General features: G+C 35.0%; 16 protein-coding genes across 18 annotated transcripts; 10 read left to right on the forward strand and 6 right to left on the reverse strand.

The window, feature by feature from the left end:
• The first annotated feature begins 13,240 nt into the window (after positions 1-13,240).
• Positions 13,241-16,183, forward strand: LOC131025240 (pentatricopeptide repeat-containing protein At2g27610-like). Of its 2 annotated transcripts, XM_057954909.1 has the most exons (2): positions 13,426-13,579; positions 13,669-16,183. In XM_057954909.1, the coding sequence occupies exon 2, from the start codon at positions 13,772-13,774 to the stop codon at positions 16,016-16,018; it is 2,247 nt and encodes a 748-aa protein (XP_057810892.1). In that variant the 5' UTR covers positions 13,426-13,579; positions 13,669-13,771; the 3' UTR covers positions 16,019-16,183. The 2 variants fall into 2 exon arrangements, with proteins under 2 accessions (XP_057810891.1, XP_057810892.1); XM_057954908.1 differs by having other exon boundaries at positions 13,241-16,183.
• Positions 16,184-21,047: 4,864 nt separating this feature from the next.
• LOC131025241 (homeobox-leucine zipper protein HAT5) lies at positions 21,048-22,791 on the forward strand. The gene is made up of 3 exons (XM_057954910.1): positions 21,048-21,473; positions 21,550-21,920; positions 22,352-22,791. The coding sequence occupies exons 1-3, from the start codon at positions 21,371-21,373 to the stop codon at positions 22,625-22,627; spliced, it is 750 nt and encodes a 249-aa protein (XP_057810893.1). The 5' UTR covers positions 21,048-21,370; the 3' UTR covers positions 22,628-22,791.
• A 4,192-nt stretch (positions 22,792-26,983) lies between these two features.
• On the reverse strand, positions 26,984-29,131 carry LOC131025242 (uncharacterized). Its single transcript, XM_057954911.1, has 2 exons — positions 28,538-29,131; positions 26,984-27,712 (listed from the first exon to the last, which is right to left on the reverse strand). The coding sequence occupies exons 1-2, from the start codon at positions 29,053-29,055 to the stop codon at positions 27,295-27,297; spliced, it is 936 nt and encodes a 311-aa protein (XP_057810894.1). The 5' UTR covers positions 29,056-29,131; the 3' UTR covers positions 26,984-27,294.
• Positions 29,132-29,514: 383 nt separating this feature from the next.
• On the forward strand, positions 29,515-31,201 carry LOC131025243 (uncharacterized protein At1g27050). The gene is made up of 2 exons (XM_057954912.1): positions 29,515-29,856; positions 30,795-31,201. Exons 1-2 carry the CDS (start codon positions 29,515-29,517, stop codon positions 31,065-31,067), a joined length of 615 nt encoding a protein of 204 aa, XP_057810895.1. The 3' UTR covers positions 31,068-31,201.
• A 1,768-nt stretch (positions 31,202-32,969) lies between these two features.
• LOC131025245 (uncharacterized) lies at positions 32,970-35,914 on the forward strand. The gene is made up of 4 exons (XM_057954913.1): positions 32,970-33,895; positions 34,531-34,730; positions 35,163-35,237; positions 35,352-35,914. Exons 1-4 carry the CDS (start codon positions 33,199-33,201, stop codon positions 35,712-35,714), a joined length of 1,335 nt encoding a protein of 444 aa, XP_057810896.1. The 5' UTR covers positions 32,970-33,198; the 3' UTR covers positions 35,715-35,914.
• Positions 35,915-37,527: 1,613 nt separating this feature from the next.
• Positions 37,528-38,569, forward strand: LOC131025247 (thioredoxin H2-like). The gene is made up of 3 exons (XM_057954915.1): positions 37,528-37,957; positions 38,055-38,177; positions 38,261-38,569. Exons 1-3 carry the CDS (start codon positions 37,814-37,816, stop codon positions 38,390-38,392), a joined length of 399 nt encoding a protein of 132 aa, XP_057810898.1. The 5' UTR covers positions 37,528-37,813; the 3' UTR covers positions 38,393-38,569.
• Positions 38,570-38,584: 15 nt separating this feature from the next.
• LOC131025246 (uncharacterized) lies at positions 38,585-40,844 on the reverse strand. Its single transcript, XM_057954914.1, has 2 exons — positions 39,942-40,844; positions 38,585-39,309 (listed from the first exon to the last, which is right to left on the reverse strand). Exons 1-2 carry the CDS (start codon positions 40,415-40,417, stop codon positions 38,862-38,864), a joined length of 924 nt encoding a protein of 307 aa, XP_057810897.1. The 5' UTR covers positions 40,418-40,844; the 3' UTR covers positions 38,585-38,861.
• A 4,983-nt stretch (positions 40,845-45,827) lies between these two features.
• Positions 45,828-52,853, reverse strand: LOC131025248 (uncharacterized). The gene is made up of 4 exons (XM_057954917.1): positions 52,015-52,853; positions 47,491-48,096; positions 46,600-46,879; positions 45,828-46,108 (listed from the first exon to the last, which is right to left on the reverse strand). Exons 1-4 carry the CDS (start codon positions 52,618-52,620, stop codon positions 46,071-46,073), a joined length of 1,530 nt encoding a protein of 509 aa, XP_057810900.1. The 5' UTR covers positions 52,621-52,853; the 3' UTR covers positions 45,828-46,070.
• Positions 52,854-57,764: 4,911 nt separating this feature from the next.
• On the forward strand, positions 57,765-58,799 carry LOC131026153 (uncharacterized). The gene has a single exon (XM_057955921.1). It carries the CDS (start codon positions 57,765-57,767, stop codon positions 58,797-58,799), a length of 1,035 nt encoding a protein of 344 aa, XP_057811904.1.
• A 6,247-nt stretch (positions 58,800-65,046) lies between these two features.
• Positions 65,047-67,438, forward strand: LOC131026154 (glycerol-3-phosphate acyltransferase RAM2-like). Its single transcript, XM_057955922.1, has 2 exons — positions 65,047-65,727; positions 66,410-67,438. Exons 1-2 carry the CDS (start codon positions 65,047-65,049, stop codon positions 67,310-67,312), a joined length of 1,584 nt encoding a protein of 527 aa, XP_057811905.1. The 3' UTR covers positions 67,313-67,438.
• A 514-nt stretch (positions 67,439-67,952) lies between these two features.
• Positions 67,953-70,299, forward strand: LOC131025249 (LRR receptor-like serine/threonine-protein kinase FLS2). The gene has a single exon (XM_057954918.1). It carries the CDS (start codon positions 68,242-68,244, stop codon positions 70,162-70,164), a length of 1,923 nt encoding a protein of 640 aa, XP_057810901.1. The 5' UTR covers positions 67,953-68,241; the 3' UTR covers positions 70,165-70,299.
• Positions 70,300-70,357: 58 nt separating this feature from the next.
• LOC131025250 (uncharacterized) lies at positions 70,358-74,362 on the reverse strand. Its single transcript, XM_057954919.1, has 9 exons — positions 73,643-74,362; positions 72,651-72,734; positions 72,101-72,562; positions 71,795-71,930; positions 71,525-71,687; positions 71,253-71,381; positions 70,939-71,133; positions 70,645-70,767; positions 70,358-70,524 (listed from the first exon to the last, which is right to left on the reverse strand). Exons 1-9 carry the CDS (start codon positions 73,833-73,835, stop codon positions 70,414-70,416), a joined length of 1,596 nt encoding a protein of 531 aa, XP_057810902.1. The 5' UTR covers positions 73,836-74,362; the 3' UTR covers positions 70,358-70,413.
• On the reverse strand, positions 73,901-78,276 carry LOC131026155 (uncharacterized). Its single transcript, XM_057955923.1, has 5 exons — positions 77,327-78,276; positions 75,551-77,081; positions 75,238-75,451; positions 74,914-75,107; positions 73,901-74,005 (listed from the first exon to the last, which is right to left on the reverse strand). Exons 1-5 carry the CDS (start codon positions 78,274-78,276, stop codon positions 73,901-73,903), a joined length of 2,994 nt encoding a protein of 997 aa, XP_057811906.1.
• A 7,264-nt stretch (positions 78,277-85,540) lies between these two features.
• LOC131026156 (uncharacterized) lies at positions 85,541-86,308 on the reverse strand. The gene has a single exon (XM_057955925.1). It carries the CDS (start codon positions 86,306-86,308, stop codon positions 85,541-85,543), a length of 768 nt encoding a protein of 255 aa, XP_057811908.1.
• A 14,225-nt stretch (positions 86,309-100,533) lies between these two features.
• LOC131025251 (transcription factor BHLH094-like) lies at positions 100,534-103,339 on the forward strand. The gene is made up of 6 exons (XM_057954920.1): positions 100,534-101,056; positions 101,324-101,521; positions 101,707-101,772; positions 102,510-102,578; positions 102,675-102,740; positions 102,835-103,339. The coding sequence occupies exons 1-6, from the start codon at positions 100,796-100,798 to the stop codon at positions 102,961-102,963; spliced, it is 789 nt and encodes a 262-aa protein (XP_057810903.1). The 5' UTR covers positions 100,534-100,795; the 3' UTR covers positions 102,964-103,339.
• A 3,899-nt stretch (positions 103,340-107,238) lies between these two features.
• Positions 107,239-119,354, forward strand: LOC131025252 (phospholipid-transporting ATPase 3). 2 transcript variants are annotated; one of them, XM_057954922.1, is made up of 27 exons: positions 107,239-107,922; positions 109,139-109,204; positions 110,396-110,457; positions 111,029-111,110; positions 111,219-111,329; positions 111,703-111,780; positions 111,942-112,038; positions 113,069-113,175; positions 113,619-113,684; positions 113,956-114,077; positions 114,171-114,252; positions 114,362-114,439; positions 114,532-114,648; positions 114,814-114,960; positions 115,039-115,137; positions 115,571-115,713; positions 115,786-115,887; positions 115,980-116,043; positions 116,131-116,343; positions 116,485-116,650; positions 116,747-116,826; positions 116,927-117,166; positions 117,533-117,754; positions 117,835-118,002; positions 118,093-118,455; positions 118,536-118,642; positions 118,732-119,354. In XM_057954922.1, exons 1-27 carry the CDS (start codon positions 107,758-107,760, stop codon positions 119,063-119,065), a joined length of 3,681 nt encoding a protein of 1,226 aa, XP_057810905.1. In that variant the 5' UTR covers positions 107,239-107,757; the 3' UTR covers positions 119,066-119,354. The 2 variants fall into 2 exon arrangements, with proteins under 2 accessions (XP_057810905.1, XP_057810904.1); XM_057954921.1 differs by having other exon boundaries at positions 107,240-107,922; positions 115,033-115,137.
• The last annotated feature ends 4,798 nt before the right edge of the window (positions 119,355-124,152 follow it).

The raw sequence follows: 124,152 nt of genomic DNA on the forward strand, positions 1-124,152 counted from the left end.
AGTTCCGCCTGTGTGCGGTTGTTTTTCCACCTTTGTATGGCGTAGAGGTCATGCCTGCGTGCGGATTGCTTATTGTATTATATTAGATACCCTCTTGTAATTCTAAAAAAAAATATATTAAAATTATGGAGTACATATTATCAAATATAAAATCTAAACATTATAATTATTTGAACCAAATATGCATATTTTAGGCCAAAATTTTTAAATTCGATCACACTAATACTTTTTAGATCGACTATATATGTTGGTTTTCAAGAGTATAATATATATATTTCAATTATCCATCTCCATATAATTAATTAATCTACATGTTACTAAACAAAAACGTGATTTATCTAATGCATGTGTACTTCCAATAATGGTCCAAATTATTCTTATCCTAAAAGAATGTGCCTTATCAAATTTCCAATATATGTGAGAATTGAGATAATTGAGTGAAACATAGTGAAGCTTCCATATTAGTATAATAATTAAAAATATAAGAGGATGTAAATGCAAGAAAATGAAAGTAATCATAAGATATCATTAGGGACCAAAGATAAGGATATATGTTGAACCAAAAAAGATTTCAATTCACTTTTTGTGGCTTATAATAATTAGATTTAAGAATAAGAATATATAGAATACTTCTTCCAGAATAACCGATCTGGATAATTGCTAAATACTCAATTATAAAATTTATACTAAGATTTTCTATATTTTTATTTAAATAATCTAGAAAGTTCTACTAATATTCTCGCTTATTTATTGAGGGATGTTTTTGGATGTTTTATTTCAACAAACCTCATTAAATGTTCACTGAATTTCATCAAGTTGAGAATTTATTGTTTATTGTGTGTGTGTTTGTCTATCTACGTGTGTTACCTTCTTTTGGATTCTATGTTTTGCATTTCTTCATTTATATTTGGTGTTAATTATTTATTAAATTATAATATCGTCTGGTGCATGCATGTACTGTGTAAGAAATTAATATGAAAACTTAAACGATTAGTAATAAATACTGCACTCAGCTTGTCGCTTTTGTAAGAGTTTCAAGAAAATAGAAAATGTGACCACATGCATGTTCTACATATGTGGTTTATTCCCTTAATAAGACTCATTAAAAATAGTACTATTAATAAGGTTCAAATTAATCACATGTGCTTATTGTTCATATATGATACTGTTGTTATATATACATACAAAAGTTGGTTATTATAAGAACTGTATTTATTATGAGAACATGAGAATATTTCACCGAACGTATAAAATTACAATACTGAAAAAAGATGATATTTTCACTTCTTTCAGAATTCAAATTCAGGTGTTGCAATCATTCATCGAGATAATACATTTATCGTAGATCTTCAACATTTAAGAGTTGAGAATGATTCTTCATTCACATTTTAAATAATGGTTCTTATTTGTGCCTCATCTTATACACAAAAGTTGGTTATTATAAAATTTGTTTTTATCGTGAGAACACTGCAGTGAACAAGAGTTATAAACTCAAGAGTTTAAAGAAAATTAAAGACGTATACTTAAAATAGAAAATGAGACTCAAAAAAATAAAATAGAAAATGATTTTCCATTAAAAAAGTACTACTTGAATTGGAAATAGGCACGTACTATATGCGTTCGTCAAAAGCGTGACACAATTATTTTATTTGACATCCATAAAAATTGTATCATTTTTAATTCTACTCCATTCGTCTCAGCTAAGTTTATCAACTTCTTTTCGGCATCAAATTCAAGAAACTAATTTTAAGTGTGTTTGATAATAAAGTAAATAAGTGATTAGATGTTTCTTTGCTTATATTTGTTTCATATAAAAAAAATTGATCAATTTAATTGAAACGATCCAAAAAAAAATATTGATCAAATTAGTTAAGGCGAAGAGAGTAAAATATAACTCCATACGCTATCTTTATAATTTAATTTTATAAATATACATCTATTATTTATAAAAAAAAAAAATCAACCTTTAAATCACCCTCAATCATTATAATTCAAACTCGATCCTACAAAAACATTAGGTACCACCTCTAAAGAAGCTATAAATTCTCCATATATATTGTTTTTTTATATTTAGTTTGATAGTTTTTCAAAAGAGGCGGTGAAATTTGTTTTATTAGGATTTGTTTTGATATTTATATTGAATTACATTTTAACATTAAACTATATGTTGGAAATGACGTTTGCTTTTGTTCTCACTTATCTAAACATTAAATGGCGTTGGTTCAATTTATTTTGCATGACGCTTAAGCGGTTACGATGATTTGAAGCTTTAGCAAAATGACAAACTAATCTTCTTAATATTGTGAATGCTTATTTTGGTTATTTTCTATTTTCTAGTCGATTGGATAACCCTTCAAAAAACGAAAAAGAAACCATTTCCGTATTGGTGGGTACGAAGGGGTTATGTTTCATACGTAGCTACACTCAATTTCTTTCCCAAACAAGTAAAAAGACAAGAGAAAAAAAGAAACATCACATGCATAGCTATTATAGGAGTATTAATTAATATATAATTTGCACTTCTCAATTGCAATTCTTGAAAGTTGATTGTTTTCAACACTATATTGAATTTATTTTATCGATTGTAATATACTAAGCTTGATAATATCAAATCCTAGGTATAATATCCAGTTATACAAAAAAAAAAAATTAATCACAATATCATCTAGTTGCTGAAAACGAGCAAACTCATTACTGACAATATCATTAAATAAAATCGTTATTATGACTTTTTTAATCGAGCACGTTGCACAAATAGTTACTGCATACGTACAAAACATGATTGGTAATCAGAATATGCTGATGATAATGTGTGCAAGGCATGTTTGGTAATTAGATCGTACAACGATAATAACAATTGTCGTTTTGTGTTCGCGAGCGTACACCGACAATAACGTATCCAAGGTATGAATAGTAATCAGAGTACAATGACAATAACAATTGTCGATTTGTCTTCACGAGCGTACACTGGGAATAGCGTATGAAAAGCATGATTATTAATCAGAGTACAACGACAATAACAATTGTTGGTTTGTCTTCACGAGCATACACCGACAATGACGTATATATGGCATGATTAGTGATCAAAGTACAATTACAATAACAATTGTCGGTTCCTATAATAACACGCACATGGCATGATTACTGATGATGACAAAAATATGCATCCCTTGAAAATCGAAAGATTAAAGCGGATCTGGCCTAAGTTCACCGATAACAACGTTGTTAGCAGCCCTGATTTCTCGGGATTTGTCCATATCTTGAAGACTATCAAAAACTCGATAAAGAAGGAGATCATCATGAAAGAAGAGACAAATATGAAGAATTATAGTCATATTATAAGTATAAATGAGTCTTAATATTCTTAATATTGTGAATGCTTATTTTGGTTATTTTCTGTTTTTTAATCAATTGGATAACCCTTCAAAAGAAAGAAAAAGACAAACATTTCCGTATTGGTTCGTAAGAGGGAGTTATGTTTCATACGTCGCTACACTCACTTTCTTTCCAAAACAAGTAAAAAGACAAAAGAAAAAATAAACATCACATGCAAAACTTTTATTATATAGTATATATATTGGAGAATCATTTTCACTTCTCAATTGCAACTCTTAAAAGTTCAATTAATGCTTTCAACACTATATTGAATTTATTTAATCGATTGTAATATAGTATATACTATGCTTGATAATATCAAATTCCAAGTATAATATCTACTTACACCAAAAAAATACAAATATTCAAGTCACAATCAATATCAATCTTTTAAATGGTCTATCTTTTATAAATATAAAAATTAAATAAATTCAGTTAGTTTGAGGAACGAGCGAGCTCATGACTGACAATATCACGAATTAAAATTGGTATTATGACTTTTTTAATCGAGCACGTTGCACAAATAGTTACTGCATACATACAAAACATGATTGGTAATCAAAATATGATGATGATAATGTATGCAAGGAATGTTTGGTAATTAGATCGCACAATGATAATAACAATTGTTGTTTTGTGTTCGCGAGTATACGCCGACAATAACGTATGCAAGGCATGATTATTAATTAGAGTACAACGACAATAACAATTGTCGGTTTGTCTTCACGAACATACAGTGAGAATAACGTATCCAAGGCATGATTAGTAATCAGAGTACAACGACAATAACAATTGTCGGCTTGTCTTCACGAGCGTACACCGACAATAACATATGCAAGGTATGATTAGTAATCAAAGTACAACGATAATAACAATTGTTGATTTATCTTCACGGGCGTGCACCAACAATAACGTATGCACGATACGATTAGTAATCATAGTACGACGATAATTAACAGTTGGCGATTCATTACAACGATAAATAATACTCCCTCCGTCCAAGATTATGTAAAATTGCTTCGGTACAGGATTTAATAAAATTGGTGATGATTTTGATGTAGTGAAGAAAGGGACCCACCACTTTATAAGATGTGTGGTTGAAATTGAATTTTGGGTGGGTTTTTGTAAATAAAGAGTGTTAGTAAGGATAAAATATTAAAGATGATGGTGGGACCATTGCCTTAAAAGGAAAGTGACATAATCTTGACATACACTAAATATAGTAATTTTTACATAATCTTGGCGGACAGAGGGAGTACTATATATTACATTAGGCAAAATAATTGCCTGAATAAGTTCATTAATTATCATTTTATCGACAACATAAAATAAACCATAATATTGGCTCTAAAAAATAAAAAATAAACCACGATATAGCATAATTTCCTACTCCCTCCGTCCACGAATTAAAGCCTTATTCCATAGCATAATATTTTATTATCAATAAATTCGCAAAAAGAATTCTCTATTGCTCATAAATAATAAAGAGTAAACTTTTAAGATAATCACATTAAGTATTTGGTCTCCCATATAAAAAAAATATAAATTTTGACCATTTTTTACGTTTTAGGGACTATGTTGCCCTTAATTAGGGTGGACTGGGTTCGAGTTTGCGCAGGTTGGGCTTCGGATTTGGATTGGGGCGCGCGGGCTATGATGGTACAAATGTGTAAATTCGTGCCAATTGTGCTATTCGTTAGGTACTCAAACCTTAGGTAGTACGTAGTACTCAATGAGTACCGCACATTTTATCCATGTGGTGCACCAAGCTTGTGACACGTGGCAGATGCCTTCAAAAGCAAAATCTGCACATGGGTAAAATCGAATATATAAAAAAATCATTTTTTTTTAGATTTTCTAAAACAGACATGTTTTACATGCATAAAATTTCACACAAAAATACATAAAGCTTCACACAAAAATACATTAAAATGTACAAAAAATGCATTTTATTTTTCACAAATCTAGTAGTGGCAAGGTAGATTCCGTTGATAATTTTGACGAATAAGTCAGTCATTTTTTTGAACAAGTATTTTGGTATGAGTTCAAATCTTGGAGGGGATGAGATTTTCACCATATTAAATAGATACGCACATTCATCAATTTTACTCCATCTGTCCCAACTTTTAGTATCCAATTGAGAGTGACACGAGTTTTAATAAAGTGATTGAGTGTGTTGTGAGTGGAATAAGGGTCCCATCTTTTATGTGAGTGTTAAAATAATTAAAGTGGAGTAAAGGCTCCACCTACTTTTACTAAAAATAGAAATGGATATCAAAATGTGGGACGACCAAAAAAGAAAGTTGGATACTAAAAGTTGGGACGGAGGAAGTATTGGTTTATTCAAAGAAAATTTATTAAATTCATTATTATTAATTTTCAGTACATTTAACATTCTCAATAGAACCACACTATATATATATATATATATTTATATTTATATATTTAGTTTCTATGGAGAAGCAAAAAAAAAGTAGAGAATAGAGAAGCATTGAACATGGCATGAACATATCAGTAGAAAAATAGAGACGCAGTTGAACATGTCATGAACTTTTGGGGGCTGGGGGGTTCCATGGCTGTTCATGTTCAACACAAATTTCCGTTGAACATGGCGCGAACCAATCTCAGCCGTTAGATTAAATAAGATCAATGGCTGAGATTGCTTCTCCTTTCTTTGCAATATATATATATATATATATATATATATATATATATATATATAGGGGCGCGCTCCAGTGAGACCCCCTATTTGTCGTATAACATGAGGACAATGAATAAGACATATAATACTAATGAATAAGACGTATATTTAATTAACAAGATGTATATACTGATGAAAAATAAAATTTAAAAAATTGGTAATGAATAAGACATATATACTAATGAACAAGGAAATATATACTGATGAACAATGCAGTATATACGGATGAATAACAAAATTTAAAATATTATGTTCCCTCCAGGATTCGAACCCTGCAAAAAAAAAATCACCCTCCAAATACAATACAATATCAGCCATAGAATTGAAGAAATAAACACACCAGATCGTGCCCTAGATCTCACTAAAATTAGGGGGTCTCATTGGAGCGGCCTCATATATATATATATATATATATATATATATATATATATATATATATATATATATATATCCTCATATATATATATATATATATATATATATATATATATATATATTGGGGATCGTTCTAATGAGATCTCCTATATGTGTGAGATTTTAGATTGATTTATGGGTGTTGATTTTATTTATTATATGGCTGATATTTCATATATATATATATATATATATATATATATATATATATATATATATATATATATATATTTGAGTTTAATGGAATTCTAATAATTGAATCATGGCAAAGTTAATTAAATCTAACACCATAAGAACGTTAATTAAATTTAACACCATAAGAGCTACTCCCTCCGTCCGCCAAAATTATGTAAAATTGCTTGGGCACGGGATTTAATAAAATTGGTGATGATTTTGATGTAGTGGAGAAAGGGTCCCACCACTTTATGAAATGTGTGGTTGAGATTGAAATTTGAGTGGATTTTTTGTAAATAAAGAGTGTTAGTAAGGATAAAATATTAAAGAGGATGGTGGGACCATTGCCATAAAAGGAAAGTGACATAATCTTGGCGGATGCCAAATATAGTAATTTTTACATAATCTTGGCGGACGGAGGGAGTAAATTTTTATAAATTTATCAATTTATACTTTATCCAACGCAAAATGGGTGTTTGGCTAAGTTTATTTTAAAGAGCTTATAAGCTCTTGAAGCTTATAAGATGTTTCAAAAGCTTATAAGATATAATTTTTAAGACTTTATAAGTTGCCAAAGTGTTTGGATAATTGAGCTTATAAGCTATAGAGGGAATTTTTTTACTAGAGAGAAAAAATATTTTTTTGCTAGAGAGAAAATCGAAGAAAAATGAACTTGGATGATATATGATGAAAATAATAAATTATAATTGAAAAATATTTGTAAAATGATTGTTATATATGAGATTATAAAAAAATAAATTGGGGTAGAGGAACTTATTTTTTGGAGAGCTTATTTTTGGAGCTTATAAGCTGTTTAGGAACTTACTTTGCCAAACACTTTGAAGGAGCATGTACAGTATCAAAATAACAAAATTTAAACTTTTGTTTAAGCTTATCCTACATTTCATCAGCAATACCTAAATGTTGCGTCACTAGTTAATAAATTTATTCGAATTAATCAATCCTCAAATTTGACTTATCTGTCTACGAATGATGCAAGAAAGCAAAGACAACCCTCCAAACAATTTTTACAAATAAAATTAAAATTTTAATCGCAGTTAAGTTTTGATCTGTCTAAGCTATGAACATAATACAATATCTAATTTTTGAATTAGGATTTAATTATTTCGTAGTATAGAAGATTTGGTTCCATACCTAACTTTGTTTGGTAGTTACTTATTATAATTAAATCAAGTTTGAATAGAAATGATGTTTGCAGAATAATCGATTACATTAAGGGCATGTTTGTTAGTCAGAAAAATAATACTATGAATTTAGATTGTTATTCTCAGGAAAATGATTCCGTGGAAAATGAATTCTAATAGGGCATGTTTGTTTGCCAGGAAAGTAATGTGAATTGAGATTGTTATTCCCAGGAAAATGATTCCGTGGAAAATGAATCCATTAGGATTCATTTTCCAGTGTTTGGAAATATCAAAAATATTTATTAGTATTCTGGATTTGTATCATTAAATAAATATAATTAATCAATATATATAAGAATTAAATTGTAATTTAATCTTTATAATAAATTTCTCTATAATTTTTTTAGTAACAACAAAGTACATTATTAAGGTTAATTATATGATTTATAATTCTAAAATTAAATTCAAATTTTCTTACATAATAATAATAATAATATTAATAATATTAATAATAATAATAATAAAGTGTGATTCATAGCTCTAAAATTTAATCAAGATTTGTTTATAATAATAATAATAATAATAATAATAATAATAATAATAATAATAATAATAATAATAATAATAATAATAATAATAATAATAATAATAAAGTATGATTTTTGTAGTTTTAAAAAATTAAATTAAGATTTTCTTAATAAAGTATGATCATAGTTCTAAGAATTAAATTATAATTTGCTTAAATTATTATTATTATTATTATTATTATTATTATTATTATTATTATTATTATTATTAATTTGATTCATAGTTATGAGAATTAAATTATTATTTTCTTAAAATAAATTATGAACTAATTAATCAATTAAATGATAATAATAATAATAATAATAATAATAATAATAATAATAATAATAATAATAATAATAATAATAATATAAAGTTGATACATAGTTACGAGAATTACATTATAATTTGCTTAAAATAAATTATGAACTAATTAAATAATAATAATAATAATAATAATAATAATAATAATAATAATAATAATAATAATAATAATAATAATAAAACATTAAATTCCAACTAAATAAAAATTATAATTTACATTTTATTATAAAATAATACAAATAAATAAGAATCCTGAGAATGAGGAAAAAGAATACCTAAGAAAAGCTAGGGAATAAGAATCCTGGAAAGTTGCACTACTTTCCTTGTTTTCAGGATTCTTATTACTTTCCTTGACTCATAAAAATTTAACCAAACACAGGAATTTAATATTTTGGAATCAGATTACTTTCCCAGGCCAGAATCCGTGCCAAACAAACATGCCCATAGATTAATTCTCCGGTGTTTGGAAATACCAAAACTAATTGTTAGAATTCTGAACTTATATCATTGTATATATAAGAATTAAATTGTAATTTAATCTTTATAATAAATTTCTCTAATTAATTTTTTAGTAACAACAAAGTACATTATTAAGGTTAATTATACGATTTATAATTTTAAAATTCAATTCAAATTTTCTTACATAATAAAGCCAAACTTCCACGATTGATGAATATCTAGTCATATTGATATAGTAATAATTTGGTACGATCTTATATTCACTCTCTCCGAATAAATTCATAACTTTTATTTTTGAATCGTTTCTCGAATGACATTCATTTTCATTTTAGGACATTATCCCACTACCTTCCAACAATAATACCACATATACTTTTACTTTTAATTTTTTCACGATTCTCAATACTAGTTATAACATATTTTTACCACTTTCAATACTAATTATACTCCCTCTATCCCACCTTTATAGTATGTTATTACTTTTTGATATGTCCCAATATATAGTCCATTTTCTAAATTAAATAAGCATTATTATTTTTTTTTTACTAAAATAACCTTATTTAGATATAGTCAAACATAGAATAAATAAGGGCAAAATTAAATAATTACATCTAATTTGTACATTCTAAGCAATAATAATTGTATGTTCTTTATATGTGTGAAATGTAAAGTGAACTATGAAGGTGGGACGCAGGGAATAATATTTTTTCATCAATTCAAATACACTCAACAATTTCGTCTTAAAACTCGTGTTCCTCCCACCAAATAAGTTATTCAAAAGACGAAGGAATGATATAATGGGAAAATGATAACCTCCTATGTGATATTCTCAAATTCCACCATTTCAAAATCTCTCAAATCTCTTTCACTCACAATAATTATCTTTTATTTGGAATTATTTACCATATAAATTATCCATTATTTGTACTAATTAATTAACTATTACATTCTACATAAAAATTTAATAATCTTAATAAATATAATTAATAGTGTGTGTATATATAATATTAACTTTACACGTAATCTAAATTAATGAATTTTATTATTTATTTTATCTCGACAAAAAATAGATTTAAATGCTTGATAAGAAAAAAATTCATAATTTATGTATGATAAATGATTTTAATTTAATGTTCATAATCAGATGTATATTTGTATTAATTTTGCGTTTTTCTAAAGTATGTATTATACGAAAATTCTGCAATATATTATATTATATTATATTATATTTTATATATATATATATATATATATATATATATATATATATATATTCAGCCAGTTGTTATTAATTCATCAACTTATTACATACTTTTTTATGGGACGAATGTAAATGAAAAGTATCATATTTTTTATAGGACAGAGGGAGTATAATCCTACGATCTTTTTGCGTCGGTCAATCATGTCGTACCTCAAATTGCCAATATTAAATTTCGATTATAAATTTGAGGATAAAAGAAAAAAAAAACCTGTAATAAATCATATAAACGCTTAGACACAAAAAATGCAAGTTGGGCCGTACACAGGTTTTTTCAGCCCATACAAGAAGAAGATGTTGTTCGGCCCATTCCAAATAAGATTAATCAATTTTCTTTTTAAAATTTTCTTTTACTTAATTATGGTAAATTAATATATTACATATATATATGCTGTTTCTGATTTTTTTTTATATTTTTTTTAAAGTTTGAGGTCCATTTTTGATTTATTCTCTCCGACCATATCATCTTGGGAAACATCGTTTAAACCCCGTAATTTTTTTCGCTACAACCTCCATAAATTTACAAATTAAAAAAAAAAATAGCAAAACACCATACACGATAAAATTGTTTAAAATTTTTGAAGAAAATTATGAAGCTGACGGGTAAATATATATTAACAATTTCAAGAGGTTAGTGAATAGTTTTGTAGGGGAAAAATAAAAAATTCGAATTGCTTTCAAGAGTAGTGGGCTAAATTGGTACATTTATTGGGCCACAGTTTCTTGTTTCCCTAAATGGGCCTAACAGTAAAAGTTGGACTCACATAAATGGCATTGAAAAATCTCATGATATTTATTTGGGTTTTTATCTATTTAACTATTAGGAGATAAAAAGTTATCTAGGACATTAATTAAGAGGTTGTTTGGCTGAGCGCTTATAAGCTCCTTCAAAATGTTTGGCAAAATAAGCTCTTAAACAGCTTATAAGTTCCAAGAGCTTATAAGCTCCCAAAAAAATAAGTTCTTCTACCCCAACTTATTTTTTTATAATCTCATTGTTGGGGATAAATCCAACAATTACGGATAAGGACGTCGGGGTCGTCCGATACGATGGGCACTAGCAACCTGAAACACGAACAACGTTAGAGCCCTTCTTGGAGCACCGGTGGGGGTGTCGATGGAAGGGCCTCTGACGCTCAAGTCAGTAAACAATATTAATAAAAATCGTATTGAAAGCAATTGAAAGTAAATGAAAGAGTAAATCGGGTCGATCTGGTCGACGGAGTTGAAGGCAATTGAGCAATGAGCGAGGGCCGTTGGGTCGTCTCGGTTGATCTGATCACCGAAAAACCTAAAGCTGAGAGCGTGGAGGCAGAATAGTGCAAGCGGGGAGTGAAGAGCGAGAGAACGTGTTGGAGTGCGAATGATTGTGTGTCCCCTGAATGACCTAGTTGGTTATTATTTATACCGTGATCACTTGACGGCTAGGGTTTTGCTGGCACGTCCCCTTAAGCCCTGGTCGTTCCGATATTTGGGGGATCGTATCCCTGACTTCATTCATTTCTTTCTCCCCAAGTCGCTGCCCTTCTAGGGTTTGGGTCGATGGGCCTTGATGACCTAAAGTACCGGGTTGGACTGAATTAATTGAAATTAATTCAGTTTTTCAGATTGGGCTAGGTGTTTGGGCCGTTAATATTTATTCAAATGGACTATACGAAATTTGTCCACTACACTCATATTCAACAATCCTTTTACAAATATTTTTCAACTATAATTTATTATTTTCATCATATATCATTCAAATTTATTTTTTTTCGATTTTCTCTCTCTAGCAAAAAATTATCTCTCTAACTTATTAGCTCAATTATCCAAACACTTTAACAACTTATAAGCTCTTAAAAATTATACTCCTCTTATAAGCTCTTGAAACATCTTATAAGCTCCAAGAGCTTATAAGCTCTTTAAAATAAGCTTAGCCAAACACCCTCTAAGTCGAACTTGTCGATCTAAGACCGAAAAATTCATGCAAGTTAATTGTTTTCTCTATTTTTTTTTGTTATTTTATACTATTTTTGAATGAAATACTTAATTAATTATCAATTAAATTAAAAATAATATTTATAAAATAATTAGTAATAATTTAGGATAATTATTGCATTTTTTTGTTATCATACATTAATTAATTATCAATTAAATTAAAAATAATATTTATAAAATAATTTGTAATACTAAAGGGTACCGAGTATACCCGACCTCATACTCGACCGGATAAAGAGCATATGCGCTTGAAAAATTAGGATATTCCCTCGCACCCGATCGGATAAAGAGCACCTACGCTCGAAAAATTAGGGTATCAAATCACGATAAGTATTAATGACTAAATAAATTCGGATATTGGGTATGCTCGAAAAATTAGGGTAAATAAATCGGGATACTGGGTATTACTTGAATTATTCAATTAATCTTATAAGATTTTTCTAATTAAATAAAGGGGTTAATATCGCTAAATACCTTAACTATTTTCATTTTCATTTTCTAATTAAATAAAGGGGTTGATTAAATCGGCAAATTTCTTTTTAACTAACTAACTATCGGGAACATATATCTTTGTTCTGTTGTTCCCACGCAGATTGCTACGGGTTAATTTAAAAGTAACTCGTTGCATGGGGTGCGGTCAACCGTACGGGAGACCAACCCCATATAAAATTAATCAATTTTCTTTTACTTAATTATGGTAAATTAATATACGTATATATTGTTTCTGAATTATTATTTTTTAAATTTTGTTTTTAAATTAATATACGTATATATGGTAAATTTTGTTGGGGAAAAATAGAAAATTGAAATTGCTTTCAAGAGTAGTGGGCTAAATTGTTAGATTTATTGGGCCGCAGCTTCTTGATTTAGTGAATGGTAAAAGTTGGAAGCCGATTCCTCCCATTTCCCGACTTTCCTCCTCGGCTTTTCTCTACCGGCGCACTGTCCGTCTCTTTGTCGGAAGCCGCGCCGCCGTTGCCGACCACGCATTTGGCCGGACGGCACGTCGCCGCGTGAGTCGTGACTCCACTCCATTAGACGCCGCAACTCCTCTGCGAGCCTCAGACGCAGCAGCAGCAGCGCCGCCTCTTCTCCAGTCGCGTCGTGCATCCTCCGAGCTCCGGCACTCTGCGACGTTTCCGAAGATTAGTCCAATTCTCGCAGCGAGTCCACCATTGTTTGCTTGTGACCATTGCGCTTATTTTTAATTTTTGGTTTAATATTAGAGGCGGAAGGAATCGGGTTATGAACAAATTTTCACTGCGTGGTTGCAGGCGTTTCTCTAGCGGGAAAGATTTACTTTTCGATGCGAACAAGTATTTAACCGAGCTGCTGAAATCGGGCCGAATTGATGATGCGAGGAAACTGTTCGATGAAATGCCTAACAGAGACGAGGTTACTTGGAACGCGATGATCGCCGGGTACGGGAATTCAGGGAGGCTCGTTGATGCACGGAAACTGTTTGATGAAGCCCCCAAACGCGGTGCAATCACATGGTCGTCACTTGTTTCCGGGTACTGCAAAATGGGATGCGAGGCCGAGACTTTTAAGTTGATCTACGAAATGCAGCTCGATGGATTCAAGCCTCGTCATTTTACTTTAGGAAGTGTGCTGAGAATGTGTTCTATAAAGGGTCTGATCTCAAGAGGTAAGCAGATTCATGGTTCTGCCGTGAAGACTGGATTGGATATGGATGCGTTCGTTGTCACCGGCCTTATTGATGTCTATGCAAAGTGTTTGTGCATCGTGGATGCAAGAGATCTCTTCGAGAGCATGCCTGGGGAGAGGAATCACGTGACCTGGACTGCGATGATCACGGGGTACTCTCAAAACGGTGATGCTGATGGAACATTGCGGTGTTTTAGGGACATGAGGGCAGAAGGGGTTGAGGCTAACCAGTACACGTTCCCGGGAGTGTTGGTATCGTGTGCAGCCGTTTGTGATCTTAGATACGGGGCGCAGGTGCATTCTTGCGTTGTTCGTGGTGGTTTTGAGGCTAATGTGTTTGTGCAGAGTGCGTTGATTGATATGTACACGAAATGTGGGGATCTGAGCAGTGCTTGGAGGGTGGTGGAGGCGATGGAGGTTGATGATTTGATCTCTTGCAATGCCATGATTGTCGGATGCGTGAGACAGGGTTGCCCCGAGCAAGCTCTGGCTTTGTTTAGAACGATGCACGCGAAAAGCATGAAACTTGATGTGTTTACTTATCCCTCTGTGTTAAACTCTGTTGCCTTGATCAAGGAAGTGAGCACCGGTAAGGTTGTTCACTCTTTGGTTGTGAAATCTGGTTTTGAAGGTTATACGCTCGTGACCAACGCGCTCATAGATATGTATGCTAAACACAAGGACTTTGATTCTGCATTGAGAGCGTTTGATGATTTGGTGGAGAAGGATGTGATATCATGGACTTCCCTCATCACTGGTTGTGCTCATAATGGTCTATATGAAGGAGCTCTTAAGATGTTTTGTCGAATGCGGAGAGATGGAACGGCCTCTGATCGCGTTCTTGCTTCCACCGTGATGAGTTCTTGTGCTCAGTTGGCTCTGCTGGATTTAGGGCAACAAGCTCATGCAAACTGTGTGAAATCTGGGCTTGATGATTCACCTTCAGTTGATAACTCTCTCGTCTCATTCTATGCTCACTGTGGGTGTTTGGAGGATGCGAAGAAGGCGTTCGACTCAATGAGAACACGAAATGTGGTGTCGTGGACTGCATTGATCGTTGGCTACGCGCAAAATGGCGAGGGGATGAAGTCCCTCCAGCTCTACGACGAAATGAGGGCTGCTGGCGTTGAGCCCGACTTCATCACTTTCATAGGGTTGCTGTTCGCCTGCAGCCACGCGGGTCTGGCTGAACGAGGGCGATGCTACTTCGACTCCATGGTTAGAGATCACGGGATAAGGCCCGGCCACGATCACTACGCGTGCATGATCGATCTTTTGGGAAGATCGGGGAGAATCGAGGAAGCAGAGAAGCTGCTTAGTGAGATGGAATTCGAGCCTGATTCAACTATATGGAAATCCCTGCTCTCTGCCTGCAGAAAGCATGGAGATATTGATCTTGCAAAGAGAGCAGCAGCAGCTCTGATCGAAATGGAACCTCAAGATCCTGCGGCTTATGTGTTGCTCTCAAATATGTATTCTTCAGTTGGGAAGTGGGAAGAAGCTGCTTCGATCCGGAGCTCGATGAAGGCGAAGGGCGTCGTGAAAGAGCCCGGCCGGAGCTGGGTGGAGATGAGCAGCACGGTCCACACCTTCACCTCCGATGACCGGAGCCATCTAGAGGCGGCCGTGATCTACTCAAAGGTCGACGAGGTGTTGACGTCGATCAAGGCAGCCGGCTACGTCCCCGACATGAGCTTCTCCCTTCACGACATCAACGAGGAGGGGAAGGCGCACGGCCTCGCCTACCACAGCGAGAAGCTGGCGTTGGCGTTCTGCCTCCTCAAGCTGCCCGAGGCCGCGCCAGTCCGGATTTACAAGAACGTCCGTGTCTGCGGCGACTGCCACGCCGCGATGAGGTTCGCGTCGAGGGTTTATCGGCGGCGTATCGTTCTCAGAGATTCAAACCGGTTTCATCATTTTAAAGAAGGGGAGTGTTCCTGCAATGACTATTGGTAGAGTTGGTGCTGCATTTCCTTTTTCTAGTAGAAATTGAATCAAGTTAATTACTCCAAAAGGAAGATTATGTTTGTAAATTCAGAAGTGCTTATGAATGATTATGTTTGTAAGTGTAATTTTTTTTTCTTTCCTAAAGTTGTTTTGAGGTGAAAATAGTTTCTTTCAGTTGTTGGTGATGGAATTACTTAATTCACATGTATCAGGTGCATTATGTTCTACTTCATTCTTTTGCATTTTGGGTCTTGATTTCTTTATTGAGATCATTTCCTTGTTGAATGTGTTGTTGCTATATGTGATTGTTTACTTTGATGCAGGTCAATTGAGTTGAGAGGGGTATTTTGGGCAGTAACTCAGACTGATTCAGAAACTAGGATAAAAAATTTCAAATTTGTAAAGGTAGGACACTAATTAATAAGTAATGCACTATTTTTAAGAGTTTCGGCCTCACTTGCACAGACCGAGCACATAACTATACTTACAAGTTACAACAATCGAAGTAAAGTCCGAAACTCTTAAAATGGGCCGAGAAAACTATTTTTACGAGGTTTCTTTTGTAGCGATTTTCTGCAGAATCTTTTATAGCCGATTTTCAGACTCTTACATGTTGGAGTTTTTAACATCTGATTTTGATTTTAAGTTTGCCTCTTTGTTATATTTCTGCAGATCTTTTAGCTGCTCTCTAGCAGAATCCAACTTAGAGGTATGATCTTCAACAATGATGTGAGAGTGATGATCAAGAAGTTTGTGGGCTTAAGTGACAATGACAATGTCCTCCAAATCTGGGACAAATCCATGGCAGCATCGAATGCTCCTACGCAGTGGCTTCACGGGCTCGAGGAGCATACCGCTGCTGTTAAAGCACTCGCGTGGCGTGGTGTCCGTTCCAGAGCAACTTACTGGCCTCCGGTGGAGGCGCTGGGCGAAAATTTCACAACATTAACCGAATACGTCTATTCATGCATTAATTATAAACAAATCAGGTTGATTCGTTATTCTCATTTCTCACGAAAAATAATTATTCTTGTAGGATCTCAATCACACGTGGGATGAATCTCGACTTTTGTGAAGACTAGATAAAGTTATACTCCCTCCGTCCCATATATATGAGCTGATTGATATTACACAAAGATTAAAAAAAAGCATTGGAAATGAAAAAGTATAAGTAAACTTCTTAATATGCTCATATTTATTATGCAATGATGAATTAAAGTTCGAGTAAATTAAAGAATTAAATAGGAATATAATAGTAAATGAGTACAAAGTTATTACCTTTTATGGAAATAAGCCTATATATTTGGGAAATCCATAAAAGGAAAACAAGTCTATATAATTGGGACGGATGGAGTAATTATATTAAACTAAAGTAAACTTTTAGGGTGGGAAAAAGAGGGATAACAAAAATTTATGTATTTAAATGTCTCATTTTCCCCTCATATTTTACACAAAAGAGAAATTCACCATTTTTTCTTCCTTATTTTCACCTCAAGGAGGGATAATATTACACAAAATAGAAATTTACTATTCTATCCTTATTTTATAGTCTTCAAATTAAATTAAATTAAATTTTAAGTTAATAATTTAATTTAAATAATTTTGAAAGAATAATCACATATAGCCCATATCGTAGTCTGTAAATATTTATAGCCCATATCATAATCTGATCAAGAAATGCATATAAACCCTAGAAAAACTGTATAGCCCCCAACTCAAAATTCTGAGAGCCACATGAAATAAACAGAATCAATATCATGTCCGATTAGTTTTCCTAGTTTTCTCTTGTAGTTTGAAACTTTTTTTAGAGTTCTATGGTGCAAATATTGGATGAAAATTCTGAACCTGCTTGTCAACAGTTCACAAAAATTGATTTTAGTGCAAATAAGTGACGTTCAAAGATGGGATAATAGTTTGGCAAATTACACCCGAGTGAGCCGTACAACTGGGTTGCATCTTTATTTAGACTTTGACCCGTACCCTAATTTGAACCCATATTCTGACTCAAACCATATAAATAACACTATTTTAAGTACGAGTCAACTCGATTGTACGGTACTGTCGGGTGTACCAAGATTTTGTGCTAAAAAGGTTCTAACGACTCAAATTAACCACTTTAGCGATGACAGATGTCAGCCTAATTGCTAGGCAAAGCTACGAATCCCTACCTAGAAAGACAATGAATCAAAATTATCCCTCAAAAGAAAAGAATTAAATATGAGCATACCAAAATTGAGATCCAATCAATAAGTTGTCTTTGTTTAATTTTATGTGGCATGAAGAATTGCATACATCGTATAACTGGTTTTGTGCATGCTCAAATTAATGAAATCGATTAGAAGTTTCACTGATTTGATAGGGTAACAATTTATGCCTATCAAAAAGATAAATTATTCTTTCCAAATACGCGTCTGCTCCCTTTGCAAGCCTTTTATTTCCTTCGTCTCAATTAATTTGATCAATACTTTTTTTTGAGTCATTTTCACTTAGAGGTTATCTTGAGTATATCGAATGTATCGTACAATCGGATTACACCCATACCTAGTCCTGACTCACACCCTGAAAATTATGTATTGAAAAGAAATTAATTAACATAACTGGAACGGGGAGTATATCATTTCATTATTATACACAAATACATGTCTATTCAACTTAGAGTGTGTTTACTTTTTTTTATCTATTTAAATGAATAAATAACATAATGAGATATAGATTTATCACTTAAAGTGATAATCATATTTTTTATATTCACTCCTCCTGATAAAAAAGCTGTCCGAAAAATTTATACCATATGTCCAAATTAAAATAAACGAGGTATAAGTAAGATGATAAATGAAATTTATCCTTTTCTTATACCTCAAAGTAAATCCACTCTTATTGTAGAAATATAGGACTAAAGATGAACTATTTTGTCATGATTTTTGATTTATTACATAATTCATTTAATTGGTACATTGTATGTTGCGAAGATATTATAATTATACGACAAAAAAACGTGTAAATATTGTGAAAATGATAGGAAATGGAGGCGCCTAACTCAAAAGTGTGACCAAAGACAAAGTATTTTGATAATATGAAGCCTTAGATATGAACGATAATATTGTGGATTTCTATTTTAGTATAATAAAATATCAAATCTCACATCAACATCTCAAACTTGTGTGCCCTTTCCAATCTACTTACAGCTTACTTCTCTTCAAGGTTACTAATGTAATGTTAAAAATTAATTAATTAAAGGTTATATACATACCAACACATTATGTCACATGTTATTATTCTCATGGTTTCGGGAGCATTAGTTTTGGACAAACAATAATTGTCAAATGTCTCGACAAGTAAAATAACTCAATATATACATAGAATTTTTTGTATTCCTAATCTATTTCTTTATAATTTCAAGGGTAATTGATTAATTAAGTTTATTGACTTAACCAAAAAGTACCCATAATAGTTTTCCATTTCTCACGTAGAAATCAGAACCTCCAACCTACGGGGAAAAAAGGTGAAATGTCGTACCAACTGAACTGCACTTCGATATAAAATACATTAACTTGCGACGACACATATGATATTTCTCCCTTGTTGAGAGCCTCAGATATTCTCTTCCTCGTTGATAGCTTAGGTTTTCTTTTTTGATGTAGTGTCGCCGAATTGGTATTTGATGAGGAGGTTATACAATATGACAAATTTGAATGTGAGATTCAATTTTATGGGTAGATTTAAAATTTTTTGAAACCTATATAATATACATTTATAATTTACCAATATTTGGAATCATAATCTATTTCAAAAAAAAAAAAAAAACTAAACCAGTGAACCGTCAGTACAAAAAACTTCTTCTCTTTCTCTCTCTCTAATTAAGAATGTCATATAAAAAAAATTCAAATTAATACTCCCCCGCCCATTAGTAATATCTCATTACTTTTAGACACAAAGATTAAGAAAAATATAATTAATTTATAAAGTAAGTTGGCAGAAAATATTTAAAGATTGTTTTAAGTGAGTTGGTGTATAAAACGAGTTGAGTCTACTATTAATAATATTTTAAATTTAATTAATTACTCCATCCGTCCCAATAAAAGTGGTCACATTTCCATTTTAATTTGTCCCACTAAAAGTAGCCACTTTTTCAAAATAGAAATGTTTATTATTTAATTAAGCTCAATTAATTCATTTAATTTAATTTTCTAATTAAACATAAACCCTATTTAAATAAACACACACACACACAAAACACACACAAACACATGCACACACTCAGTCACCTCCCCCCAACACAGCTCTCCCCTTCTTTCTTCTTCTCCGGTGGACGACAGCAGCGCCGCCCCATGACCTCCCTCTCACTCGCCTCTGCTCTCTCTAGTTGCGCTTGCGCGCGCACACGCATACACCGAAAACGTCGCTTCATTTCCTCTCAACTTTCGACGACAACCGCCACCCCCACGACGGTGGTGATGGTTTGCCTAGATCTGAGGGTGGTCGACAGTGGTGGTTGTTCACCTATATTTGAGGGTGGCCGATGATCGCGGCTCTGCTATCGCCGGTGAACCAAAGAGGTGGCGCGATTTGGGGTGAGGCCTGTGCGTCGACGGGGAAGAGAGATAGAGAAATAGAGAAAGTCAAGGGGTGAGGGAGGCTAAGGCACGGCGGCGGAGCCGCCGCTGGACGGTGGTGGTTGAAGCAAGTTTTTTAAATGGCCGCTACTGCACATGCCAAGTGTTTTAATTAATTCATTCATTTTGGTGGAATACATTTAATTTTAAAAACATAACAATCCCCTTATTAATCTCTGTGTCCAAAAGAAAGTGATCGCTTTAATGGGACGAATTGAGTAATTTTTACTAAAAAGAGTATAAAACATTATTAATGAGACATTTCAATATAATAATTGAGATATTATTAATGAGAAAGATGAAGTACATTACATAGAATTTCAAATAATATGCTAAATACTAACATCCATATTGAAGGGCAGTATATGAATTTCCAAGATAGTGAGGGGCAATATGGTAATACAACACTACAAGTTCCAGCGCAACAAGAAACAGCAGCTTATTAATATTATAAACATAATTTAATCCCTCAATTTTGCTCAAGCATTTGCTCTTCTTCTTCTTCTTCATCTTCATCTTCATCTTCATCTTCTTCTTCTTCTTCTTCCCCTTTTATACACACAAATTGCAGCGCATGGTTTTCCCTCTCTCTTCTTCTGAGCGATGTTCTTGAGCTCTCTCTTTCTCTCACATAACTCCTACATCAGCATTATGCTCCACACCACTTTCTTCCGCCACAGGCTTTGAAATATTACCTCTTTCAATTTCCCCTAAAAATCACATCTGATTTTCCGGCAGAAAATAAACCATGAAAAGCTCCCCAGTTTTCGACGTCGCAGACGCTCTGTTGAATGACGAAAGAATCCCCTCCGATGCTCTCTGGATCCCAAATTCCTCCCCTTCTCTCCACGGTAAAATCTCAAATTTCACTGCAACTCAATTGCAATTTCTAGGTTTTCAGCTGTCTAATTTCTCGAACTGTTTCAGCCATGGTGAGCTTCGAGCAATCGCGAGGAGAGAGAAGCAACCGGTCGAGACAATCCGATTGCGACGACGAGGACTCCGACAGCTGCTTCCACCGCCCGCCGGAGAAGAAGCGGCGGCTGACGGCGGAGCAGGTTCAGTTCCTGGAGAAGAGCTTCGCCGTGGAGAACAAGCTCGAACCGGACCGGAAAAACGAGCTGGCCAAAAAACTCGGTTTGCAGCCGCGGCAAGTCGCGATCTGGTTCCAGAACCGGCGAGCCCGGTCCAAGACCAAGGTGCTCGAGCGAGAATACGGTTCGCTGAAATCGTGCTACGACAAGCTCAAGGCCGATTACGACACCCTTTTCTCCGACAATGAGAAGCTCAAAAACGAGGTATATACGGTGACGGATCCAGAATTTTTAAAAATGAACGAACGAAATTATAATTTTATATTTTAAAATAAATTTGGACAAAGTGACAACTTAATATAATAAATAAATAAATAAATAAAAGGTTCCTTTAGAAGAATTGTGGCTTTTAATCTTATTTATAATAATGATCACATTAATTCATAATTATTAATTTCAAAATAACTTGTCACTTGATCTTCGTCGACGTCCATCTGCATTGTTGCGCAGATGGACTAACGGCGTTTACTCTTTAATTGAAATATAAATTAAAAAAAATTATCGAGGGTCTTGAAATATTTTAAAGTTTTGACCTTTCTTAACAAACATAAATTAATTTAATTATAAGTACTATTTTTATCTATCTAGACTAATTTTCAAAAGCAAATGCTTTCTTGCTTGATACTATTATATAGGTTCGTCTGCTGAGCGGGAAGCTGCTGCAGAAAGGAAATGACGAAATTAGCCCTCTCGACGCGGCGCCGTGCAAGCAGGAGGACGCTTCGAGCCACTCGTCGCACGTGCTCGAGGCGTCGGATTTCGAGCAAGGCGACGAAGACGACGAGTGTCTTGTGCAGAGATTGTGCTTGCCTAAGCTTGAGGCGGAATACTATGATGATCATTTGCAGCCTAATTCTTGCAACCTTGGATTTCCAGTCCAAAATCAAGGAACATGGTTCTGGCAATGTTGATTTTGAGATGATTTGATAGAATGTATTATGTTCATGCCTCAAATTTTATATATATATGTATATGTGATGTGGTATTATATATTATGGCTTTGATCATTTTGTAGATAATTAAGGTCAGCTATGAAATAATTAATGGAAGCTTATATTTATGTTTCTTTCTAAAATTGTGTTTACTTGTTCTAGCAGATCATCTGATTGCAGTCTTGATGATCATGATGGAATTTGACTAGCAAAATTGGAAAAATATTTTTTTATAAAGCTATGAAACAATATATTTATTGAGGATAAATTTTATTCACGAATAAACTATTTGATAGGGTTCTTATGCAGAAATCAAGCATTGGAAAAATATTCCTTCGAAACCTTAATTATTAGATAAAAAATCGAAAAATTAAAGTATTTGCATTGAGAATAAACATAAACTTGATAGTTATATTTTTTTTATAGAACTTTAAAAGTACTATTTATCGAGAATAAATTTTATTAACGAATGGACCATTTATTGGGGATGAATGAAGTAGATGAATAAGAGACGAGTGTAATATTTTGCTCCCTTCGTCTCATTATAGGTGGCTCAAAAATTTTCGACACGAAAATTAAGGAGAAGATGTAAATTAGTTAAAAAAAAATAACAGGGTTTATACTTTTTAAGGATTAAATTTTTCCATTTGTAAAAATATGTCACTTGTAATGTGACGTCCCAAAATGAAATACAGACTACTTATAGTGGGACGAAGCGAGTGTATTTCAGTAGACGCTCTAATCTTCTTTTCTTTAACAGCGTATATAATGTGTGATTTTAATTAAAAAAAAAATAGAATGAAAAATAATGGCCCCATGTAATTGAAATTCACAAATGGGAAAATATGGGATCCCGACAAATTGGAGGAGAAAAGGTGGCGCAAAAAGTCAAAATCTTGCAATGTTTTTAATTAACAACATTGACTTTCGTGACTATATAGATGCTGACATGTTGTTGTGCACAATGTGGAATTATTAACTCTATTTAAATATACATATATATATATATATATATATATAAATATTTTGCTTTAAATTTCTTTCGATAAACTCAAAGTTGAGACAAGACAATATTGTTTTGATGAAAATTGTGTTCACATTAAAAAAAAAAAAAATTGTGCTGCGGTTTTACACTGGTGAGTTGCTTAGCGTTCAACAATGCTCCCATTAAGTCTAATTAAGTAATTATTTTTAGTTTGGCTAAACAAAAAAATATTATATATTTTTAGTGAGTGAATGTGTTAGGCGCTGATTGGCGTAAACTCCAAGGTTTATGCGAAGAATTTCACTTATTAAAAATGTCATTAATGGAATATTTTAAGTTGGAAAGACTTTATGCAAGGCGTGGCAGAATTGCGTAAACAGACGTCGCTTTTAATTTATTCGTTTAAATGTTTGATTTAGACTTTTATGTTATGTTATAACTATGTAATTGCCTCGCAATGCTAATCTATATTTTTTATAATAGTTGCTTATATATAATTGTATTGACTCACTCAACTACTTCCGTCCCACTATAACATAACATAGATTAGCACGAGAATTAAGAAAAATGTATTTTGTGTGTAGGTGAAAAAATGAAAAATGTGTTTAAATGACAAAATTTTTACCCAAAAAGAAAAGAGTCCCGCTTATGGTGGGACACCTAAAATAGAATGAGTGTCACTTATAGTGGAACAGATGGAGTATATTGTAATTGATGTTTTTAATATTGCAATGGACGTATAAAGTTATTACATCGCATTAAAATTTACATTATTAAGAAATGAATTTTTTCTTCATTATAAAATTCGAACCGACCCAGATAATGTATCTATCTAACAAGGTGAAATATTCACCGTAAATTTTCCACGATCAAAGAATTGAAAATAATTTATATTTTTATTATAATTAGTTTTCATTCGAAGCTTATAATACTCCTCTTTTTTTGGAGGGGATACTCCCCCAGTTCTAAAAAAATAATTATAGGAAAAAGTGACACAAGTTTAATTAAAAATAGATGATTGTACTGTAAATGGAGAAAGAATCTTAAGTTATGAACATCGATTTAATAAATAGTGAGAAAAAAGTGGTGGGCTATATACTATTGAATATGTAAATAAATTGATTTATTGAAAGTAGTTTTTTATGAGTAATGTTTGTAAATAGAATAAAATTATTTTTTGTAAATATTTCAAAATGTTAATTTGTTTTTGAATTAAAATTACAAGAGATATCTAATATAATCAAATAAGCAACTCACACGAATGTGAGATATCTACACCACACAAAGGTAAAAAAACAAAGCGTGACTACTACCCATACAAAAATGAGAAATTACACTGCTCGCAGGCGGAATTAAACCCAAAATCTCTTTCAAAGAAGAGTCTTCGAGCGCCTTAATTTTTATTTCAAAATGATAAATTAATAGTACTATTTCCCTAAAATATTGCGAGTATAACACGTATAGAAAATATTTATACTCTGTTACAAAGTTTCAATATAAGAAGAAAAAAAAAACATACAACGCTACAAACAAAAGGCAGTCAAAAACCATTTTTGTGCTATACTAGTATGATTCAAATTTTTGGAGCATTGTCCAAATCCTGATTATAATTACTAAAAAATCCCCTACCTGAAATAAGCATAGCCACTCAATTAAATTGAATATCTATCTCCAGCAAGTGGGACCCAGCCGCGTGGGGCCACGCGGATCACCAGCCACCCACGTGTCCCCTCCAATAAAATCTGACGTCAAAACCATGCTACGACGGAGCAGCCCATAGATGCCTACGCCACGGGCCGTGGGGCCCGCCAGCAGTGCGCTGATCGCGACCGGGCCTGCGACGTGGCGCCCATCACACGGTGGAGCTGCGGGCCGGGCCCACGCTAGCGAACATGTCGTTGTCGCGCGTTTTTATTTCAGAGATAAGGCATTAAATAAGAGGAAGGTGATGTATTTCTTTAACACTTTGATCTCAAAATAAATAAATAAATAAACACTCTAATTTAGAGGAAGGTGATGTATTTCTTTAACACTCTAATTCGGGGTTTCCTCAAAAAAAAAAAAAAAACTCTAATTTTGGGGGCCGATAAAATCGGGTTCGGATCGTGGGTTTCAGATTGGGCCTAATTCGCAAGTCGGGCCCTATTTAATTTTTAATTTTTAATTAATACTCCATTTCTTACCACTCATTAATCTTGACCTATTTTATTTTTGTGTTAATAGGCAAAAATGCCATTTTCTTATAAACACTTGTAAAAATGCCCACTTTCATAAGTGAAAGTGGGCATTTTTACAAGTGTTTATAAGAAAAGGGCATTTTTGCAAATGCCCCTTTATTTTTTTAGCTTGTCCCAGTAAGCTTGGTCTATTTTCTCTTTGGGCATATAACTCGTTTTCTAGGTAAAAAAATATACTCCATCCGTTCCCGAAATAAGTTCCTCTTTTTTCTTTTTGGGACGTCCCCCAAATAAGTTCCTCTTTCTTTCTTTCCATTTTTGGACAACTACCCCACCACTAATAATACTTTATTTATTCTTACTTTTCACTTTTTCACCACTCTCAATACCACTTTTTCACCTTTTCACCACTCCCAATACTAATTATAACATATTTTTCTCCACTATCAATACACTTTACCACTCTTCCTTAAAACATGTGCCGTCCCCAAAGAGGAACTTATTTTGGGGACGAAGGGAGTAGTATTAATTTTTTTTAAATCAGGCTCAAATTAGAATTACAATCACACACTTAATTGTAGGTAAAAGACTAAGTTAATTTTTATTCTTTTTAAACTGCGCTCAAATTAGAATTACGATCAAATTTACTATTATGTGAAAGCTAAAAATTTAGTAGTAACACGGTAATTTAAGAGTCAGAACTTTCTTTGAATCTGCATGCCAAAATCGATCTATTCGACGAAATTAAGCAACTAATCGGTTTTAGCATGTAGATCAAGCGAGTTTTGACTTTTTTGAATCGTGGCATGTAATTAATTTATGTGGCTGAAATTATAATTAAGGCCCAATTTGGCAATTTCCAAACAAAAATATGTAAATGCAATATACATTTTGACTAAGAGATCGGTTAAAAATTGAAACGTATGTATATTTAGTATATTAACAGGCAATTAATCCCTTTCATTAAGAAAATGAAAATTTTACTAAGATTTTGGTGTGAAAATAAAGTTGTGTGATGGATAAATTACACCAATTGATAATCTTCTTCACAATAAATCTCGCATGCGGGCCGGGCCTATCAAGAATTGATCAATGTAGACCGGGGCATTATGGCCTGAATGGGATGTGGGCCCAATCTTGAGGCCCATTCTTTTTTAAAAACATTTAGGCCCATTTAATCATGTAATTTGCAATAAATCAAAATCCAAAGCAAATACATTTTGCACTTTTGCAATAGCCCTCACTTTGAATGTCTACCATTTCAAGATCATTAATTTGTTATCTCCTGACATATTAATACAAGCACATCAGCACTATATAATAGCTGTGATTTGCAGGCTATTACACATGGATTTCTCTCCATAACCCTAAACAGGGGGCTTCATTTGAGCTTCTCTACCTTTGAAAAAATTTGAGGAATCTGCTCTTGATGCCAAGCTAGGAATGTTCTTCATCAAACTTCTGGAACTTTCAGGAACCTCAGATCAGTTTGATGCAGTGAAAGACTTCTTCAGTCCACGAAGGAAGCTCCACATGAATGTGGAGACGACAAACAGAATGGCGCCAGTTGCAACGGCGTATCTGAGTCCGAGGTTCACCAGCAAGTTCACCAGAAGCCCGGCTAGCACGACCCCGACAAAGTTTGCCGTGACAGCAGGCCAGAAGGGCATGTCCAGTACGGAGGCAATGATGGCCCCCGTCCAAGCCCCCGTCCCAGGAAAGGGGACTGCAACGAACAGCATCAGGCCGAGCCACTGGAATTCCTCCACTGGCCCGGCCTTCTCCTTGGCCCTCGTGAATAGCATGTCGAGGAATTGAGAAGCCGTTGATCCATCCTTTCCGGCTAGAGAAGTCGCGAAGCTTTTCAGATATAGCACGATGAAGGGCACGGGAACCATGTTCCTGCAGTTTGAAGCAATAAGTTTTAAGGCTTTTTTGATGAATCTTGATTTGTATTTAGTGACAGAAACCAATATTATCTAAATAAAACAAGCTAGATTTGCTGTGTAAATTTGTATAGATGTCACATGGTAAATAAATTATCGAGAGCAAATCCCAAACCAAGAATGTAGATAGTGACTACTATGATTCTATTATACTGCAAAGCTCTATTTTTTTCAAGATTCAATACATGAGATGCACTTTTAGCTAAGGGAAGAAGACACACAAATTCAATCTATAAACTCCCTCAAATTTTCATTTTTAGAGAAACATTAACTAAAAAAAGTTTACATCTTTGAACTCCCATATTTCATATTTACAAATCAAAGTTCTCTCTCCCAATTCTAGAAACAAGCACAAATTCTCATAATCTCATTATCACACAATTATTCCAAAATTCATTTCTTTCAATTCAAGAACTCCCAATCCCACCAAAATTCTCAACCAAACACCCTAGCAATTCTCTTCTCTGATAAACAATAGTCTCAAAATGAAACACTAAGACAAACAATACAACCCACATTGTTAAATTCCAAACATAAGCTTAACCAAAATTTGAACATCAAAAACTCCAAAAACCATTTCTTCCAATTCAAGAACTCCCAAACCCACCAAAATTCTCAACAAAACACACACTAACACAATTCTCTTCTCTGACAAACAACAGTCTTAAAATGAAACACCAAGACAAACAATACAGCCCACATTGTCAAAATTCCAAACATAAACACCAATCAAAATCTGAACCTCAAAAGCTCCAAAAAATCTGCAGAATTTGAAACTAACCCAAGAACAGACAACACAGTCAACATCACAGGCTTCATGTGCAGCCAATAACCAACAGGAATAGCCCCACGCAGCTCGATCACCGGAAGCGTGGCCAAGGCAAAGACAACAGCCTCATCGGGCCAGCCCGAGGCCCGCAATGCGTTGGCAACCCTAACGCCGAAGCCCGAAGCTCTAATGGAATCGGCGGCGACGGCTGCTGCTGCTCTAGCATCGCCGGAAAATGCGTATAGCCCTACAGAGACAGACGCCCACAGCAACACCCAGAATAGGAATTTCACCGGTTTCGCGTCGGGGTTCAGTAAAGATTCCTCCTTTTCGATCTCTTCGAGGAAATCGTGGGATTTTGCTCGCGTCGCGGAGATTTCACGACGGCCCGGATGGAAAGATTTCGACTTTGGGAGAATTTGTGGGTTTTGGAGTGGAGAGAGATGGGTTCTTGGAGGTGGGAGCTTGGGATTGGAGGTGGATTGAGGCAGGGGCGAAATGGTGGAAGAGCAAGATAAAATGGCAGCCATTGATGGAGAATATGAGGGTTTTACGATAGAGAAGTAGTGTGAAAGTGCAGTTTGGATAGAATTCAACCTCTCTTTTTTTTTCCCTCTCCAATTTTGGTGGGTTTTTTTTTTTTTTTTTTGTAGAATGTTGAAAATTTCCCAAAATTAGGTAATTCAACCTCACGTAAATTATGAATGTGATTAATAAATTGTAATCAATCTTTTTAAAAAGGAGAATAAATCGAGTCAAAAGAGAAAAGAAATTGATATTTAACGAGTTACATGTGAAATTAATATTCAAAAAATTAATTGGCCAAAATGATTAGTCAGCGTTCGAACCACAGTCTAAGCTAAGCTATGGAGCAGCGATGGGGATTTCTCACATCTCATTAGTCATTTCCCTATAAACCCTAAAATCCCCAAAACCTAAATCGAGGAAAAAAAATTCAAAAAAAGGAAAAATTGACTCCATTAATAAGCATGAACGGCAGGAAGAGAGAGAGGCCTCACTACTCCCGCCACGCTCCCTATTCTCTGCCGAAGCGTCGCCGCCCGCTTCCCGTCGGCGCCGACGATGCCGACGCCTCTTCTAATTCCGGAGCCGCCGCCAAGGCGCCGGCGTCGGTGGTGGTGATCGGCGTGCCCGCGGAGTGCTCCGTGCTGGACCTCAAATCCAGATTCGAAATGTACGGCCCCATATCTCGGACCCGAATGGAGCCCGATGGAGTTGCGTACATCAATTTCAGATCCAATGAGGCGGCTCAATCCGCCGTTGATGCGGCCCGGGATTCCAGTTTCCCAGTTACCCTACACTCGACTCCAGTATGCTCTCTCTCTCTCTCTCTCTCACCTACTTTGTGGTGTTTCTGCATCTACTTTTTCAGCTCAAGGGTTTTTGCCCGACACAAAAAGCGTCTGCTTTAGCCAACTGGGCTTTATTGAAAAACTGTTGAATTGATCGTAGCATGTAAAAAAGTCCAAGAAATAACCTTGTCGTTTCAATTGTGTGTGTGTGTGAGTGAATGAGGGAGGTTGAAAATTGGGAATTTAGTTAACCGGGGCTTTTGTTGAAGAGCTGTTTATCTGAAAATAAGTCCAAGAAAGAATCCTGTTTTCACAATTGTGTGCGTGTGAGGGAGATCGAAAATTGAATTCAGCTAACTGGGCTTTATTGAAACGCTGTTGATCTGATTTCAGCCAGTAAATAAATTCAAGATGGAACTCTGTATTCTACATTTTGTGTCTGAGAGAGAGAGTGGGGGGGTTAAAAACTGGGAATTTAGCTTACCGAGCTTTATTGAAAAGTTGGTGATCTGATTTTAGCCAGTAAATAGATTCAAGATTGAACCCTGTGTTCTACATTGTGTGTGTGTGTGAGGGAGACTGAAAATTGGGAATTTAGCTAAACCGGCTTTATTGAAAAGCTGTTGATCTGATTTTAGCCAGTAAATAAATTCAAGATTGGACCTTGTGTTCTACATTGTGTGTGTGTGTGTGAGTGATGGAGATTGGAACTTAGCTAACTGGGCTTTATTTTATTGATCAGCTGTTGATCAGTGGCCAGTAAATAACCCAAGAAAGAACTTTTTTCTTCTGAACTTTGTGTGTGTGTGTGTGTGTGATTGAAAATTGGGAAATGTGGAATGTGATGGTTTTTGTAAGAGCAAATTTGTTACTTATTGGTTCACATACGAACTTGCATTTATAGCCATTAGGCATATGAGCTAGTGTGACTGATGCTGAACTGTTGTAATGTGAAGGTTCAGGTTATGTGGGCAAGTAATCCAGTTCCCAAATGGGAGGGAGGAGTTGTCCAGAAGGATGGGCTGTCGTCGAAGCTAGTGAGACCAGAGATGCCCCTCAGGAGGCACGGAAGAGGCAATAAGCTGGGGTCAGCCATAGTGAACCCTCGAGACGAGAATGGTGGTCCCAACAACGCTGACGGGCTAAAAGGTGCACCTGTCATTGGTAGTTCAGGTATAGAGGGGCCTTTCAGGGGCAGGGAAATTGTTGCCTATGATGATATATTGTGATTCTTGAAAAGGAGGGATTTTGGGATTTCCCTTATTGTATCATAAGTCAAGAATTTCTAGCATTGTTGGTTTATTATGAGAAAAATCTTGAGACTTTGATGAAGATGAGTGAGTGTAAGATAGCTTTGATCTAATCCTCTTGCTGTTGTCTCTTGTTATGATATGTATGTCTAATTCGAGTATCTTGAGGTGGTTGTTCGGTTCCTATAGAAAGATTAGATAGTTTGGCTGTGAGTTTAGAGTTTAGATTCTAATTCGCATTCTAATTCTTTTTCTTGTCTTGTCTTGTGTTGGAATGTTTCTAATTCTGAGTATTTTGAGGCTTGAGATTTGATCGCTTTCGAGATAGAATCATAGAGAAATGTGTTGTTCCTATCGAAGTATTGGGGGATTTGGTTGAGTTCGGATCCTCTATCCCACTTTTGGCTGTCGTCTCTGCTCGTCGTGCTCGATACTGGTCGATGGCCTTAGCACGCCGTGGATCTTGAATGGGTCGGCATGCTCTTGTGTGGCTGTTCATACGGTACATACCATTTACATGTGTTACGAGTTGTTCGCATGTGTACGCCGTGGATCTTGAATGGGTCGGCATGCTCTTGTGTGGCTGTTCGTACGGTACATACCATTCATCGTATAAAATAATGTCTCGCTAAAATGTTAATAGGACATTTACATGTGTTACGAGTTGTTCGCATGTGTACGTTTGCACAGGAGACCTCCTCTCTCACTAATGTAGCATATGAGTAAGAATGCGTATACTTTAGGTCATATACATAATTTGATGTTTAGGTTTGAGAAAAATAGTCTATGGGTTTATTCCTAATTGAAGTTGAATTTGGTACATTTTTTCCCCTTCTTTTCCTTTCATCTAGTTATTCATCCCTCGTGAGAAAAATAGTTTATGGGTTTATTTCTTATTGAAGTGGAAATGATATCGCGTACGCCGTACGGACAGAAATAACAAACGTGGAAACGATATTGGTATTATTTAATTTTAAATAAGAGCAAATGAAGAAGTATTCTTTATTAAATTTTAAATTATTTAATAGTGGTATTATATTATAATTATAACGTTATTCATGATAGGAATATTGGAATTGGAGCTCTAAGAATAAGAGGAGGACAATGTCTTTTGTCTCTTTAAAATCTCTTTTTTTGTGTGTAATTGTTATAAGGTTATATTATAATTGTAACGTTATTCATGATAGGAATATTGGAATATCATGCTATTACAAATATTCAAACAAATATATCCCAACATTCACGTAAAATATAATCCAGACGAAAGAGAGTTTTTTTATACTTTAGTTTTACCGTTTGAATTAGGTCTTTTCGATAAATTTGTTCATTTTCAACATACGGGATCATCAATCATCAATAGGTCATCTCAAAAAAAAAAAAAAAATCATCAATAGGCAATTTACGGGTTATCTTATCGCCAAAATTTTCTAATCCAAAAAAAATAAACATATATCCGATTTATATAACCTAGTTCAAAATACAATAAATTGATTAGATTTTAATTTCAAATTACCGTATATTTCTCGATATCCAATGAATTACTCAAAATCTTTCTACGGCTTATTAATAATCTAAATCGCAACTAATGTACTGTCAAATTGCCTTGATTTAAACTTAAAACCTCAAGTCTAATAAAATAAATCAGTACCCTATATCGTTATTTTTCGAAATAAGAGTTTAAATATACTACTATGAATATTACAAAATCAATCTCGTTTTTTTAAGGTAATGCAAAATTAATCTTATTTACTAATAAGAGTTGTATGTCTACTTAAACACTAAGATGATATACACTACTAACACTTTCAATTAATTTTTTTTATACCCTTCATTAAATGGATATGTATATATATTCGCATTAAAAGCTTGGCTTCATGAAATTAAAATTGTGAAAAAATAAATAAATTGACTTACATTGACCTCTCTACCCTTCCAAAACACTGCAACAAAAATCTCTCTCTCTCTCTTCTCTTATACCCCTTCCGCCGCTTCCATCTGTTCCACAAAACCCCTCATCTCCTCCTCCCGCCTTTTTCTCTCACTTCTGCTGCCCGCGGCGGCGCGAAACCCTAGCCCTCGCCGATTCTACTCTACATCCCAACCACCGGCAATGGCGGCGGCGGCGGCGGCGGCACCAACACCGTCCTCATCCGAAATCGCGAACGAAGGACCGGTCCTCAATCTAATCAACAAGCGCCTCCGCGCGCTGCGGAAGAAGCTCAACCGCATCTCGCAGATGGAGGAGTCTCGCGCTCAGGGCAAAACTCTCAACAAGGAGCAGGAGGAAACTCTCCGGTCCAAACCCTACGTCGTCGCCGGCATCGACGAGCTCGAGAAGATCCGGCAGCCGCTCCTCAGCGCCGTCGATCAGGAAATCGAGCTCGTGCTGGCGAAAAACAGCCAGAAGGCCGACAGCGAGATCACGAACGACGGCGACGCCGAGCCGGAGGGGAAGGCGCCGAGCGGCGGAGGCGATGCCTCGGCGGTTCCCGATCTGCTGAATCTGCTGTATTTCGGAAGCGTTTTCGATGTGCAGACTCTGATGAGGGCGAACGATAACATGCTGACGAGGACGCACGAGAGGAATTGCTGCTTGACGTATGATTACGTCACGGATGACGATGCCGCCGGAGATCCTCTGAAAGAGTGGGATTTGGACGTGATTGCGACGGTGGGGGGTTTGCTGATCTCGCGGCCGGTGAATTCGAGCTTGTCGCATAAGGACTCGTTGGAGAAGTGTGTGGAGCATGCTAAGCTATGGCTTGCCAATGCAGACCACCCAATTGAGCCGGGTTCAAATATCACTTGTATGAACTCTTTGCTGATTTGTTTACATTTGTGAATTTTATGCATATTTTATATGTGTGATTTACGTAGTAGGTTATACCTGTTTCTTTCAACGAGTAGTCAAATTTCTTGCTTATTTAATCTAATTACTGACTTAGATCATATAGAGAGATAAGTTTCCTGGAAATACATAGCTGGTCTTTGTACGTGTATGAATTGTGATGCATGATTAACTTGGTTTTGACTGGCATTTTCAGTATTATTTTGGTTTTTTGGTCAATTTACTGAATTAAGTGTTATTATAACTATAATGTTACTTTAATTATGCTACTTTTGTTTTGTTTCTTGATTGTGTGCCCGACTGTAATGTGATTATGTTACCGATACATTGTTTGTATCCTGTAATGCGATTTTGTTGCTGATACATTGTTTGTATCCTGTAATGCGATTTTGTTGCCAATACCTTGATTATGTCCTGCAATTTGATTTTGTTTTCATAAGAAACATACCTTGATTATGTCCTGCAATTTGATTTTGTTGCTGATACCTTGATTATGTCCTGTAATTTGATTTTGTTTTCATAAGAAACATTTTGAACTATGCTAAATGGTGTTTCTTGAAGATTGAGTATACATTTTCATTCGGGTGTTTTCAGATGCCGGATTGAGGCAAAAGTTGAACAAAATTATGGCTTCAGACTACTTTACAACTACTCCAGAAATAAAGGCTCCAGTTGAAGTGGCTGCCGCTGCTGGAAATTATACTTTTCAGGTGCCGCCTGTCCATGGTTCTGTGACTGCTCCAGTCAGCATGCCTGCCCCAGTGGAAGGTTCGAGTACAGAGTTTCAGCAGGAGGTAAGACCGTCATGATAAATATATGGTGTGGTTCAAATAAAAACATCTTGTTGTGATAACTTTGAGAACTCTTGCACTGAATCTTTAAATAACTGGATTGAACCTATAAGTAAAGTAACTGGACCGAACCTATAATTAATTTGCTGCTGAAGTATGTGCCTGCTGTTCATAATATTAATGAGACTATTATTGTTTTGGTCTGTGGCCACAATCCACCTCTCAACTGCCATTTGCTGAATTTGTTATTGTTATTGTCATTTTTTAGCATTTTTTTGATTGTCTAGTGTAATTTATGATCAATTTCACTATCAAAATGAGCTAATCAGGAGTGGATATCACATTTGAAAATATTATGCATCAGAACTTATACTCTCCTTCAATTGTAATGTTCTTTTACTTTGTATCACAATCATTGAGCCTTGTGTCTTTCAGGATGAACAATCACCCAATTCCCACGACAATGAAATATATGGTGATGAAGCTGGACCAGTTGAGGAACTTCATCAGGTAGTCTTATTTATATTTTTGTTGTACAGTTATTTGTTTACCTTGGGTTTTGCACTGGGATTTTCGTTCTCCATTTCATTTACCGTAGGTTTTGACACTTGGATTTTCGTTTAGGGAGGATTAGAGGTAGAAAATCAGTCAGAAGATCAGGCCCAAACAGAGCATGGCATACCTGACGGCGATGCTTATCAAGACCTGACGGATGCCGACATGAAGGAGCAGCACCACGCCCCTCGGAAGCCATATCAGAACTATAGAGGTGGCCGTGGTGACCGCGGCCGTAGAGGATACAGTAATGGCCGGGGAGGGCGAGGGGGCAGTAGGGGAGGCTATCAAAACGGCCGTAGCCAGTTCTATGATCAACCTGGTGGTTATCAGCCAAGGAACAATTATAACTACAGAGGCCGAGGCGGCAGGGGTATGGGTGGAAACTTCAATTACCAGGGCCCATCTGGCAACGCACAAACTGCATCCTGATCTTGTTCGTGCGGTGCCTAATGGTTTTCCTACTACGGGGTAAGTTTTTTTAAGACGTTTCCTTATCGATCAAGAACTGTGTGGTAGTGGTAGCACTAGTAGTAGTAGTAGTATCATGGAAACCTTTGCTCCCTTTTTTTTTTGGTAGTTTCATTTGGAAGTACATTGAGGAGTGAATCAAATCTTTTTGAACTTGAAAACTCGTGCGTGTCACGTACTCTTTTCTTCTTTCGTTAGCGTTTAGTGAAATTTTTATCATGGTTAAGTGTCATTTATACACATGGGAATATGAAAATGGCTTATAAACTAGATGCAGGTTGTAGCAATTGTAGATAGAAGATGTGTTGGTGCTCTATGTTTTTAATCTTTGCCCATTTAGATTGATTGATAATGTGTTGTTTCTTTCTCTAGTGATGTTCTCTTGCATTGTTATTATAATGATAAGCTCACTTCGTCGTTGTGCTGGATCCGGCGAGGGAACCGTAAAGGCGGGAAATTAGTAGGTCGGGGTTCGAGTCACCACTGTCGAATATAATCTAAAAATTTGAAAGTTGTTAAAATAGGTTAATTTTGGTGCCAATGCAGCATCCTACGCTTCTTTGCTTTAGGGGGAATAATGGTGTATCATGTATCTGATTTCCAACATCCAATTTCAATGTTCAAAAAATAAAAAATGGAAAAGAGAGGAATAATGAAGTGTTAGTGCTTGACAATCATTCAATCATAGTATATTAGCCAAACAAAAAAAAGGTGTTTAGAAGATCATTACGTAGATCTTTATCTTCATTTGAGTGGCTAAATTCGACTCTTCTTTATTTTCTTCTTAGTGGGATGATCAAATGGATATTATATATTTATTTTGTATGGGTTTTCTTAGTGACGGACAGCTCAAGAGATGATGCCATTTATCTTTAATTCATCATATTTTTTCCAAGAAAAAAAATAATCTTTAATTCATCATATTATAACTTTTATTTTATTTTGTTGTCGAGATCGTCAAAAAATATTTTTGTAGTAGGAGTATAAGATATGGGCAGGTTTGGAGCATATCCTTTTTCCCTCTCAACACGAACCCTATTCTTGCTACAAAGGGGAAAACAAGAAAGATGAACTAATTTACACAAGAATCCATCTTCTATTCTTGGAAGCAATGGCATGTGACCTAATTCAAAGAATTAACGTTCCACTTTGTTGGCCCCATAAAAACATGTTTACTATCTCGACGGAAACACAGGGGCGGACGCAAAAAATTAGTTCGAGGCGAACTAAAATTAAAAATTTCCCGACGATAAAGGGGCATGTTTACTATCTCAACGGAAACATAGGGGCGGACGCAGAAAATTAGTTCGAGGCGAACTAAAATAAAAATAAATTCGAAAACTACTACATAATAGGAGTAAAAGAGATGATCGGGGGTGATGGTGTTCCCCCCCAACGCCCTCCGGCTCCGCCCTTGTATATAGGTCGAATCCCACGAATGACTGTCACATCTGATTTTTCAAATATAATTTATATTTTTTTATATAATTTGTAAGTTATTGCACAAGAACGAGAGTTTATCGATTCAAGATAACGATCCTCGTACGAACGAATACTAAGCATACCTACTTCGCCATTTCATATGCTTATTCTCTCCACTCAAACACATGCAGCATTGATGCTTCATTTTCTCATATTTCTGAATGAAAATACTAAATGAAGATTTTAAATACTAAAAACCCCATTGCATGATTTTAAAAACCTGCAGAAAGCACTGGTTGCATTTGCACTCTCTAAAATTAATAATAATCATAAAAAAGCCAGGAATATTAGAATAAAGAGTGCAATGGTTTATAGGCCTCTTGTTTTCTGAAAAAAATAGTTTACAAGGAAAACCATATAATATTTCCTTAAGATTAATAGAAGCCATCAACATAAAAAAAGGGTCTATTCAAGAACATATTCTTCATGGGAAGAGTGGATCATCAACCACTATAAAAGAGAGCATTGCTACAAAGCCTCAATCCAAACCAAAATATACATTCAACAATAATAGAAAGGAAAAAAGGAAAAAAAAAAGAAGGTTAAGTTAAGCCAAGCTCACCACATTTGTGTACAACATGGGAGCTGGTGTTTCCACTGGTTATGAGACTTCACCTGCAAGAACTTACGGAACAACGACGAGGAGAGGCCAGGTGGTCGCGTTTCACTCGTCGAAAACCTGGAAAATCCACTTTGAAGCCTCAAAGCTGACCCCAAAACTGGTAGAGTAGAGTGTGTGTGTGTGTAGCTTGTTTTGCTATATTGATAGATACCTGTATCCAGAGTGAGCCTCTAACGATTTCCCTCGTGTTGAAAAAGCTCGTCATCGACTTCACAGCAGCGTGGTGCGGGCCCTGCCAGTATATTCAACCTGCAGTGAATGAATTTGCAGAGATATACACAGATGTGGACTTCATCAAGATTGATGTTGATGAGTTGGATGTATGTGTATATACATGCCCTCTCTCCTTTTTCAGTCATATATGCTAAAATAAAAACTGATGCTTCTGCGATTACACGAACAGGATGTGGCACAAGAATTCGGGGTTCAGACAATGCCGACTTTCATACTGATGAAGAGAGGGCGTGAAGTGGATAAGGTCGTCGGAGCCAAGAAGGATGACCTGAGGAGGAAGATTGACAAGCATAGACTCTAAACACACAAACAATTTAAGCACTAGAGAGCGTTCAAGAACTCGAGCATGATATGCTCGTCTGCAGGCCGTCTGGTCTGAACACTGTCGTTTATCAGTCAAGACGTGAGCAGTTCAATCCATTCATATTTGGGGTTATGAATTCATATGTTTCTAGTGATGTGTTTAATGGGGCAAAAAGTGAGCAAACAAAGCTTCTCCAAACAACCAAGAAATCAAGATATATAACTTGAAACAAAATTACACAGAAACATTGCATTTTACAGATTTCAACATCAAATTTCAAGGGAAGGTTTTGTTTTAGCAGTAAACAAAAAAATACTTCGCTAAGCGAAAAGAAAACCAACCTCAATCTGTTTGTCCTACTATGCACAAGAACTCTTTTTTTTCTGTTCCGAAAATCGGCTGGTTCAAGTATATACAAATAGAGTTAAGACAGACTAATTAATAAGCATTCGGACAGGCCCCAGAACTAACCGGTTGTCCTGCCCAAGACCCTCCTGAGGTCCGATTTCTGATCAACCGTGAGCCTCGAGGGGAACTTGATGTCAAACTTGATCCGTAGGTCTCCGTGTTTGCCCGGCTCTTTAGATATAGGCATGCCCTCGTTCTGGATCATCATTTCATAGCCGGGTTTTATGATATCCGACACTGAGACAGTGAGGTCTCGCCCGTCTAGGGTTGATATCTTGAGAGTCTTGCCCGTGAGAGCATCGAGCAGAGAGATCTTTTGGTTGATTATCAGATCATTGCCGTCCCTCTTGAAAACCTGATGGGGCTTCTCGTCCACCACGAAGATTAGGTCTCCCGGGGCAGCCCCAGCCTCGTGGTTCCCTTTCTCAGGAAACGTAATCTTCGTGCCCTTCTTCCAACCGGGCTTGATGTGTATGGATAGAACCTCTTCAACCGTGACGGGCTTGCTGCATAAGACAGCGACGACACTCACATGAAAACAACAAACACAACAAAGAAAAGATTACTGCAAAGACTAAAGGAATGCCAACTTATCATATCTCTAGCATCATGTTTCTGATCAAGAACTCATGCATCTCGAAAATTTGTCTATGAATCTAATGTAAGCACGAGCAAGAAACGAGTAAAGAACATATACTACGACAACAACATTCAATCTACTAAGCTAGATATGAACATAGGATAAATCAAGAATGCCACACACAAAACACAACACGACATCAAACAATGCTCATACAAGAGAAACACAGTTTACCTCTAGCTATGCCTTCAAAAGCAATACTTTTTTCAAAATGCAAATCAAGACAAACACAAACGAAAACCCTTTCTCTTAGCCCATCCACACCATAATCAAAACAGGCAAAAATGGAAAAAACCAATATTCCCAAAGCCAAAAACTTTACAATAGGGAATATATCTATAACCAAATACTACACAGAAAAAAAAGCATTCACAAGCAAACAAAAATCTCACAAAATCACTTTCTCAGACTAATGCAAAGAAACTCCACAATTCCCATCAAAATCAGACAGCAAAAAAAATAAAAATAAAAAATCAAGAAACAAAAAAATTATCCTACCCTGACCCATCAAGAACAATTCTTGATATCTTCATCTTCCTCCTCGACCCCTTATACAACTCCTCCAAGCTACACGCCAGCTTACTCTCCATCACCGCCGCCTTCTTCAACCCCCCACCGCCGCCGGCGGCGCTCCCCCCAAAAAACTCCTCAAAAATATCCTCGGCGTCCCTGGGGCTGAACTTAAACCCCGCCGCCGCTCCTCCGCCGTAGCCGGAATCTCTGTCCTTGGGCGGCGCGTGGAGCCCGGATTTCAGCCCTTCCTCGCCGTACAAATCGTAGATCTGCCGCTTCTGCGAATCGCTCAGGACATCGTAGGCCTCGCTAATCTGCTTGAATTTGGCCTCCGCTTCCTTCGTGTTGACTGCGTTCTTGTCTGGGTGCCATTTCATCGCCAATCTCTTGTACGATTTCTTCAAATCCTCCTCCGTCGCGCTTCTCGACACTCTCAGTATGTTGTAGTAATCGACGCCCATTTCCAACTGCACAAAGATTCCACCTTTTTTTGCACTAAAACCTCAAAAAAATTCTCTTTTTTTGCCGAAAATTCGCAATGCGCGTGCAGCGAGAGTGAAATTCAGGTGAAATTCCGAGATGGGTCGGCGATGTTTTGGGGTTTTCCGTCGAGGAATCGGATTGGGGGAAGAGGCAGGTGAAGGTGAGTGTCGATATTTTTAAGGTGGTTGGTTAAAATGACAGGCGTTTTTGGAGATTCTGATATTACAGTTAGGAAAGAAAAAAAGAAAAGGAAAAAAATAATTAAAAAAAAAAAATTGTCGTGAAATCCTAAGGCGTGTTTGGGAATGTTCACGAGAATAACTCGATCTCAACGAAAAGTACTACCAAAAGTAACCAGAAAAGAAACCTGTTTTCTTTTTTTAAATCATTTTTTTTTTGTTTTATTTTATGTTTTCTTTTGCATGGGGGCAGATTAATTTATAGGGTGGTGACGAGGTTATTAACTTATTACTTAAATCTTGTGGGTTCAAAAAATAAATAAAAAATCGCGTGGGTTCAAAAATAAAAAATATATTTTAGGACGAGGTTGTTGCGTATTAACTTTCTAACTTTAGTAGGTAGGAATATATATTTGATTTAAAAAGTATTTTTTTAAAAAAAAATTCTCGAATAATCGTTTTTAACTGTTAAAAATGTATATTAAGAAAGTGGACAAATTAAATTTGCGATATTGGAAAGGCGTAAATTTGGTAGCTTGTGTTATTTTTGGTTAGAATTTTGAAATAAAGTATTTTATTTAAGAACAAAATTATTTTTGAAATAAGATACTTATTCAAAATGGAGAATATTTATAGAAAAATAAAAGGCACCTCCAAACCCAATTAATGTTTATGTTTGAATCTACATTATTAATGTTTACTATATATATATATATATATATATATATATATAGGTCCTACAAATTGGTTGGAATAAGACGAGCTACCTAAATAGATGAAAGAATTAAAAATTGCAATATTGAATTGGAGATAAGATGTTTAATGTAAGTTGTAAGTAATGCAAAAGTGGGGAAGAAGTATAATTTTATTTGGAAAAATAATGGTACGAAATTTGGACTCATACATCATTGTAAAGGAAAGTAAGATTTGATATTTCTCGAGATATTATCGATTCACCAAATAAATCTTGAAGTTTGTGAAATATTGTAATAGCATTTTAAATTTTCGAGATCAAGTACGCTAATATACTCCTTCCATTCTCAAATAAATGTCATATTTATATTTTAATTTGTTTTATCTATAAATAAGCATCTCATTTTCTCAAATAAATGTCATATTTATATTTTAATTTTATCTATAAATAAGCATCTCATTTAAAATTATATAGTAGTAAAACATTATCAATTTTTTCCTTCTATCATTTCCACCAACGCAAATTCCTCTTTCTTTTCTTTTTTTTTTTATCGTGGTTATAATTCGAGTTATCAATGCAAATTCCTTATCATTTCATTTTCAATTAAATAATTAGAGGTAATAAGAGTTAAATCATTCCTCTTTTTATACATTCCCTCCATCCCGTACGAGCGTATCACTTTTTTTATTTTCGTCTGTCCATAAAAGTATATCACTTCCATTTTGGGACATGGCCCCACAATCTTCTTTTAACCACAACCACTCATTTATACATAACTACACAATTAATTCAACCACAACCATTCATTTTCACTCAATACATTATGATCTACCAAATTTTTTTTAAAATTCACACCATTCCATATGTGATACATTCTTACGGGACGAAGGAAGTATGAATTTCAAAAGCAAAATACACTTATTTATTACTCTCTCCGTCCACCAATTCGTATCTTAGGGAGTGGCACAGATTTTTAAAAAAGTGTATTTTTTATTTGTTGAGTGGAGGAAGGGTCACGATTTTTTTTTAAAATGATTTATTTGTTAAGAAAATAATTATTTAAAATGAATAGGACACGAATTGATGGACGGACCAAAATAAAAATTAGGATACAAATTGATGGACGGAGGGAAGAAATATAATTTTGTTAGTTAAATAACTTAAAATACTAGATAAACTCACATTCTTATATAATCATCGATTGTCTACAAACCACACGAAGCGGGTAAATTAGACTTGAATAACCAAATATGACTAGGGGTGAGCATCGGTTCAAAATCGAACCGAACCGATGCCTTTTGAGAAAACCGAAACCGAACCGACCTCTACAGAGGACGGGCCGAACCGAACCGCCTATTGTCCGAAAATCGACCAAAACCGAACCGATCGAAACCGATCGGTTTCGGTCGGTAATCAAACCGAACCGTTGTATTATCCTTTTTTCCCAAAAAAACTGTAAATCTGTCCAAATTCACTAAAAATAGGATGTATTCTCGAAAATAACAGCAAAATCCTAAACAAGTACTGGCGTAGGAGAAGCGTGGGTGGGGGGTTGCGTCAATGGCGGTCCGACAGAGGAGAAGCCGGTCTGCTTATAGCTCGTGCCGGAGGAGACGCGGGTGGTGGGTCTGCTCGAGCCTTGTGGCTTGTGATAGAGGAGAAGCGGCAGAACCGCGGAGGAAAGCGTCATCGGTCTGGTCGTGCTTCATCGTCAGAGACGGCGGAACGGATGCGCGGAGGAAACGCCAGGGTGGGGGCGGTCAGAGAGGCAGCGGCGTGGCGTCAGCAGGGGAGGAGAAATGGAGAATCAAGAGATGGGAGTGAGGACTAGGGTTTTCAAAATTTGGATTTTCAGATTTTGGATTGGAGGCGCAGATGCATTTTCAGACTTTCAGTATTTCACTACACTAGGGTTTTCGAAAATTATATGTAAAATATAAAATATATAACAAATAATATATATATATATATTAAAATATATTAAATGTATCGGTTCGGTTCGGTTCATAACCGAACCATGGTCAGAAAATCGAAACCGAACCGATACATGATCGGTTTTCTACTTTAGAAATCAAACCGAAAATCGAACCAAAAATTTCAAAATCGAACCGAACCACAAATGATCGGTTCGGTCGGTTTTTTATGTCCGGTTCGGTTTATGCTCACCCCTAAATATGACAGACTATGACCTATACAAACCTTACTTAAATTTAAGCTTAATGTTTTTTACCTAAAAAATACCACTTCACTATTAAATTATTTGAAGAAAAGAAATAAATGCATTTATTTAGGGTTGAAGGGTGCTTATGCTCACCTTTAAAAGATAAGGATTATTAACGTCAAAATTCATCAAATTTTGGGGTAGTTTAATTTTATACATAAACTTTCATTTATTTGACATGAATTTTAAAAAAGTACATAAATTTTAATATTAATTTTACCACAAATTCAATTTTTACTCAAATTAAAGTTTGTGTGGCAAGTCAAGATTTCAACATGTACTCATCAAATTTGTGGAATAGGACATCTTTAAAATAGTAAGGTTTTTATAGAATTTGAATGTCTAGAAATTGAATTCGTGGTAAAGTTGTTACAATATTAAAATTGATGTATTTTTTTATTATTATTTTCAAAATTTATGTACAAAATCAAACTACTTTCAAAGTTGGTATATTTAAACGGTAATAATTCTGAAACAACAAGACATCCTTCTTTCCAATTTGATAACCTTAAAATATTTTACGGCTGCTTATCAAATATCTAGAGATTTTCACTTTCACTTTCAACCCAACTTAATATATATACTCCTTCCGTCCACGATATCGTTTCCACTTTTATCATTTTGGTTCATTCACGATATCGTTTTCACTTCTATTTATAGTAGTAAGGTTCACAAACTTCCACTCGCAATAATAGTGGGATTCAAACTCCACTCATAACAATATCACTATAAACTCATTTCTTAAAATCTGTGTCGTCCACAAAGTGGAAAAAAAAAAACAACAATAATAATAACAACAACAACAACAACAACAACAACAATATCAACTACAAAATAATAATAATAATAATAATAATAATAATGGAAAAAAAAAAAAGGGAAAAGGAGTTGTCATGTGTGAGCGTGACAGGCATGTCATCGAGAAGGAGAGAACGTGCAGGCGCGTAAGCAGGTGGGCCCCACCGCGGTATCTAATCGTGTGTGTTGTAAAAAGCGTGTGCTTACGTTCAAAGGAATCTCTTTTGGCGTTTTATTGGTGGCCACTTTTCGTTCGATACGGCGTCGTTCGCGATTTGGTGGGCCGCGTTTCATCAAGATAATATTGGGCCCATTTGCATAACTACCAATAATGGGTTACCATCATGTGGGTCAAACCTTTATTTGCCTGGCCCAATACAAATTTTGTACATTTCATCTAAAGTTATTATTATCATTTATTTCAAAGTTTTAAATGGACAAAAATTTAAACCCTACAAAAGTGGAGCCTCTCAGTGTTGGAAACGTGGCTATTGTTGTGACCAAGTTATTAGTATTATTTTTTTACTAGAATCTTCTCTTTTTCTCTTTTCTCTTTTGTGGATTGGGCGGTGAGGATAATGTTTTGCTCAATATTGTTATATCCTTATTCTGCAGTTTTAGATTAGTTATATTTCTTCTATTTTCTGTATATTTTTTATAAATTAATAATTAATTAAATACTAAAATTTAAAGACCGGGCCACAATGAATTTTCTTTTATATTTTTTATAAGAGTGAACATTTGTTTCCATTGAAATTCTAATTTTTATTTTATTTTTCAATTCAAGGTTTTAATGAGAACCGACTCTGAGTTATAGGCTTGTGATGTCCTAGGACTTATTACTCCCTTGTTTATTTCATTTTATATTCTTATTAAACAGCAATATGATATCTTGATATCAGTGTAATTATTTGTAAAGTTAAGCCCATTAAGTAGTAGTGGATTATTGGGCTTATTCCACGGAATTGGGCCTATTCGCTATTTTTTTGAAGGGCCTTTTCGGCATTTTGACAGAAATACGATCAAATAGATTTCTTTTTCTTAAGCCCATTTGAGACCTTGAAATAATATTGTCAAGGTGCAAAAAATGATCAAGAGAATATTGTTTGAGACCGTTTTATAGTGAGAAGCGTATCCAAATCCATATTTCAATAGTATTATTTCTAGTATGCCATTAAACTTCGATAAATATATCAATGAAATATGCATTTGAATTCAAATTACAACCCATCCCGTTTAAGTTTTGTAAAATTAATGGAAACAAATGAAGTTTATAGTATTATTATCCAATTCAAAGTGGAATCCTTTTATCAAGATGGGGAATCATCAAAGAAACTAGTCGCTTAGATTTGCTAGTGATGAGTGAAGGCATTATTATTTATTACATTATTAACAAATTCAGCAGCCAATCAGAAATTAACTGGTCCAAACACCATAACACCCCATTTATAAGGGGTATATTGGAGAAAAAAAAAAGAAAAAAAAAAGAAAGATGAGACTCAATCCTCTATTTCATGTCCTATTCCAACCGTGGGATTATTGGCACATGTATTTTATAACCATAAATACATAAGAAACTAGCAAGTACACTTACAGTTTTATTACCTTGTGTTACTTTTATACGAACCAAAAATCTTGATGCATTTTGTTGTCATCTTCCGAGGTTGAACTATCAAACACAGGTTGAACAAATACATTCGACCGTCGAAGCAAAACTGTTTAGGGTTTCTGAATTCCTTCTACAATACTGTCGCCGTCTTCTCCGAATCTTCGCTAACTGACATTGTCAGAAACACATCAGCATAAATGTTTCATTTCGCCAATACACGTCACAAACTAACCAAGAAAACCATCGTAGTATAGGAGCTCTCCAAAGTTGAATGAACACAATCAAGACTATACATACTACTATGTGATTTGGTTAAAATAAAAACTTGTCGTGAGATCTGTGAGAACAATGTACTAAATGGTATGATGTAAATGCACTCAAAGTATAAAGTAATTGCACTACGACAACAATATACGTTCAATATATTATCACCGTGCAGTTAATTTATACGTTCAGTGCAGTATTCTCACAATCTTCACCATGAGAAAGTTTATATTTGAATTTTGAACCATTTCCTACGTATAATAGTTGGCAAGATCAATCAATAAATTTTGCAATTTTCTCTGTATCTCTAGCTACCAAGACACAACCAAAAGCAAGTATTTCAAGTGGAGGGCTTGTTCAAGATTCAAGAATCGAGTATATATGAGATAGATCACCTTTTGATGAAGGGGGGAGCACGATAACGTGCATAGTGGCGTTGTTGGGAGGGAGGTGGAGGCGGAGAGGGTAGAGCTTCCCGTTCAACGGGCTTTTGGTGCAGACGGTGAGGCCGGGGATTCCCAGCTCGTCCTCCAGCCTGCTCGCCAGTTCACTCACTTGGAAGCCCTTGAATGCAATGCAGAGCTCCTCGAACTCATTCTCGACTTCGCCATACTCATCGGCTACGTGGAAATAGATCAGCCTGCCGTCGCTTGCCTTTGGAGGCGAACCATCCCACTGCACACAAATTAAAGCCCCCAAAAATCATTTCACCAAACCAGCTACAATCATAGATATTGATGAGAATCGAAATCAATCCGTTTTTGTTCAATTCTGTGTGACATATTGGATTATACGGTTAGTACACACACCAAGAAGTGTACTGACTAAAATTAATATATGAAACTAGAAACCATTTCATATTGGATAGTATAAAAATATAAACACACACACGATAGAAATCATATGAACTGCATACATAGATGAGAATTTTGTTCATTTTTTTATTTATAAACACACAAAATAGGAATCATATGAGTTTCATTCATAGATGAGAACTGAAATCACTTCATTTTTTTGTCCAAATTTTTATTTATACACAACAGGAATCATAGAAACTACATATTGTTATATGGCTGAGGATTGAGACTGTTTTAGGTATTCAATTGCTTCCACACAAATTCAACCACAATTCCTTGAATATTCGAATTTGTTTTAAGAAATTCCATTTCTATTATCCGGATCCTCTTTCAATCTTCAGTCCAAATTCCAAATGCAACAAAACCAGAAGTAAATAAATAAAACAAATCAAAGTCGAAACAACCAAAAAAAGTAACAATCTGAATTACCTCTTGTCTGGAGAAGCTAGCGGATTTCGACGACTGGCTAGTAGTCGGCGAGGTCGCGTCAGAGGCGAAACAATCCTCCTTCGCCACCGAGATCTGCGGCGGAGGCGGCGGCGGCAGGAACTCCACAACGTGAACCTCCCAAAAAATCCAGTCCTGCGTGGCCGTCCGATGCGGAATATCATGCGTGACCGAGTTCCTCCACGGCGGCAGCCCGCCGTTGGCGCGCAGGAAATGTCCGTACCTCGTCTTCAGCTTCACGGCGCCGTTCTCCCGGATCGGCTCCCACTCGACGGAGCTGTCGAGGCGCGGCGGAAGCGTCTGCAGCACCTTGCGCCCCGTCATCCCGAGCAGAAACGGCTGGTTCGACGCCGTCAGGTACTTGCCGTAGCAGCTCCTCAGCCGGATTATGGTGTCGGAGCTCTCGACGAACTCGACCGCCCATTTCGCCGATTTGGAGGCGCCGCTGCGCTCCTGCGTGACGGATACCTCGTCGTCCTCCGCCACGAGGTACTTGCCGTGCGATCCTTTCAGCCGCACCGCCTTCGCGTTCTGAAACAAGTCCATTGCCGACATCCGTGGGCCGATCGAGAGGAGATGGTGATGATTCTGCAGATTTTTAGAGAGAGAGAGGGAAATTTAGATGAGAATTGGTGATGGGATTTTTGGTGGGGGTTTAGGTGTGAATTTGAATGAGTGTTGGATTTTATTTTTTATTCTTGACATAATTTACTTGTGTTGAAAAATTAGTGTTTTAAAATTTAAACTAATTTAATTGACTGGTGTTTATGAAAATATCTGCCATCTTAATTTGCGGGAGAATATGAGAACGTGTGTGTGAGTAAGGTCTTTCAATGACTATAATTTTAATTTTATTTTAACCCTTTTAATTTATACATTAAACAAAAATTTAGAAAGTGGGTCCTAGCTAGGAAAATGAGATTAGTGTACCACACTTTATGTCTCATTTTGTGTCGCACTTTCAATTTTATTTATTTTCTTATATATTTTTTCTTCTATTTCAACTTTATATGCTTTAGTTTAAATTTGTGATTATTAACTAGGTTTATTCCATCAATCTAAGATATATAATTATTTTTTTATCATTTAATTTCACTTTTATTAGTTAATAATAGGTCGATAAATTCAAAGTAATGGTATATACTTTTTAAATATAAATTGTATCTGGCAGAATATATTGTATAGACAAATAAATATTCACTTTGTCCTCGAAAAATAGTCTTAATTTTCATTTATTAATATTACCCTATAATATACTATTCTTATTGTATCAATTTCTTTATATATTCTATTATATAGTAATTGGTTCACTTTTTTTCTCACAATATAATTAATTGTCATTATTACATTATTAACATTCTCCTTAAAATGATTTTTTTTTCTTTAATCACAATAAACTCAATCACTTTTATTAAAATCTACATCACCTCCTTTTAAAATTAGTATAGTATTTTTTTTAAAGAAAATAAGATAAGATTTTATATATTCGACTATGAGTTTTGTAATTATACTATAAATTATCAATATTATGTTTGATTTGATGTATTAAATTATATGCTAGATATATAAAATATGACACAAAAGTGAAACTTTAGTAGATCAAGTACTTGATAAAGGACTTAACACTTTGAAGCAAACAAAATAAATGTTGTGTATCTATTATACACCCTAGTTACACTTAGCAAACAAGTCCAATAGTGTACTCAATTTAGTGTGAGTTGGTTTCATGTAGTTTTTAGTTGATAATAATACAAAAATTATTGTTAAATAATATTTTCAGTGATTTACCTTGGTAATAATTATTACTACTATTAAACATACAAAAATTGGTGAATTGTTAAATAATATTTTCAGTGATTTACCTAGGTAATAATTTTTAAATATTTTTTTGTCATGTATAATAGTACACATTTTTATTATTATAGCATTGATCAATAATACGTCACACTGCATGATTCTTTCCGTACACACCATAACTATTCATAAACTTACCTCTTAAAATTATTCTCAAAGGCCTAAAATATCAAGAACCACTCCAAAAAAAGAAGGGAAAAAAAATAACAAAAACAAAAATACAAATAAAAGAAGCACTTGAATTAACGTACGATGATTTCATACCTAATAACTTCAAACCGACTATTAAAAGTAGGATGAAATTTTGATTATCATGATTAAGACATGATCCACTTGCTTTTGCCTCTCAATCAAAGGGAAATAATTAGTTATTCAATTAATCAACCAACAAATTATGAGTTTAAATATAAGATGTCAATATCGAGCTTAAATAAAATCAAACTAAGTAAATCGATTTGATCGTATTTTAAATCGAGTTCATTTTACAAACTAACCCAACAATTAACTTATACGAATATAATTATATAAATATATAGTAGAAGGTGACGTTTGTGGCCTACCATGAATAATCCAATTGATAAATTAATTAATTAATCTAATACTAATCATCTAATATAATTAAGTAATGAGGTTAATGACCTCCTACGCCATAACCACACCATCTTAAAGCTGCACAATTACAGCCGTTCCTTAAACTAATTACTATTAATTATGCATGTCATTCTCATTTAAATCAATTTTATTTTATTTTTTCAATAAATATTTGTCAGTTTTGTTGGTTGTATGCTTTTTAGTGGTATCTGATAACATTAATCAGATTTATAGTATCAATAAATCTATGCAGCCACATTGTGGCCACCCACACACTAATATAATAAGGATAATCTTGATTTATTTAATTTATTTTTTTAAATAAAAATAGGATTTAGTTATTTTATTATATTCTCTATATTGTACTTATTTTTTTAAATTTTGTTTGCATTTTTTATTTTTAATTTATTTTTTAATAAAAATAAAAAAGTTACCAAAAAATTGCAAAAAAATTACTATAATCTAGAGAATATGATAAAATGACTAAATCTTATTTTTATTTTAAAAAATAAGTTAAATAAATTAAATTATTTTCTACTTAAGTAAATTGTGGGCAACCACAATGTGGCTGTTTAGCATTACTCTTATAGTATTAACTATTTAGCAATCATCTTTATGTTGGGATCAATCAATCTTAAACATCAAATAATATTCGACCAATATCATTAAGATGTGGGATTTAAAGTTTGAAATAAATATTGAAAGCACATGAATTTATATGTTGAGTTTTCCTTTAATTGGAAATATAAAAGAAAAGGAAGATTCTGAGCCATTTTTCACGAGTCAGTTTGTCAACTATAGAAACCCTTTCTTGAATGAGTCACAAATTTGGACAAGCCATAATAAATAGCGGAAAATAATGTTCTTTATAGTCAACTTTCATATTTATTGATATTTAATGTATGAAATTCCGCATGTAGAAATTTTTGACATTTTCCTCTATAATTACTTATAATTAATTCTATTTTTATCTTATGATCGCACAACACGGAAAAATATAATATAGCTAAGTTTGTATAATAATTTTTTTAACACATAAATTTAGTTTAGTCCGTTAATATTATAGCAGCTACAAGTCACACAATATAATATATTATATGACTTGTAGGTGCTATAATTTTAATAGAGTAAAATAAATTTATGTGCTAAAACAATATTATATGACAAACTTGGTAAAGAAAAAGAAAAAGAAAAAAAAATGTAAAATAATGCATGAAATTTAATTTAATTTTTAAAACGTTTTAAAATTAGTGCTTCACATTTTAATTTGTAGCAAAATAAATGCCTAAATAGTATTTTTCATACACCACTCAATTACGGTAGCAAATTAGTCAGCCACTATAGTTTCTTTTGGGGTCCATGTATTTATTGATTTTAATTCGTCACTTTGAGTGGTCGAAAAAATAGTGAGTATTTCAAATATAAGATTAAAATTATAAATTGAGTCAAATTTTATGATTATTAAGTAATTAATAAAAAAATACTCAGTAATATGAAATCTAACCTATTGGCAATATAGTGTCTTCATGGAATTTATTACGCAACTTATTTTCTCCCGTCCTATGCTTTTAGACTTACCTCTTAAAAAAAATAGTATCAAATTGATATTTAATTTTTACTCCCTCCGTCCCATGAAGCATGACACACTTCTTTTCGGCACGGGAATTAAGAAATTGGTATTTTGTGTGTTAAATGTGGTAGGTGAAAAAGTGAAAATGTGAATAAAGGGTAAATTTTTTGCCATTTTTAGAAACGTGTCATGCTTCGTGGGACATACCAAAAAGGAAACTGTGTCATGCTTCGTGGGACGGAGGGAGTACTTACTTTCATCATTTTATCCACAATTCTCAATTCTCAAATTTAATTACGAAAATCCTAAATTAGTAACATCTCATGACTTTGTTAAACAGACTGTCAACTTAGCTAAACTCGCAAGAAATATCACGAATTCATGATAATTATCGATCAAATCAACCAATTAAGCAAATAAATAAAATTCCCAAAAAAAAAAACATTTATTCCCATATTTGACCCCCCAAAAAAATCAGCAAACAAACATACCTTCTTCATTGACCACCACCGCGGCGACGGCGACGGCGAGGCGGCGAAACTCCGCACCGAAACCGGCGATTCGAACCCGTACCCGATGTCCAGACCCGAGATCTCCTCCGTCACCGACGAGAAGCTCGACACCATCGACCAGTACTCCGCCTCCTCCGCCACCTCCACCGCCTCCACGTCCCACACCACCCATCCGCCGCCGTGCGCGCCGTCGTGCGTCACCGAGTTCCGCCACGGCGGCGTGCCGCCGTTCGCCCGCAGGTACGTGCCGCCGAGCGCCGCCCTGAGCTTCACCTGAAAGCCATCCCTGATCGGCTGCCACTCGATCGCCAATTCCTTCGCCGGATTTTCCGGTAGGGTTTGCAGAACCTTGCGGCCGGTGGCGCCGAGGAGGAACGGATCGGCGGCGGCCGTGAGGTAGCCGCCGTGGCAGCTCTTCAGGCGGACGACGTGCGGGTTCGTGTCCACGAGCTCCACCAGCCACCGCGCCCGCCGCGCGTCGCCGCGGCGGCTCTGCCGCGTCGACGATTGGTCGTCGTCGGCGGCTAGGTATTTGTTGAGGTGGCTCTTCAGCCTCACGGCGGGAGTCTTTGTGAAGAATTCCATCAATTATTTGTTTTTGTTTTTTTGAGAGAGGGAGAGAGTAAATATAATTATTATAGGAATTGAAGGATTTGTTGAGGCATGCAAGAAAATTGAAATTAGGTGAGTGAAAAAGAGTTTGTTTGTCGAGTTATAATAATAATAGGTCAAGAATTGGGTTTGTAATTAATTTTTATTTAATTAGTGTGAGGATTTTGTTTCTTGGTGTGGGAGGTTTTGTGAGATGGTTGAAATTAGGGGGAAATGGGAAAGAGTTGACGTCTTAAATATGAGTATGAAATTTCCAGGTGATATCATATTTGGAATTTAGTTTTGATAGATAGGAGCAACATGTTTTCACGCGAGTAGGGGAACGTGAACTCTATATATATATATGGTTAACTTATAGTAAAAATTATTAATTTCATGAAAAATGAGAACAATAATTAAGTCAGTATATATTGTTTACTGTTGAATACAGTAAGTTAATTGTAATGAATAAACAGTCGCAATTTAATTAATTGGTGAAATTTTAACACCTAGAGATTTGAAATTTAAATTTGAATGGTTATTCATGTATACCAACAGCTTATTCAAATGAACATTCTTATTGGAAGAAAATCAAATGAAAATGGACAAATATGGTGAGAAATGAGAATGAATATATAAAGTTACATTTTCAAATTTTATGGCTGATATTTATCTAGATCGAGGGATGAAAATTTACCTTGTAGCGAAAATTTTATCAATTAATTGAATACCGTTATTCAGTCATTTACGAGCAGCTTATGTAATAATATATAGGGTTATTAGCCTGTAAATACACGAACTTTTTATAATTTCTGAAATTTAACATGACTTTTATCTTTAGCCCACAAATACACGAACTTGACATTTTTTCTAATTTTTGACATCGACAAAAAAAATTCTAATTTACTATTAACGTGAAGGCCGGTATACCATGTCATTCACTCTCTAATCAAAATAATGAATCAAATTACTCTATTCAAGTGCATATTTCGTAGTCCACGTCATGTATTCTGGCCTCCACCTCAACAATAAATAGAGTTTTTTCATGTCGATGTCAAAAATCAGAAAAAATGCTAAGTTCGTGTATTTGTGGGCTAAAGATAAAAGTCATGTTAAATTTCAGAAAATATAAAAAGTTCGTGTATTTACAGGCTAATAACCCTAATATATACTACTTACTTATTCATTATCCTAATTTCTTATGAAAAATATCCTTCTCATTATAATAACTTAATCATATAAATATATGGCCCAAATCGAAAAATTTCAACGAATTTATATCAATTAACATATTTTGTGAATTTGGAATAGCACTTTTTGTAAATTTTAAAAGTGTAAAATAAAATGAATCTCAATATTGAACGAGAGTCCACTTGAATTTGATCAATATTCGAGTTTAAATTATATCCAATAATTTATTTTGTTTAAGTCCTAGTTATATATATTTCGTTACATAACATAAATTTTAAAAGGAGATGAAATTGAGGTGGTTAATTTGTAGACTATTTCACATGAACATTAATTAATTCAGTGTACATAAAAGATAGCGACTGCGAATTTTCATGAAAACATATTCATAAAAAACTATGTATAACTAGAAAGAAATGTTGTTTTTATTGGTGGAACACGAATAATATGGCAGCGTTTGCACAAAGATTGTTGTAAGACTATAATTTATTTTTCCAATTAGAATTTGTTAATGCTATTTGGACAAAATTTGTCTGGACAAAAATGACTAAATGAGGTTAATTTTTTTTTGAAAATTAATTTATTTATAAATTTTGATTCAAGTTTGAAAGGATTTAATTAGTTTTATTGTTTTTTCTATATTGTAATTTTTTCATAATTTTTAACAATTTTTTTTTGTTATTTTATTTGTAGTTTGTGTACTTTAAAAATAATAATAATTAAAAAGGTTATTAAAAAATTATGAAAAAATTACAATATAAAGAAAACAATAAAACTAACTAAATTCTATTTTATTTTGAATCAAAATTTATTTTATAAAGTATTTAACTATATTTTATTCGGACAAATTTTGTCCAAATAGCATTATTGATAATTTTATTCGTGCAGCAAGTACACAAAACTATTATTATTATTGTGTACGGATATATAGTAGATAATTAATCTAAGATACTAATTGAAATGATGTGCTCACGTACATAAAAAGCAAACTACGTGGGGCTTGTGATTGATTTGTTTCTTTCTTAAACAAAGTTTTATTAATGAAAATAAATTACGTATATTTTCTTATATGCCTTTGAATTTACCACACGGGATTACCTAAGCTAAGTGTCAATCATGTAGTATTTCTTTTTTAATTGAAGAAATATATGAAGAGTAGCAAACTAAAACTAATTAATTGGGAACGTCTATTTTAGTGTTCTTTCATGGGTAATACATCGATATTCTCTTCTTTTGTTGATTCTCGTTGGTTCTTTTCTTTATAAACATGCACTCTTTTTTATCCTTAAGATTTTTTTCATTGAGTTTAGCGAGACTTATCTCTTAATCTGCTTTCTTGTGCTTTCAAACGTTTCCGCTAGGACTGTTTCTTTTCCTTCCATCTAATAAAATCACATGTTAATATTGGTAATAGCTCGATATTCGACTGATTTTTTTTTATATATTGCAGTCGTTATTCTATATTCGAGGTGTATACTGAGTAAACTATGCAATATATAATACTCGATGTAATAGATTTACTTTAAAATACATAGATGAAATTCGAATTTGAAATTTTTTACTTCAAAAATATCCATTTTACCATTACATTGTGGTTAATTAGGGGAACTGATATTCTAGTGTTATTCTTGTAGTGACACAACTTGACCAATTGAAACAAAAGGTGCTCTCACTATTGAGGGTAAATAAATAAAAAGAAGTTTGTGCTAGTTGGGAAAAAGGAATTAAAATTTGGGGTGTGATTTGGTCCTCATATAGTGGGTGAATGGCATTGTCTCCACACACACACACAATGGTCTTAAAATAAAAGCAGCAGATTCTATGTTTTTCAAAATATTGCAGTCCAACATAAATGGAAATCATTTTGTGCACCCAATTAGTGTCCCATCCCACTTAGATTTATTTACATGCCACATCCATCTACAATATCTTCAAATAATTGTGGGTTGGGTCGAATATGTGCATTCTGTCGTTAAAAATTGTAAATTGAAAATCGAAGAATTGAAGAAACTTAAAATAAGAAGTTGGGCATCATTATTCTAAAAATTCTAAAAAAAAATTTACGGTCATTAATTAAAATTTATTATTATATATCCTATTACTCTCTTCGTCTCATTAAGAATGATTCTTTACTTTTGGGCACAATTATTATAAAGAAGAGTGATTAAAGAATAAAAGTGATAGAAATTGGTGAAGCTTACCACCTTTTGTAAAATAAAGGTCGTGTATGCTAGCAATTTTGATATTCGTCTCACGATTAGTTTTCGGATCCCATTAGTTATTTTTCATCGAACATCGCCTAAATTTTTAGGCGATGTAATTTGAATTTTTCTGTACTATGTACGGGCTTGAGTATCCCTTGTACTACATTTTGAAGTATTACTTTATTTACTTTTTAAAAAATAATTTTATTTTTTAGAATAAGCCATTTGTATTGAGATAATCCGAAATGGCAAAAAGATCATATTAAATGGGACAGAGAGAGTATATTTCGAAACTATGTGAGTAATGCAATCAAAACAAACTCTTTTATCCCTCTAAAAAAAAAAACTCTTTTATAAAAAAATAAACAAAAACAAAAACGAACAGTTTATTTTGTTACTTGAGTAAAAATATTTTTTTTTATGAAAATGTAAATAATTAAGGGATATTAAATGCAATCAGTAGTAACTATAGTAACTAACTTTCGAAAATTGTGAAGCACAAGTTGGAAGATGGAATAAGTTAGGTAAAGTGCAGTTTGTGGAATTGGCGAGTGTATCACCCACTGCTGTGTGCGCGCGTGGCTCGTGGGAGTCCACGTGGACCGCATCTATCTTCTAGAAGCAGAAACTGGAATCTCGAAAACACGCTTTTGCCGTGAACGTCTGACGTTTCTCCTTCAATCTAACTTTACTGCGCAGCGGAGAACGTTGTACCGACGCCAAACAGATTATATTGTATTTTCGTGTTATATTTTTATATTAATTAACGTAAGAAATTGTTCTAAAAAAAAATAATAATAATATAAGAAATTTAATTAATTTAAGATTTGAAATAATCTACAAATATGAAGTAGGAGTATATTGTAAATAATATTATTTATTATTATTGTACATTACTTATTCATATATATATATATATATATGATGGATTTGAAAGTGACGGTTAATTAGAATACAGAATCTGGTTTCTGTCTATTCTTTCTTCTTCTCTTCTCTCTGCATCTTCTACTTTTTACTTTGGAATTGCTTGCTCAAGGGGATATTACAATACGTTATCAGCACGAGTCTCTAGCCAACTGGGTGAACACGGAGATAGACAATAAGAAAAAATCGTATTTTTCTTGCAAGGTAATTTTTTTTCTTTCACTTCTGAATTCAACGCGATAAGGAATTTAGTTGCATAAAATGACCGAAACAAATTTAGGAAGAAAAGAAAATACAAACAAATCCGGAGAGAAAAAGTAAAAATTTACAGAATGGTGGCGTGCGTGAGAGAAAGCAAAAGAGGAAATTAGGATTGCCAGAAATTAGGACCCTAATTCGAAAAGGTTGAATTTTGAGAACTGAGAGAATATTCTTATCTCTTGTGGTTTAGGTTTTCCTGTACATATAGTTAGATGTATTTTTTCTAATAATCTCGATGCTTTATTTTGGTCAATAAATGCCAAACATTAACAAAATTTTGCATTGCTTTATATGTACAATTATATAAATTCTGTTTATATTAAAAAATATATATATTTAATATGTTGGGATAGGCGTATTAATTTCTTAAGGATCTTCTCCCTACGGGATAGAAATTATTACGTCTTAAGGATCGTCTCCCAATTATAATATTTTCATTGCTTGTTATTTTTTATTTTTTATTTTTAAAATGAATTGGTTGACTAATAATTGTGTATAATTGTCTATTTTCCTATTGGTAATTGAATTTTTTTTCTTTTCATTATTTGTTATAGTTTGAATATGTCTGATATCAACAAAAGAGAATTCACCGAGCTTGCTCTTGATGGTGGTAACTATTTGACTTGGGCTTTGGATGTTGAAATATACCTCGCCTCATGTGATTTGAGTGACGCTATAGTTCCAGATTCTTCATGTAGCTCCGCCCAGAAGGCGAAAGCTTTGATTTTCTTGCGTCATCATTTGAATAAGGACTTAAAAAATGAGTACCTTACTGAAAAGGACCCTGTTGTACTATGGCAATCCCTGAAGGATCGCTTTGATCAACAAAAGGCCATTATTCTCCCTCAGGCACAATATGATTGGCTGAATTTACGCTTTCAGGATTTCAAGTCCGTGATTGAGTACAATTCTACCTTACACCGTATTGTGTCACAGCTGAAACTCTGTAAGCAAGAAGTTACAGAGATTGATTTGATAGAGAAGACTCTATCTACTTTTCATGCCAGTAACCTTGTACTCCAGCAGCAGTACAGAGCCAAGAATTATACTAGGCATTCAGAACTCATTTCTGCTTTACTTGTAGCAGAGAAACATAATCAGCTTTTGATGAGAAACCACAATGCAAGACCAGTTGGTTCACAAGCAGTGCCTGAAGCACATGCTACCACTTATAGAGGTGGTCGAGGGAGAGGCCGAGGAAAAGCGAATTGGTCACAACGTGGTGGAAGAGGTTGGTCCTATAGAGGAGGTCGAGGTCGAGGTCGAGGTCGTGGATACAATCATATTGCTAGATTCCAAAGTCATGGAAAAGGATCTCATAAGACATCGCATCCACAAGAAGCAAGTACATCTCATCAAACTCCAGAAACACAACAAACTTGTTACAGGTGTGGGTGCGATGGTCATTGGAGTCGTACATGTCGCACCGCCAAGCACCTCGTTGAAGCATATCAAATGTTGCAAAAGAACAAGAAAGGCAAGAAAATTCGAAGTGAAATACATCATGCCAGTTTGCCTGAAGCAAATTTGGAGTTTAATGCCGATGATGATGATTTAATGCAACTTGATCTTGAAGATTATGGAGATCAAAAGTAATTTGATTTGTTGGATTATTCAGACATTTTAGGATTTTATTTATGGTTCGCGTTTTATTTGCAAACTGTTAGTAATTTAGTTTGTTTTTGTGTGTTTGCAATACTTAAAATTCTATTATTATTGTGACCTATTTGCTATCTTTATTTGCTATTTTCTTGATTTATATATATTTTTTTTACTTCTTTGCTTTTAGAATGTCAAACTCAAACTTGCAACTCATGGAGAATGAAAGTACATTGTGTCTAGTGGATAGTGCCACAACACATACTATACTTACTGATAGAAAATATTTTCAAACTCTTACTGAAAAAAGGGGGAGCGTCACTACAATTGCAAATGACAATATCCTTATTGTCGGCTCTGGAAGAGCTTCTCTTATACTCCCTATGGGTACAGAATTAATTATCAATGATGCACTTTTGTATCCACAATCAAAACGTACCCTTCTTAGTTTTAAAGACATCCGACTAAACGGTTTTCACATTAAAACTGAAACCGATAACAATAGTGAATTTCTTCTCATCACTCAGAATGTTGGATGTAGGAAACAAATTCTTGAGAAGTTCCCTTCTTTCTCCTCTGGGTTGTATTATACTTATATTAAATCTAACAATCATGTTGCGTTAAGCATAAAATTTAAAGACCCAAAATCTTTTATATTATGGCATGAACGATTGGGTCATCCTGGGCATAATATGATACGTCGGATTATTACTAATGCTATTGGGCACAATATACAAACAAAAGATCTATCACCTTCAAATGAATTTGTTTGTGAAGCATGTGCAAAAGGTAAGCTTATAGTACGACCTTCTCGTACCAAAGTGAAATTAGAATCTCCTTCTTTTCTTGAACGAATTCAAGGAGATATATGTGGACCAATTCACCCAGCGTCCGGACCATTTCAATATTTTATGGTCCTGATTGATGCTTCTACTCGATGGACTTATGTATGCTTATTATCTACTCGCAATAAAGCATTTGCAAAGCTTATTGCCAAAATAATTGAATTAAGAGCTCAATTTCCTGATTACCCAATAAAGTCCATTCGAATGGACAACGCTGGTGAATTCACATCAAAATCTTTTGATGAATATTGTATGTCATTGGGTATCAAAGTGGAGCATCCTGTTCCATATGTCCACACACAAAATGGTCTAGCTGAATCATTGATCAAACGTTTAAAACTAGTAGCTAGACCATTGCTACAAAAATCAAACTTACCTATTACTTGTTGGGGTCATGCGATTTTGCATGCTGCAAATTTGCTCCAAATCCGACCAACTGCATATCATGAATATTCCCCAATACAATTAGTACGTGGTAAAGAACCAAACATTTCCCATATGCGAATATTTGGTTGTGGAGTTTATACTCCAATAGCGCCACCAAAACGTACCACAATGGGCCCTCAGCGTAAGCTAGGTATATACGTGGGTTATGAATCTCCATCTATAATTAAATTTCTTGAACCCATGACTGGGGATCAATTTACTGCCCGGTACGCTGACTGTATTTTTGATGAAGATCATTTCCCGACATTAGGGGGAGACAAAAGCCCAACTTCAACACAATGTCGAGAAATTTCATGGAATGAAAAGAATCTTCACTATTTAGATCCACGTACTAATGAATCTGAACTAGAAGTTCAAAGGATAATTAACTTGCAATATTTAGCAAGTAATTTGCCAGATGCATTTACTGATCATAAAGGAGTGACAAAATCTCATATTCCTGCTATGAATGCACCACAAAGGATTGAAGTTCCATATGGACAAAATAAATCAGCTGATAATCCCGAACGCCAGAAGCGTGGGAGACCTATTGGTGCTAAAGATAAAAATCCCCGCAAAGCAAAATCAAATAAGAATATGATATCACTCCAACAACCTCTTGAAGAGGATCATCCTGTAGATGATAATCCTAGTACTTCTAAAAGTGCACTAACTAATACTGGGATTGCGGAACAACCAGATCATAATATAATGGGAATTGATAAAAATCTGGTTGATGTCAACATTGAAGTTGCTATGAACTTTATAAATACGGGAGAAACTTATAACAGAAATGTTATTGTAATAGACGATGTATTTGTCTCAACAATTGCATGTACTATTTCAAATGATAATCTGGATCCAGAACCAAAAACAGTAGCACAGTGCCGGAAGCGCTCTGATTGGTTGAAATGGAAGGAAGCAATTGAGGCAGAGTATAACTCGCTAAAGAAAAGAAAAGTTCTTGGTACTATAATACTTATACCCGACAATGTTGAACCATTGGGATATAGATGGGTATTTGTACGAAAGAGAGATGAGAACAATGAGGTGGCAAGATATAAAGCGAGATTAGTAGCTCAAGGGTTTTCGCAGAGACCTGGAATTGATTTTGATCAAACATATTCTCCTGTTTTAGATGGCATAACATTCCGCTATTTGATATCTCTGGCATCATCAATGAATTTAGAAATGCAGTTAATGGATGTCGTGACTGCATATTTATATGGGTCACTAGACGCTGATATCTATATGAAAATCCCTGAAGGATTCAAAATTCCTCATATGAAGGAAAATGAAACTCGTGACATGTATTGTGTGAAATTAGAAAAATCGTTGTACGGTTTAAAACAGTCGGGAAAGATGTGGTATAACCGACTTAGTGAATTCCTCTTGAAGAAGGAATATGTGAATAATGATATATGCCCTTGTGTGTTCATTAAAAGATCACAAAATGGTTTTTGTATCATTTCTGTTTATGTTGATGATATAAATATAATTGGAACACGCAAAGAGGTTGAAGAAGCTCGTTCATGCTTAAAGATGGAGTTTGAAATGAAAGACTTGGGTAAAACCAAGTTTTGTCTCGGCCTGCAGATCGAGCATCTCCCTGAAGGAATTCTTGTACACCAGTCAACTTATGTGAGTAAGATTTTAGAGAAATTCTATATGGATAAATCACATCCACTTAGCACACCTATGGTTGTCCGATCACTAGAAGTAGATAAGGACCCATTTAGACCTAAAGAAGATAATGAGGATATTTTAGGACCAGAAGTTCCTTATTTGAGTGCAATTGGAGCACTACTTTATCTCGCAAATTGCACAAGGCCTGACATAGCATTTGCGGTTAACTTGCTAGCAAGATTCAGTGCTTCTCCTACACGAAGACATTGGAATGGTGTTAAACACATACTTCGTTATCTTCAAGGTACAAAAGATCTTGGTTTGTTCTATCCAAGAAACCAAGACATGACATTGGTAGGCTATGCGGATGCTGGTTATTTATCTGATCCCCATAATGCTAAATCTCAGACTGGTTATGTTTTCCTCTGTGGTGGTACAGCTATATCTTGGAGATCTGTTAAACAGACTCTAGTTACTACATCCTCAAACCACTCAGAGATTATCGCTTTACATGAGACCGCTAAAGAATGTGCATGGTTAAGATCATTGATACAACATATTCGCGGATCTTGTGGTATTGCAGATGATAAATCTCCCACTGTCCTATATGAGGACAATGCTGCTTGTGTTGCACAAATGGATAGCGGGTACATTAAAGGAAATTTAACAAAACATATATTACCTAAATTCTTTTACCCGCATGAGCTCCAGAAGAGCGGCGAAATTAAAATAAATAAAATTCGCTCTTGTGATAATCTGGCAGATTTATTCACAAAATCCCTTCCTACGTCAACTTTTGAAAAACATGTTCATAATATTGGAATGCGTAGGCTTAGTAGATTATTAGTTTGAGGGGGAGCGAATTCATTATGCCTTGAAGGTGTATTTTTGTTGTACTCTTTTTTCCTTACTAAGTTTTTCCCATTGGGTTTTCTTAGTTAAGGTTTTTAATGAGGCAACAAATGCAACACAAAGTTATACATATCACATGTACTCTTTTCTTTGACTGTTTTTTCCCACAGGGTTTTTCAGCGAGAGAGACATGAACATAATCAAGTAATGTCCAAGGGGGAGTATTGTAAATAATATTATTTATTATTATTGTACATTACTTATTCATATATATATATATATATATGATGGATTTGAAAGTGACGGTTAATTAGAATACAGAATCTGGTTTCTGTCTATTCTTTCTTCTTCTCTTCTCTCTGCATCTTCTACTTTTTACTTTGGAATTGCTTGCTCAAGGGGATATTACAATAGAGTACAATTTATAGAGAATAATTTTATAATATAAAAAAAGTTGATATATATAATAGTATGATTTATTTAATCCACATTCAGATCATGAATGAGTAGCTATTATGTGATATCCTATCCCACATTATTTGAATAATAAATATGTAAATAGTATAAATAAGATTAATAGAATCTCGAGTTAACTATTTTAACAACACAGAGCATTATATTTATAACAAAATTGTATTATTTGAATAATAAATATGTAAATAGTATAAATAAGATTAATAGACTCTTATAGAATCTCGAGTTAACTATTTTAACAACACAGAGCATTATATTTATAACAAAATTGTCTAGTAGTGACACAATTTAATTAAAGACATCAAGAGTTATTTCACAAAATTTGTTATATCTTTAAGTATAACAAAGTTTAGTTACACCAACACACACATATATATATATGCTTTAGTTACACATAAAAATATAAATAAATTTTATGATATTTATCCATGTAAGTATGTTACGAACCCTCGCTCGATGGACTCGGGGCGTTACACGTTAAATTTCAGTCCTTTTTTTGAGAGAAAAATTAATCTTTTGGAGTCCAGATAGTTGAAAGTCTTCTTATTGATAGACGAATAATCTTGTTGGACTAAAAATAGTTATAAATTATTATTATTATTATTATTATTAATATTTTATCAAGAGAGACTATACATTATAGATGTATATTGAAACATTGATTAAGTGATTTATGAGATATTGCGTGATATTGTGACTAAATTCCTAATGCTCTTGGCTCTCCATTTGTCCAAGTTTAGTGCGCAAGTTAGCAATAATTTTTGAGATTATACAAACTACTCCTCAACAAGAGCAAATACTTTATCAATTAATATACAGATAATCTCAACTTTATCTCATTTTCATGCCACGTATTACATATAGTCAACACTAATCAATTATTGATGACTGATAAAATCAATCTTATCTATCGAAGTGTTATGGAACTTATGGTTCTAATTGAAGTTTTAACAAAAGATGGTATCCGAAATTAATACATTCTTCCTTCGTCCCACTAAAAAAGACATGTATTTCATTTTGTGTATTCTGACTATAAGTGGCATATTTTCATAAATGAAAAAAATTAAAATATGGGTCCTACCTCTTTTAACAAATTTACACAATTCTCCTTAATTTTCATGTCGAAAAGTTTTGAGCCATTTATAATGGGACGGAGGTAGCAATATATAATTTATAGATAATCGGATTTCGTTTAATTTTCACCGAATTGTGTATCTTGGTTTATAGTAGAGTTACATGATTTACATCCAATATTAACATCAAATGAAAAAGATTAGCAACTCTCTCTCTCTCTCTCTCTCTCTCTCACACACACACACACACAATTTGAAGCTAACTGATGAACCGAAGCAGGCCCAATTCTAAGCCCAATGGGCCAAAAAGTGTTTTAGTTAATGACTTTTCTACAAATTATGAAATTAATATTTTTTTGGGGGGAAAAATGATCGCTTTTATTCATGAATTGTTATCCTATACAAATATCTCTAAGCCAAGTAGAAAAATCTCCGATCTTACAAATCGATTGTATGAGACTCTTAGCAAACTGGACTAAATTATGCGCGGCTCTATTCATCGATAATATTTTTTATTTCAAATTATGGGCGACATTTTGATTTCAAATTATGTTTTAAAAAATAAAGAGTCATATATTTTTATTTAGAAGAAACTAAAGAGTCATATCATTTATCCTCCATGATTCCTACCTAAGAGTAAGTGAAAAAGAGCCTAAAAAGGGTTGTTAGCATAGAAAGACAAACAATGAAAAAAAATAAAAGGCGACGGTAGAAACTAAGTAAAAGTGAATAAATCCATCAAAACGACAACACACAATTCATCCAAGAAAAGCAACAAAAACACCTGAAAAAAAATCCCATGATTAATAATTAAGCTGTCAACTTCTTTAATTAGTAAAACTCGGCGCCAACCCTAAATCTTTTCGTCAAATTCACTAAAAAACTCTTCAATTATTTTGTCCCTTTTCTCAATCAAATCATTTATTTATACACAACACATTCCCATGCATGCATTTCATATATACTTCTCTAATTTTTTTTTCTAAAAAAAAAAAAAAAAAAAAAACTCCGATGGCCGCAGCCGCCGCGACGTTCCCGAGCGTGGAGAGGTGCCCGTGGATCGGGCGGGAGAAGGAGACGGTGGTGGCGGACATGGACGGAACCCTACTCATCGGGCGGAGCTCGTTCCCCTACTTCGCCCTCGTCGCCTTCGAGGTCGGCGGCGCCCTCCGCCTCCTCTTCCTCCTCCTCCTCTCGCCACTCGCCGCCGTGCTCTACTACCTCGTGTCGGAGTCGGCGGGGATCCGCGTCCTCGTCTTCGCGGCGTTCGCCGGGATGAGGGTGTCGGACATCGAGTCGGTGGCGCGGGCGGTGCTGCCGAAGTTCTACGCCGGCGACCTCCACCCGGAGACGTGGAGGGTGTTCTCGTCGTGCGGGCGGCGCTGCGTGCTGACGGCGAACCCTAGGATCATGGTGGAGGCGTTCTTGAAGGAGTTTTTGGGGGCGGATTTGGTGTTGGGAACGGAAATCTCGAGCTACGGCGGCAGGGCGACGGGGTTCGTGGCGGCGCCGGGAGTCTTGGTCGGGAAAAACAAGGCCGATGCGCTCGAGGCGGCGTTCGGCGCGGCGGCGCCGGAGATTGGGTTGGGGGATAGGCATACGGATTTTGCATTCATGAGCTTGTGCAAGGTAATTAATTAGACGTGGAGGGTGTTTGTATAAAACAGATTTTATTCTAGTCCTTAGAGTGCGAAGATATGGTGAATTAATTATAACTTAGCTAAATGAATTGAATTCGTGATCAAGAACTTCGAATATCATAATTGGCGAAAATTCATTTTTTTTCACGATAAATTTATAAAATTTCATCATAAATTCGTAATTCATAATGGACTTATTTTGTAGGGTAAGTCTTATTTGTATAGTGACCACTCTGGTTTGATTCACAATTAAGACAATATACGTGATTTAAGACAATATTATGATATATAGTATTTCATCCGTTTCACGAATCTTGACATGTATTCCTTTTCTGGGCGTCCCACGAATGTTGACACGTTTCTAAATAAGATAATAATTATTATCTTCTCTCTCCTACTTGATCACTTTTATACTTTATTAACTACACACTTAAAACACTAATCTACAATTCCTTAATTTCCGTGCCGAAATCAAACGTGTCAAAATTCGTGGGATGGAGGGAGCATATGCAGTGTGTAAGTTTTGTGTTTTCAACAATTTATAAATTGTAGTATATGTATTGGTGATAGTAAATGGAGTCGAAAAAATCAAAATTTTTATTATTCAAATATCCAATCCTATATTTTATCGATCAATTTGATCATTCAAACTAAACGTGACATGCATGAAGGAGGGTTACATCGTGCCACCAAAAACCGAAATTAAGGCTGTAGCCGCCGACAAGCTGCCTAAGCCAATCGTATTCCACGACGGTCGGCTTGTTCAGAAGCCGAGCCCCGTGGCGGCGTTGCTCATCATCCTCTGGATCCCCATCGGCTTCCTCCTCGCCTGCCTCCGCATCGCCGCCGGCGCCCTCCTCCCCATGCCGCTAGTCTACTACGCATTTTGGGCCCTCGGCGTCCGCGTCACCGTCAAGGGCAACCCGCCGCCGCCGCCGGCCAAGAGCTCCGGCCAGTCCGGCGTCCTCTTCATCTGCTCCCACCGCACCCTCCTCGACCCCATCTTCCTCTCCACCGCCCTCGGCCGCCCCATCCCCGCCGTGACCTACTCCGTCTCGCGCCTCTCCGAGATCATCTCCCCGATCAAGACCGTCCGCCTCAGCCGCGACCGCGCCACCGACGCCGCCATGATCAAGAAGCTCCTCCGGGAGGGCGACCTCGCCATCTGCCCCGAGGGCACCACCTGCCGCGAGCCGTTCCTCCTCCGATTCAGCGCGCTGTTCGCCGAGCTGACCGACGAGCTGGTGCCGGTGGCGATGGTGAACCGGATGAGCATGTTCCACGGCACGACGGCGCGTGGGTGGAAGGGCATGGACCCCTTCTACTTCTTCATGAACCCGAGCCCGGCCTACGAGGTGACGTTCCTCAACAAGCTGCCGCGCGAGCTCACGTGCGGCGGCGGGGGGAAGGCCGGCCACGACGTGGCCAATTATATACAGAGGGTTATCGCCGCCACGCTGTCGTATGAATGCACCACTTTCACGAGGAAAGATAAGTACCGCGCGCTCGCCGGAAACGACGGCACGGTGGTGGAGAAGCCGCGAGGGAAGCCGAGTAAAATTATGGGATGCTGATTATTGATCTTAATAAGTATAAAGATTGCATCATGGAAATTAATCGAGAAATACTGTAGAGTTTATTTGTGTTTGCTAATTTTGTTGAATATAGAATCAATAATACAATGTCAAATCTTTCTTCAAGATTATTGCCATATTTGACTACTTGATTTTTTATATCAATTGATTGGATTCATAGACCTTGATTTTTTATACAACGATTACAAAAAATAAATCAATTGATTGGATTCATAGTCCCTACTCTAGTGAGATTTAATTTTAAATTTATATTCTTTGAGGACCCTTATTGAGATTCTAAATATTATCCAAAATAACATATGGGCCAGCCTAGAAATTGTAAAACAAGTGCTGAAATCTTGAAAATGTAGCATCCCACAAAACAAAATTTGGAAACATGGAAGTTGTCAGTAGTCAGTGGTGGTGTCCCTGCCCAATGTAGGAACCTAAAACTAATTTAAAGGAACAAAATTATTATTATTATTATTATTAGTATTATTATTATTATACAAAAACAACAAATAAAAGTTCCAAGTTGTTTATGCAAGAGCAGCATCTGCCAGCAAAGTTGCAACTTCTTCTGACTGTATGTTGGCCCCCCATCAAAATAAGGAAAAAAGAGACAAAAAGATAGACTTTTGATTTTGGCTTTTATTGCAAATAAAAATTAAAAAATCTGTTCATGCCAGATTTCTTTATGGGATTCTGTTAAGAGCATAGTATTTTCATGGGATTCTGTTATATATCACAAAATTGTAATGAGACATCATAATTCAGACATATTCATGCTTTCCCACCATCACAATCTGTAAAGGGGCAAAAACCACAACCAGAAAAGAAAAATCTTACCTTTTCAATATTTTTTGACCAATTCAAGAATTCCTTCCTTCTCTGTTCATTTCACACACATACACACACATACCTTTTCCATGAAGGAAATGTGGTTCAAGATTCTGTGTTTTCTAGCAGTTGCAACCCTCACTGCTGCTGGAGAGACCTGCCACTCCAATGACCTGAAAGGGCTAGCATCTTTTCGGGCAGGGATTCGGTCGGACCCGTCTGCCCGGATGCAGAAGTGGACCGGCCGCGGCTGCTGCAGCTGGGAAGGTGTAACGTGCGACAACGAGACCGGAAGGGTGACAGAGCTCAATCTCCCAGGCCTATTCACTTCAGATGATGTTCCTGTCCAAACCTCAATGATTGGCTCTCTCTCTCCTTCAATAACACTTCTCACATCTCTTCAAGTCATTGACCTATCCGGGCTCATCGGGTTAATGGGAGAGATTCCTCCGATGATCGGTTCTCGTCTTCCTGGGCTACGGAAACTCGCCCTTTCGGGCAACAAATTTGAGGGCCTGTTGCCGGAGAGCATCGGTGAGCTGTCTGAACTCCAAGAATTGTACCTGTCTGAAAACAGCCTTACTGGCTCTATACCTGGAAGCATAGGAAATCTCAAAGGGCTGAGAATATTGGATTTGCAGTCGAATCGATTTTCGGGTGCTATACCCGAATCGATTACAAACTTGTCGAATCTAGAACGTCTCGACCTACAGAACAATTTTCTGACAGGAAGCATACCTGGTGGCATTGGTGATTTGCAGAGTCTGAAAGAGCTTGATCTGTCGAACAATTCATTGTCTGGACGAATCCCATCTTCAGTAACTAGGTTGAGGGCCGTCTCGGTTGTCTACCTCGACAACAATCAGCTTGTCGGGGGGATTCCACGACTTCTAAGTCCGGACCAGATGCCTTCCCTAGGTTTCCTCAGACTCAATGACAATAACCTGACAGGAAAGATTCCATACTCTTTCGGGTTCCTCTCGTCCCTGCAAAGAGTTTCGTTAGCAAACAACGAGCTACGCGGCTCGATTCCTGCCAGTATAGGTAACCTAAGATCTTTGACAGAGCTGTACCTGAGTGGCAACAGGTTATCAGGGGGTCTACCAAGTTCGATGAGTCAGCTGGAGAATCTACTCATTTTGAGCGTTTCGAACAACTTGATTGAAGGGCCATTGCCACATCAGATGGAGGCACTCACGAATCTTCAGACGCTCGACCTCTCATTCAACGAGCTGAACTTCTCTTACATCCCCAAGTGGCTCCTGAAGATGCCTTCTCTGTCTAGGATTTTCTTGGCCGGGTGCAATATCCAAGGTGGAGTATCGGAGGATGTTCTGATCACTCCAAGTCCGCTACAAGAGCTCGACTTGTCAGTGAATCGTCTCACAGGAAACATCCCAGAATGGATCGGTAAACTAACTGAGCTCTACTCATTGAACTTATCACTGAACGGCCTTGAAGATAAGATCCCTAGCTCGATCATGAACTTAGCGAACCTTGGGGTGCTAGACCTTCATTCCAACAAGTTGGCAGGTTCTCTAGAATGGGCTTTTCAGATACAGAGTAGATCCACCGGGGGATCATTGACGTTTCTTGATCTTTCAGATAATAGATTCACAGGTGGCATCGAGCAAATAGGCACGGGGATGCAACTCGATATACAGTACATCAATTTATCTCACAACTTAATTAGAGGTAGGTTACCTGATTCCATCGGGAGATTAGAGTCAATGAAGAGTCTGGATTTGAGCTACAACAGCCTCGACTCCGAGCTGCCAGCAGCACTGGGAAACGTGAGCTCCATGGAAAGCCTGAAGCTGCAGAAAAATCATTTCACCGGGAAAATACCAGATGAGTTTCTCAAGTTCAAGAACCTGAAGAAGTTAGACCTCTCGAGTAATTCTCTCGAGGGCAGAATTCCTTACGGGGAGCCTCTGATCGACTTCCCGAGAGCCTCTTACTCGGGAAACAAAGATCTGTGTGGCGCACCACTCGAACCCTGTCAGCCTTGATACCCAATATTTCTTTCTTGAACATTCAGCATTCTTTTTTTAGCATCTTATCAATTTTGACAACAAATTTCTGTAAAAAGCGCAAAAAACTGCTGGCTATCTTATAGACACATGTGATGTAGTTCTTAGTTCAAACTCAGATAATGGAAAAGTGTCACATGCACACACACACACACACACCCAGATTGGAGACTGGACAAGAAATTTTCCATGTAAAAAAACTGCATTCATCCATCATTATCACAGTTACTAATCCATGGTTTCTTCGGAAAACAGAAGTTGATGATAATTTATATAATCGATCTCATTTAACCGTATACAACATAAAATCTGCTCTGGCAACTCTTCAACTTTGTTACCCTGTCAAGTAATCATGGAAAACATGTATCAATATGTCTGGAAAAAGAGAATATAAAAAGAGAGAATTTGAATATGGCGAGCCGAATGTAATAATTCAACATTCAAAACATTTAGACTTGCCTGAATTGTCAACCCAAAATCCAAGACACACAGCTTTAGCCTATCAAGAAATGTCTCGAACCCTTTTCTCGAGATGTAGCTGAATCTATGCATGTCCAAATCGATCTCAAAATAATTTTCTTCCTGCAAGGGAGGAGGCAAAGAACCTTACTGAGAATCTCATACGCCAAATCATGGTATTCGAATAATAATGCAATAAGTTTGAACAACTGATATGATTTCTTTCGAACGAGTGAAAAACTTGAAAATGTACTTAGAACCTCGTTGACTAGTTGATATCAGAATCAAACTTACCAAATAAAAGTCGTGTTGAGGACGTGAAAGTACAGGTTTCTCGTTGTAGGCGTGCATCAGCTTCCTCTCTGCAGCACTCAGAGGAAGGTCATCCACGTTTGCTACTCGACCCAATATCTTTAGTCTTTCTCTGAAGGGTACACTTGTTTCAGCACGAAAACCTTTAGCCTTTTCCACTTCATCATCAATCAACCTCTGTAGTTGGAGAAGCATTTATGATGAAGATATCAGTTAATAGTTATATTTGATCGTGTCAAAACTCAAATGTAGAATTTACTATTAAACATTAAACAACAATTCTATGATTAACTTACCCTAATATTTTCTACAAAATGGGTTGGAAGGTCCTTTGCAAAGCTTTCAGACAGCTTAAAATACAAAACAAAGCTTATTCCTTCCCCGTCTGTTTCACCCTGAAAAAATGTTGCCGGATATAATGGTATCTGCGCAAAGATAAAAAAACCCAAGTGTCAATGCACAAAAGCCAAAAACATTTTTTTTTTAGAAAATTCACCATCACATGATATAGCAAACAGACAAATGTTCGAACAGCTTGAGCATACAACTGTTTCAATGGATGTAGTACCTGAACATTTACAACAAGCATCGGTGGGAGTTTCCCAGAAGAATTTACAGAAGGAAGTTCCACAAATCGAGCAATATGTTGAATTTTTCTCTGAGATAAAAACACATCAAGACCAAAAGGATAGTATGCAGCGCAATTGGGAGCCAAATCCTTCTTTTTATCCCTGCAAAGACGAAACCAAGAACAAAATAAAAGAATAAGATTTATTCAATATAGCATACATATATTGTTTTCTATACATCGGCTAACCACAAATGCTTAGAGACGTACCTAAAATAGTTCACTCCCCTGACTCTAAAAGTCCCTGGCTCAACATCCGACCAACTATCGGGCACTCTCTTCCCCAAGGGGCAGAAAGGCACTTGGGAACCAGCAATAGGTCTTTGCAGCACCGCCTTTGACGAAACTGCAACGTATTAACAAACTATATTATTATATATATATATATATATACACATCAATATATAAATGACTAAATTTAAGGTCCATGGGCAAGAATCCTTAAGGAAATTAGGATTATTCATATGTTTAGTGTTTGTTGCACCAATCAAAAAAGAAAATTTAATCATTACTCACATAAAGCCGCTGCAGGATGTCCTTCCTTCCACTTGAAGGGTAGTTTCAAGGCAGCTTTTTTTCTCGGACTAGAGCTAAGTGATCTTCTCTTTTCATCGGTGTGAACAGTTGAAGCTAGACAAGGCAAACAATTATTTGGAAGAAGTCCACAATTGACCAATATACTGTCGTCACCTCCAGCAGTTTCCCCAGTCGATGAGGAAATTTCATCCACAAATACGGGCGTAGTTCCGCTCTGCAGCTCGCCGGATTTCAGTTTCAAGTCAGAAGCACCCGGAAAGACTGAGCTTTTAGCTGCTACGCTGACAGAATTGCGCGCTGAGCTGCCATTACAAGACTCCTCGGGGTGATCAAAAGACGAGACATGCTGCACGCTTACATCACCATTTATTTGGTTAGTATCTCTATGAGAAGCAAAGCTCATCGTGGATGCTCCATCCAAACCGCTTAGAGAGAGCACATCTGCAATTATTTACTATAATTGGTTAACTACCACTCTCTTTTACTTGCAACGAGCAAGAAGCAATATTTTATTAAGATTTCAACAAACCATCGGGGATGCTTTGAAAATCTTCATCACTCCAGTCAGATTCCAGGGAAGCAGCAGGATCGAACCACGCTTCTTCACCACTTCCTGTCATTGCCAGCATGTAGACCAAGTAAGTCGACTCTGAAAATTCGTTTTTAGTTCTGATCTTATAAATTTCTTCACCCCCCTAAGCATTATAAAACTAAAGCGCGATTCCAGCCAACAGTCCCTCAGTAACATTATATTTTAGAGACGAATGATTGATTGTTGCCAAGCCTATTATACAGCAGGAGTTCACATGAATGAAAATCAATCATCTATCTGATAAATTAAGAAATGTAAAATCATACTATTTCAAATAGCTAGAATACGAAGTTGCTCCTTAAAAATCCCTCAGTATCCAGCTAAAATCTCCCAACTTAACCATTTTGGACATCATAATCCCATTCTAAGTTCAAACCCAAAATGTAATAACCACTTTCTCAAAAAAAAAATGTAATAACCACTGCTTCTCATTAAAAAAACAAAAACTAAAAAATGAAAAACTTAAAGAATTTAGTAACAAGTGGCTAATGTCATTTCATTTACTAAATCCAACAAACAAAGACTCCAAATCAATCAATCTTCAATTTACAGGAATCTTTATTATCAATCTTGGACTTTTCCATTTGTATTCCTTTTCTACTATTTTTCTTCTACAACAAAGCAATTCCTAAAAAACTACTAGTGTCTTTACCATGTAATAGTAAATAAAATCTCGAAGAATCATGTAATTACAGTGAACCCGAGCCAAAACCACACTTAGCCCAGCTACATTATCAGTTACAATCTAAATTTTTAAAAAAAATAAAAATAAAAGAAATTATACCATCAACTTCACATGCTCATCAATATTTTCTCACACTTGAGCAATCACTAAATATCAAAACGTTCACCGCATCACTCATTAATTCAACCTCGCACCAGACAAAAAACGTAGCACGAGCATGCATAAAACAAAGAGAGAGATGAACCATTGAGAGGCAGGTTATTGAGGTTACGATCAGCAGGCAGAGATGGAAGCTTCTCCGATGATCGATCGGACAAATAATTAGAAGCGGCCGCACTCTTCTTCAAAGCCCTTCTTCGCTTCATGCTCATCTTCCTCCTCGAACCGCCGGATTTAAACCCGACGCAATTTTCCGGCCGGGAAACACACGCCCCCATCTCTCCGAAATATGGAGATCCAAGACGATACTGTGAATTTTTGTAGGTTTTTTCTCTTTCGCGAGCTAATTTACAATGACGAGAGCAGAAGAAACTGATCGCACGCGATCATATATCTCCCTCGCAAAATATCCACCACAATAGAAGTCTAGAGAGAGAAGAAACTCATTCTAGATAGAGAAAGCGTGAAAAGGAGGAGAAACCCCATCAACCACCCACCATCCCTCTTTCTCAGTAATAAATTAAATTAGATTAAATAAAAAATTGCTTTCCTCGCCAATTACTGCATTGAATCTCCTTCTATTCCATGGAGATTCACAAACCGATTTTATATAATCATCAATCATATCGCGCTAATAAATGCGCGCATTCTGTGTGTGAAAAAAAGGGGGGAATTCGTGATTTTTCTGAGAGCTCTCCGGCAAAAGAAAAGGATTTTAACTGTGAGAGAAGTCAAATTTATACGAAGATGAACATTTATTTTTATATTTATTTATTATTTATTTATCTATTGGAAAAATGGAAATGGAAGACTGAATTCAGTGACGGCAGTTAGCTGAAATATTGTCATGGGCGGGGCCCGCGACACGTGGCGATTGGCTGGGGGTTCGAACGTGTGGCGTTGGAGCTTTTCAGCTCCGCGCGTGTGGCTGGCTGTCTCTCACCAAAATCTAACGCTCTTTTGGAACTGGGCCCACTGCTTCTTTCTATTTTTGATTTCTTTTACGAAATTTAATTTTCTAATTCCAGAATTAATTTATTATAGTAGTTGAAATCTTTTTTTCATATTTTTTTTTTTTGATCAATAAAAAATTCATTAAAAAACTGGGGTGGTACTAGGAGTACCAAAAACATCAAACAAGTGGTGCAAACTCGTTGGAGCACCACAAAGTAAAAGAAACATTGAACTCGACAACATGGAATATTTTGTTCCAGCTCCAAAGCCTCCCTTTGACCTCATTAACAAGATTGGACACCTCCCAATTCTTGTTCTCAAACCTACTCTCATTCCTATACTTCCAGATCAGCCAAACAGTCCCGATCCAAAGAGCTTTAAGGAAGTTCTTGTTTCTTTTACCTCTTCCTCCTCCAATGAAAGATATGAAATGATCTTCGACTTTTTGTGGTTTAGCCGTTTCCATTCCAATCCATTGATGGATTTTGTCCCACACGCGATCGACTTTCGGACAATGGAGAAAAGAATGTTCAGATGTTTCCTCCCTCCATACACATGCATTGCACCACTGTTCTTCGGCTGGGATGAGGACATTCCTTTTGAGAAGGTTTTCGCAGGTTGGCAGCCTGTTACAAATGCTTCTCCAAGCTGTCACTCTGGCTTTGTGAGGAGCCGGTGCCGTCCAAATTTGGGCACTAGCTAAAATGTGTCTCCCAAAATGATCACCTTCCGCCTTTGCGCACTCCTCATAGGCCGCTTTAGTCGAGAAGTTCTCCCCTGCTGCGTTCTTCCAGCTCCAGCCGTCCATAAGTTCTAGGCAAGGAGAAAGCGTCCCAATGACTGACATCAAATTTTCCTCCATCTCCTTCTCCCTCTCCCTCAGCTCCCTTCGCCACTTGAGATCCCACATCCATCCTTCCTCCGTCCATTCCCCAGCCTCCTGCACATTACCATCTTTAAAGAGACTAAGATTAAAAAGTCTATGGAAGAGGATCTTGAGTTGGCTGTTCCCCACCCACGTCTCACTCCAAAAACTGACCTCTCTACCATTCCCCATAATCCTTTGAATATTGCCACTAAACCACTTTTCTTCCTCCCTCCCTGCTCTCCCAACAATTTTCGACCACCATCCCTTCATCCCGCCCCTTTTCTCCACCCTCCACTCCCCTCCCACCCCTCTTGACAAATCCCCGTACAAGGATTTAATCACCCTGACCCACAGCGCCTCCCTCTCGACCAAGTACCTCCACACCCATTTTAACACCAAGACCTTGTTAAACCATTCAATGTTTCGAAAGCCCAATCCCCCTTGAAGCTTGTCGACACACATGTCTTTCCATTTGAACCAAGCAATAGACCTAGACACGCCACTTCCCCCCCACAAAAATTTTCCAAAAACGGAGTTGAGGTCGTGAATTACCGATTTAGGAATGAAGGAAAAAGACAATTGAAACACTGGGATGGCTTGAAGGACCAACTTCACCAGAACGATACGCCCTGCCAAAGAAAGAGATTTCTTCTTCCAACCTCTGATTTTCCTCAACACTTTTTCCACGACGCAACTCCATTCCACACTGCTATTCATCCGTCCCTCAACCTTGATACCGAGATAATTGAAAGGAAGAGATCCCTCCTTACAGTTGAGATAACCTGCCCACCTCCTTAAACACGCATTCTCGACACCAACTGCCATCAAGTTGCTCTTGTCGAAGTTGATTTTTAGCCCTGAAAGGAATTGGAAGAGAAGAAGGATCCTTTTAATAAAAGTCACATTCCCCTCGTTAGCTGCCAACAGGAAGATTGTGTCATCTGCATATTGAAGATGCGACACAGAAATTTTATCCATCCCCAGAACAGCCGGAGCCACGAGCTGGAGATCAGTAGCTCTCTCCATCAGGGCATTTAACACTTCGGCGATGACTAAAAAGAGGAAAGGGGACAACGGATCCCCCTGCCTAAGACCTCGTTCCATTTTGAAAACACCTGTGGATGATCCGTTCACCAGCACGCTGCCTGACGCCGAATCGAGGCATCCCTTCACCCAATTCCGCCATTTCTGATCGAAGTTCATACGACCGAATAAAGCATCAAGAAAATCCCATTGAACGGAGTCGTAAGCTTTAGCAAAATCGATCTTGAAGAAAATACGACCAATCTTCTTTTTCTTTGCTTCCGCAATTGCTTCGTTGAGAATAACCACTCCATCAAGAATGAACCGACCTTTGATAAAAGCGCACTGTTTGTCCGAGATAATAGACCCCATCACCATTTTCAGCCTCCCTGCAAGGATTTTTGCAATGATTTTGTATAAGCTATTGATCAGTGAGATCGGTCGGAACTCATCCAGCTTCTCTGCCCCTTCCTTCTTCGGGATAAGTACAATGAACGAAGTATTGCTTCCTTTGGGGATCCTCCCGTTCTCGAAAAACTCTTTCAGAACTTGGAGAAGATCATCCTTTACTGTCGACCATGCATTCTTCCAAAAGGAGAACGTGAACCCATCTGGACCAGGACTCTTGTCGCCACCACAGCTCCACACCGCCTCCTTGATCTCCTCCAAATCGAACTCCCTACACAGCCAATTGCGCTCCTCATCAGAGAGTTTTTTTTTAGGAAGTCATTGGGGAGGTTTGGCAGATTCCGTGTCCTTTTTTTGAAGAAGACTTCGAAGTGTTCCCGGACTTTGGATTTGACCTCCCCTGGATTAGACACCCATTGATTTCCAAAGTATAATCCCAAGATTTCATTCTTTTTCCTTCTCCCAAGAATCGCTCGGTGATAGAATCCCGTGTTAAGATCACCGCTTTTGAGCCACCGAACCTTGGCTTGCTGTTGCAAGACCCTTTGTTTGTCTTTCAGCTGTAGGAAAATATTCGCTTGGATTTCATTTCTTCGAATGATTTCAGACTCCTCAATTCCATGCTCTTCATCTTTCTGGTCAAGAGCTTGCAATTCAATCTTCAAAACCCGTATCCTTTCATCAATATTCCCAAAAGTGGATTTATTCCATTCTTTCAGTTCCGTTTTCAGTTTCTTCAATTTTTCACTGACCACGAAGCATCTCCATCCCGTCATTCCGTTTGCCGTCCACACTTTCCTAACCTGTTGTTCAAACTCCGGATGTGTCCCCCACACATTGAGGAATCTGAAAGGCCTTGGTCCCCAATCTTCTACTTTTGACACCAAAACAATAGGGCAATGATCCGAAATGGTGCGCTGCAGACCACGTCCCATCGACCCCTCCCATTGACGCAGCCACGCGTCGTTAACCAGAAACCTATCCAGTTTACTTTTACACATCCCATTCGGCTTATACCACGTAAATTTTCGCCCTTGGGATCTGATTTCTGTAAGGCCGCTATCACCGATAAAACTGTCGAAGGTTCTTGCATCTGCTACCCCATAAGAATCCCCACTTCCAACTCTTTCTTCCCGCTTCCGCACTGCGTTAAAATCCCCCATCACACAGACACCGCGATCGGCATTTTGTTCCACTATATTTTTTATAACATCCCAAAGTCTAGATTTCTCTTCCGAACCAACTGGTGCATAGACATTAATGATGCAGCACACAACATCATCTTGAACCCATTTTCCATTCACCACCACAGCCCCGCTGACGTCCCATTTGCTAGAAGCTTGGAAAACGTTTTTATTCCAAGCACTAACCAAACCACCAGAACGCCCTTCAGAATTCCGAACCACAAGATCAAAATTATCAATACCCCACCAAGAGTTACACACCGAGGAATCAAACTCAGTCATTTTTGTTTCTTGAAGGCAACAAAAGTCAATCTTTTGCATTTTGACAATCTCACTAACATCTTTCTGTTTCCCAATACTCCCAAGGCCCCGAATGTTATATGATAGAAAATTCATGGACACTTACTTGGTTTACTCCCAGCTTCTGTCCTCACGCTGCCTTCCTCTTGGCCCTCAATTTGCGCTGCCATCTCCTGATCTGTAAGTTGGCTTGAAAGCCCCAAAGTTTTCCCTAATTTCCAAATTTCCAAACTTTCGGTTTCCATATCCGCAATGAAGTTTCTCCATCCGTTATTTTCTCCCTGTATTTGGCCCACCTTCTTCGATTTCTTGCTCTGTTTCTTTTTGTTATTTTCGAGAGCTTTACCAGCGGTTTCTTTCTCGGTGATTTCCTGAAGAAAAAGGCTTCTCTCCTCATCTTCTGACTGTCGTGGTTGGCCCTCGCGTTCTTTGTCTTTCTCCGATCCAGACTCGGCTGAAAGCCTCGTTTCTTTTGCAAAAACTTGACAGGATGAACTCTCTCCCACCTGACCTCCCGCAAATCCATCTTCCCTTCCCACTGTGACTTCTTCCACAAAAAGAGACACTGATTTTCCACTTGTTTGGGGGTTCGGGGAGACGAAACCGCAAGAGTCAAAAAAGGGTTGGGCCGAAAATGCTTCCTTATCTCCTGGGCCACTCTGTAGATGATGTGGACCTTCCTCTTCTTTACTGGACTCCTCTTCGGTTGGGCCCTCGGTTCTACCCCTCTCACACGATGTTGGAATCGAAGAGACTGTTTCTTGGGCAAATGAAACGCTGCTGCTTTTGTAAAAATGCTTTTCGTCATCCTCGATAATAGCATCTGCCGGCCCCGTTGAGACATCCTCCGAAGACCAATCGGAGTCCGATTCCGTCCTCTCCTCCTCCGCCTTACATCTGACACAGAGATTGGGTGCATCTCGGACCTCCTCGACACGCATTTTGAAACACGTCCCCTCTATCACGCAATCCAAAATTCTATCGCATGAATGGAGGCCCGTGGCAACCTGAATGAAGGCTTCATCGAACTTATCCTTTGTCGCGGTGCCTTCATGAATTTTACGAACCACACCAAAGCTAGCACATGCATCGTTGAAGAAACGAGGATTCCATGCATGTAAAGGCACACCCACCCATTTGGTCCAGACCACTCTTTGATGCGAAACATCGCCAATCTTCCATTTCCTACTCCACGAGAACCAGAACCGAAACCATTCGTCCATCTCTTTAAGGATTTCTTCAGTTGGATCTCCGCATGCACTCTGAATGAGAACGAGATTCCCTCCAATTGTCGAAACTTTCAGTTTCCCCGAACATTCTCCCATGATTTCGTCTTTGACCTCTTCCCACAAGAACTCCTTTTTGAGAAGACCGGTAACCGCCCCCTGTATCCAAGCTTTCTCCTCATCCGTTGGCTTGAAATGAAGTACTTCTTCCGCTCGTGTCTCCTTTCCTTCGTTCCCCGTGAGAATATCTTTGAAGGAAATTCCAGCTTTCCTGTCCGCTCTCTCAAAAACACGTGCTTTCTCCTGACTCTTATCAGGCTTCGGATCCTCCCGCCTTTCAGCCCTCAGTTCTCTCTCAAACCTTGGTTTATAGACCCTGATTTTATAGCTGCCGATCCATAGCGTGTTAAGATCCGCAAGCAACTTATCGGGAAAACTCACCCCCCCGAACCTAACAAAACCGAAAGCTTTCCCACGCAAATCCCTCTTTTTTGGACAAACAACTTCGGTAGGTTCCAAGACCGTGGCAAACTTTCTTCTCAGGAAATCCGCGCTGCAGCCGTCTGGCAAATTGTTGACGAAGAAAGTGGTGATCGCCTTATCCCTCCCATTCCACTCTCCCCTCATCGAATGCCGCCCAAACCTACCACCATCTGTTCCATTAAAGGTTCTTCTCGAACTGAGGCTTGTGTTCCTAGGGTTTGGGTATCTTTGGTGTCTTGTCGGAGTTCTCTCGGAAAAAGGTTGGCCAACCCTTCGTTTTCTCACCTCTCTCCATTCCATTTAAACCACCAATGAATTTGACAGCAGATAAAATCACATCGGCTCAATCCAATTTCACAGAACCAAACATAACATCCAAGCAGTTGAGAAACGTATCCGTTACCGAACCGAAGAGAGGCGTAGAAGGTTCTCGAGATCGGTCTGCTGCTGTCTTAGATCTGCACGACTGCAGCTACGACTGTGTCAACTTGGCGACGGAGTTCTGCTAAGAGCCAATTGCTGGGTGTTGCAGGAACGGCGTCGGTCTGCTGCTGCCAAGGTCAGCTGGGAGCCGATCGGAGATCTGCTGGGAGCGGATTGCGCCGGTCTGCTGCTGCGAAGGTCTGGTCTACTACTGTGAAGATCGGCGCCGATCTGCTACGGATGTCTGCTGGATCTGCTACGGAGGTCTGCTGCTGTGTAGATCTGCTGGGAGCCGATCGGAGGTCTGCTGGGATCGGCTGGGTGTTGCAGGAGCGGCGTCGATCTGCTGCTGCGAAGGTCAGCTGGGAGCCATACTTTGCATCTTCAGTGTTTGGACTTTGTACAGCGAGCAACCTTTGATTGGGAGACGGCGGTGGCTGACTGCAAATCCTCGGCGGTGGCTTCAAATCTAACCTCAAATCGGACTCCGAGAAGGTAGTGACTGCTGGCGTCGGACGACGAGCGGCTGCTGGCGTCGGGCGTCGGAGGTCGATCCTCTCCAGCGGCGGCAAGGGGTTGGCGGAGGAGGATCTACACAGCGGCGTCGGAGGTGGATGTAGTGGCTGCTGGCGTCGGACGGCGAGCGACTGCTGGCGTCGGGCGTCGGAGGTCGGCACCTCCTCTCCAGCGTCGGCAAGGGGTTGGCGGAGGTGGATCTAGCTCTCTCAGCTGTTTTTCATATTTAATGGACTCAACTCATTGTATAATTATTTAAGTCTGGTTTATTTTTTATTTTATCTTTCAAAATAAAAAATATATATATCTGATTTGAATGTATTGAATATTACTATTATATATCCCATCTTTTTATTTTTCGCACAATTGATAAAATTATATTTAAAATTATTTGAAAAATATAATTTATAGAAATTAGTCTTATTTTTGTCTTGTTATATTATATCACAAACATTAATAAGATTTTTTTTAATAATAAAAAATTGAGATAGTATATATTAAAAAGGTAGACTATATTTTGAGACATTCAAACAATGAATAAATAATTAATTTTTTGGAATAGATGGAATATTTACTTTATTTGATTGATAAATAGTTGCACTTGTCGTCCGAACATTTTTAATCTTTCGATTATAAGCAATTCCGTCGAGTATCATTAAGTATCAACAAAAAATATTGTAATTTTTATCCAAATCTATCTATTTATTATATGAAAACACACAGTTTGTGGCAAAATTATAATTAAAGAATCAATCAAATGGTATTTATAAAACTCAACAAATTTCATATCCCATATATTTTCTCTCTCCTCTCTCCTCTCTTTCATCACACGTATTCTTCAATTTTCTACTCTCTCTCTCTCTCTCATATTCTCTTTTTCATATTTTGATGTTTTTTTTAAATCAAATTTTATTAATAAAAAATATTCTATATATATCTTAAATTAAAGATGAATGCAAGATCTTTGATTTGGCATCAAATAATTGTTCAACTCTTTTATTAGTATTCTAATAAATTCTAATAATATAATTTATTTTCCTACTTATCAATTGAAACTTTTCTAATAAGATGGCATAGGTAATGAGCTAACTTATAAAAAATTAATTTTATGCATGATTAGCTTATGTTTTAAAACTATATACTGTGATGTGAAAACTCTTTTTTTATTGTTTCTTCGTTTCTTTTAATTTGAATGATGTGTTTATTCAATAATTTTAAGGAAGAAAATAAAGTTTTCCATCAAATAGATGGAAAATAAAAAATGATATACTTTTCAAAATTATAAAATAAAATTAAAGATATTTACTGAGTAATTGATGTAGATTATTTTATTTTTTAAGAAAAAATAATTTACATTTACTTATATTCTAACTATATTTAATATTTATTTTTTATTTATTTGATACATCATTTAATTTATTTATTTTTGATAAATTAACATGATTAAATAAAGAAATTTAAAGGCCGCGCCACATGGGCTTGAACCCAAGACCTTTGGTTTTAGACATTAACCCCTAATCGATTAACCGATACACACGCTACATCGTTTAATTTTGATGCAAAACTATGTTCGCCTTGCATCGCACGGGCGAATGTACTAGTTTATTATTAATGCAACACCTTCACTTAGGTCATTTTTTCACATATATTATTAATCTCACGGCAAATATAAAAATTTGTAATTGCGGTTGTAACCAACACTACACATATGTGTGTTTGAAGTTATTATTATAAAAATTATATTCTCTTGGTCCCGCAAAACTTGAGTAATAGTAGTAGTATTTATTTTTAGATTGTATCGCGAAAATTGAACACTTTATTATATGGTAAAAGTTTTTCCATTTATTCAACTTTTCGCCTTTTCACGTACCACATATAACACACAAAATACTAACTCCTTAAAATTCGTGTCGAAAAGAAATTGCTCAAGTTTCGCAGGACGAAAGGAGTGTTTGTCGTATAAAATGAGTATGTTCTGATTTCGCTATGAAATATTATAAATTAATTGTGAAAAAATATAGATTCAAAAAATTGAAATTGATATCACCTTCGTAATTTGAACTCAAAATCATGAATTTATTTAATAAAATGATCGATAAAATAAAGTATACAGTGTTGAATAATGATATTCAAAAAATTAGTAAAATTTTCGCTACCTCTATAATTCGAACTCACCTAGATTTTTTCTTTCACATCCAAATATATATCACTCATGTATAAATAATGTAAGATCTCATGAGATCTCTTTATAATAATTCCCTATAGTATAATAAATGTGACATACTTGCTTCAATGATTCGACTAGTGAACATAGAAAGGACGGCTTCTGCTTCATTTGTTTCCAGTGTTAAATTTTATGAGGCTCAGAAGTTATCATTACACTGTTTACTACCCTACAAATTTATCATCACTACTATAATAGTCAAATCTCAATTTTGCATATTTTACATTTTATAATTGGAAGAAAAAAAAAAGTTACACTTTGCTTTGGTGTATGGTATTTTTGCTGATGGAGACACCAATGAATTCAATGTCGGTATTGTTATTCTAATTTTATTGTTATGCATGTTATGATGTTATGATTCATTTATGTTTTACTAATACTAGTGTATAGCGCGGTTGAATGTGAATTTAGACTCATGTAAAATCTGCATATATATGTTTTATAATATTAATATAAACTAATATAATTAAAATTCGACACCAAAATTATATTTTGTTAAGTGATCTAATATTTTAACATTACCAATGTAATTATACAAAAATATAACATGTGTCTATATATAAATATTGTATCACTTACATATGGAGTTTCTATAATTACACTAATTAAACCAGATTTATCGCATAAAATAAGTTGTGAATGAATTTTCTATGCAACATTATGGATTTGGTTTAGTTAAAAAAAAACATTATGAATTTGGTGTGAAAAATGATGAATTAAAAAAAATATCAACCTATAAAATTCAAACTTTTAATAAAATAAACAAAATTCATAAAAAGAAAGAAGAAATATTAATTAGAAAATATTTTGAAAGATATTTGAATATGTTACACATTTGAACGGAAGTTAGAAGTATTTTTTTTAATATGGTTAAACTTTAAATGATAACAATTTATTTATTTTAAATTAATTTTTTACATATTATATATCAAAGTAAAGATCTTTTTATTATCTTTTATTTAAGATGTATTTTGTATATTATATTCATAATAAATTATTAAATAAATGAAAAAGAAAATATGTTTTATATAATTAATGAGAATAAAAAGTAAATGAAGAAGTGTAACCGTTTTGTTTTTTTAGATAACAAAGTGTATCCATTTGAAACAAAAGAATTAACCACTAATTAAGATTTTTTCCAATTTCAATTATAACCTTGCAATTGAATCAAATTACATTTACTTTGCTTTTTATATATATAAAGATAAAGATTTGTGATTTTGATTAATTATGATATCAATGTTACATAAATAGAGACGGATTCTAGGAATCCTTTTTGGCATAGTGCAGATTATAGATATTTTATGGAGTACTATATTTTTAATAGGATTATATTACGTCGGTTGAATGAAAATTAGCGTGCACGTGTGTGGTTGTTTTACCACAAAATAAACTAGAAAAAACCCAAGTGTTTTTTTTTTTCATGTCTAAATTGAGAGATATTTAGTTAGAGTCTCATCAAACTAAAATATTTTTTTTTCATAAAATTGAAGAAAAAATATTTTTTTCATTAAAATAATCAAGTTGTGGCTAACTAATTTACTTATTTATTGCTTGTGGAAAATTATCACCCTAAATTTGTAGCTTTCAAATTGTAATATGAAAATTATGATGGTTTTTCTTTTTAATAATATATGCATACAATGAAAATGGCCGGCTGCCGGTAGCTACAAATAATTGTAAATAACAATGAGACATATCATGTAGGCGTTTGTGTTTATAATTTTAGGATAAATGCTTTTATCAATGAAACGATATGCGGGATTAAAATAGAGATTTTTTTTTTTTTTTTGCGTGTGTCAATGTGGTCTAGTGGCAAAGTTGAATTACCCAAAATTCTCATTTGTAAGAGTTATTGAGTTTAATCTCACCTGTCTGTAGGTAGTTTTCTCATTCTTGTGTGGGTAATGATCTCGCATGTGTGCGAGTAGTTTTATCACCTTTGTGTGGTGTAGAGGTCTCGTTTGCGTGGGGATTATTTATGGAGGTGGTCTTAGGTACAACCGAGTGTACCCGCACCCAGATCCTAACTCACATTCTTATCCAAATCCGCATCCTGACCAAATTAAATCGTGTGAATGACACTATTCGGTTAAACAAATGACCATACTTGTATATGACACTAATCTATTATACAAACTAGATTTGCCATTCGTGCGATGCACGACAATAATTATTAAATTAAGTTGATAATAAATTATGTACCACATTTATATATGTTGAATTAAAACATACTCCCTCCGTCCATGAAAAAACTTCCTAGGAGGAGTGGCACGGGTTTTAAGAAAAAAATATTGTTGAGTATATTGAGAGTGAATTTTTTTTGATAAGAAAAAAAGCTTTCATTAGGCACCAGAGATGCCAAAAAGAAGGGTTACAGCAGTTTAGAAATTAAACTCGACGAGCACCAATCGTCAAAACAACGAACATTCCCAACATTCTTAAACTCACTACACCAACTCCAACTCCGAGCTTTGACTTCCGACACAATACATTCAACAGACCGGACCTTACCTTCGAAGCGGCTAAAGTTCCTTTGCTTCCATAATAACCAACACGAACACATCCAAAGAGCTTTAAGAAGCTTACGGATCTTCTTCCCTTTCCAAGGATGTGAGAAGGAATCAAAGTGGACCGTGATGTCGTGATGCCGCGCCGACTGGTAACCGAGCCAATTCTGAATACCATCCCAGACAGCCCCCGCTTTCGGACATTGAAGAAGGACGTGATCTTCAGTTTCGGCACTGTGGAAGCAAGCATTACAAGACTTCTCGACATCTCCCAATGGCACGTTTTTTTTGGAGAGATCGGCGCAAGTTGGGAGCCTCCTCCGAATGGCTCTCCAACTGAACACTTTAGCTTTGAAAGTAGCAGGAGCACACCAAATGCTTGCCAACAGATCATTGTTAGGAACAGTCGGACCACCTGCTGATCTGGCTTTTTTGATCAGTGAGTAAGCAGATCTCGTGGTAAAAACACCTTCTTTTGCTGCGCTCCAAGACCATCTATCCACTTGACCTGCACAAGGTTTCACACCAGCAATAACAGTAATGAGATTGTTAACACCCTCAACCTCGCGATCGAAAAGATCTCTTCTCCACTTAACCTCCCAAACCCACACTCCATTCTCCCATTTCCCCATTTCCTTGACCAGTGCATCCTTATCTTCACACAGATTGAACAGCCTGGGAAAAACACATATTGAGAGTGAATAAAAAATAGTTGAGTGTATTGGAAGTGGTGAAAAGGTGTTATAATTAATATTGAGAGTTGTGACAAGTGAAAAGTAAGAGGATTATAAGTGGTGGGGTATAGTCCAAAAATAGGTAGGAAGTTCTTTTGTGGACGTCCCAAAAAGGAAAAATAGGAAGTTCTTTCGTGGACGGAGGGAGTATTTTAAACTTTCAAAAGTATATATTATAAGAAGTCTAAGTATGAAACATATAACCATACGACGAAAATATAGAAATACACTAAATAAGTTTTTTTCTGAATAAAATGAATACAATATTACTACTGCATCCAAATAATTATATGTACTTTTTGATGAAATGAGTAGAAGTGTTGGAAATTTTAGAAGGAAATAACTAAAATATTTTTATTTGGTCACTCTAATGTATTTATATATATGAAGAAGATTAAATGAGTCCAAGTAAAGAAAAGTAATTTTTTTACATGAGTAAAGAAAAATAAAATAAGAAATTAGTTCAAATAAATCGTTAACACAAATTAGAAAAATGAATTATTCAAAAGCAATTTAATAGCAAACTTCAATCTTTCAAATGATAACTATATTTTTTTTTTCATATCACATATCAAATTAAAATTATTATCATGATCTTTAATTTGATAAATATATTAAACTTTGGTCATTAGTGAATTTGTGTATTTTTTTGAAATAAAGAAAGAAAAAGAAGAAAGATATAATTAAGATAAAATGAAAAGAAAAAAAAAACTTAGTGACGTGATATTCTCTCTTCATGTTGCAAGGAATATGGTTACAATTTGGAGAATGTCATTCTTTTTAAAAGTATTTACAAAATTACCATCTAAATCAATTTGAAAACTTCCTTTTTAATATAGTATAGATGACACTGCGTATAAATGTAAAATAACACTGCGTATAATTGTCACTATTCAGAAATATAAATGATACTTCTTGTAATTGACATTATAAGATTGTAAATAAACACTATAACATTATAAAATTGAAAATTACACTATAACATTTTAAAATGTTACAGTGTCATTTATATAACCTAATAGTGTCAATTATAGGCAGTGTAATTTATATGATTAAATAGTGTCATTTATATTATTTGGGTCAAAATGTGGGTTTGGATTATGATACGCGTCAAGATTTGAATGCAGGTCAATTCAATTGTACGGTACATTCAGTTATACCCAAGTTTTTGTGTTGTTTATTTGAATATATATATATATATATATATATATATATATATATATATATATATATTAGATGCTTGTTGTAATTTAAAATAAAAATAGAGAATTTTTTATTTATTTGCATTTGGTTGTGACGAGGTTTGGTAATCAATATTTTTGACATGGATGAATGCTGGAGTACATTTCTCACCTAAAATTTTTGAAGTCATTAAAACCTCAACAACCACCATCTCTGTCTTAGGATCAGAAAATCATTGAATTTTTTTGAATCAGGTAAGTACAATTATTACAACTATTTACTTGGTTTTAGATTTCCCCCCACCTAATAAATGCAAATTGTTTCTTAGCAATGAGTTAGTATTTCATTTTGTTTTAGCTTGTTTCCATCATCTATTATCGTATTCTTTTTCTTTTTTTTAGAGGCTATTATCATAAATATAATTTGTGTTTTTAGAAGGGAAATTTAAAGAGTTAAATCAACTACAAAAACCACACACCACGCGATAATTTTTTTTAAAAAAAATATGCATGATTTACTTATGTACTTATTCTTTCTTAATAAATACTAGTATTTGCATTCCGTGCAATATACAAAAAATGTTTTTACATTTCTATATTTCATATAAAAAAATGTTTTTACATTTCTATATTTCATATAAAATTAATATCAAATCAATTATCATATTTATAAATACAATAAAAATATAATTCTAACTGGATATACTTTACTTAAATATTGAAGAAATAAATAAATAAAGAAGAATTCACAATAATAAAAATTAATATTAAAATAAAATAAAATAAATAATTTAAAATATATTTATTCAAAGAAGATGAGAGATGGGATATAATTTTTTTAAATTTTATTTTTTAATAATACTCTCTCCGTCTACGAAAGAACTTCATAGGAAGAAGTAGCATGAGTTTTAAGAAAAAAAATATTGTTGATTGTACTGAGAGTGGATAAAAGGTTGTTTAGTGTGTAGAGAATAGTGAAAATGTGTTTTAATTAGTACTGTGAGTAGAGAAAATGTGAAAAATAAGGGTAAATGATATATTTATAAGTTGTGGCGTATAGTAAAAAAATATGTAGAAAGTTATTTTGTGAACATCCCAAAAAGGAAAATATGAAGTTGTTTTGTAGACGGATGAAGTATTATTTAAGCTTTTTTTATTTTATTCATATTTCATTGAAAGATTGATATTGAAAAATTTTTAATTTAAAAAATAAAAGTACTCAATCATATTTCTTCCGTCCACAAAAATAGTCAATTTTTGTCATTTTGGGATGTATTTAAAAATCAATCTCTTTTTATTTTTGGAAACTATCTATCAAATGATGGGTCACATTCTCTACTTACAATACAGTTAAAATTAATTGTCATTATTAATATTATTTTTAAAACGAGACTCTTTTTGCACTCGTCATAAACTAAATCATTTCACAAATATTCTTGTGCAACCGGTTGCACTGTGCAACTGGTTTCCAGAATGACAATACTTTATTTGGGAAATGACACTTGAACATTTTCGAATGACATTACTTCAACATACAATAACACTTGAAGATCTTCAAGTGTCATTTATATGTTGAAGTAGTGTCATTCCGAAATCGGTTGCACAAGAGAGTGCCTCAAGTCATTTTCATCTATATTATTCTCTTTTAAAATTATTTTTTATGGACAGAGAGGATATATCTCATCAATTATGCAAAATAAATATCTTCATCTCGCAAATATTCTTGCAAATAGAGCCTCCTATATTGACCACACATATTTAATTTCATCATAAGAAATAGAGTATAAAATAGATTAGGTGTTAACTAAACTGATTCTTTCATTTTTAATTTTTTTTAAAGCAGGCGATTAACATAAAATCCTAGAAGAACGACAATGATTGACATTTTTTCGTACATAATAAATTGTTTTGTAGCTAACATAAATTATCTCTTTCGTGACCCAATTGTTTGCATATTGATGCGTTAAAATTGAACATTTTTCACTCCATTTATTTTATCTTGTTCACGGAAATATCATAATATGTGAACAAGTACATCAATGACATGAAAAATGAAAAATAAATAAATTATGTGACAAAAACGACAATGTATGTTGTCCCGTTATCAATCTATATTTCTTTATGATGGTAGAAATCTTCAAACTCTCTCATATTCAATAATTAAATAATAATAATAATAATAATAATAATAAGAAAATCATTTTGTTTTACTATGAATAATAAAATCGTCACTCTCGGAAAATAGTGAAATCAAATTTAATATATATATTTTTTAATAACTGTCTGAAAATCTGTTTTCAGCAAATATTGCTGAAAAGAAGATTGACGTTTGAGTTGAATAAATTGACATATGGCGTCTATATTTAACCAATAAAAATCTCCAAAACCTTACTATCTGATTCTCACGTTACATTGACATAATTTATTTAAAAAACACTTATATAATATTTCGTCAATTTAGTATGTCGACGTGCGTGGAAGGCAATCTATACATGTGTCAAATTTTCAACTCAAAATATGTTACGACTATTATAGACTTATAGTGATTTTTAATTACTTTTTCATAATTTATTGAGACCACACAAAATCAGATGTGCTAATAATTTGAATGATTCACGCGCTTAGAAAATAGCGACGAAAATACGAAAGAGTTCATTAATTTAATAATCTATCCCGCTTCAGTTTATAATAATAATAATTATTATTATTCTTTCCTAGCCTTGTTGAGTGAAGTATACTCATTTTACTATTTTAGTCAGAGTTCCAGTTTTATTTTAAAATTAAAAAAGCATTTTATATTTCCTCGAGGTGAATTAATCCCAATATCGATGCAGTCATTAATTAAAACTCGATTCTTTAATTTTTTATTCATTCATCCACAAAGCATAATATTTGAAGACATAGGAAGCGACGAGATTATGAAAATACAGTATTTGAGTTTGAATTCTATGAAAAGCTAAAATTTTATTTATGAGAATCGATCATTATTATGACAATGAATAATTATTTTTAATTATTCTATCGTCAAGTTAATGCATTATCTTGATAATTATTGTGAGAATGCAGCATTTGAGGTTGAATTCTATAAAAAGCTAAAATTTTATTTATTTTTTAATAAAATTAATTTTAAGTAAAATACAATGACTTTATATATATGTTTAGTGCAAAAAATATTTATCGTGATGACTAGGGTACCCAATTTAAACTATTATTCTAAAATTGTAAGTGTGTCATGTCATTGGAAATTTATAAATCCCATTTTCCCTTTATTACAAGCACTATAAACAATACAATATGTGTGTGTGTGTTGGTCTAACGGTAGGAGGTTAATGCCTTAAATTGTGTGGATATATATACAGTTATTATAGCATCGTCAACTTCTTATTATTATTTTTTTTCTATTAATTTGTAGGTGATCACAATGTGGTTGCATAAATTTATTGTTTTATTTTTTAGTAATGCTAAACAGTCATACTGTGGACCTATGGTTACCCACAAAATTCTTACATAGAAAAAAAATTATTTAAAAAAATAAAAAAAAATCGCCATTTTATTGCATTCTCTACATTGTAGTTGTTTTTTGTAACTTTTTTATTTGTATTAAAAAAATAAAATTTTAAAAATAAAAAAGTACAATGTAGAGAATATAATAAAATAATTAAATCATGTTTTTATTTTAAAAAATAAATCAAAAAAATTTCTATTAAATTAGTTTTATGTAGGTAGGGGGCATAAACTAGCAAATTATTAGTAAGGAGGCAACATCAATGCCCACTTTATTTTATTTGGAACTTAGTTTTCCTTATGTAGACTCGAAAATAGGAAAAGAAATGTATATATATTAAAATCGGCATTGGAAAACTCACTATTATTATTCATTAAATAGTGAAACTCCATGCTATACCTAGAAGTAGTAGAGTGCCATAAATGTACAGCAATTAAAGAACAAGTTATGTAGTCAGAGAAGTACTCGTTACTACCCTAGTTTCAAATATATATATATATATATATATATATATATATATATATATATATATATATATAGGGTTAGGTTATATTGAGAAGCTCAAATGTGTTGAGAAGTTGAGAAACAATTTAATAGATGAACATGCCAATTAGTTTTTATGAACACGAGTTTGATCTGGGGTTCGATCATTGGCGGTGACGTATTTTTTAACAAATTAAATAGATTCGTATGTTCGTCAGTTATATTTGGTATGTTCAAATAATTTATTGATATAGGGTCTAATTACCATGTTCATCAAAATGTACTAACATGTTCATCTATTACATTGCTTCTCAACTTCTCAATTGAACCACTCCCTATATATATATATAATTCTCAAAAACTAATTAAATACATATTGATATTTGTTGGTGAATGATATTTTCGTCCTTTAGTGCTTGTATGTTTACTATTGGCGAATATTTCAATTTGAAACTACATTTTATCGTGTAACATATAGTAGTGAGACTTAGATATAAGTCTCTTAGAAAAAAAAACTTAACTATAACTTATTAAATCAAATTAAGAATTTATATACAAGTTTAAGAAAATCAAATCCATAAAAAACGACGATGTTTAGGGTCTTTACGTGGGACGTTAATATTTAGTATCTACTACATATAAACTAATTTTTTTAGGCGGAAAAACATGTCATCTTTTTTTTTTAGGCGGAAACCAAGACATATTATTATGAAAGGTCATCCCTTACAAGATCCCGAATCCATCTCGAGAAATCACGAGTCCACATTAAATTGTCGAAATGAAGTTTAGTGAGAAATTGATACAAATTGAAAAAAAAAAAAACATTGAGATAGAATTTATATGTTTCAAATGTTGGGATAAGAATGATAAAATTGCTAGATACATGGATCGATGGATTTGAATATTAACTCTATTTTTATACCGATTGAATCAGGCACGAGCACTTAATTTACAAGTAACACAAAATAATACTCTCTTCGTCTTTTATATTTGTATATATATAGATGGACAAATGAAGTATTAAAATTAAGAAAATTAAATTAATCCTTCAAATAAAAAACAATGGTGGTCGTTAACATATTATATAGAGTGTTCAGTTTTCTTATGTGAATTTTTGTGCGATAAAATAAAATAAAATGAAGAAAAAAAATACTATATATTATGAGAAATAAAATAATCTAGGCCTTTCAAATTTTTGTAGAAAATGAATAGATCTCTATTATTCCAACCTATGCATGGCCCACTGGGCCGTTACAGTAAGTAACCACTGCAATGGGAAGTATGGGCCGTGATTTAAAATATACCCCTATTTAAAATTCAAAGAGCCATATTCGACCCCTAATAAATTATTGTGAGAATAATAAATGGTTTTTTTTAAGGGTAAATATCACTTTAAACCCCAAACTATTTTCGCACTTTCAATTATATTCTGAATTATTGAAAATAATTTTTTAAACCTTGAACTATCAATTTTGTATCAATTGTATCATTTATCCATTTTTCATCATTTGAATTTTTAATGAGTAATGCATATAATCACGTCGTTTTATATAATATAGGACAAAAAAAGAATGATTCTAAATACATTGTGGTATCCGGTGAGCCACATCAAATTTTTGAAACTATAAAAAATGAACAAATGGTACAATTGATACAAAATTGATAGTTCAAGGTTTAAAAAATTATTTTCGATAGTTCAGGATATAATTGATAGTGCGAAAATAGTTTAGGGTTTAAAGTGATATTTACCATTTTTTAAAAGATGTATTCCCCTAAAAACTATGGTATCATATATTTATATAAACATGAAGCAATTTTTTTTTTTGAGAGAAAAGCGTAATTATTATATTAGTTCCCATCGCGATGAATAATATCTGTGAGTTAGATTGAAAAATCTGATTTCCAGATTATTACACTATCCGATCAAGCGGCGAATTAAGTGAAAGAATGAACGACACGATTAGCCTCTCTATGAGAATGAAAAAACTCAATAACTATCCCCTCTTTAACACGAACACAGGCTTCATATAGCTCTTTAACTAGTTTGTGGTTGGCCACAATGTGGTTGCATAGGTTTATTATTTGTATAAGGATTATTAGTGCCTAAATACACCAATCTTGGGAGTAGTTTGGTTTTACAAATGGACTTCGAAAGATGTAAAAAAAAAAAAACATGAATTTTAATGTTGTAGTAATTTTGTCACAAATTCAATTTTTGCTCAAGTTAAAGCTGACGTGGCTAGTCGAAATATCGACGTGTACTCATCTGACGTTTTGAAAAATGGCGTCGTATAGGACATCTCTAAAAGGTATTGTATAAGACATCTCTAAATTCGTAAATCGTAAAAAATTTATAGAGTACGAATATCTAGAATTTGAATTTGTGATAAAATTCCTATAATATCAAAATTCATGTATTTTTTTTTACATCTTTCAATGTTCATGTACAATCAAATTACCCCCAAAATTCCCCTAAAAAAAATTGCCCCCAAAATTGGTGTATTAGGTGCTAATAACCCTTTGTATAATTAATAAACAAAAGTATTAGTAATAAAATTTCTTGATGGGCGAGCTCCATGCAATGATGCTTGGGACCGGGTTTTGCTTAGAAAATAGTATTGGGCCGCTCTTGGTGTTCACCGACTCCCTCCTGGTGATTCACGTTGTGCATGAGGATTTTAAGGGCACGGACTCTCTTTGTGACGATCTTTTTGAGGTGTTTGCTCAGGCAAAGACACATATTGATTTAGATTTTTGTCACGCTCGTAGAGAAGCTAATCGGGCTGCGTTGGCGAATTTTGCTGCACTTTCTTCTGGTGATCTGGAACTTGAGTTTCCCGGCTTGACTTTCTGATATTGCTCTTCGTGATTTAATATAAGCTTCCTTTCCCTTTTTAGGAAAAAAAAAATGAAGTTAAAAGGGTTTTCAATGAAAGATTAATTAAACGCAAAAAATAATTATACCATACGTAGAGAAATAGCCACCACTCGAAAGTTAGTTGCTAACCCTAAAAAAAAGGGTTAAGTACCAGATTCCTCCTATCGATGGCGTCCCTATCGCGTTTGGCCCCCTACTGTCGGGGGGGAGAGCTGCCCACTACCTCAACGTGGCTTTATCGCACCAATTTTTCCCCGCCTTTTAACGTCCGTTAACAGGCGAATCTGGTACTTAAAAAAAAAAATTCAGGTGGGCCCCACTCATCTCTCTCTCTCTCTCTCCTTGATTTTCAGATCTGGCGCCTCACCGCCTCAAACCCATCGACACCTCCGGCGAAGTCAATTGGCAGAATCCTCCGCTGCTGCTCCCTCCGGCGAAGCCAATCGGCATCGGCTGCCCGTCGGAGAAGGTGAGAAACAGAAAATGGAGCCGCACTTCCACCATCTACTGCCCCCCTTCTCCCGCCGATCCTCAATTTTCTCTCTCTAAATTCAGTCTGCGGAAGCAGCGGTGGCACCATTGGTGTCATCAAAGTGAATTATAAATTCGCCGGCTCCGACGCCAATCTCAGCACTCTCAGTCTCAGCGCTCACGATGATGTCCGCCACTTCTCCATTCTCGTCGGCGTCGACCTACCCCTCAGAGGCACCAGTCATAAGTGGGGAAAATGGGCTACCAAGATACGGAATGGGCTCTCTCTCTGCAGATCTAGGTTTCTGTGGATTCTGCCGTCTTCATCGGCGAAGCTCCTACCGCCGAAATTTGGGGCAAATGCGGGGGAGAGAGGGATGATGGTGGAAACTGTTGGGTGTTGAACTTTTGGTTCCTGAACTTGTGGAGACGGAGAAAGACGTGGTGATGGTGGTGGTGGTGACGATGGTAGTGGAAGAGGCGACAGAGATGGAGGCCGGCCAACGGCCCTTCGCCGGAGGAGGAGCCGCGGTGGCAGAGCTTGAGAGAGGGAGAGACGGATCATAAAAATATTTTTGGGTTAAGTACCAGATTCCCCCCTATCGATGGCGTCCCTATCGCGTTTAGCCCCCTACCGTCAGGCGGGAGAGCTGCCCACTACCTAAATGTGGGTTTATCGCACCAATTTTGTCACACCCCAATTCTTGAATGAAATAACTTGCTTGAAAGTAACATTAAACTGCTTTGATATATCTGAAAATAAACTTATAATCTCATTGACATTTGGTAAACCATTTCTCATTGCGCAGGGTTTTGAGTACGATGTGTAAGTGCTCTTCATGTTGTTCTTCGATCTTAGAGTATACGAGGATGTCGTCGATAAACACTAAGACAAAACTATCGAGATACTGATGGAAAACTATGTTCATTAGGTCCATGAAAACTGCTGGGGCATTCGTTAAATCGAAGGGCATCACTGTGAACTCGTAAAGTCCATAACGCGTTCGAAATGCTGTCTTTGGAATGTCTTCTCTTTTCATCCTGAGTTGGTGGTAACCAGATCTTAGGTCAATCTTGGAAAACACACCGGCTCCTCTCAACTGACTTAACAGGTCGTCTATCCTCGGAAGGGGATATCTATTCTTATGAGCTTGCTTCAACTTCTTATAATCAATACACATCCTTAGTGTATCATCTTTTCTTTGACATCTTGAATTAGTGCTCCCCATAGTGACATACTATGTTGCATGAAACTAGGTCTGGTGAAAATTTGGTAATTCATTGGGAAAAATATCTTTGTACTCTCAAATCTGTTGAACTTCCTTAATTGTTTCCTTCGTCCTAAGTCACCTTCTCAGATTGACCAGGGAATTCTAACATCAAACTTTTCTCATCGTCTTCGTAACTTTCACTTCGAGGATTAATGGCACTCCTTCTACCATGTAAACTCATTTTCCCATTGCAAACTGTTTATTTAATGAAATGCAAACTGTTTATCCAATAAAATGTTTATGTGCACTCTGCTCTGTTTAAGGCTCGCCACAACGAATCAATTGAGGTTCTCTTATGGCCTAACACGTTATTTGAGAATTGTGTACACTCGTTAGCTGACTCGGTGGGTTGATCTCCATCGGGCACTAACTAAGAGGCGTTATAAGGGTGCTTGCTGGATGTGTTCCGAAGCATGTAATGTAAGGGCCTGCCTGGGTAGCGTCCCGAGGTCAATTCAACTTGTCTGAGTTACGTCCTCAGGGCAAGTGCAATGGGAGAAATGGATCCGTCGGTGGCTAGAGGTTCGAGATCACAGCGAGTAACAGAAAGGGAGTGTGACATGTGCGCACAAATGAAAGAAATGTTTTAACATGCTTAGAAGTTCTTTCAATTTAAAACCTTCTAAGTCATGTCAAGTTTAATTGGATAAACTGCTCTTTACGAAAATATGAAATGTTTCAGAAAATGCATGCCCACTAAGTACATTAGTACTTAGCCCAAAATTACTTTCAAATGTTTTCAGGTTGACTGGCTGGTGCTGACGGGACGGAGCTGAGGCTAGAGTTAAAATTTCTATGTTAGACTTCCGCTGTAGCAATTACTCATATCAGTCTTTTGTTTTCCCAACTTAAGATCTTCATGTTAAATTTCAAATGATATACATGACCGAGCTTAGACTCTTCACTACTAAATTTATGCTAATGAATGTCGGTTGTCAGAAGCATGAAACAAAACTTGTGATCCAAAGGGGCATAGCCCGACTCTCTATCCTATTTCGGCTTTTAACAAGGTTTTTCCCTTGTTTATTTCTATGAATTATTCACACCTCGATTATATTTATTCCTTCAAGAATTGGGGTGTGACAAATTTCCCCCACCTTTTAACGGACGTTAACGCCCGTTAACGTTCGTTAAAAGGCGGGGGGAGGGGGAATTGATGCGATAAACCCACATTGAGGTAGTGGGCAGCTCTCCCCCTGACGGTAGGGGGGCTAAACGCGATAAGGACGCCATCGATAGGGGGAATCTGGTACTTAACCCTAAAAAAAAAGGTAAATGTTAATTTCTACCATTAACACATTTATGACAATTAATAATGATTTTCTTTTTGATAAGTGACAATTAATAATGATATAACGGGGCTGTACTATGAATATAACAGGTAATTATTGAGTATTAATTATCAATTATTGTCGAGGAACAATTAAGTTCACCATTAACACTTTTTTGACTGGAAATTCATCATTAACATTTAGTATATAATTTTTTACTCTCCTAATTATATGCAGACCTCTTTTACAATGATTTAAGAACATTAAAAATAAATTAAGTAATTAAAACCCTAATTTGTCCTTCTTTAATGAGTCTACATGCATGTTCTATTTAAATCATGGTACCTTTTTAATGGGTAAATTATGATATTTTAAAAAAAAAGTAATGCAAGTATGGCTGCTAATTTTTAGTAGTTTTTTAAATCACCAAAATTTCACATATGCGTGGGGGATTTTTTTTTATATTAAAATCTGAATTTGTACTTTTTGTGATATGTTAAAAACTTAAAATTAGACTGCCCACGCATCGTACAAATGCTATATTCATTTACCTATAAAATAAGGATTAATTAATTGAATCGTTTTGACTGATGTTCAGCTAAAGACAGTTGAGTCATTAATTATATTTATTACAATACCTAATTAGATAGTTGCCATCAACTATGCATCAAAATGGCTAATTAAGCGTCGATAACAAATAATATTGCATGAAATTAGAATATCGAATCAGACAAAAATTGAAAATAAAAGTTTAGAAGTATGCTCTAAAGTCTAATCCGATTGAATTGGACTGGAAAAATAAAATAAATATTTTAAAAAGCTGGAATATATTTAATTTATAGAAAATAAAAACAAACTCGTTTCAAAGATTGCGATTGCATCGCCAGTTTAAGGAATTTGTCACATGTCGTGTCCGAGTTAGGACACGATTTGCATGCTCTTGTTATGCGTATTTTTCACACTTATTTTGTCTTATATATATATATATATATATATATATATATATATATATATATATGAGAAATGATATGCTACATACCTTATGCGAGCTCCTTATATGAGCACCACTCATGTTTAGCTCTCGTTAGCGTTATCTTTTTTGTTTTAGGCATTTATTTTTATTCTAATACTTCATATATTGTTATTGAGATCATTAATTTTATAAATTATATAAAAATCAATGTTCGATTTGTTCATATTCCCTTTAACTTCAAATAATTAATAAAAGAATAAATTAGGCTTTGATTTTTATTTAATTTATAAAATTAATGATCTCAATAACAATATATGAAGTATTAGAATAAAAATAAATGCCTAAAACAAAAAAGATAACGCTAACGAGAGCTAAACATGAGTGGTGCTCACGTAAGGTGCCCACATAAGGTATGTAGCATAACATTATAGTATATAATATGTATGTATTTTATATGTATTACACTTGGTATTTATTTTATGTTCCAAATTTTTTTTGGCTTATTTTTATCTTCATTTTTAATTTTGTATGCTTTAGTTTAATTTTGTAATTAGTAATTATTAACTATGATTCATTTCATTCAATTAGGATAAATAATTAATTTTTTATCATTTATTTCACTTTTTATTCATAATTAAGATTGAAAAATTCGAAGTTAGATTACATAATTTTTTTTAAAAAAAATCAATTTTTAATAAAAAATATTTTTAAAATCACAAATATTATATAGCCCCTTTTATAGGTAGTAACCAATTATTGAGGCCCGATGATATTTTGTAAAAGAAATAAGTTCAGCCCAAGCCCGATAAAACTCTCTTTTCCCCTAAAATCTATTCAACATTCACAAGAGGGGTGATCTTATTGACACATGATTTTTAAAAATTTATATTTTTTAAATTAATGAAATATCTATGAATAAGCTGTTTGTAATGTACGAATATCTATAATTACAAGTGCATATAACTACGAAAAAACTACGAATCTTGCACTTAAGTTATAAATTAACTGCAAATTCTTTATGTCAAGTGCATATACTTTATAGGTTAAGTGCAAGCGATTTATAGTTTGTACGTTACGAGATATTTTGATCATGAGAACTATATTTTTGTGAGAACATGAGAATAATACATTTTTTTTATAAACACTGTTAAGTTTAATGCATCAGAAAAAAATGAATTTTACGATTCCTCTATAATTCGAACTCATGTTTTAATATGGACGAAATAATAAAATGGCAAAAAAATTAATAGTTAATAATTCTAATACGCATGTATTTTATCGAAACTTTTATGCAATTTACCCATATTTAAAATGCATGGTTTTAAATTTGGGGAAAGTAGGCCGAAATCTTTAAAGCGATTATGGTTGTCTAACTAAATTGGATAAATTGAGGCCCAAGTTAGGCAGATGACAGCTGATTGGAGCATCGCTGCTTATTGCTTTAATCACTTTGGCAATTCAATTTTGAATCATGCAAATTTTGTTTTAATAAGCATATTTTTTTCCCTTTTCTTTTGTCGAGATAAATAATTTACATTTCGTATTTGGTAAACTGTATAACTAATTTTAGCTTAATTTATTAGCGAACATCCTAAAATATAAAAGAAGTTATTTGAGATACGACCAAAAAAAAAGTTATGAAGTTATTTCGGAGACGAATGTAGTATAACTGTTTCCCTAGTTGGGTCGTCCACGGAGGTGATTAATTCATCGAGCCACTTACTATTCCCTCATACTTATAATGGCATAATAGAAATGAGTACGGAGATTAAGATTAAAGTGTTAATACTTATAAAGTATATAAAGGTTATTTAATGTGCGTAGGTTAAAAGCCGCAGGGTGAGTAGAGACCATAATATATTATTTTAAAATATATCATTATAAATGAAACAAATTAAAAATGTGTGACATTATAAGTGGACAGAGGGGCTATTATATATTTTCAATATTTACTTTATTGAATTTTTTATTATATAAATATAGACTTTTAATTTAAAAATTAAAGGAAATGTTTGGTGCGGTGTAGGTGAGCCAGATGTAGAAGAAAATACTACGAAAACCATAAGACAGGAAACGCAGCTCACTCGAACTAAATAAATCACTTCTCTTCAACGCTCTCTCTCTCTCTCTCACACCTCTTTCTCTCTCTTCAGTGAAGCAGAACTACGCTGCCAGTAACCATCGTGCGCCACTGGGTGCGCTACGCACCCCAACCGACCTCTCCTCTTGTGCTTGAACAACATACATTTATCCGGCGCCGGACTCGGACCGAGTCGACTCGTTCGTCGACTTCCTATATCCGAACGCATAAATAAGCAGCGGTGTCTCGGCAGAGGTTGGCGGGTAGTAGCAATGGATCCGCGCGGGGTGGAGATGATGAGCGGCGGCGGCGGAGGAGGAGATGTCTATAACTTCGCGGAGATCTGGCCGCGGTTTCAGATGAGCGCCAATGCGGCGTCGTACGGCTTGGGGTTGGATCCGATGTTGACGGATCAGAGATCGAACGACGATTCGCGGAAGCGGCGGGATGGAGACGAGCATTGCGCCAAGGGAGGGGGAGCTTCCACCAGCAGCAGCAATGGCGGCAGCTGCAACAACAATAACAACGTCTCGGTATTTCTTTTGAACTGAACAGAAATTGAATTATTGCGGCTGCATCTGTTGCAATTTTTGCTGCGTACGCCTAATTGAATTGTCTAGAATTTCGATTGTGACTTTGTGAGGTGGAATTTGAAATTCAGCGCGTTTAATTTGTTTTTTATGAATGCGTTAGTGGAGAGCTCGAGTGTTGTTGGAATGGCTATAACGAACTGAGAGGCATGAGACTGAAGTAGTTGAATTGCAAGCAATACCTAATTTGTGACATTGTTGTTTGAGCAGAATGAACGAAGGAATGAAGGTGATAGTAAACGGATGAAGGCAGTGGGTGAACTTAAAGTGGAAGGGGAAGGGAATTCCAGCAAGGGGGCGGCCGCGGTGGAGAGACGTTCGAAGCTAGATGAACTGCCTAAGCAAGACTACATCCATGTTCGAGCAAGACGAGGTCAAGCTACCGATAGTCATAGTTTAGCAGAAAGAGTAATGATCTGACTCGAAATGCTCTTGTGTTTACGATTTCTTTTTCATGGTGTTTGTGTGTATATTCAGTAAGAGTGACAAATAATTATGTAAACTAGTTTTGAGATTGATATCTAAGTTGAAGTAGATGATGAATAGTTATTTTGGGTGATTTCTTCTCATGCTATCTGTCATTCTTGGTGCAGGCTAGGAGAGAAAAGATTAGTGAGAGGATGAAAATTCTTCAGGATTTGGTTCCTGGTTGTAATAAGGTGAGTTGTCGACTTTGTTTGGACATTTTTGTCGCCTCTTGAGGAGAATATAGTAAGTTATTTTGTATGAGAGTTGTTATTCATATATACTGTATATGAATACATTTCTGAGCTTTGATGAGATCAGTAATGGGCTTCGTCTCTGCTGGGATATATGATTGAACGTGACGGGGGTGAATCCTTGACATTAGCCACATGAGAGTCTGCGTTAGGCCCGTAGATGTTTTACATGTCGAACAACTAAGCCATTATTTTCTGTCTCATATGCAGCTTCATGTTTGTTCACCTTCATTTAACATGTAAAAAGATGATAGGCTAGTCCTAATGTCCTATTGATATGGCTACTGCAATTGGAAGAAGTCCAAGTTGAAATGATATATGGATGCATAACTATAACAGAATAAACAACACTAGTTCCTTAATGTGTGTGCTATTCTGGCTTCCAAGTGAAGGAGAATACGAAAATCACGCGTTCTTGACATGGAATCAGAACTCAAGCAATGAAATTGAATTATTTAGCCATGTTCTTGTTGAGCTCATCTCTCTCTCTCTGAAAAACAGAATAGTCTAGCTGAATTCTTTTCTTGCCCGAGTGAAACTCAATAGCTAATTTCAGATCATAGTATTATCCTCAATTCTTTAATGCGAAGGCGCGCTTTGTATATGTTCTTTGTCTAGAGACTCCAAAAAACTTGTACAAATATTAATCTTTGAGACTCTCCTTTTCCCGATTTCAGGTGATTGGCAAAGCTCTAGTGCTTGATGAGATTATTAATTATATTCAATCTCTACAACGTCAGGTTGAGGTAGTTCTCAATCTCCTATCTCTCTATGTGAATTTCTTTGTATTTACACTTCGTTCCCCTGAATAATCCGTTGATCACGGTTAATTTTTGTTGCAGTTCTTGTCAATGAAGCTTGAGACAGTAAATTCAAGAGGTGAAATCGATGAATATCCTTCAAAAGATGTGCGTGCTTCTAACATTGTCTCTGACTATCTCACTCGCCTCGCCTGAACTTCTTGATAATTCTGACACGTCTCGTTCTTCCACTTTCTTGTAGTTTGCTCAGCAGACGTTTGAAGCTCCGGGTTTGGCCTTTGGTTCTCAGAGCACGCGTGAGTACAGTAGGGGCTCGTCACCGGAGTGGCTACACATGCAGATTGGCAGCGGCTTTGACCGGACATCATGACACGACGTTCTCATCTACACGCTGCTTCCCCCTTCCAACCACAGCAGCATACGCTTCTTGAATCGGGTCCGTTCCCCCGTGCACGGTGTGGAGAGCGCGCGACGGGGATGTATAATATATCTGAATCACAGAATCAGTGATCTTGTCAAAGGTTCCCATCCAAACTCCTTTATTGAATCTATTTATCTAGAACATGGTTAAGTGAATAAAAGCCCAATATATATATATATATTTTTAAATATTTTTAATTGCATATTCATGCAATGTTTCAATTAGTTGTGATTTATTGCCTGAAATGGAAAGGTGTTCCAGATAATATTTGGAGATGGTGAAATAATATGAAGTCTTGAAGTGGGATTTTATAGGAAAAATCAAATTTCAATGTTTCGTCTAAATCTATCTATTACATTATATAAAAGCTAAATATTGAGAAAATTTACAAGAATACCATTTTTCCTCCAAAACACGAACAATCGTCTAATGGACTTTTCGTTTCTATTGTCCAATAAGTTTTTAGTTGATTATTATACAATATTGTTCATGCTATATTCTTCATGTTGTTTTAATTAATATATGTTAATATTTATATGTCAAGTAATATGAACAAAATTTACAAAATTATTTTTTTACCTTAATTCCAACTACAAATTCTATTATTTATTTATTTTTTGGTTGCAAAATCATTATTATTTCGATTGGAAAGTTTAAGTGTTTGTTGGCCGAATTTGATCGAATTAATTTATCCATTTAACGCATAAAAAATATTTAAAATGTTATTATCCTTACTCATCTATTTTAGGATAATTTTTGCTTAGACTGTATCTTTTATTATTTTCTCGAAATAACTTTTTAAAAATTAAACTATATATTCATTAAATATAAAATAGTAGAAATAGATAGAGTATATTAACACTCACAAACACACATATATGTATATATATACAGGGGCGGATTCAGGATTTATGTTTAGGGAGGCTGAATTTGTCGAACTATGACGTCAGAACATATTTACACGGGTGTTCGGGGGAGGGAACCCCCGAGCCAAAAAATTTAGGACATTCCGTACAGTCATGCATTTTTTTAATAGTCACATAATATAATAAATATTTTTTTGCAATTCAATCAATTCAACAAGTAGTATATTGAAAGTATATAAAGACTTACTTTTATAAAATAAAAAATAAAAAATTGTTTCATCTTCTAAAAAGAATGAACTAATTTTTATTATTAATAGTTCATAATTTTACTTTAACATGAGAATTGACTTAAATTCAACATTAAAATTTAACTAACAAAAGAAAATAGGATAAATATAACAAATCAATGTAAAATGTTAAGCAATTCACAATGGATACTACAGTTATTAAAACTTTGTATTATAATTTTCATTATTACTATATTTATTTATTTATTTAAAAACTCAAAAATTGGGCGGGGGCTTCAGCCCCCCCTAGCCCCCTCTGGATCCGCCAGTGTATATATATATATCAGTATTGTGTATATTTTAGTATAATTTTGTATAAGTTATTTTAATATAATGTGTGTATATTATATCAACTTTAATTTTGTTAGGTTAGTTTTGATTTAGGCAAAATTAAGATTTAGGGCAAATTCCATGATAAACTAAATGTTATGTATTTACATTACAACTTTATAGAATTGGAAAAATAATGAAATTCACTGATAGTTTGTAGATTTACAGCCAATTAACGCTTCGAGAAAATATGTTATGAAATACATATCTATAAAAAGTAATTAAAAGTTTCAAAAACTCTTTATAGCCTAATAGAAAATTTGAAAAAAAAAATCTAGATATTTTAATGAAAATTTTAAATAGATAATAATGATCATTAGATAATTTTTTTTTTTGTCAAGATCTTGGTCATTGATTTGATACGTCTCCAACTATAAAATGAATTCATCTTCATTGATTAGAGCTATTTTATATAATATAAATCCCTCATCAATTTTATTTTTTAATTATGGTAATATAACTAAGAAATATTGTCAATTATATTAACTCATCAATTTCATTTTCCAATAATGATAATATAACTAAGAAATATTCTCAATTATATTATTGAAAAATGTTCTCAATTTATCATCAATTTCATTTTCCAATAATGATAATATAACTAAGAAATATTCTCAATTATATTATTGAAAAATGTTCTCAATTTATACCCATGCATGAAGGACATACTAGTGCCAAATAGAAGTTCAATGTTTTTTATATTACATATTTATGCAGCTTTTTTTTAGAGGCATGCAACGCTATGTTTAAGTTAATTGTATACATATTTATACCTATATATATTTTTTTAATATCCGGTCGATTGGGTCGAAATTACACCAAACTAAGTCACTGATTGAAAAATATGTAATTTTTTTATTAAAAAAAATTGATAAAAAAATTAGCAGCAAAAATTGATCAATCTGAAATTGTTTCAATCGAAATGTTTTCTCAAAATTTAGCAGCAAAACTCGTGCAAATACGAAATATTTGTTGCTAGTATGAGTAGATATTCGATGACGTTTTTTTTCACGAGTAATTACACAATTTACACTTAATACTCGAATTTTTTTACTTAATTTTGATTTTATAAATAAAATAAATTATTTTTAAATATACAAAATTTCAATTATTCTGATTTTTCATGTGATAGTGAATTTTCACCGAATTAATATTATCGCAGCTAGCTGTAGTGACAAATTACGCGATCACGACTTATTAAAGTAACATAAATTCCAACTACGTTGTTTATTACATTGGCCATTTAGGTCAATTTGGAGACAATTAACAATCATCTAAAAATTTGAAATAATTAAAAGTTTGCATATGTTGAGTATATTTTTTAGATCATGTACAAAAAGAAAAATTTAGTGAAATATGTGTATCAATAGCCTCTTTTATTTTTTAGATGTTGTATACTCGAATGAGTTTCTTTACGGTGAAGCTGTTGTAAATTGTAATAATATCTCAAATTGGTAACAAGCGGAATATGAGGTAGATGAATATGAATTATGGGTGATTATGATATGGCAAGTTTGGGTGGCCTCCTGTCAAGCCATGCACGACAATATCGTGATTGATGTGAGTGTCAAGGAGGATAACTGTGCGATCCTATGAAAAGTGTATCAAGCAGCTAGGCCGACATACACATCAGCAACCATTCTTAGGGTCAAGGTTGGAGAGCAGAACTTAGTTCGTCCTTAGTGAGGGGTTATAAGGGTGGATGTGGATGCGATGTATGATGGAGAAGCGCGAGCATATGGAGTTGGTATTATTGGCAGGAATTCCTCGAGGGGAGATCTACTTTGTTGTGGCAAAACCGACGATGCCAACGTCCAATGTTATGATGGCGGAAATCATGGCAATTGTAAATGGGTCACTACGAGCTTTTAGTTTGATTTGAGAATGTTATATTTACACGGATTTCCTCTTAGCGGCGAGGACAATGGCGAACCCTGAGGAAGATTGAAAATATATGCCCAAAAATGTGTGCGACATCCTGCATGTTGCAAGGAACAATTTTTTGAGAGGCGTTTTTCACTTGCAACGTTCCACTAACAGCGTTGCTCATAGACTAGCCCAATTTGCTAGGAACTAGCAACCTTAGTCAGCCCGTCTGTTGGACAGAAGTTTTTCCATTTTGGTTGATGGACCGAATTGATTAGCTTCATGCATAAGGATACTTAATTTTATCTTGATTAATATACATGTCTTTCTCCTTAAAAAATGAAATTAATTTTATTTAAAATATAAAAACCGAAATATGGCCGATACAGAAATATTTTACTAGTAGGCGATTAATTAAATGCAATCAATCAAGCCATATTATTGTCAAAATACATAGATTATAGATGAGATATTTATATCACAGATTCACAAATACTATTATCCGACCATAGATAAATAATTACTCTCACAAAGTCACAATACTATTCTATACACATTCTTGTAATAATATCCGCTAGTGGCATTTAAAAAATCAAATTATTAACAAGATATATGCACAAAAATATCGTCCATAAAATATATTTTGCAAATTCCTAGAAAATGTAGCTCAACATAAAATTGAATTTTATCTAAAAGGGCAAATTTAGTGCATACACGTATTATAGAAAAAGAGTTTTTTTTTTCTTCTTAATTTAAACGTAACAATCAAAACATACCTAAACTAGAAAACAAAATCCGAGAATATTAATCTCCACATAAAATAATTCGTAACAAATAATGAAAGAAAAAAAATGAAAAAAAAAAGTATATATAATTAGCTGCGAAATAGTCGTAGCTGATGTCTGCAAAAGTGGCCGTGAAACATCGGCGACTCCTTCAAAATTCATCTTCTCCAAATCGCAACCGTCTCAACCACAACTGCGCGAGAACGACGCCGCCATTCGTCCACGCGCCGCCTCTCGCGGGTGCACCAAAAGCAGGCGGATTCCACTTCAGTCGTCACTGAGCCAACACGTGGCGGTCAATGACCCAATTTCGACGCGGATTGAAATTGACGTATGAAATCTCGGGTCCTGAGAGAAATTGAGCCCTTCCAACACCCCACCACCCCCCTCGCCATCGCCAATACAATTCAACCATCAGTTTCCCCAATTTCTACTGTTATTTTATTTTATTTTATTATTTCATTTTTTTTTGTCCGTCATCTTCAACTCTCAACTTCCCATTTTTCTCCTCCCCCTTCTCTCCAATTGATTGGGATTCGACACAGTCTCTGCAAATTCCGGGAATATCGTAGGGTTTTCTGAATCTGGGGCTGCGATCGGAGGAAAACAATGGCCGGGTGGAGAGGATCTAGAGGCGGAGGCGACGGCGCGCCGTCGGAGGAGCGCATCGCGTCGTCTCAAACTGTCCGTCTGGGGAAAGTTCAGCCGCAGGCGCCGGGTCACAGGACCGTGTTCTGCAATGATCGCGAGGCGAACGCGCTCGCCAAATTCAAGGTATTTTTTTTATAATTAATTCTTTTTAATCGTGTTCGTGTTGGTTGTGCTTTTGGAGCGTGAGGTCTGGGGAAATGCGATCCTGGGTTTATGACATTGCCTTGTGAAATTTGAAGGTGTTAAGGGCTCTGAATTTAGGAAAATGAGGAGTGGTCTAGTAATTTTAAGTGTAATTATTCAAGTGTAAGGCTATTATTTAGAATTTTCTGCTCGAGAAATTTGTCAAAGATAATAAGAGTGGTGAACTTGTTTTTTGGGAGTGGTGAACTTGTTTTTTGGGAGGAGGAAGAGGTACCATATTTGAGATATCTAAAAATTCTGGTACCTAAACAATTGATCTAGTTTGAACCTGTTAAGCTCCAGTTTCTTTCATTGTCAACCAACTGTACATGCATAGCTTCATTTGTGTAATGGCAGACATAAACATTTATTTGACTATAGCTGATGGGGAGCATATATACCAAGCGTGGTAAATAATATTGAATCAATGATTGCATGGGTTCTTAGTTAGTTGTTAGGTGGTCTGGTGATTGTCTACAAGGGCTCTCTTTTGGACCATTGCATGAGCATCACTTATTAGGCTTTCTTTTGAACAGATATTTACGAGATGCCAGGTAACTTCCTTGTGTAAAGTCATTAATGGTTTTGCTCATTTTCAATGATTGAGTATATGATAGAAGTGGGTAGAAAGCATGAGGGTAACCGAGATGGGGGCTGCCGTCATTACGTTTTACTATTAATCTCTTCCTTTTATTTAGGTTTGAAACTTGAAAACCGTTGTGACAGGATGAGTTGGGTATCATTTGTATCCAGTCTTGCCAATGCCTAGCTCAGAGTATATTAAATATCTCACTATGATGTTTTTCTGAATGCTCCTGCATCCTCTCAGTGTTAATCCTTTATTTTTGTAATACTTTCTACCTCCAATTGGGCTGTGTTAGTATATTGTGGAAATTAGAAGCATCAAAATTTGACGGAGCACTCAGGAGAAGGATGCATAGTTACTGAAAGACTAACAGATTTTGGAATAATCTTATGAGCATTCATTGAGAGATTGCCTTAGTTGCATTTACATATTTCTGCTACTGGTGGGATTTTTTGATTAGCAGTATTGTGAAAAGCCTTGACAATATTGAAAATTTGAATTTATTCAAAGGCTCGAGCAGTGTGAATTATTTCTCTTGCTGGTGGTCTGATTAGATATGTTGATTTTCAGGGTAATTCTGTGTCAACAACAAAGTATGATGTATTTACATTTTTACCAAAGGGGCTGTTTGAGCAGGTAATTTTTGTGTTGCTCTTTCTTCATGATTAGCTAATCTAATATTAAACTTCAAAGATTATTGGTGAACCCAAATGTCATAAATTTGGAGACCTTCATTACAATTTGACAATTGCATATCTTTGAGTTACCAAATTATGAAGATCTAATTAATAGTATTTAATACATGTTAGAATATGCATGGAATTAACAGCTTTAAGGCATGGGTGCTAGAATTTTCTGAAAGTCGCTAGAATGGATTAACGAAGGGAATTGACGACGGAGCTGCTCCCGGAGAATACGGTCTTCCCGAGACTGCGGAAATCTCTCTGCGTTCGCTTTCCTTGCTTCCCAGCGTTGTGGTCGAAGAGCACAACTCAGTTCGCTTCGTTATCTACGATAACTCGTAACTTCGTTCATTTCGCTCACTTGTTCGCTTGTTAGCAAGAGAGTAACTCGAAGACTCGTGACTCTCTTGCCCACGGAGTAATTAGTTCTCTAGTTGCCTAGTTGTTTAATATAGGGGCTTCTTAGAGCTTAAAACAAGAGTTTGAAAGCCCTAAAAGGGCTTCTATCAAGGGATCCTTTAAACAGGCATTTAAGGGCTCATTAGTGGCATCCTAGCATCTTTAGCTCCTAGCAACTAGCTTCATAGCTCATAACTCCTAACTTCCTAGCTCATAGCATCTAGCTACTAGATCGGTAGTCCCTTATTCCATTCGTTCCTCATGGTCGGGACGTTAGCTACAATTAAGACTAGGAAAACTAAGACTTAGAAGTCCTTATTTCCTAGATTTAATCAATTAAGTCTAGTAGCCGCTCCCCCCCTTCCTAGTGGTGGTATTCCAAAACTTGTTTGCAACAAGAAGTCCTTATCTTAGCTCCATATAGAAACTGTTTTGGATTATCACATTGTTCTTTCGCATAAAAGAAAAGCTGTACTTACTCTATGAAATTTGTTTGAATTTATTATTAATTATTAAATATAAAGACAAATAAATTTCATTTGCTTTTCGTGGAAGAAAATATGAACAGTTTACATCATTGGAGGAAATTTTCTACTATTGCATGACAAACAAGTTCAAATCATGAAACTGAACGAAAATTCGTGTGTGAGTATTTAGTTCAACTTGATAGGCTGTTTTGAATAAGATTCTAAGCTTCAGCTTTTGTGCTTTACCTGATTCCTTCTCGTTTAATTTGTGATGACAGTTCAGAAGGGTTGCTAACCTCTATTTCCTCATGATCTCAATCTTGTCATGCACTCCTGTGAGGTATGCTCCTACAATATAGTTTTGCCCTTTATTAATTTTCAAAATCAAGTCACGTTGCATTACAATTGTAGTCTCAGGAATCCTTTTTCTACTGACTCTGTGCATGTTTTTGAGTTAAGTGTGATTATAGACTTAAAAATCAAAATCCTAATCCTACTGGACTGAACACATGTTCAAGGAAACCCTCTGTAGGATATAAATGCTACACAACATATGGCCCCAAGGTTCCATTGGAATGAAATTGCCATAATTTCATGTATACTGTTGAATGGCTGATACACATTGGATGTAATGACAGGGATATATGTATATTTGTGCTTTTATATTTATTATGTATAGATATTTATTATTTTAATATGGCAATAGCCAATTCAAGACACCTTTCAGTTAGCTAGCTGAATCCACTTGACATTCTTGAGTTTGTCCATGTCCATTACTATTCTTGTTTATCGAAAATAGCCTGTGTGATATTTGGAGAGAGTTTTGGGTAACTAACTATTCTGCTCCCTGATGGGCTTTTGCACTTTATGTTGAATGAATCTGCATCTTATGAAGGTTTGTTTCTTTGCAGTCCTGTAAGTCCAATTACAAATGTGCTTCCACTGACACTGGTGCTTCTTGTGTCCCTCGTAAAGGAAGCGTGGGAGGATTGGGTTAGTGTCAAATAATTCCTGTCTTCAGTCATCTGCCAGAGAAAAATCCAAGTCCAATCACATCTCACATTATTTTTTCCTTGTTATTTTTTTGATTCATACATGAAGAAACGTTTCCAAAATGACATGTCAATCAATAATTCCACCGTAGAAGTGTTGCAAGACTGGAATTGGGTACCTACTCCTTGGAAGAGGCTGCAGGTTGGAGATATTATCAGAGTAAGTCAGCTGTTCTTTTGTCTTTCCCTGTCAAATATCTCTATCTGTTAAGGCTAGACCTTCAATTTTATGATCTCTACATGTATAAAACACTTTTCTAGTTTTCCAGCTTGTTTATTAAGATTACCCGTGGTTAGAGACAGATAACATGTTAGCCCTGGAGAGCATTGATTGTTTATTAATATAACAAAGAAGCTATAGAAGCATTTAGTCCCAGGAATCATTTTAGGTTAGTGCACTTGAAAGCAAGCATTTTGGACCTCTAACCACCTTCCCTTTTTCTGTTAATAGTCAGCAGATGGTACTTTTTGTGTATCTATGCACTCACATGTAGTATCTTTTCTGATTGTTTTGACTGTTTGTCGCATCGCAGGTGAACCAGGATGGATTCTTTCCTGCCGATTTAATATTCCTGGCTAGCACAAACCCTGATGGTGTCTGCTATGTTGAGGTTAGCACTCTTTGGCTTTAAGGCAATCACCTGGTTCATCTGTCATTTTCTGTATATCTTGTTCCCACTTGTTTGAGTGTATTCTATGGATCTGATCTGTATGTGTTCTTTGTCACATTCTATTTTTTCGGTATCATTTTTGTATTATGATTGTTTTGCAGACTGCAAATCTGGATGGAGAAACTAACTTGAAGATACGGAAGGCACCAGAAAGGACTTGGGATTTTGTGTCACCGGACAAAGTTTCTGAATTCAAAGGTTTTGTTGACTCTTTGTTGCTTGGCTCATAAATAATCTTGGTTTAGAGTTTACCATGCTATCTAAGTGATGATTTGTCACTGTATTTATTGAGTGTACTACAAACTAGTAGGTGACATTGCTACTTGTGGTTATATTTGTACAACTTAAAAGAATTTATTATGGAGAGGATCATATTTAGGACTGCAAACTTTGAGTCGTCAGCGAGGTTGTCTTTGGAATAAATTGCTGAAGAAAGATTTTGTAGTATTTCATCATCCTGGTGGACTTATGGCAATCCACACAAAATTCTGATTGTTCCATTGATGAAATACATGGTATTTTAACTGATACACTCACTTGTGAGACATTTAGGGTAGTTTGGTTTCGTTTTCAGTTTCAACTTCCAACTTCCTATATTTCCAGTTTATTGGAGTATCATGGTTTTTGTAGAAGTGTATTCATTTTTTTTGTGTGTATATATTAAAGATATGTTTGGATGAATAATTTTGACCTTAATAGTTGTAGGTCTGAAAATGAAAATATGTTTGGTTCATTGTATTATTTACTCCCTCCATCCATGATAAAACTTCCTAGGAGGGAATGGCACGGGTTTTTAGACGAGATTGTTGAGTGTATTGGGAGTGGTGAAAATGTGTTGTAATTAGTATTGAGAGTGATGAAAATGTGAAAAGTAAGGGTAAATGGGGTATTATAAGTGGTGGGATATAGTCCAAAAATAGAATAGGAATTTCTTTTGTGCATGTCCCAAAAAAAGGAAAAGTAGGAAGTTTTTTATCATGGACGGAGGGAGTATATTTTTTTGTGGGGATCATTTTACATTTTTGGTTCACGAAGTGAAGAATAATTAAGTGGTGGCTCCCTGAACAACATGCTATGGGATTGAAAAAGGGTTTTCGTTATGAGCGTTTTGGATGAAAATAACTAGAAGAAACATCTTTTGAGTGTTTTGCGTACAGTTGACAGGATGTTTTAGGAAATAAAACTAACACGTGCTTATATTTTATATACATGAATTTTTGAAATGCAGGTGAGGTTCAATGTGAGCAACCAAATAACTCTCTATATACCTTCACTGGAAACTTGATCATTGATAAACAAATCTTGCCTCTCAGTCCAAACCAACTTCTATTACGTGTATGAACTCGTATCTCTGGCGCTCCCTCTTTATATCAGATTCCAAGTTATTTTTCATTTCTAGTTGCTAAATTGAACTAACCTTTCTTACTGGATGAGATGGATAGTTTTTTTGTTATCAATTTTTAGTTTCCTATTGTTACCATCTGAATAAACTGTGCATGTATTTTCTTAGGATATGTATATGCTAAGAATCTTGTTATGGAATTTGCCTATTGTATATAGTTTGTATTATTGTATGAATTGATGATTCAAATTGGTTCTTTCTTATTGAGTTGTATTTTGCATGTTTCCAGGGATGTAGTCTAAGAAACACTGAGTACATTGGATATCCTAAATCTTTTTATGAAATTTCTGGCCTATTGTATATAGTTTATATTATTATGTGAATTGATGATTCAAATTGGTTCTTTCTTATTGAGTTGTGTTTTACATGTTTCCAGGGGTGTAGTCTAAGAAACACTGAGTACATCGTAGGTGCTGTCGTTTTTACAGGGCATGAGACAAAGGTATCTTCATTATCTACTTTATTTTTCTTTTCTTTTTTGTCTTATTTGCTTGTTGATATTTTGTCAACTTCCCTGGTGGTGGAAAAGGCTTTCATAGAGTAATGCTCGGATGTTTCTATGGCAGTTGGGAGATTATCAAATGATTTTTGACAGTCTCAGGCTCTGTAGACCACTTTGTCTATATCATTCAAGACTTTATGTAGTCATGTTTCATGTTCTTCTCATACTTTTTATGCTGTGTGTATGAGTGGCTGCTATTGTCTAATTTCAGGTTATGATGAACTCCATGAAAATCCCTTCCAAGAGAAGCACCTTAGAAAAGAAACTTGACAAGCTTATACTTACACTGTTTACTGTTCTTTTCTGCATGTGTCTTTTGGGATCCATTGGCAGGTGTGCCTATTATATTTCAATTTTAGAAGTTTGCTACCTAGTTTGTTTACATTTTCTAAAATAATTAATGCCACCCTTTCTTGATGTTTTCAGTGGTATATTCATAAACCGCAAGTATTACTATTTGAGATTTGACAGATCAGAGGCACAGTTCGATCCTGATAGCAGATTTGTGGTAAGTAGTTATTGCCTTCATTTTCTTGTCTGTTCTTACTTTTTTTTGTGTGTGTGTGTTTTTTCTTCCATTTTCTCAGTTTTCTAGTTTTATGTTTTGTGTTATATAGGTTGCTATCTTGACGTTTTTTACCCTTATAACTCTGTATTCGCCAATCATTCCAATCTCTCTCTATGTTTCGGTGGAGGTAAATTTCTCGGTTATTTCTGTTTCTGTTTCTGTTTCTGTTTCTTGAGGCTACTATTGTTAAGTATGAACAGCTTTTCTTGTTTAATTCAGATGATTAAATTTATCCAATCCACCCAATTCATCAACAATGACTTGCGCATGTACCATGCTGAGAGCAATACCCCTGCATTGGCACGGACATCCAACTTAAATGAGGAACTTGGGCAGGTAGATATTGTGCCTTGTTGACTTTTCAAGGAATTTCTCGTGCTTCCTTTCCACGAGCGCGAAAATGATTGAGCATAAATGTTCTAATAATATAGCTTAGATTATGTTCCATGACCATGTTTGGGAGATTTGGTTTTGCCTCATTTTAATCTGTTCTTCTGATAGGTGGAGTACATCTTCTCTGACAAAACTGGGACCTTGACTCGTAACTTGATGGAGTTTTTCAAATGTTCAATTGGGGGAGAGGTATATGGTACAGGTGTCAGTGAAATAGAGATCGGAACGGCTCAAAGGACTGGTGCTAAAGTTGATGTAAGTTTAGTTGCCAGTTAAGTTTCATAAAGTGAGGTTTTTTATGTCTTGATTTTATGCCTTTCATTTTAGGTGCAGAAGCAGTCAAGTGCAGTACGTGAAAGGGGTTTCAACTTTGATGATGCACGACTTATGAGAGGAGCTTGGAGGAATGAACCTAATCCTGATTGTTGCAAAGTAGGTTGATTTGATTCAGGATTTTTTTTGAAAACTACCTAAATCTTCTGAAAATTCATTCATGCTCTTTGTGGCCTCTGGTCGTGTTGAAATTTACTTCCTTCCTTGCCATTGTCAACTTACATAAACTAAAATATCCAACATTTTCATTTCGCTCATGATCAATATTGGAACTGTGAAATGATAACATATTTTTTGATTTATTTACTCTCAAACTTTGAGTATTATGGTTACACTACTGAATAATTATGTGATTACATTAATTTATTTATGCTGCTTTGAGAGGGTTGCTAGCAGATTTGTTTAGGTATGGGGGAACTTTTCAGGATGACATAGCAATGTCGTTACCCATCTACTGCCGCTGCTGATTCCTCTACTTGATGTATATTCATTGTCTGAATTTATTTATTTATTTTCATTTATTTTTGTATAGGAATTCTTCAGGTGCCTAGCAATATGCCATACTGTGCTTCCAGAAGGCGACGAATCCCCTGAGAGGATTCGATATCAAGCTGCATCACCTGATGAGGCTGCTTTGGTAGTAGCTGCAAAGAATTTTGGCTTTTTCTTCTATAGGTATGTGTGATTATTGTGGTTCTTTTACCTATTTGAGGACATTATCGCTTGAACGGGTTGGCTTGCCTGCAGACGTACCCCCACAATGATTTATGTTCGGGAATCACATGTTGAGAAGATGGGAAAGGTTCAGGATGTTCCTTATGAAATTTTAAATGTTCTTGAGTTTAACAGGTAATCACACCTTTTAATCTGCTTCTGAATTTCTTTTTTTGTACTCAAATCATTAATGTTTTTGAATAGCTAACTCTTTTGTCATGGTTTAGTACAAGGAAGCGCCAGTCAGTTGTTTGCCGCTATCCAGATGGTAGACTTGTACTCTACTGCAAGGTTACTTTTTGAGCCTTTTTTGTATTTGGTGGTTGGAAGTTAATTGAAAGCAATAAATTGACAGTTTTCTTTATGATGGATTTACAGGGTGCAGATACTGTGATATATGAAAGATTGGCGGATGGTGACCCTGATTTGAAAAGAATGAGTAGGGAGCACTTAGAACAATTTGGAGCCTCTGGGTTACGTACTCTTTGCTTGGCTTATAAAAATTTGAAGCCTGATGTATATGAAAGTTGGAACGAGAAATATATTCAGGCAAAATCTGCTCTGCGGGATAGAGAGAAGAAATTGGATGAAGTATGTTGACAGGTTTTTCATATATTTTTGTGGTCTAGTGCAATTTACTTTTACACTTAATATATTTTTCTTAAAGTAATTTCTTGCTCAATCTGGTTTACTGGTCATTGGTATTCACAGCCCAACATATAAAAATTTCAGGTTGCGGAATTAATAGAAAAAGAACTTATTTTGATTGGATGTACTGCTATTGAAGACAAGCTTCAGGAGGGAGTACCAGCGTGCATAGAGACCCTCTCTCGTGCTGGAATTAAAATTTGGGTTTTAACAGGAGACAAGATGGAAACAGCAATAAATATTGCCTATGGTAGTGAAGTTGGTGATTTCATATTTTTTTCCTGCTGTGATTACCTAGTAACTGCTGGCTGATATATTATACTCTATCTATATGTGTTTCCTGCAGCGTGCAAGTTAATAAATAATGGCATGAAGCAATTTATAATTAGTTCAGAAACTGATGATATCAGAGAAGTTGAAGACAAGGCAAGTCATACTTCACACTCATGCTTTTCCCATCTACTATGCGGTGCACAAGACTTCATTTTGTATCCCACTTGTTAACCTATTGTTAATTGAATGATAGGGTGATCAAATAGAGCTAGCTCGCTATATGAAAGAGACGGTGAAGAATGAGCTTCAAAGTTGTCATGATGAAGCACAACAATATCTTCAGTCTCAATCAGGACCAAAATTGTCACTTATAATTGATGGGAAGTGTTTGATGTATGCATTGGACCCCAGTTTACGTGGAATGCTTCTAAATTTGAGCTTGAATTGCACTGCCGTAGTTTGCTGCAGAGTTTCTCCACTACAGAAGGCACAAGTAAGGTTCCTAAGGTGGCATCTGTGTTTTTTGCACATTTTGATAAATAGGGGCTGGACTTGTAGTTGAGGTATATGCATAACTGAATCAGAGTATGCCATTTCTAAAACGAGTTCAATTGCTCCAGACCGCTTGCCATCATAAAATGGACATGACACTTTAGTCATAGCTTGTTCATTCTTTTTTCTTTTAGAGATTAGGCATTGCCGATAATTCTTAAGTTTCGTCTCACATTTTTATTTTGCTCTCTAATGATTTCTGGAGTTGATTGGCAATCAGCCTTCATGATCATCGGTTGCCCTCATCCATCTACCATATGAACTTGAGAGCTGACTTAATCTTTTTTTTTTTTTTTTTTGCTTTCAGGTTACAAGCCTTGTTAAGAAGGGTGCAAACAGGATCACCCTTAGTATTGGCGATGGTGCTAATGATGTGAGCATGATTCAGGCTGCTCATGTTGGTGTAGGAATAAGTGGGCAGGAAGGTATGCAAGCAGTGATGGCCAGTGATTTTGCCATTGCACAGTTCCGCTTTTTGACGGATTTACTTCTGGTGCATGGTCGATGGTCATATCATAGAATATGCAAGGTTTGTTCTTCTAGAGTTTTATACCTACTAGATGACATTCTTTCTACACAGACTATTACCAGCTTCAAAGTTTTGTGTAGGTCGTGACGTACTTCTTCTACAAGAACTTAACGTTCACGCTCACTCAATTTTGGTTCACCTTCGAAACTGGGTTTTCTGGCCAAAGGTTCTATGATGATTGGTTCCAGTCTCTCTACAATGTCATCTTCACAGCCCTGCCTGTGATCATTATTGGACTTTTCGACAAGGTTTTGAATGTTTGCTTTATCATGTTGGGAATCAACTTATTTTTCAATTTTGTTGTGGAAATATTCATGATTTTTGCACGCATTCTGTAGGATGTCAGTGCTGCCCTCTCGAAGAAATACCCCGAGCTGTACAAGGAAGGAATAAGAAATGCTTTTTTCAAATGGAGAGTTGTGGCGACGTGGGCTTTCTTTGCAATCTATCAATCACTGGTTCTCTACTACTTTGTTGTTGCTTCAAGTAAACGAGCCATCAATTCGTCCGGCAAGTTATTTGGCCTGTGGGACGTTAGCACAATGGCCTTTACCTGCGTTATTGTGACTGTCAATCTGCGTCTCCTCATGATGTGCAACACAGTTACGAGATGGCATCACATCAGCGTTGGAGGAAGCATATTAGCTTGGTTCTTATTCGTTTTCATCTACTCGGGCATCGTCCTACCTAACAAGGAGCAGGTAACATTTCTTGACCATTCGTTCCAACACTTTTCGTCCAATCAGACGCTAACCCTCTGCGTTCGCTTCATCTTCTGCAGGAGAACATCTATTTTGTCATTTATGTCCTGATGAGCACCTTCTATTTCTACCTCACTCTCATCCTCGTCCCCGTTGCTGCACTTTTCTGCGACTTCGTATACATGGGGTAAAGATTTAGAAACCATTATCCTCATCAATATATATGGTGTTTCCTCTCCCTTGTTCAATGCATTTTTTCGTTTACTCCGTTTTCAGGGCACAGCGCTGGTTCTTCCCCTACGACTATCAGATCGTTCAAGAAATCCACAGGCACGAGGCCGACACGAGCAGGATCGGATTACTCGAAGTCGGACACAGCCAACTCACCCCAGACGAGGCTCGCAGCTACGCCATAATGCAACTCCCAGGACAGAAATCGAGGCACACAGGTTTTGCCTTCGACTCCCCCGGCTATGAGTCGTTCTTCGCGTCTCAAGCCGGCGTTTACGTGCCACAAAAGGCGTGGGATGTGGCTCGGAGAGCAAGCATGAGGAGCAAGCCGAAGACGCCGAGAACCCCCAGAACTCCTAGAACACCACAGAGGAATTGATCATACAAGTCTGTACAAATTTTTACCCTTTTTTTTGCATATTTCTTCCCCATCCTTCAATTTCTATATAGCAATTCTTAGATTCGAGTGTATCATATCCCTACAACTATAGCAATTTCTCTGGCTAGAAATTTTTGTTTCATATTCATAGTGGCTGTAGCTCTACGTTGCCCAATTTTAAGTTTCTAAATTTAGCTCAGTATATAGTTGTAAGGCTCATTGAGCTTTGTAGTGCAATTCTTTGGGAATTTGCCACATTTGAGGTTCTTGAAATGTCTTGTTTACTGCTTTTTTTTCGTATTTAATTATCGTGTTTTATTTCACCATTGCACGTAAAATTTGGGGGGTGAATTGCAAATGAAAACCGTAACTTGAGCTATTAAAAGAACAATATTTTTAAATTCATACCCAAATTAAATTACATATTATCTTAATTAGTAGCATATGGCAAGATGTACTTATAAGCGGATTTGATGACGTATCAAGATTTCAAGCCAAGTAGAGTAGTGTAATTAAATTAAAATGATGGAATGAGAATTTAATAAAGACATGTTGATCGACAATGATAGATGAAGTTATTGATACGCAGCAAACGAGAATTGCAAAATGTTGCTATATGTTAGTAGTAGTTTGAGAGGTAAAGGACGTCGAGGAGCGCCGAAATGGCGAGTAACAAACACGTGAAAAACGTTAAAGCTATGGAAACGGCGACGCGATCGTAAGGATGACAATGGATATTGAGCCCGGTCCAGATCTATGGATTCGGATTCGTTCCCGACGGATTTGGATTTCAATTTATAAAACGAATTTGGATCTGAATCTTGAATTTTTAGATCCAGATCCGATCCATACACCCATTTTTTTAATATATACTGTATTATTTATATTTTATATTTACTTTTCTAATAATATAAAACATAAATATAAATATTTTTTTGAAATCGAAAAAAAATATATATTAAAAATCAATACACAATACTAATACTTTAAAAATCAATGCACAATATTAATACTTTACACAATATAAATATTAAATACAAATATATAAAACATAAATAAATATTAAAAATCAATATAGTAGTAGGCCCAAGAATATGGATCTGGATCACAAATTTTCAGATCAGTTGGATCTGGGGCGGATCTGAATCTAGTACTTATAAGATCCGATTCAGATCCGACTCATTGTCATCTCTACGCAGTAGCTGAAAACATGCAACGACTTGCAGAAATTCGGCAGCAATGAATGATGGATTCCAGTCCGATTCAAATTTGCCACGCCCGATGATGTTGATCTTGCGCTCATCACCGCATATGCAAATATATGCAACAAAATATTTTTTCATTAGGATTAATCGTCGATAAATTACTGAATTTTAATCAAATTATAATTTACTGAATAGTAGTTGTGAAATAAATACCAACAATGAGCCACGCATGATTCCTTGCGCAGCATTCTCGCCGTATTCAAATTCCACGTATTAAATAAAAACAACCATGAGAGATGAAAAATAATTTTCGAAAGATGAAAAATAAAATAAAAAGTGGATTATTTATTTATTTATTTACTTTTATGATGGCACCATTTCTCCACTCACAACATACTTAACCACTTTTATTAAGTTTGTTTCTATATAGCAATTGTTAGATTCGAATGTATCATATCTCTACAACTATAGCAATTTCTCTGGCTAGAAATTTTTGTTTCATATTCATAGTGGCTGTAGCTCTACGTTCTCCAATCATATGTTTCAAAAGATTTGGCCAAAAACTAGAATATAGCAACCACTGGCGGATCAAAGGGGGCTGAAGCCCCCTCCCATTTTTTTTTTAATGTAGCTATATATATATACCTATCTATATGTATAAGAAAAAAAATATAATATATTGTTTATAATATCCAACTATCCATATTAATTACTTGTTTAATATTGTACATTGATTTGTTACATTTATTATGTTATTTTTATCCTATTTTTCTTTCTTATTTAATTTTTAATGTTGAATTTGAGTCAATTCTCAAGTTAAAAGTAAAATTATAAATTATTAATAATGAAAGTTAGTTTATTTGTTTAGAAGATGAAACAATTTTTTTTTAAATACATAAAAGTATGTCTTTATATGCTTTCAATCTACTTGATGTTGAATTAATTAAATTGCAAACAATTATCTATCATATTATTTGATTAGTAAAAAAAATGCATGAAAATGAAGTGTACGGAATGCTCTAAACAAATTTGCTTCGGGGTCAAACTCCATACTTCAACAAATTCAGCTACCCCCTAACATTAAATCCTGAATCCGCCCCTGATAGCAACCAATGAGCAGGAATAGAGTTTACAACGTCAGTTTACAATTTTGAGTTCGCGGTCACCTAAAGAGAGCAGCAGCTCAAAGAGTACAAGTTTATAAGATCAGTTTACACTTTTGAGTTTTCCTTCTACGATGAAATCAGTGAAACGAGGCGGTCACATAGAGAGAGCAGCAACTTAGAGAGTATAGGGTTTATAAGGTCATTTTACACTTTTGAGTTTGAGTTGGTCTTGGGTGAGGTTGACCTCATACCATGAGACGGGTCGGATCCGTCTTGACCCGATCCGGACGAAACAGTTATATAAATATTTTTCACAAAAGCAGATAAAATGAACGCCTTGGTTCAGTGGTAACTGCTTGCACTTTACATTACTTAGCGCCAAGGTCACGGGGTCAAAACCCATTCGACTCCTTTTCTTGTGTTATTTTTTCATCTTTTATTTGTTTTTGTTTTTTTCCTCTTTTTTCTTGCATTTTTTTTTCTGCTTTCTTTATATATGCGTTTTAATTGTTTTTCTTCAGTTTTTTTTTTTCCTGATTTTTTTACAATGTTTTTTTATTTTGTTTTGTTTCTATTTTTTTATTTTTACATTATTCCAAAGTAATTATTATTATGATAAAAATTAATTATTGACAAAAAGAAAAGTACTTGAAGCATTACTTTTCTTCATTTCGATAATTTTACAAGTTTTTCGTGAGTAAAAATAACAATTTTTGTGAAAAAAGTAATAATTTTGAAATATTACATTACTTTTTATTAAGACAATATATACTTTTAATAAGTACTATAAAATATACATTTGTTAGCACTTACCACAAATGTATACTTATGTTAATATAAGTATTTATCTTCAGTCAATATAAAGTATAATATTTTCTAAACTTACCACAAATGTATACTTATGTTAATATAAGTATTTATCTTCAGTCAATATAAAGTATAATATTTTCTAAACTCTAACCCTGAACACTAAATCATAAATCATAATAAAAATATTTACTTTTAATAAGCATAAGATATACATTTATTCACACAAATGTATACTTATGTTAATATAAATATTTACCTTTATTCAATATAAAATATTATATTTTTAAAACCTTAAAAACACTAAATCTTGAACCCTTATAGGAATATTTACTTTTAATAAACATAAGATATATATACATTTGCTCTTATGAATAAAAATAACAATTAACGTAAACAAATACAATAATTTAAAAATATTACATTTGATCATATTAATAATTACTTTTCCTTACAACAATGATTACTTGAATAATTATTTGATTATTTTTTTCTTTATTCTAATATTTATTTCTACGTTATTCAAAATAATAATTATTATTAGGGCTGGACTTGCATGCGGGAGTCCGCATCCCATGTGATCGGGTCGACCCGCGCCTCAACCCTGAACCGGATCCGCGCCCATTTGATCCGTCGCCCCAAATTATTACATTTGCTTATAGTAAATGTTACTTTTAATAAGCATTACATATACATTTATTCGCACAATTATATACTTTTGTAAATATAAGTATTTATCTTCATTTAATATAAAGTATTATATTTTTTAAACCCAAAATCCTATAAAATAAACCCTAAACCCTAAAACATGAACACTAAACTTTAATATGAGTATTTACTTTTAATAAGCATAAAATATACATTTGTTCTCACAAATATATACTTATGTTAATATAAGTATTTACCTTTATTCAAGGGTTAGGGTTTAGTATTCATTAGTTACGGTTTAGTATTAATACTAAACCGTAACTAATGAATACTAAACCCTAACCCTTGAATGCTAAACCCTAAAGGAAATATTTACTTTTATTTAGGCTAGTATATACATTTCTTTGCACAAATGTATACTTATGTTTCTATAAGTATTTCCTGTCATTCTATATTTTGTAATTACCTAAACAATGAATACTAAATTCTAAATACTGAATACTAAACCCTAAATAAATACAAAATATACATTTATTGGCACAAATATATACTTATGTTAATATAAATATTTATCTTCGTTTATTATATTTTCTAAACCTTAAACCCTGAACACTAAACCATAAACCCTGAACATTAAATCTTGAACACTAAATCCTAAACTCTAATAAGAATATTTACTTTTAATACGCATAAGATATACATTTGCGCTAACAAATGTATACTTATGTTGATATAAATATCTACTTTTATTCAATATAAATTATTATATTTCCTAAACTCGAAACCCTGTATACTAAATCATAATATGAATATTTATTTTTAATAATCATAAAATATACATTTGTTCTCACAAATATATACTTATGTTAATATAAGTATTTACCTTTATTCAATTTAAACTATTATACATTTATTAGCACTTAGCACAAATATATACTTATGTTAATATAAGTATTTCATGTCATTCTATATTTTGTAATTACCTGAACACTGAATACTAAACACTAAATAGTGAATACTAAACCGTAACTAATGAATACTAAACCCTAACCCTTGAATGCTAAACCCTAACGGAAATATTTACTTTTATTTAGGCTAGTATATACATTTCTTTGTACAAATGTATACTTATGTTTCTATAAGTATTTCCTGTCATTCTATATTTTGTAATTATCTAAACACTGAATACTAAACCCTAAATAGCGAATACTAAACCCTAAACCTTGAATACTAAACCTTAAATAAATACAAAATATACATTTATTGGTACAAATATATACTTATGTTAATATAAATATTTATCTTCGTTTATTATATTTTC

Source organism: Salvia miltiorrhiza, chromosome 5, assembly GCF_028751815.1.
Source record: "Salvia miltiorrhiza cultivar Shanhuang (shh) chromosome 5, IMPLAD_Smil_shh, whole genome shotgun sequence".
Lineage (NCBI taxonomy): Eukaryota > Viridiplantae > Streptophyta > Magnoliopsida > Lamiales > Lamiaceae > Salvia > Salvia miltiorrhiza.

Excerpts from the sequence above, each read along its gene's own strand:
- LOC131026156 (XM_057955925.1), bottom strand. The coding sequence starts at position 86,308 with ATGGGGAAATGGGAGAATGGAGTGTGGGTTTGGGAGGTTAAGTGGAGA.
- LOC131025243 (XM_057954912.1), top strand. The coding sequence starts at position 29,515 with ATGAACGGCAGGAAGAGAGAGAGGCCTCACTACTCCCGCCACGCTCCC. Across the intron at positions 29,857-30,794 it reads TTACCCTACACTCGACTCCA|GTTCAGGTTATGTGGGCAAG; the intron begins GTATGCTCTCTC and ends TGTAATGTGAAG.
- LOC131025242 (XM_057954911.1), bottom strand. The coding sequence starts at position 29,055 with ATGGCTGCCATTTTATCTTGCTCTTCCACCATTTCGCCCCTGCCTCAA. Across the intron at positions 27,713-28,537 it reads ACTGTGTTGTCTGTTCTTGG|GAACATGGTTCCCGTGCCCT; the intron begins GTTAGTTTCAAA and ends TTCAAACTGCAG.
- LOC131025241 (XM_057954910.1), top strand. The coding sequence starts at position 21,371 with ATGAAAAGCTCCCCAGTTTTCGACGTCGCAGACGCTCTGTTGAATGAC. Across the intron at positions 21,474-21,549 it reads TTCCTCCCCTTCTCTCCACG|CCATGGTGAGCTTCGAGCAA; the intron begins GTAAAATCTCAA and ends GAACTGTTTCAG. Across the intron at positions 21,921-22,351 it reads ATGAGAAGCTCAAAAACGAG|GTTCGTCTGCTGAGCGGGAA; the intron begins GTATATACGGTG and ends ACTATTATATAG.
- LOC131026154 (XM_057955922.1), top strand. The coding sequence starts at position 65,047 with ATGCATTTCATATATACTTCTCTAATTTTTTTTTCTAAAAAAAAAAAA. Across the intron at positions 65,728-66,409 it reads CATTCATGAGCTTGTGCAAG|GAGGGTTACATCGTGCCACC; the intron begins GTAATTAATTAG and ends ACATGCATGAAG.
- LOC131026155 (XM_057955923.1), bottom strand. The coding sequence starts at position 78,276 with ATGACTGAGTTTGATTCCTCGGTGTGTAACTCTTGGTGGGGTATTGAT. Across the intron at positions 75,452-75,550 it reads TTATGGGGAATGGTAGAGAG|GAGGCTGGGGAATGGACGGA; the intron begins GTCAGTTTTTGG and ends GGTAATGTGCAG. Across the intron at positions 74,006-74,913 it reads TTTCATTGGAGGAGGAAGAG|AATGAGTTTCTTCTCTCTCT; the intron begins GTAAAAGAAACA and ends TTCTCTATCTAG.
- LOC131025251 (XM_057954920.1), top strand. The coding sequence starts at position 100,796 with ATGGATCCGCGCGGGGTGGAGATGATGAGCGGCGGCGGCGGAGGAGGA. Across the intron at positions 101,522-101,706 it reads GTCATAGTTTAGCAGAAAGA|GCTAGGAGAGAAAAGATTAG; the intron begins GTAATGATCTGA and ends TTCTTGGTGCAG. Across the intron at positions 102,579-102,674 it reads CTCTACAACGTCAGGTTGAG|TTCTTGTCAATGAAGCTTGA; the intron begins GTAGTTCTCAAT and ends TTTTTGTTGCAG.
- LOC131025247 (XM_057954915.1), top strand. The coding sequence starts at position 37,814 with ATGGGAGCTGGTGTTTCCACTGGTTATGAGACTTCACCTGCAAGAACT. Across the intron at positions 37,958-38,054 it reads CAAAGCTGACCCCAAAACTG|CTCGTCATCGACTTCACAGC; the intron begins GTAGAGTAGAGT and ends GTGTTGAAAAAG. Across the intron at positions 38,178-38,260 it reads TTGATGTTGATGAGTTGGAT|GATGTGGCACAAGAATTCGG; the intron begins GTATGTGTATAT and ends TTACACGAACAG.
- LOC131025246 (XM_057954914.1), bottom strand. The coding sequence starts at position 40,417 with ATGGGCGTCGATTACTACAACATACTGAGAGTGTCGAGAAGCGCGACG. Across the intron at positions 39,310-39,941 it reads ATTGTTCTTGATGGGTCAGG|CAAGCCCGTCACGGTTGAAG; the intron begins GTAGGATAATTT and ends TGTCTTATGCAG.
- LOC131025240 (XM_057954908.1), top strand. The coding sequence starts at position 13,640 with ATGAACAAATTTTCACTGCGTGGTTGCAGGCGTTTCTCTAGCGGGAAA.
- LOC131025249 (XM_057954918.1), top strand. The coding sequence starts at position 68,242 with ATGAAGGAAATGTGGTTCAAGATTCTGTGTTTTCTAGCAGTTGCAACC.
- LOC131025248 (XM_057954917.1), bottom strand. The coding sequence starts at position 52,620 with ATGGAATTCTTCACAAAGACTCCCGCCGTGAGGCTGAAGAGCCACCTC. Across the intron at positions 46,880-47,490 it reads CTAGCTTCTCCAGACAAGAG|TGGGATGGTTCGCCTCCAAA; the intron begins GTAATTCAGATT and ends ATTTGTGTGCAG. Across the intron at positions 46,109-46,599 it reads GCTCCCCCCTTCATCAAAAG|TTAGCGAAGATTCGGAGAAG; the intron begins GTGATCTATCTC and ends TGACAATGTCAG.
- LOC131025250 (XM_057954919.1), bottom strand. The coding sequence starts at position 73,835 with ATGGGGGCGTGTGTTTCCCGGCCGGAAAATTGCGTCGGGTTTAAATCC. Across the intron at positions 72,735-73,642 it reads CAATAACCTGCCTCTCAATG|GAAGTGGTGAAGAAGCGTGG; the intron begins GTTCATCTCTCT and ends TGGCAATGACAG. Across the intron at positions 72,563-72,650 it reads TTTTCAAAGCATCCCCGATG|ATGTGCTCTCTCTAAGCGGT; the intron begins GTTTGTTGAAAT and ends AAATAATTGCAG.
- LOC131026153 (XM_057955921.1), top strand. The coding sequence starts at position 57,765 with ATGTCTGATATCAACAAAAGAGAATTCACCGAGCTTGCTCTTGATGGT.
- LOC131025252 (XM_057954921.1), top strand. The coding sequence starts at position 107,758 with ATGGCCGGGTGGAGAGGATCTAGAGGCGGAGGCGACGGCGCGCCGTCG. Across the intron at positions 109,205-110,395 it reads CAAAGGGGCTGTTTGAGCAG|TTCAGAAGGGTTGCTAACCT; the intron begins GTAATTTTTGTG and ends TTGTGATGACAG. Across the intron at positions 114,253-114,361 it reads ATCCTGATAGCAGATTTGTG|GTTGCTATCTTGACGTTTTT; the intron begins GTAAGTAGTTAT and ends TGTGTTATATAG.
- LOC131025245 (XM_057954913.1), top strand. The coding sequence starts at position 33,199 with ATGGCGGCGGCGGCGGCGGCGGCACCAACACCGTCCTCATCCGAAATC. Across the intron at positions 34,731-35,162 it reads GTACAGAGTTTCAGCAGGAG|GATGAACAATCACCCAATTC; the intron begins GTAAGACCGTCA and ends TGTGTCTTTCAG. Across the intron at positions 35,238-35,351 it reads CAGTTGAGGAACTTCATCAG|GGAGGATTAGAGGTAGAAAA; the intron begins GTAGTCTTATTT and ends ATTTTCGTTTAG.